This window comes from Armigeres subalbatus, chromosome 2 (assembly GCF_024139115.2).
Source record: "Armigeres subalbatus isolate Guangzhou_Male chromosome 2, GZ_Asu_2, whole genome shotgun sequence".
Classification (NCBI taxonomy): domain Eukaryota; kingdom Metazoa; phylum Arthropoda; class Insecta; order Diptera; family Culicidae; genus Armigeres; species Armigeres subalbatus.
In genome coordinates this window covers 111,790,633-111,920,688 of record NC_085140.1, presented here as the reverse complement: position 1 = coordinate 111,920,688, position 130,056 = coordinate 111,790,633, and the positions used below count along the sequence as shown (strand labels likewise).

At 40.1% G+C, this 130,056-nt stretch overlaps 3 protein-coding genes across 7 annotated transcripts; 2 read left to right on the top strand and 1 right to left on the bottom strand.

Annotated features, from left to right (window-relative positions):
* The first annotated feature begins 8,800 nt into the window (after positions 1-8,800).
* Positions 8,801-74,143, top strand: LOC134210683 (MOG interacting and ectopic P-granules protein 1). 5 transcript variants are annotated; one of them, XM_062686879.1, is made up of 9 exons: positions 8,801-9,201; positions 9,683-9,742; positions 57,744-60,286; positions 60,439-60,735; positions 61,013-61,072; positions 61,453-61,716; positions 61,788-61,967; positions 62,049-62,403; positions 72,889-74,143. In XM_062686879.1, the coding sequence occupies exons 3-9, from the start codon at positions 57,833-57,835 to the stop codon at positions 72,891-72,893; spliced, it is 3,615 nt and encodes a 1,204-aa protein (XP_062542863.1). In that variant the 5' UTR covers positions 8,801-9,201; positions 9,683-9,742; positions 57,744-57,832; the 3' UTR covers positions 72,894-74,143. The 5 variants fall into 5 exon arrangements, with proteins under 5 accessions (XP_062542863.1, XP_062542865.1, XP_062542862.1 ...); XM_062686881.1 differs by lacking the exon at positions 9,683-9,742 and having other exon boundaries at positions 60,439-60,669; XM_062686878.1 differs by lacking the exon at positions 9,683-9,742.
* Positions 74,144-86,826: 12,683 nt separating this feature from the next.
* Positions 86,827-100,136, bottom strand: LOC134214955 (uncharacterized). The gene is made up of 3 exons (XM_062694228.1): positions 99,720-100,136; positions 87,432-87,521; positions 86,827-87,343 (listed from the first exon to the last, which is right to left on the bottom strand). Exons 1-3 carry the CDS (start codon positions 99,917-99,919, stop codon positions 86,959-86,961), a joined length of 675 nt encoding a protein of 224 aa, XP_062550212.1. The 5' UTR covers positions 99,920-100,136; the 3' UTR covers positions 86,827-86,958.
* On the top strand, positions 95,385-97,962 carry LOC134214954 (uncharacterized). The gene is made up of 6 exons (XM_062694227.1): positions 95,385-95,638; positions 95,754-96,111; positions 96,171-96,264; positions 96,844-97,152; positions 97,209-97,320; positions 97,388-97,962. Exons 1-6 carry the CDS (start codon positions 95,587-95,589, stop codon positions 97,831-97,833), a joined length of 1,371 nt encoding a protein of 456 aa, XP_062550211.1. The 5' UTR covers positions 95,385-95,586; the 3' UTR covers positions 97,834-97,962.
* Positions 100,137-130,056: the final 29,920 nt, after the last annotated feature.

Here is a 130,056-nt window from a genome sequence, read left to right as displayed (position 1 = left end):
TACTTCTTGGCTATTTTCTTGATGACATTGTCAATATGTTGGTCAAATTTCAATTCATCATCAATAATCACGCCAAGATATTTAATTTCCCGTACGCGATCAAGAGTCTCGTCATCAATTTTCACAGAGACATTATCAATTGAACGATTTCGCGAAATAACCATATACTTTGTTTTACTAATATTCAATTTTAACTGTTTGTACTTCAACCATCTACTTAAAGAATGCAAATCTTCATTCAAGTGTTCAATCGCTTCCTCCAGATTTTGAGCTGCAATGAATATTACAGTATCATCAGCAAACAAATTAATATCACAATAACGTAAGACCCGTCGCATGTCATTAATGTACATAATGAACAAAAGGGGCCCTAATACACTTCCCTGTGGTACACCAAGGTCATTCACCACGGGACACGACACATAATCATTGAAAGCAGTCCGTTGGGATCTATCAGACAAATAGCTTTTAAACCATTTGTATGCAGAACCCGAAATTCCAAAGCGCTTAACAGTTTTCAACAATAAGGGCCGAGAAATTGTCTCAAAAGCGCGTTTGAGATCCAAAAACACAGCTAGAATAGTATCTTTACGCTCCATATTTTCTTTCCATTTAGATAATACCAAGTTCAATGCAGTTTCACAGGAATGACCTTCTCTGTAACCTGATTGTTCCGGTATTAACAAGTTATTACTATTTAAATATGTAATTAGCTAGCCTTTAACTACAAGTTCTAAAATTTTCTCTAATGTGTGCAACATGTTGATGGGACGAAACTCTTCGGCTTTAATCGTTCCAGCAACTTTTTGTATTGGAATCACTAGTGATTCCTTCCAAACATGCGGCACGTGCCCAGTTTGTAACGATTCATTTATAAGGTCCAGCAAGTTGCGTCCAATGACATGAAAGCAATCTTGAATAACTCTAGCATTAACATTATCAACTCCAGCCGTTTTACCTAAAGAAAAGCAAATGTTTTTAAGTTCTTCAAAAGTAATAGGGTGAAAACAATCAAATCGACAGTTAATATTTATCGGCTGTTTTATTTCATCAGTTTATTTATTTATCATCAGACTAAGGCCGGAGTGGCCTGTGCTGCACATAAAAGACTTCTCCATTCAGCTCGGTTCATGGCTGCACATCGCCAACCACGCAGTCTGCGGAGGGTTTGCAAGTCGTCCTCCACCTGATCGATCCACCTTGCCCGCTGTGCACCTCGCCTTCTTGTTCCCGTCGGATCGTTGTCGAGAACCATTTTCACCGGATTACTGTCCGACATTCTGGCTACGTGCCCGGCCCACCGCAGTCTTCCGATTTTCGCGGTGTGAACGATGGATGGTTCTCCCAACAGCTGATGGAACTCGTGGTTCATTCGCCTCCTCCACGTACCGTCCGCCATCTGCAACCCACCATAGATGGTACGCAACACTTTCCTTTCGAAAACTCCCAGTGCGCGTTGGTCCTCCACGAGCATCGTCCAGGTCTCGTGTCCGTAGAGAACTACCGGTCTTATAAGCGTTTTGTGGATAGTCAGTTTGGTACGGCGGCGAACTCTATTCGATCGAAGCGTCTTGCGGAGTCCAAAGTACGTACGATTTCCAGCCACTATGCGTCTCCGAATATCTCGGCTGGTATCGTTACCGGCGGTCACCAGTGAGCCCAAGTACACGAATTCCTCAACCACCTCGATTTCGTCACCACCGATAGAAACTCGTGGTGGGTGGCTCACATTGACCTCTCTTGAACCTCTTCCTATCATGTACTTCGTCTTCGATGTGTTGATGACTAGTCCAATCCGTTTAGCTTCGCTTTTCAGTCTGATGTCGGCTTCCTCCATCCTCTCAAAGTTACGTGCCATAATATCAATGTCGTCGGCGAAACCAAATAACTGGACGAACTTCGTGAAAATCGTACCACTCGTGTCAATCCCTGCCCTTCGTATTACTCCCTCCAAAGCGATGTTGAATAGCAGACACGAAAGACCATCACCTTGCCGTAACCCTCTACGGGTTTCGAAGGGACTCGAGAATGCCCCTGAAACTCGAACTACGCACATCACCCGATCCATCGTCGCCTTGATCAACCGTATCAGTTTATCCGGAAATCCGTTTTCGTGCATTAGCTGCCATAGCTGGTCCCGATCGATTGTATCATATGCGACTTTGAAGTCGATAAATAGATGATGTGTGGGCACGTTGTATTCGCGGCATTTCTGCAATACCTGACGTATGGCGAACACCTGGTCTGTGGTAGAGCGTTCACCCATAAATCCCGCCTGGTACTGCCCCACGAACTCTCTTGCAATTGGTGTTAGTCGACGGCATAAAATTTGGGAGAGTACCTTGTAGGCGGCGTTCAGCAATGTGATTGCGCGGTAGTTGCTACAATCCAGCTTATCGCCCTTTTTGTAGATGGGACACACGACACCTTCCATCCACTCCTGCGGCAGAACCTCATCCTCCCAAACCTTGGTAATCACCCAATGCAGTGCTCTAGCCAGTGCTTCACCACCGTATTTAAACAGCTCTTCTGGGCCCTGTAGCATAATCAGACTAATAATATTAGCTACAAGTTACAAGTTACAAGTCAACAAATTACAAGTACTTGTAATTTGCGTCGCATAATAATGTTTTGCCAACTAATAATATTAGTACTTGTATTATTAGTAAGGTTGAAATTACAAGTCCAGCAGGTTCATTTACCTGTCAAAATTCATCCGACAGTTCACTGTCAATGCGGAGGTAAACGATTTGTTTACGTTTGTTTGCAAATTTGTGGATAGAATATATATTTTGACTGCGATAGGTATGCACGGAACACTCTCTGTAAATTTATGGATTCCGTGGTTTAAGCCGGCTTCGTGGTATTGGCATTTTTAATGAAGCCAATGTAATGCACACTGGAGTCGTGTTTACGTGGTCTTTGGGATTGACTTAATTTTTAATTGAGGCGATTTGTAAGTTACGCGAACGTATGCTCCATGACAAATCGAATCCCGCTAGACTTGTTTGTTGTGGGTTTTTGAAGAGGGTTTAATTTATGTGTATTGTGAGACTTATGCGGGTTTAGGTTTTGCTTCTAATTCGATTATGAAATTTGGGCGATTTCTTTTTTAGTTCAAACTACTAACTGATGAAAATATCGTAATAAATTCTACTCATAATTTATAATAATTGTTTCCCATGATTGTCGTTAAACATAAAGCAATATGCATGGTCTTAAATGAGATTGTTTAGTATTATAATACAATAATACTACAATAAAACAATAATATAAATTTCAGTAATTTAATATATTCTTAATTTTGAGATGAATAAAGTCAACTTTGGGTAAACTAAACTCAGCTTTGGTTAATATGTTTTGAGTGGATTAAGTTAAACTACTAAAGGGTCTGTCTCATTTGGAGAATTAAACTTAAAAGTGACAGTTCGAAAATTAAAAAATCACCCCGTTATAAGAATGGCTGGTGCTACCCAGCAATTCCAATAGGACATCGATGGAAAATGATTCGATATCTGTCAAAAGTAATCTTGCTCTGCGAGCAGGGTTATTTGATAATTATTGAAATGTCACTTTTAAGTTTAATTTCAGTTTAATTCTCCAAATGAGACAGACCCTAAGTGTTAGGAAACTCATTTCATTCAAAATTGGGTTATTGGTCCAAAGTACGGATTTGAGCTAAAATAACCCACTTTTGTGTAGTTTTGTTTCATAATTCTCAGTGTTATATCGGAACGAGAAATTTATTCTTATTGCACAGTATTTCATTATATGGTAATTTGGAGCATCTAGAAAAATAGTTTCTTTCTCTGTTAAGTCGTTAAAAACAATCAAACGATGCATAATTACTTTGCACGGCTAAAATAATAAAATAAAAGCTACTTGTAAATTAAATTACAGCACCATTCATACTTGTAAAAGAAACTACAAGCCAATGCTAATAATTTGTACTTGTATTTTCTTTATGCAACAGTTACTTGTAAATTCCACTAATATTATTAGTGCTGTTTACTTGTAATATTAGTCTTGTAAATTCATACTTGTAGATTCATTATGCAACAGATAACTACAAGTTACAAGCTACTCTACTAATATTATTAGAAAAATTTCGATTATGCTACAGGCCCCTGGTAGTTGGTCAACTCCAGGGGCTTTGTTGTTTTTCAGCCGGCCGATCTCCTCCTGGATTTCCTGGAGATTCGGAGCCGGAAGTCGCATGTCCTGCGCGCGTGCTCCTAGGTTCATTACCATACCGCCACCGTTGTCTGCCATATCGCCATTCAGGTGCTCTTCGTAGTGCTGCCGCCACCTTTGGATCACCTCACGCTCGTTCGTAAGAAGGTTCCCGTTTATGTCCTTACACATATCGGGCTGTGGCACGTGGCCCTTACGTGAACGGTTCAACTTCTCATAGAACTTTCGTGCGTTATTAGCGCGGTACAGTTTCTCCGTCTCTTCACGGTCTCGATCTTCCTGCTGGCGCTTTTTCCTCCGGAAAATCGAGTTTTGTCTGTTCCGCGCCCGTTTGTATCGTGCCTCGTTCGCCCTCGTGCGGTGTTGCAGCAATCTCGCCCATGCTGCATTCTTCTCCTCAACTAACTGCTCACATTCGCCGTCATACCAGTCGTTTCTCTGATCCGGAGCCACCGTGCCTAGTGCAGCGGTTGCGGTGTTTCCAATGGCGGATCGAATATCTCTCCAGCCATCTTCAAGAGATGCTGCGCCTAGCTGCTCTTCCGTTGGGAGTGCCGCTTCCAGCTGCTGCGCGTAGTCTTGGGCTAGTCTACCGTCTTGTAGCCGCCCAATGTTAAGCCGCGGCGGACGACTCCGACGCGTGTTGATCACCGTCGAGAGTTTTGAGCGCAGACATACTGCGACGAGGTAATGGTCGGATTCAATATTCGCACTGCGGTAAGTGCGTACGTTTGTGATGTCGGAGAAGAATTTACCGTCGATTTGGTTTTCCGTTACTTGATTAGGTGATTTCCATGTGGCCTTGTGGATATTCTTACGGGGGAAGAAAGTGCTTCGGACTACCATTATTTCATCAGGCTCATCCACTAACTCGATAGATCGGTTAATGGATAAGACACTATTGACGAAATAATCGTTGAATTTAGATGCAATTTCTTGTTCTAACTGTTCTAATGTGCTATTAAAAGTTATGGACCGCGGCTTGCAACTACTAGGCTTTAATAATGATTTCAATATTTTCCATAACTCTTTGCTGTTGTTTTGATGCTGATAAATTTTCCTCTGAATATACTCGCATCGTGTACGTGTCAAAGATTGCGAATATTTGTTCCGCGCTACCTGATACCTATTCCAATGATTTTCATTATTAGTTCTATGAAACTTTTTATACAATTTATCTCTTTTACGTTTCAGGCGCAAAAGATCTAAATTATACCAGCTGTTAGAGTTATGCAAAGTTACTAACTTCTGTTCTATTAGGGTCTGTTCACAAATTACGTAACGCAAAAATCCGAGTTTTTGACCCCCTCCCTCCCCCTCGTAACAAAAAGTAACATTTTTGGTACCCCCTCCCTCCCCCATGTAACGCGTAACTGTGAAAATTTTGAAGGCAATTTTGTTTCCTTCTCTGAAGCATTTCTCGCTTAACTTTTCAAAAGGTCCTAAGTAACATTTTTTTCATGAATTAATTTGAGTACTGCAATTGAAAGCTTTCATGTTTTTCTATTGATTGCGCTATTCAAATTAATTCATGAAAAAATATTATAGATCACTGAAAAGTTAAACTGAATTAAATTTTATTACACTGTTAAATACTGTTAGAATCCAGCTTTCCACGCTCGGTAATGGCGGCTGGTCGGTGTGTAAAAATCAATCGGTTGCTGTACTGTTTGACACTAGCTGGAGGAAAACTCACTGTCGAAAAGGCCTTTTTTCCCTTCCCCTCACCCAGGAACGCCAGTGGGCTTTCCTCCAGCTAGTGTCAAACAGTACAGTGACCAATTGATTTTTGCACACCGATAAGCCGCCATTACCGAGCGTGGAAAGCTGGATAAGGACGGCATATGATCAAAAATCAAGGATATCAATGCAATCACAACCATTTACATACATAGTTTTGCGGAACTGTGGTGTCGAGAAATACAATATTCGCTTGGTATTTTTACGCATATCAGCAGGCTTGATTTCTATAATGACTAATATACGATAACGATAAACAGCAATTAATTCAATCAGTGATTAAAAAAAAGACATTCAAATAAATTTTTATTTGCGTTATGCGTAACATTTGGTAGTACCCATCCCCTCCCCCACCTTTTAGTGTAACAAAGTATAACGCAAGTTGGACCTCCCCCCTCCCCCCAGAAGCGTTACGTAATTTGTGAACAGACCCTTAATTGATTGGTACAGGATTTCAAAACGTTTGTGAGAACAGCTGATCTTTCATCTATATTACCGGAATTTTCTTGAAAATCCACGTTTTTTTCGACAAGACCCGAAATTGCTTGTTTAGAGTATTTTCTCCAGCACTTCATTTTAATTAAATTACTATCATTACTATTATTGTCGGTAACGTTAATGACTAGCGTTTCATGATCGGTTACTTTTAAATCATTACTCGTTTCGCTAGTTACAGAATCAAAATTTGTATATGTACACATGATCAATCAAAGTTCTACTGTGCTGGGAAATACGCGTGATGCGGATTGGATTTGAATTGAATTTGATTGTATTTGGATAATATACGGGTTAGATTTAAATTAGAATTGAATTGGAGTTGGATTGGATCCATATTGGATTTGCATTCAATTTGGTATTGTAATGGAATAGAAAGGATTGGATTGAATTGGATGAAGATTTGAATTGGATTTGGATTGTTTTTGAATTAAAGTTGAAGTTGGATTGGATTTTGATTGGGTTTGGGATGGATTTGTAGTAGATTTAGATTAAATTTGGATTTGGAATGGAATGAAATGGATAGGAATGAATATGATAAGGATTTGGATTAGATTTGAATTAAAGTTGGGTTAAATTGGATTAAATTGGATTTGGATCGGATTTGTACTGATTTTAATTGGATTTGTGTTAAATTTGTAATGGATTAGATTTAAATTGTATTTGGATTGGATTCGGATTGCATTTGGATTTGGAATGGAATATACAGGATAGGATAAGATAGAATTGGATTAGGATTTGGATTGAGTTTGGATAGAATTAGGAATGGATTTTGTTTTGGTTTGGATTTGATTTAGATTGGATGTGGATTGGATTTGGATTAAATTTGAATTGAATTTGATTTGGATTTAGATTGTATTCGAATTTGATTTGGATTTGGATTGTATTCAGATAGGATGTGGAATGGATTTGAATTCGATTTGTATTGGATTGAATCTAATTTAGATTGGATTTGGATTGGTTTTGGAAAGGATTTGAATTAGATCTTATTAGTTTTGGATTGGGTTTGAATTGAATTTGATTAGATTTTGCTTACATTTTGATTAAATTTTGTTTGTATTTGGATTGGATTGTATTCGTATTGTATTTAAATCCTCAAAAAGAGTGTTTCATTGGTTTGTGAAATTTAAATAAAGAGAATATGTTCAGAAGTGCAATGACAGAGAAGGCCAATGGGTTTCACTAAAAACATTCGATTATTTGAAACTCTGGTTAACAGAGGCTTAGAAATCTCACCTTACCTTCACTTTAGACCTGCTTGAACAACGCTATGCTATGCCGAGCCAATGCTCCAGTGGGGCTGCCAATGACAATAATGAAAAAGTATGTAAGCTCCATTTTGCATTATTCTCAGAAAGTTATAAAAGAGTGATTTTAAATCGTCTTGAAAATTTTTCGTTCCTCTTTTTTATGTATTTCAGCAGTGAGCACGCAATATAAAAACGATTATGATTATGCTGAAATTGTTAATTTTGCGTATGTATTTAAAATAGGATAGTTATTAAATGGAACAAATGTACATTCCACTAAGAAAAGTACGATTTTTTATCTTTCTACATACGCACATACTGCCATCGAGACTGATGTGTCTTGTCTTGGAGATGAGATTGGGTCGCTTTCACTAAGGCCTCTTATACTTTAATTTTCTTGTACTCAGATTACCCATAGACGTTGTTGGTATCTACAAACAGCTAGTAACCCTATTCCATTAACTTGTTTCCTGGATTTTTGTGTAAAGATCTATAATTTATTTAATAAACTTATTTAAATTCATAAATCAAAATGGGCTTGAGCTATGCTATGCTACAGCTCGATTGGTTGTTGACGCATTTCTGACATTGCAATCCTGTAGATCAGAAACAATAGTTGAATTTATGGATTTAAATATTTTCATTTAATACTGGAGTTTTCGTGTATATTGTCAACAACTCTGAAACCCGCCACATTTGTGCATGAGGGTTTGATCTATTGCCATAAAAGGAGTAAGTAAATGATTCAATTTCAAGCATTTTCAAATTCGTCATTCTAATCCTACTAAGTAGACCTGCAACTAATATTTACACGTCCAACCGGAAGCATGGAATTGATAACGGAAACCCCCTTGCCTCATCTCCGCCAGTAAACAGCCTACTTCCGCTCTAAATAGACTTAACTTCCCTCAAACAATTTTCAATCATGCAATCATTTTTATTACATTTTGCACCAAGAGCTAAAGCTAAAAAAGTTTCAAAAGGCACCGCTGGATGGCGCACGACAGTTTCCTTTTTTTTCGCGCGCCACCAAGAGCAAAATTGAACTTCCTGTTGCTGTTGCGACGACTTGCCGCCGTCGACTGAAGAGCAAACGTCAGCCTTCGGGCCCGACTCGACTTGTCAGTCACAGACAAACACTCGTGCCGTTCGGCCGTCTCTTTCACAGTGCTGCTCGCTAAATACATACCCGCGGTAGTATATCAGTTCAGTTTGTTAGGTGCAACGGGATCAACGCGCGTGGAGGAGCTTCTGTCGCGATTACACATTCTGCAGAAACGGGCCTGCTGTATACAAAATAGCAGGGCGAGTGAGCGAGCAAGAAGTTGACGCCATTTTATGTTTTTGCGCTTACACGCACCAAGACGAGGGATCGCCGTCCGTCAGTGAGTTTGAGTTGGTGTTCTGTGCAGTTTCGTGAAACCTCTTCTCTCGCGGGTGGTGAATAAAAAACGCGACTTTTTCCGATCAAGTGCCGCCCGGAATGCAATGAAAAGTGCATCAAAGTGAGCATTGTCGCAAGGTATGATGTTTTTCGGTGAAGTTTGGCGGTCCCGACCGCGGTTGGTGGGTTAATTTTGTGAATCAAAGTTGGCTGGTCCATTTTTTGTCTCCCTGGCCATTGTGAAAAGTGAAGCATGTATAGTAGCCTGGCTACAACAATGATCGTCGCTGCTCGGCTTGCTGTGGTTCACGATACGACGACGATGTTGGCGGTAGAACTTGTGCCAGTATGGGTGCTATCGAATGTCAGTGCTCGGTCTCGCCGAGGCAGGGATGTGTGCGTGTTTATTTGGGGGATCCGAGCGAGTGTTGTTTGGCACTAGGTCAGCGTTGTCAGTTCCACAGGATATTTACCAGGAAGAATTTGTGTATCAGATTCAGCGATGATCATGATAACGAAAAAAAAATGTGATAAGTGACGTTCGCGATCGGAATTTATTATTTTTCATTTTTGGTAGAGAATTAAAACATGTTTTTTGTTTCACATTATAATTTTTCAGTGTTCTGTATACTACAAAATTGAGGATTATTTAGTTTTATCTGGAATAGTCAAGTATCAAGTAAGTATCCAGATTTACTAATATTATGTGGAATGCGTAATCTATAAAATTCTTATGTGATTCGTCCATATTTTTGTTCACGTTAAAATGCTTTTTCGAACAAAAATTTATGCTTTTTGCCTTTCTCGTACAACAAAGTTGTACCGAAAGGCTATCATTTCACTCCAAAATCGAACTTTTTATAGAAGTCTCGGTGACTTATGATGTTATGTACCAATCGACTCAGCTCGTCAAACTGAACAAATGTCTGTCTGTCCGTGTGTATGTGTGTGTGTGCGCACACGAAAACCGAAAAACATTAGCCCCTTTTTCATATAGTAATTCTTAACCGATTTTCTCGCAACAAGTTGCATTCGACAAAGACAAAGCCTTGTTGATCACTATTAAATTAGATAACAATCGACCATTGCGTTTAAAAGTTATTAAGAAAATGGAATCGAACTATATCGCCATATAAGGTTGGTGTCTTGGCTAAATGCGAGAAAGGCAGTATCACCACTCGGTGAATTAAGTTGGGTTTTTTTTATTTTATCAGTGACCATCAAATAAATTAAAGTTCAAAATATGTTTTGGTGCATTGTGCTCTGCAAAAAAAAATAGAAAAATTATTAAAATTCATCGTATTTGATGAGTACCATTTGGAAAAATTGAAAGTTAATTTCAAACGTGTCAAATAAACATTTTTGGCAGAATATCTAAGAAATCTCTTTTTATTGTATTGGCCTAACATTTTCCAGAAATAATGTATATTTTAGTTGCGGAGCAATAGCAATAATTATTTATGATTAGACGAATATTCTAATCAATAATAAATTATAATTGTATTTATTTAACATATTTTTGACAGTATCGAGATTAAGTGCCGACATATCGCACCCCTCTCTCCCTTTGCGTTTGAGCTCTTCAAATTATTTTGCCATCCTCAGCCGTTTTTTTTACCGAGAATCCAATAATTGAAATCTTGTTACAATAAATCACCAAAGTTCTAAAGTTTATTTGTCAAACTCCGTTAATATATTACCAACAATTTGACTAAATTGATTTTTCACCGTTCAGTATGGGAAAACGTACTTTTTTACATTTCACATTACATTTTTGCTGTTAGTGGCTTCAATTAATCGTCAATCATTTGACTCAATAAATTAGCATATAGATTAAGAAACTTGATTTAGACTTCTGTACATTTTGGACCCTCCTGGTGACATTTTTTTTAATTTCTGCATTTCTCATTGGCTTCAGAAAAATATGTTGTTCAGCATCTATTTCACTGGTTTCCCGTGCGAAAATAGCGATATTTAGATGAAATTTCGAGGAAATAAGTTTGTTCACGAAGGGGAGTGTTACGATCAAAAGTAGAAATAGCTGAAAATCCCAGAACGCACACAATAAGTTTTTGCCAAAATTGTGAATTTTAAGCGCAGGAATTTTCTTATTAATGCATGCTGATTGAAAGATAAGACTTTGCTTTGGCTCAATTGCCCAGGGAAAATTAAAAATTCGACTTTGAAGTGACTAAATAAAGGATGTCCAAAATGTGTACATTTGAGGGCCCAAAATATGTTGCACTGTCCAAAACGAAGAATATTTTTATTTCAGAAAATTACAATTCTCAGCGATTTATCAGCACTTGATATCAATTTCAAATTACTATTTCATAATTGAGTCTTCCATCTATGAAATGGTGTGATTTCCGCCTTTATGAAACGTGCCATTTGATGCATATAAACAGATATCGGTAAGCACTTCCTTTTGGTGTCCAAAATGGAACATTCACCCTAGTCTGAAAGATGGCGAAAAACTTTGCCGAAAAAGTACGTAGCTTCGAGGTCTACAAAAATGTTATTACGCTTTGAAAATTGATTGTTCATACCATATGCAAGAAATCAATGTTTTTGCCAGCACTACCGGAACACCTATGGCTGTCAGAGGACAAAACCCATCTTCCTTCTTGTTGGAATTTGGAAATTCAAACTTTCCCTTTCTTGTACAAACGTATTTACTCGGAAAGCGAGGAAGCAACCAATCGGGCTCAAATTTTGCACAGTTGTTTGGGACCCATTGATTTGAAAAAATGACCATGATGCCCCACCTTCATGTGTATGTGCGTGTTTGTGCACACCAAATATAAGAAACATTTGCCAACTTTTTATATAGTAATCCTTAATCGATTTTTTCACGACAAGTTGCTTTCAACCAGGGACAAAGTTATTCACTATTGAATTTGATAACGACCAGTCAATTATTTCAAGTTATGCTGAAAATGGTGGATTTTTCACTTAGTCACATTGTAGTATATAGATGAAGCGTTAAGAAAAATAAACAATGTTATTAACAATTGTTATTGCCAACAAGATACAGCGCGGCGTTCAACGAATTGCAAAAAATGGTCCTTTTTAGGGCCAAGAGTTCGTTTCAATGTTTCTTTGGCTAGTAGTGAAAGCGCTTTTATTAGATAAGCAGCGCAATCCTACCAGCAAAGTAAACCAATTTAGGCGTCAAATCACTACACACGTATATACAGAAGCGTTTGTAAACGTTATAAGATAGGCTGATTTTGTTGGTATGCACCTAAGTAAGGAGAAGTGTAACAATTATATCGAGAAAGGCTGGGTTTTTGAAGGAATTTATCATGAAGTAAATTTCCCAAATTAATTCACTATCTTTAGACCTTGCAAAAACGTGTCTCATGATATGCTACATATCGTATTTTTTATTTCTCTCTGGATTCAATCTCTGTCCCAGAAATTAAACAAGTTAAGTGATTATTTTCTTTTTTTGTAGAGCAGCCAATTTGTTGACTCCTAATGCGAAAATAACGTGCTATTCACTATGCCCTTTCATTCATTAAGTTCACCTGCTTTTCGAAGTGCAAGATTTGATGTTAATTGTATCTAACATAAAAGTTTGTAAACCTAAAGTATTCCTTTCTTAGGCGCAAGAAAGGTAAAAAGTTGTCCCTACGTGAAAATTGTTAACTAATTGAAAGGTCAGTTGGTCACAAGTTAGCATTGTTATGGCGTAATTCTTGAATTGGACATCTGTCTTGAATGCTATAAGAAATCTAAAAATCTAAGATTTTTGACTCCACAAAATACAAATCAATGAATATAATTACTTCCGGTCACAGGTCATAAATTAAAGCAATCGTTGATTTCGATTTTTCAAATTTCTTCACGATGGCCTTGGAAAATAATTTTCTGTATTTGACAACTGTCTTTCTGTGCAGAATTTTTTGCGTCCATCCACTGTCATGGCATACTTCGTTCTCCCATAGTAGCACCATTTTTGTCTTCATACAAAAGTAGTGAACTAGCAAAGAAAATTCACAGGTCATAATTGAAAGTTATGCAAGGCTGCAATGATCCAGTGCGGGATGTAATGTCATTGAAGGAAAGAACTGAAAAACAAATTTTGTCCATATTAGGTTTCAAGACTTTGTTGATGGCATTTTGCTATAGAGTTACACATCTGAATCTTTGTCATTTAAAATTCATTGATACATGGCAATTTTGTATTAGACAGTGAATGTAGGATTGAACTTTTCTCAGATATAACCCAATGAGAAGAATAATTTTGCTGCTACAAAAGACCTAAACAATTATTCTATTATAACTGTAGCAATTTGCACAGGAAATGATAGACACAAAATTTATTATACTTCTCCAACATTGTCGGAGTGATTTGAAAAACGGATATTAATGCAAGATTGAACTTTTGTCATTTGTATTGGCCCGTTTACATATTCGCTAATTCTAGCGGCAATGCACTATCCGACAATACTAGCACGAAATTAGCATAATGTAAACGCTTATTAGCGATGACAATTCCTGTTTACATTGTGCCAATATCGCGCTAGTATTGTCGGATAGTGCATTAATCCCTGGAACAACGAATATGTAAACAAACCATACTCGATAATAATTATCATAAGTGCATTTTTTTTAATTAAAATTATGTTTTTATCACCACCAGCTGAATAAAATTGCTCTCAGAATCATGAAGAAAATAGAAAAACGTTTGCCTTTCATAGTAAACTTTTTGAAACATTATTTTTCTGTTCCTTCTTACTCTTGCATCGCCAAATTGCCTATTAGATTAGCTATTATACTTCTTGCCAATGAAGAATTCTTACAAATTCGTAGGTGACACAACTATAGACCAAATAGGTCGGCTTTTATTTTCGAATATAAAAATAGTTTTGCTTCAATATCTATTACATCCTTCATTCCATTTTAATACCGCTACTACAACTCCATTGAATAATAATAAAGTACGCAACACTGCCAAGTCAGCATGTGCGAATGAATGTACGACGGCGAGCGTATGATGGGTGGGGTTGGTGCCTGGCGGTGGACGCAGGAGGAGTGAGCTGCTGTTGTACACACAGGCAGACAGGCGGAACACGACGATGGGTCTGTCAGAGCGGTGGTGACTGGGGCAACACCGTGTTAGCAAGGGGTGGGCGGGTGGAATGGCAAGGGGTGGCGGTGTGTTGTGAACTTTTTAAAAACAGTGCTCTGCAGTGGGGCCCCGAGTCTCCGCCTCGCAAATCCAATATGGCGGCCGGGGGCAATTAATCTGCATCCAGGTCCCAAAAACGGTCCAGAATCCTTAGATTCACGGCATATCCGGCAGAATCGCTTGAAAACAAACAAAAATTGGTGTGCGTGGTGGACACAAGTTGATGCTTTGCTTTGGTGAGCTGTTGGTAGTTGTGTGTTTCACAGAGCTCGTCTCCTCGACCGCGATTACAACAGTTTGACTCTCGCGATTTCGCTTTTAAATGCTGCTCACAGCTGATTATATACAAATATCACATATTTCCCGTACGATTAGCTGGTGCACGCTGCTTGAAATGTCGTTCATTAACCCCAGATGCGTGGGAACTTCCGTAAAAAAGGAACTAATCCTGCATCTAACTTCAATGTCCCCGATGAAAATACGAACTGTCATCCCTTTCATTCAGCAAAATATCTTCTACCCCAAAAACATCCCCCACTTCATAGAGATCTCCTCCCACGACAGTAAATAAGCAATGTTTACATCTTTCGGCATCGGAAGGAACCGAAACCGCGATTAAAGTTCGCAGGATTCGCCTCCCGATGACGTGAAAATGCCTGGAAAATGTCTGCAAAAATTCCGACTGCGCCCCGCGTCGCGCGATGCAGCACCACAAAGCGAACCCAACTCCGGAGGGCCGAGCGCTAGTTGGTGAAAATTTTTCCTCCGCACAGGCAGGCTGCTGCTCTGTAGCAGCTTTGAGGTTAGGTTTCGAGGCACCACTACAACTACGAGTTCGTGGCGCGGCGACGGCGGCCAACAACAGGCGATCCACAATGGATCGGTATCGCCACAGCACAGCTCAGTACAGTAGAGTCGGACGTTCGTTGGTTGTCGATGACGGAGACTACTGCTGAGTGAGGAGGAGCTGCGCAGAGGTAGGGCCACGGGAGGCAAGTGTGCCTCGGAGGGTGCGGGGTGAACGAAAGCGATGAAAAGGCAGAAAACTGAACGATGAGGTGTTCCAGAAGAAGCAGCAGCAGCTGGCGGTGGAAAAAGGGATGGTGACAGACGAGACAGTGGAAGGTGGTGGAACGGGGGGAAACGGAGGAATGGTTCGTTGATGGGGTATTACTTGGAGGAACTTACCTCTGAAAGAGATTGTATTGCGTTTCTATGTACCGTAATTGAAATAGTCTTTCGAAGGGAGCTTGTTTCAGAGGCAGGATAGTGTCCTGAAAAAACTTGGAACTTGTCATTGAACAGATTGATGGTAATCTAGTCAATTACGGCAACATAATCATATCAGAAATTCTAGCAAGTTAGTATCGACGGTGCATTTTCTAAGCACACAATAGATTATGTAACGGTTCGTTCACCTCGTTACCCAGGTTGATTGTAAATCTGAGCACCAACAAGTGGGTGTATCTTGTCTGTATTTTATTGACTGAATTTTACAATGTATGATTAATGAGTGGTAACAATACTTACAAGAATCTGTGTTTTTTCTAATTCATGTAAATACGATTATTTCAATATACTGTTTTCCGTAAAATGGCATGCTGTTTTTAACTTTGCTTGTTGTTTTGTTTTGCTTTTTGTATCTTATCTATGAGTTTAGCTTCATTTTCTTATTTTATGTCTGATGATTATTTACACTTAGCGTAATTTTTCGATACATTTCTAAAGAGGTATCATAACCCATTTGAAGTTTAGGATTCATTTTTAAATACCGGTAAATTCCAATAAAATCACACGCACTTCTATAAAATCCTTCAAAATTTTGGAGTCATTGAAAAAAATCTTTCAAATTTTGAATTAATAAATATATTTGTTTTAATTTCACATATTTCTCTGAACTTCCACAGGAATGTCAGGAAGATCGAATAACGAACATCCAAAAAAATGATAATTGTAATTAATTTGGCAATTATGGTAACTAGTTGGAGATTTTGAGTATGAAACGAAATATTGGAAACGTGGGAATCACATCAACACTATTACTTATGTAGCATGTTACATTCTGCTGAAACTAATAGTAGCCTTTTTTATGATTGAATGTGTAAGCACACTACCCCCAAAATGCTTACAATGTGTTCCCCCCGAGAGCATCCTAAGACCGACCGAAAATAGTACTCGCCATCAGCCAATTGGTGCACATTCAAATATAATTATCGGTTTTCTCTACAGGAACTATCAATATTGTGATTATTCACTTCAATTAAAGTTGCCTATTTGCGGATATTCACTACTCGACATGGCTATTAATTACAGTGTTTGAAAACTCGATGTGCATATGCACAGTATGTGAAAGATTTAATTCGAAAAATATATTGTAGTAACCACTTTCCTTCGAGTTCTTCGATAGCTTTCGCATCTTAGCGGTTACTGAATGAATCCAAAATTTGCCAAGCGGACTGACGAAGAACTCACAATCTATTTCCAGCGCTAAAGCTTCCACATCATCATTTGAGGACAATGTAGCAAGCATCAATCTCCTGAGGTCGAGTGTATATTTTCATACAGAGTTTTTTTTAAACTCAGTTTTGAGGTCAATTTTAAATGTAAAATGTCCCGAAAAATTGTTATAAAGAAATAATGAATCAGGTGTGCAAGTTAGCCTAGCCTAGCGGTAAGATGCGCGGCTATAAAGCAAGACCATGCTGAGGGTGGCTAGGTTCGATTCCCAGTGCCAGTCTAGGCAATTTTCGATTTGGAAATTGTCTTGGCTTCCATGGGCATAAAAGTATCAGTTTAACCTCATGATATACGAATGCAGAAATGGTAACTTGGCTTAGAAACCTCGCAGTTAATAACTGTGGAAGTGCTAAATAAACACTAAGCTGCGAGGCGGCAATGTCCCAGTGGGGGATGTAATGTCAATGAAGAAGAAGAAGAAGTGTGCAAGTTTACTTCGATTTCGATATTATACTTTGCGTTCCCCTTATGGATTAATCAATTTTGAGGATTATAACACATTTTATTGTGGTTTTCACAGCTGCCTGTTCTAAGGAGCAGAAAGTAAAACCTTTCGCTTGATATATAAAGACCACCCACATGCCTTTTACTTATTTTTAAAAATATAGTTGTACTTAGGTATGGCGACAATTGGTACATCCACCCTATATCTAACAAATCTTTATCGCTATTCAAAATTTGACTAATATTGACTATCTGGACATAATCAGAATGCATTCGATTGATTTTAATATTATTGATTCAAGCCTTCTAAAATAAGGCGAAACATGAAATTTTTTGACATTTTTGTACTATTTCAAATTATGTACAAAGTTACCAACATGAAGATCTGATACTCCATGCAGGAAAAGAACTTTTCAATGGCTTTCTTTTGTACTACATAAGATGATGGAGCGATCTCTGCAAATGCCGTTTTTAGAAGTGTCCGGTATTGCGAGGTGTCCGGCGCTGGGGATCTCCCCCTATGTACAAAAATGTAAGACACACTTTCTGGTACTTAGCATTATTCGATCTGCTCGCAACAGGAACGAATCGTAGTTTGTCTGTTATTTCAAGCAGTAACCATTTAATTGGCATTAATTTGTATAATTTTTCGAATACGTTTTTCGTAAGCTAAATATGAATTCTTGAGGTATGACAAACTTGTAGTTAATAATTATTTGCGAACTTGTAGTGCTCGAATGTTATTTTTTCTGACTTAACGATGTTGTAAAAATATGTAGGAGGAAAAATGTCATTCTAATGACACTTGACATTTTAGAGGAATTTCACTCTCTAGCCTCAGATTTAATATTTAGAGCAATGTACTTTTGGACAAAAATTTAGGACCGTACAAGCGTTTCGGGTTCATAAATATGAAGTAAGGCTTCTTAAAAAATGTTGGACAAATTAGTCAAATGACTTTTTTTTTCAGAGATTATGGATTATTATTATTCATACTAAGGAGTGACCTGTGCTGTACATAACAGTCTACGGAGGGTCCCCAAAGTCTCGAAACCTATTTTCACCGGATTACTGTCCAACATACTTGAGTCTCCGAATGCCTTTGCTGGTGAGCCCAAGTGCACGCATTTTTCAACCATCTCGATTCTGTCACCACCGATACAAACTCATGATTGGGGACTCACGTTGTCTTCTCTAGACCCTTCTCCTATCATGTACTTCGCTGTCGACAAACCCGAAGTCAGAACTACTTAGTTTCGCTTTTCAGTTTGATAATATCTATGTCGTCGGCGAATTCAAATAGTTGGACGGATTTCGTGAAAATCATTCCACTTATGTCAATCCCTGACCGTCGTTCCTGACTCCCTCCAAAGTGTTGTTGAAGATCATCACTTTGACGTAACCCTCTGCGCGTTACAAATGGGCTCGAGAATGAAACTCGAACTATGCACATCACTCAATCCATCGTCGCCTCAATCAACCGTGTCAGTATATCCGGAAATCCGAAAGGATTAACTTTCAACGAGTTTAGCCCTGAGCGTTGCCCGATTTGGCTTAAATTTTGTCCAGAGCATTAGGACTTCAAATAGAACCAAATAAGAGGGCCCATTGGAAAAATTGAAAAAAGTTTTTTTTTTTCATATTAATTTCCCTAATAGGCCTGGTAGCGGGTCACTTTTTAGTGACTTGGTCACTTTTTTCGGGTAAGTCACTAAAAAGTCTCTTTTTTCGACCTCAAGTCACTAAAGTCACTTTTTCTCGCAAAAAGTCACTATTTTCAACTATTTTGAAACTATTGACTAAGATTTTTTTTTAAATAAAGCTTTATGTATCCGTCGGATGATGCTTTGATCATGGCGGAAATGAAATTACGGATCTTGGAAAAATGATCGCTCAGAAACTTCGCCAGCCATTTAACTCGCTGCTTTTATTGGCATTTCACCAGTAGCTAACTAAAGGTGTTTTATGTCACAATTTATAAATTGGTATACAGTCATGCAAGCAGGAGACCTGCCGATTCCAATTTTGTTTTAAAGCTTAAACTTTATACAGTAGGGGAAGGTGGGAAGACTTGATTCCTTGGGAGACTTGATCCCTTCGGAGACTTAATTCTCCGTTATTTTACCGAGAGCTATATTGCCGTAAATTGCATATCTGTCCCATCTTTGCTGGGTTTCCTATTCATATGGGACAAACATGCGATTCACATGCCACGCAAAATTTGAACAACTGCTCCTAATAATGACAAAATGCTATCATTTTTTCACAGCACAAAACCGTAAATATGCTAAATGATCTTCACTGATAAAAATGCTAACATCCCACCACATTTTCCGGATAATTGGATTTTGATTTGTTGCCTATGAGGAGACTTGATCCTTGAGACTTGAGAAGTTTGGCAAAACAAATTCAAGAAAGTATAAATTGTTGTTCTCAAGCGGCTATTTTTTTGTAGATGTGACAGGTGTAATGAAGGGTTTGCTCTAAAAAATAATTATTGAGTACCTGGATATCATAGAAAGAGAATCAAGGCTCCCCAATTTTAAAGATTGCATGCAATATCGAATTCCATAGCAAAAATCTTTCATGAATACGCACTGCAAGTTGGAAAATCTGCGTATTTTGGAGGAAAAATATTTAAAGTTCAGAGAGCATGATCCTGCAGGTCGTGCGTTCAATCTGCGTACTGTTGTTATTTTTGTACTTAAAATTCCAATAACTTCCGTGGCACATATGACAAATTGTAGAATTCTTTGCATCTTTCTTAAGCAGTTAATTTACATAATTTTCACTCATTCTTACAAGAAGAGAATGCTTATTCACGCAGATTTTTACCTAAAAATCATTTTTAGTAAAATAAAAACAGGTCTTATGAGTGATAACCATATTTCGCTCACTTCCAGTGGCGTAAAAATTTGATCTGCTCGCAAGACTACTCATAGTTTTTAGTAGTCCTGCGTTTGACTGATATTTAGTAAAATTTCCGTGGGATTAAAAGAGAGGGCAATACTATTTTACCTAGTCACTGAGTAGATAAAAGTTAGCCTGTACGATTTTCATTTTTCTTCTGAGTTCGTTTTAAAGCAGACCCCAGACGACGGAAAATTTTTTACAAACTCTTGATTACTGAAGAAAAAGATTGATGGTTGGTGGGAGTACCATGCCGGCCAAGCAGTGAAAATATTGAAGGAAAGTTTGATGAGAAAAGTATTTTCAATAGGGGTAACGGCTCAAACCTTGGCCCATTATGCTACGGCTGAGCACATTTATCGCTATAAATCTTCATATATTGCATTTCCATCCAGAATTATTCCACCAGCCGGCTTGCTTACATTTGGCTTTGATGCCAAATAGCAAAAAACGACGATGAACGTCCGCAATATCTCATTTAAACCAGCGAAAGTCTCGAGAGAAATGGCTAAAATATCGGCATCCGTGTCCCTATCATGTGGATAATTTTTCAGCCCACTTGGGACGAGTGATTGTTGATTTCGAACATACGAAAGATAAAGATGGGTTGCTGTTTATAGTACCAGTCGTTTTGCTTGCGTTGAATAAAGGCAGCATGCAAACAAATAGAGAAAATCAAATCATCTTATTGAGCGTGAATTCTAATTGGTTGCATGTAAAATACTACCACACTGATTGTGAGAGTGCGTTTAAGATTCCCCCAACAGCACGATTACCAAGGACATGCTAACGAAAATACTATTATATGTATCATTTATTTCCCAAATATTTACCATATTTGCAAGTGTAGAAGTTTAGAAAAATGAAAACTGTATTAAAAACTGCAATTGCAAAAAGGCTACATGTTCTAGCCCTCATGTTGTGCCTTCAAACAAATTACATACGTTAATTATTGGCTGCCGCATAATTTTGAGGTTTACTGCTAGTTGAAACCATGGCAGTTGTGTTGCTCTCGCTCTCGCGATACTCTCAAAGAAACTTTTTTCCAAAACGTAAACAATGCTTTAGGTGGGGGTGATGCATAACGCACTACTGAAGAAAGTCAATTGTAAGACTTATTCTAGGCAATTCCTTGCTTTGTACTGTGCATAAACAGTTATAGCTGTGCCAACTACCTGATATTATTACACAATTATTCATAAATACAATTATTGGATGCTTGTTTTTAACTCTGCCTGCATTGAAGTTTCATGATTGGTACGTGCGTTTGATTCCACTCCTCTCTATATCAATCAGCTGTTGTGAATCCTCTCAAAACTCTCACGTGTTTCAACTTCCCGAGTTGAAAGAATACTTTTTCGGTATCATTTTACAGATCAAAATGCTTTTTGCAAGCAATAATAGATCTAAATTATGATGAAGATATTTTTCAAGTAATTTGACTTGAAATTATTCACATGAAATGACGTTGAAAGTTTATCTAATGAAACATACGATCCATTGTATCTTTCCATTATTAAGTGAGAAAATGTTTGTAGGATTCGTGCGAAAGATGATAAAACTAAATATTCATACACTAATTGAATAATTTATTTGCAAAATTATGAAGAAAATGGTGTATCGAACCTCGAAAGGTTGATGCTTCAATCGCTTTTGCTTGAATCGTGTTTGGAAGCCGTAAGGTAGGCAATTATTTTTGGTATGTTCTGCGAATTAAAGCGATTATATCGTGATTCGAGAAAAGCATCATGAGGGTTCATTCACAAACTACATGACGTTTTAGGTTGTGGGAGGGTACTTGTCTGAGCGTTAAGGACTTTATAAATTTTAGAACTCTACCATATATAAAGCGTTACTAGGGGCTGGGTGTGGGTTGACAATAGTTTAGCGTTATGTAATTTGCGAAAGAAGCTTAACGGTTGAGTTGATTAACCTGTTTTTAAAAAAAATCCTCAGCAACTTAATCGCAAGCATTAGATATTCTATCTGCAGGTTATTTTCTCCAGTACGGGTTATTGGTGAGAATGTTTTGATTTAAGAGTTTCACCTACACTAGCGTAGTGCTACAAATCGAAAGCGCATGCCACCATTTGGCTACGGGTGCCCCCAGTATTGTCCAAAAAAGTTTTGGGTTATTATTTCGCTATACTAATGGAAATTGTGAAATAAAAATGATAGCTGACATAGTGTGGTTGTTATCCATTCACCTGATGTGCGAAAGCAGGTATGTTCATTCAGAAAACTCTTTTATTTGGCAAATGAAAAATTCTAGCACAGCCAGCGTGCATAAGTCAACGAAACATGGCTGCTAATAAACCGAGTCAAAGTGATTTTTCACGCCAGATAATTGCTTCTTATAGTTTAAGAAGTGTATAAATCTAGAGTTATGAAGCAGCTATATGTTTGATACACTTTTCTAAAGAAGCTGTGGTTAATATCTCCCTACAAATCGACGTATTATCGCTGAAATATTGATTTATTTGCGTGATGAGCCAATGTTACATCCAGGGCCAACATTACCGCCGGTTACCCTATATCTCTCGTCTGGGGTCTGCTTAAGAGAAAACAGTGGTGAGCGAAAAATGTTTTCCGCCACAAATTACGAAAAAAAGATTCTCATTCAACCCAAAAACGCTTGATTTCGTCTCATCGAACTTGCAACTGAAACAGAAAGTCACTATTTGGTCACTTTTTCTGCCACTGAAAGTCACTATTTGGTCCCTTTTTTCGTCAGCATTGGTCACTAAAGTCACTATTTTGACCTGCATGGGTCGCTACCAGCCCTGTAATATATATTCATGCAATTTGCGGGAAAAGAAAAGCTTTCAATTAATAACTGAGGAAATACTAAAATACTTGAAAGGTTAGGTTGAAAGTTGAAAGGTTACAGTTGGAATGTAGAGTCATAGATAAAGAAGAAGTAGATTTTCCTGCAAAATTTGTATACATTTTTAGTCGTTTCTCAACAGCACCAACTATAAAAGATCATAACTCGAATACCTACGAAGAACAGTAGAAACAAAGTTTCATGGTGAAAACCGAAGCAATTTTTGCAGCAATTGAAAGGTTAGATAGATAGAAGGTTGTATCAAAGACATGATCGCAAATGTAGCGTAGAATTGTGTATAGAACAATAGTGGATGCGAAATGCGATCATCAAAATTTTGTGCATGTTCATGCCGTATGGCTAATAGCCGAAATATAAGCTAATTGCTGTAAAAGGGAAGTTCCAAAACTGCTTGACCAATTTTTTTTAATAAATAATTAAATGCATTTGATCAATTGTTACAGTAGTTGTAGAAATCTCAAGGAGTTTACTAATCGATTAATATCAAAATCTCTTACTCGACTTAGTCGAGTCAAGTACGAGACACTGAAGACGACCTTACTGTCGAGGTCGAAATACGTGTCTGTCAAGATACAATCAAGTGGTGGTCTTATGACGATCACGACCTTTTACAGTACTGGTATGGCCAAAATTCGATTTTCATACAAAAACACGCTAAGAAAACCTGACCTCATTTTTTAGTATATCTAATGCTAAAGAAAGGCACAAACACAGCTAGGTGGATCAATAAGGGATTTTTATATTCTTTATTTCCGTAAATTTCGAATTGTTTTCAGTTCTTCACTTGTCATGAAATCGCCAGTGCCAATGCAGTATCTGGCCATGGAAGAAGGGCCTAAAGAGCGATCCTCTGGTCCAACCTAAGTACCTTCTGTACGCAAAAGGTGCTATATATAAATAACTAAATCAACTTAAAACTAAATACATTATAATTTGTATTTGTAAAAACATTATAATTTGGTTGGAGAATAATACTATGTTCGCACTACAGCCTGAATAACATGTTATTCAAATTATCGACAAAAGAAAGCTCTTCAAGATAACCGAATAACATGTTACAAGGCCCAAGTGCGAACATAGTATAAAAGCTGGACGAAGATACGGGCACATACAGGACAATGGACATCAATTATGATAAGGGGGTAGTCGTTTTCAACGGTGAGGAATCCCCATCGTCAAACTTTTAATGCACGGATATTCAGTAATATTATTGTAGAAACGAACTGCACTACGCTGTGTTGAACTTAATGTAAAACTTGAAAAACACATTAATAAAGATACAAAAAAAAACTGCACTACGGAGATGAATCGCTGTAGACAGAGACAAAAAACCCAAACAGTTCCTAAGTCAGGAATGGAATGCTCCTCAGTGTGAATCAGGAGAAAAAATGCTCTGTCGTGGCCGTCTGCTATTACCACACTCTCGTCATACGAATCTTTGCTGACTCTTTTTCGAGTAGCTCCGAAATATGCACATTTCTCAATGATAATTTAATGATTTGACTTAAGTAACTGGCCAGTGGAGATATATCAGCTTCCACACTGATATTCTTCCCTCCCCCTTCATACGGGAGCTTGGCAGAAGGAAGGTCGTGTGATATGTGCCATCACAAATATTGCCCTTCGCTCGCTTTCAAATCGACTACTATAAAAAACATTCTTCATGCCTGCCGTATCCTAACGGAACTATCAATTCTATACTTTCGCCTCTAATTCTATCATGAACATGTGCGTCCAAGTTTGGAAGATGATATTAGCATTTCCATATCATTGTAAATCTTTTAACTTCACGTAGAAGTATTTATTTATTTATCATCAGACTAAGGCCGGAGTGGCCTGTGCTGCACATAAAAGACTTCTCCATTCAGCTCGGTTCATGGCTGCACTTCGCCAACCACGCAGTCTGCGGAGGGTCCGCAAGTCGTCCTCCACCTGATCGATCCACCTTGCCCGCTGTGCACCTCGCCTTCTTGTTCCCGTCGGATCGTTGTCGAGAACCATTTTCACCGGATTACTGTCCGACATTCTGGCTACGTGCCCGGCCCACCGCAGTCTTCCGATTTTCGCGGTGTGAACGATGGATGGTTCTCCCAACAGCTGATGCAACTCGTGGTTCATTCACCTCCTCCACGTACCGTCCGCCATCTGCAACCCACCATAGATGGTACGCAACACTTTCCTTTCGAAAACTCCCAGTGCGCGTTGGTCCTCCACGAGCATCGTCCAGGTCTCGTGTTCGTAGAGAACTACCGGTCTTATAAGCGTTTTGTAGATAGTCAGTTTGGTACGGCGGCGAACTCTATTCGATCGTCTTACGGAGTCCAAAGTACGTACGATTTTCAGCCACTATGCGCCTCCGAATTTCTCTGCTGGTATCGTTATCGGCGGTCACCAGTGAGCCCAAGTACACGAATTCTTCAACCACCTCGATTTCGTCACCACCGATAGAAACTCGTGGTGGGTGGCTTACATTGACCTCTCTTGAACCTCTTCCTATCATGTACTTCGTCTTCGACGTGTTGATGACTCCGATTAGCTTCGCTTTTCAGTCTGATGTAGGCTTCCTCCATCCTCTCAAAGTTACGTGCCATGATATCAATGTCGTCGGTGAAACCAAATAACTGGACGGATTTCGTGAAAATCGTACCACTCGTGTCAATTCCTGCCCTTCGTATTACTCCCTCCAAAGCGATGTTGAATAGCAGACACGAAAGACCATCACCTTGCCGTAACCCTCTACGGGTTTCGAAGGGACTCGAGAATGACCTGAAACTCGAACTACGCACATCACCCGATCCATCGTCGCCTTGATCAACCGTATCAGTTTATCCGGAAATCCGTTTTCGTGCATTAGCTGCCATAGCTGGTCCCGATCGATTGTATCATATGCGGCTTTGAAGTCGATAAATAGATGATGTGTGGGCACGTTGTATTCGCGGCATTTCTGCAATACCTGACGTATGGCGAACACCTGGTCTGTGGTAGAGCGTTCACCCATAAATCCCGCCTGGTACTGCCCCACGAACTCTCTTGCAATTGGTGTTAGTCGTCGAGACCGCATCGTGCTTTCGTGCTGTGCGGTTCTTTCTCTCTTTGCGGAAGGAAGTTTTTAATACTACCCGAAGCTATTTTAATTTCAACGGTGCTTCTTAGCGCTATTTGTACCCACTGATCCCGTTACGATCTTTGCAAGGACCCGTGCCTTCGTTTTACGTTGGACCCGTTTGCGGAAGTAAAATTCCGACAAGCGGTGGTAATCCTGCAGGGACACCGTTCTGGGAAAAAACCTCTTAGAAGGTCACGTCTCCACGCTCAGCAATGAGTATTAACAAAAACAAGAGGAAGGGGAGTCTCTGAATTCTCCACTTCCTTCAAAGAAACAAGGTTTCAAGACCGTCCTGCCCAAGCGCGGAAAAAATAAAAGGAAGCTGGAGAATTCAGATATTCCTTCTAACTCTAATATCGGAAATAATTCTTCTCCAATCGAACTGAGCAATCAGTTCGATTTGATTAATAAAATTATGAAATTGAGCAAATCGAATCTACCTCTAGCCCAGGTGATTCGATTCATGCGAAAAGCAAAGGATTCCGCCAATTGTGGTATCTGTTGCCGAGTTTTCTGGCTTCGAAATGAGATTTTGAGTAACCTTCAGGGGATCAAGGTTTCATTTCAGATTGCTAGGAAGGGTGACTGCCGCGTTTTGCCGGGATCGCTTTGACGATCGCAAACGTCTTCTTCAGTATTTAACTGAGAAGCGCCATAAATTCTTCACATACGACGACAAAACTGAGCGATTGTTCAAAGTCGTCTTGAAAGGTCTCCCAGTGATGACAAATCACTGGATGAGATTAAAATTGAAATTTCTCAATTACTTGGATTTTCACCAGTCCAAGTAATTAAGATGAAAAAAGAAATCCCATTCTGGTACTTCCCAGAGGGTATTTCTCAAGAATTTTATTTAGTTCATTTTAACAAAAGTGAACTAAATAATATGAAAAGTTGGAAAAGGCCTGTATTATGTCTCATGTCCGTGTTACATGGGAACATTTCCGCAGGCCTGGGGAAATTTCAAAACCCTACCCAGTGCCGTAAGTGCCAAAAGTGGGGTCATGGAACCAAACATTGTCACATGGATGCTAAATGCATGATTTGTGGTGGAACCTCTCACGCCAAGGACGCATGTCCTGTGAGAGAAGATTCAATAAATTTAAGTGCGCAAACTGTGGGGCAATCATAAATCCAATTTCTGGGAATGCCCTTCACGCAAAAGTTTTGAATTCCCGTGCAAAATTGCTGACGGGAAATACCAATCGGAACCTAGATTAGACGGGTAGCAAATTTTAAAACGCTCAAACTTCGAAACCGGTTACCGGTCGAGCAATTCATACCCACCACAATTCACAAACAAATTTTGCCGCTCGTCAACGGGTAGCAAGCACTTCAGTAAATTCCAAATTTTTCCAATGTACCTACGTATGCAAACATCGCTGCTGGTAGACAAAATTTCTCTTCTCAAAATGAGGTTTATACCCATGTCCCAACGGAAAATAACGGTCATGTTGCCGATTCAGGTAGCATGACTGCTTCCGATTTGGATTTTTTAACTGAACAATTGCATCACATGATTGATGCAATGTTCAAAGCAAATACCATTCCTGAAGCTGTTCAGGTTGGTATAAAAGTACACACAAAAATTGCTATCGGACTCCGTTTCAATGGATCCAAATAATTGTGTGAAAGTTCTAAATTGGAATGCCCGCTCTCTAAAGGGTAAGGAAGATGAATTATTCAACTTCCTTTCAATTCATAATGTGCATATTGCCATTATAACTGAAACGTATTTAAAACCAGGACTCTCCATTAAAAGAGATCCAAACTATTTTATCTACAGAAAAGATCGTCTTGACAGCGCCTGTGGTGGGGTCGCCATTGTCATTAATAGACGTCTCAAACATAAATTATTTTCTTCGTTTGAAACCAAAGTTTTTGAAACCTTGGGAGTTTCTGTTGAAACAAATTTTGGACAATTTTCCTTCATTGCAGCCTACTTGCCTTTTCAATGCAATGGGCAGCAAAAGAATTTGTTGAAAGCTGATCTTCAAATTCTGACTCGCAACAAATCAAAATTCTTCGTAATTGGTGACTTCAATGCCAAACACCGTTCATGGAATAATGCTCAAAGCAATTCCAATGGTAAAATTTTATTTGAAGATTGTTCTGCGGGATATTATACTATTCAATATCCCAATGGACCAACTTGTTTTTCTTCCAGTCGAAATCCTTCTACAATTGATTTAGTTTTAACGGATTCAAGTCAGCTGTGTGGCCAATTGGTAACTCATGCTGACTTTGACTCTGATCACCTTCCTGTGACATTTGAAATCTCACAAGAAGCCATTTATAATCCAATCAGCTCTACTTTTAATTATCATAGAGCTGATTGGGATTTATATAAAACGTATATCAATAGGAATTTTGATGTTGATATTCCTCTCGATACCAAAAGTGATATTGATAATGCTCTCGTATCTTTGACAAATTTAATTGTCGAAGCCAGAGGCATTGCAATTCCGAAATGTGAAGTTAAATTCAACTCCATTATTATTGACGACGATCTTCAGCTACTGATCCGTCTTAAAAATGTGAGAAGAAGGCAATACCAAAGAACTCGCGATCCCGCGTTGAAAGTTATTTGGCGAGATTTGCAAAATGAAATTAAAAAACGTTTCGCTATTCTGAGAAATACCAACTTTGAGAATAATGTCTCGAAGTTGGATCCCAGTTCGAAACCCTTTTGAAATTAACAAAAATTCTTAAAAAACCTCAAAAGCCAATTCCAGCGCTTAAAGAGGGAAATAAAAATTTATTCACAAATGGCGAAAAGGCTCAAAAACTTGCTCAGCAGTTCGAGAGTGCCCATAATTTTAGTCTAGGTCTCACTAGTCCAATTGAGGATCAGGTTACACGGAGCTTCGAAGACATTCTCAATCAAGAGATTGTTTTTGACCCTTCGTTGGGAACCAATTTGGATGAAGTGAGATCTATTACTAGAAAATTTAAAAATATGAAAGCCCCGGGTGATGATGGTATTTTCTACATACTTATCAAAAACTTCCTGAGAGCTCTTTATCATTTTTGGTTAATTTATTTAACAAATGTTTTCAATTGGCATACTTCCCAGATAAATGGAAAAACGCCAAAGTTGTTCCAATTTTGAAGCCGGACAAAAATCCAGCTGAGGCTTCTAGTTATCGCCCAATCAGTTTGCTTTCTTCAATAAGCAAACTGTTTGAAAAGATTATTTTAAATAGAATGATGGTTCATATTAATGACAATTCTATTTTTGCTGATGAGCAATTTGGTTTTCGCCATGGGCATTCAACCACTCATCAGTTATTAAGAGTTACGAACTTAATTCGGCTCAACAAATCTGAAGGATATTCGACTGGAGTTGCTCTTCTTGATATAGAGAAAGCATTTGACAGTGTTTGGCATGAAGGTTTGATTGTAAAATTGATGAATTTTAATTTTCCTCTGTACATCATTAAACTGATCCAAAATTATTTATCAGATCGCTCACTGCAGGTAAACTATCAGAATACTAAATCTGATAGATTACCTGTAAGGGCTAGTGTCCCCCAAGGCAGCATACTGGGGCCCATATTGTATAACATTTTTACTTCTGACTTACCTGATTTACCACCAGGGTGTCAAAAATCTTTGTTTGCAGATGACACGGGCCTTTCAGCCAAAGGGCGAAGCCTTCGTGTCATTGTAGTAGATTGCAAAAAAGTTTGGATATTTTCTCCACTTACTTGCAAAATGGAAAATTTCCCGAATGCTTCCAAAACTCAGCTTATAATTTTCCCACATAAGCCGAGAGCTTCTTATTTGAAACCTTCTAGCAGACATATTGTCACTATGAATGGGGTTCAATTAATTGGTCTAGCGAAGCTAAATATTTAGGACTTCTGCTAGATCAAAATTATCTTTAAAAATCACATAGAAGGCCTTCAAGCCAAATGTAACAAATATATTAAGTGCCTATATCCACTTATAAACAGAAAATCAAAACTTTGTCTTAAGAACAAACTTTTGATTTACAAACAAATTTTAGACCTGCCATGTTGTATGCTGTGCCAATATGGACTAGTTGCTGCAATACCAGAAAGAAGGCACTCCAGAGGATTCAAAATAAAATTTTGAAAATGATTCTGAAGTTGCCTCCGTGGTATAGTACCAATGAACTTCATAGAATTTCTAATATTGAGACATTGCAACAAATGTCCAACAAAATAATTTCAAATTTTAGACAAAAATCGTTGCAATCTTCTATTGCAACGATTAACTCCTTGTACCCTTAGTATAAAATAGGTTAAGATTAGTTTAAGTTGAAAACATTGTAATTCCTACATGGTTCAATTCAACCAGAGGAAAAATTCTAACTGCTAGAGGCAATTGAAATGTATTAATAATAACTAAAAATATGACATAGCAAATAAGGATGATAGTGTTAAGAAAGAAAACACGGAACACCTAGTCTAAGAGATGAATGCATGTATTAGATAATTAGCAAATAAAATTAGTTAAAAAAAAAAAAAAAAAAAAAAAAAAAGAAATTGGTGTTAGTCGGCGGCATAAAATTTGGAAGAGTACCTTGTAGGCGGCGTTCAGCAATGTGATTGCGCGGTAGTTGCTACAATCCAGCTTATCGCCCTTTTTGTAGATGGGACACACGACACCTTCCATCCACTCCTGCGGCAGAACCTCATCCTCCCAAACCTTGGTAATCACCCAATGCAGCGCTCTAGCCAGTGCTTCACCACCGTGTTTAAACAGCTCTCCTGGTAGTTGGTCAACTCCAGGGGCTTTGTTGTTTTTCAGCCGGCCGATCTCCTCCTGGATTTCCTGGAGATTCGGAGCCGGAAGTCGCATGTCCTGCGCGCGTGCTCCTAGGTTCATTACCATACCGCCACCGTTGTCTGCCATATCGCCATTCAGGTGCTCTTCGTAGTGCTGTCGCCACCTTTGGATCACCTCCAGGGCCGGATTTATGGGGGGCCGTAGCCCCGGGCCCCCACAAATCTTATGTACCAAAACCAACCTTTTTTGTACATTTTGGGGCCCCTATATACCGTCGGCCCCGGGGCCCCCTTCCGGCTAAATCCGGTCCTGATCACCTCACGCACGGTCGTAAGAAGGTTTCCGTTTATGTCCTTACACATATCGGGCTGTGGCACGTGGCCCTTACGTGAACGGTTCAACTTCTCATAGAACTTTCGTGCGTTATTAGTGCGGTACAGTTCCTCCGTCTCTTCACGGTCTCGATCTTCCTGCTGGCGCTTTTTCCTCCGGAAAATCGAGTTTTGTCTGTTCCGCGCCCGTTTGTATCGTGCCTCGTTCGCCCTCGTGCGGTGTTGCAGCAATCTCGCCCATGCTGCATTCTTCTCCTCAACTAACTGCTCACATTCGCCGTCATACCAGTCGTTTCTCTGATCCGGAGCCACCGTGCCTAGTGCAGCGGTTGCGGTGCTTCCAATGGCGGATCGAATATCTCTCCAGCCATCTTCAAGAGATGCTGCGCCTAGCTGCTCTTCCGTTGGGAGTGCCACTTCCAGCTGCTGCGCGTAGTCTTGGGCTAGTCTACCGTCTTGTAGCCGCCCAATGTTAAGCCGCGGCGGACGACTCCGACGCGTGTTGATCACCGTCGAGAGTTTTGAGCGCAGACATACTGCGACGAGGTAGTCGGATTCAATATTCGCACTGCGGTAAGTGCGTACGTTCGTGATGTCGGAGAAGAATTTACCGTCGATTAGAACGTGGTTGATTTGGTTTTCCGTTACTTGATTAGGTGATTTCCATGTGGCCTTGTGGATATTCTTACGGGAGAAGAAAGTGCTTCGGACTACCATTCCGCGGGAGGCTGCAAAGTTTATGCATCGTTGGCCGTTGTCGTTCGATACGGTATGCAGACTATCCGGTCCGATGACCGGTCTATACATTTCCTCCCTTCCTACCTGAGCGTTCATGTCACCGATGACGATTTTGACGTCCCGCAGTGGGCATCCATCGTATGTCTGCTCCAGCTGCGCATAGAACGCTTCTTTCTCGTCGTCGAAAGTTGCACATCCTTGCGTTGATTGGCTGCCACCCAATCACGAGTTGGCGCATCTTTCCCAGCACTATGAAGCCGGTTCCCAGCTCGTTGGTGGTGCCACAGCTTTGGTAGAAGGTAGCCGATGCCCGCTGACATATCATCGATGCCCGCTTTTCCACACTTTCTGTCCTGTCCAGCAGATTTCCTGCAGCGCTACGACATCGAAGTTGCGGGGATGTAATTCATCGTAGATTATCCTGTCGCAACCTGCGAAGCCTAGCGACTTGCAGTTCCATGTTCCAAGCTTCCAATCGTGATCCTTTATTCGTCGCCTAGGTCGTTGCCGATTGTATCGAGTCGTATTATCTTCTATGTCGTTCGTAATAGTTGTTTTTAAAGGCGGCTTATTGGGCCTGCGCAAACCTCCTGTCTCGTCGGAGGGCCGTCGTGTCAGGGCTGTTTTGCGTCCCACCTAACACCAGGACTAGACACTCACGTAGAAGTAACACACACGAAATCATTAATTTAGTGTACATAGTTTTTTTTTCCAATGTTGTGTGTCCAGATTTTGTCGCGAACAAGCCTTAGTTGACTAATCTACACGGAACCCCAAAACTACCAAAAAGTAGGTTGTTTTCACTCAAAACCGTAGTTTGGCCCAATAACCTAATTTTGCGTAAAATGATTATTCTCGCACTAGGTAGTTTGCCTTTAACCACGTACACAAAAATTACCCAAGGCTGATTTTAATTTAGTACTTGTACTGTTTAGTAGACCTCTTCATGTTTTCAAAAAGTATCAAAAATTCAACCAGTCAGCCCAGAATCACAATTCTTATGCTAAAATAAGCCTCCTGTCAAATTTTCAGCTAATTCGGATAACATTTCGAGGTGGCTCAAGTCGATTTAGTGTTTTTGGGCTATTTTCAATTTTGAAAAAAATCTAACGAGAGATATAAATGCCGAAAACTATCGCAACAACCTCTATACGGAAGCTTTAGGTGTGCTCTACAAGTCTTGTGAACAATGCAATTCGTTTCGTTCATGTTTTGACCATGTTAAAGTGATTTTCGAACTTTTAAGTGCATAAAAACACTGTTTCCTCTGAAAGTGGATGTTCTACAAAATTCTTGAATTCATGACAAATCATTGCTAATTTATTATATTATTATTCCACTCTTTTCCCTGGACATTTGAGTAATATAATTGCCAATGTGCGATTTACCGTTAAATTCTTAAAAATCAGAAGCTGAACATTTGTCATAAATATGCACGTTAGAATTTCTTCAAACAAGTTGTTCGAACAGAGAAGCTTTGATTTCACTTGTTACTACGATGCACTCAATGGTAAAAGCATACAGACATAAAGTGAAATGAACCAAATTTGGAAGTCGTTTGTTGTAAGCATCAAATATCATATGATTTGATTTATGTTTTGTTCGAATAACTTGTTTGAAGAAATCCTAACGTGCATATTTATGACAAATGTTCAGCTTCTGATTTTTAAGAATTTAACGGTAAATCGCACATTGGCAATTATATTACTCAAATGTCCAGGGAAAAAAGAGGAATAATAATATAATAAATTAGCAATGATTTGTCATGAATTAAAGAATTTCATAGAACAATGACTTTTAGAGGAAACAGTGTTTTTATGCACTGAAAAGCTCGAAAATCACTTCAACATGGTCAAAACATGAACGAAACGAATCGCATTGTTTACAAGACTTGTAGAGCACACCTAAAGCTACCGTATATAGGTTGTTGCGATAGTTTTAGGCATTTATATCTCTCGTTAGATTTTTTTCAAAATTGAAAATAGCCCAAAAACACTAAATTGACTTGAGCCACCTCAAAATTTTATCCGAATTAGCTGTAAATTTGACAGGAGCCTTATTTTAGCATAAGAAATGTGATTCTGGACTGACCGGATGAATTTTTGATACTTTTTGAAAACATGAAGAGGTCTACTGTTTAGTTATTGTACTGAACAACCCCGGTGGGTTTAATGCATCTCGCCTTGTTTTCGACAACAATCATGGAAAGGAAAAGAAAACCCTACCCAAATTTGGGTGAAAGTTTATGCATTATTCTCATCTTTAAGTACTTTTTACGTAAATTTTGGGTTTAAGTATCTGTCCATGTACATTTTTATTTGATCTCTTGAAAATGAAAACGCAACTGTTTTCGCTTTCACATGACGATCACGAAAACTACTAGTACTCGTTTGGAGCTTTTTAAAAGAAATTTATCTTGAGGTATAGCCTCACGAATCAGTTCTTTACCATGACAGCTTGCGGAAAAAATTTGGGGTTGTATACAAGACACGACCGCTCGACGTAAACTACGTAAAACCAAATATAGTATACTGAATCATTATTCCGCTCTATATAGAAGAGAAGGAACTATCCCACCGACACTACTTGGGGACCCCACTGTCTAATAGCTGGGCCACCCCAGTTCATCAATTGATAATACCCTAAAAGTAGGCAATTACCAAGGATTGAAACGCGCTGCATAGAAGATGCATAAATCTTGAAAGAACTGAAATTTTCAATAGATTAGCGCTGATACTTTAAAATTTTAATATTGTTGGTAAATTGGTGAAGAGTTTGTGAATCGATTGATATATAAATCTTCTAAATCCATTGAAAGATAAAGAACCTATCAATGTTACAAATCTTACATGATTTCGTGACGGTCCCCAATTAGGAAATTTTCATTTTACACCCTGTATCCGAGTCTTCCCCTTAGACGTAGTTTACGTCAAAAAGTCGCTCGCGATATGCTACATATCGTTTATGTATACATTAGGGTGGCTCAAATTAGTATGGAAAAAACGGGCGGCCCATCAAAAAATTTGAAAAAGTGTTTTTTGAGCCACCCTAGTATACATAGATGATAAATGAGAGACTTTTTCATTCTCTTTTGGATTTAATTCCTGATAAGCGATGGAATTCCCTGGATGGAATCACTAGCAGCAACCAAGCTACCACGTCAAATGCCGATGCCTCAGAAACAGTCCATTTTTTGCAACCAACCCTTTCTTTCTAGAAAATGCTGGTCCTGAAAAAAATCAAATTTCTTTTCCCAATGTGCCTTTCCAATAACTGACTGGAACCAAAAAATCTTTGCGTTGAAGATTTACTTCGTGCAGTTATTGTCCGACGGCTAATCGATGACTTTTTGCTAAAACGCCACAATTTGGAATAAATTTTCAGCATTGCCATTGGTGGCACGGAATCGTAACCAGTGTTATTTTATAGTTAACCCTTTCTTTACATAAAATGCTGGTTCGTTGAAGTTGAATGATCTGCAGCAACACGCCGACGATCACCACCAATACGATGGTTTTCCGTTGAGAATGTTACCAGCGCTTTCGTGCTGCTGTGACCGCTCAGCTGCTACCGCTCTGCGTGAAATCTTGTTCGAACTAAGGATTAGATCCAATTCAGAAAGTTGCTTGATTTTGATGTCTGGGCTTGCGATGCATGTACGTGATTGGTTGGTTTACTTATTTCTAAACTTTTTACCAATTAAAAGAAAATAAAAAGAAGCGTTGACTCATCCTTGATCGAATGATCCAAACATTGAAAATCCTTTGAGATACGGCTGAGATATTAAAGTTCAAAGTCTATCATATTTTCGTTACGATCTCCGATTTTTGCAATCGCAAAGTGTACCCCAATATAGAAGAGACAGACGTAGTCCTACGTTAAAAAAATCCGCAAGCAAATTTTCTTAAGCCAAAATGGTATGGAGAATGTTGAATTTAAAGCCAGGCCAAGTTCCACCAAGATATAGCTCCACACGAAGAACACGAAACCTAATACCAGTTTATATTTTAATTCCCGCTTCGGAACTTATTCGTAATCTCTTCCAAAAAAGCAAATGAAATTATCAAACCATTCAGACACAAGTTTCCATGCTATCATGTCGTTCAACATATCATCACAGATTTATCGACCCAATTACTTTAAACAGAAAAACTAATTTCCATTAAAACCGCTCAACCTCTCCCAATTACCCCGAGCCACATGCCCTGCATCCAACAGTCCAAGCTGAGGACCCCGGGAAAGTGCCGCGTTGCCACTTTTCAACAATCACCGCATGATAATAATTGACTGCCGTTAATGTTGTTGATTATGTTCAATGAGGCCCGTAACAGCCATCGCTATGCCATCATCCACCGGGGGTGCATATTTCGATGATTTTGCATATGAACAAAAAAAATCACCACCATCACGCCCCTTGCCTAGGCGCTCCATGATTCTTGATGAGTCCGAACGTGATACAACAGCTGTAGAGCACGAGGGAACCACATACACAAACACATTCACACCCACGCACAGCAACATCATCACCAACAGCATCAGTAGCAACGTAATCGTCATCGTCATTATCATCAATGGGATACATTCGCCACAGATATTAAACACGAAGATTCAAGATTTGCAGGGCCGAAATTGGGCATCAGCATGACAGTTCAGAGACACAGCTTGGTCGAGAACTTTCGCCACCGGTACTGTACTCCGGTGTGTTCCGTTGTTGTTGCTCTACTTTGCTTCCCTCGCTGCCCCTCTTTCTCGTCCTCCTCCTGCGAGACTTTTGTATTTTGATGCAGTCTAACTTTAACCCAAGTCGGTGGCAAAGTTAACAGTTAAGTAGTACACACTCCACAGCGTTCGTCATCACTTGAATGTCTTTGCCATACAAATCATAGCAAAACTAATGTTTGATTAGGAAATCGTTTTCAAATTTTTTAATAAAATTTTAAAATATTTCTACAAGAATTATGTAGTAACATTTAAGCATCGTCGTATCACCTATTCAATAAGTAGCAGTTTTTTTCGTTCACTTTTAAAATATGAACCGTTCGCTAAAATGTGCTCACTGTTGGCGAAAAATTCAGCGAATACATCTCAATTTGAAGCTTAAGTTGTTTGCTCCACATATAAGTTAGCAAACGATCTACTATTCAACAATATGAGTGTAATAATTATCTCTCAATCCGTTCTCATGAAAAAATACTGCCATAGAGCACGTGGTTTTTGACATTACCAATTTGTGGCTGACATATATCCTTTATTATGAAACACCAAGATGCGAAGCTGGGAAGTTTGGCCAGTTCGATTCTCAGTCCGGTCTCGGATGTTTCCGGATGCGAAACTTAGTGTGTCCATAGCATTGGTACACAAGCTACATATTCATGCGATGGAAGGCATAGTAAAGCTTTCAATTATGGACTGGAAGTGCTAATGTAAAACTTAGTTGAAAAGCATGCCTAGTTTCAGTTGGAATGTAGAATTAATGAAAAGAAAAGGTGTAGTATGAGTGGACAGGGAAATATGGTTTCAAATCGTAACTGGTGGAGATGATAAAAATTATTGGGTCGTGTGTGAATTGGATATAATTTTTTAATATGGCTTCATTGATTTATGGTCAAGATTTCTCTCAACAGAATTTAAACACAGCTGTTTGAATTATCCAGTTTCTCTTATTGGAATTCTAGTATGTTGACGAAGCAGCATTGTGTTTCTGACAACTTTCTTGTGAAATTAGCAACGTTATCATTTCTTCCGCTTCTGAACTTCCTCCTTTCCGCATTACCATTGGCTCATCTACGCAAAAGCATCGATTATGCTCTAACATAACCAATGTTGTTGTTGCTGCTGCTGCTGCTATTGATGCACTTTCTGTTGATTGAACAGTAGTATTTACCAGCGATCGTACACCACATTCAGTGTAGTGTAGTGGCTGTACTGTGGTAGATGTTAGCATTTACCAACACCAGCACCCGAACGGACGCACATTCAGTAAGTGCACACATTGAAAAATCAATCCAACTAACAGCAAGCCCGTCACTGGTGGTCGCTTCTGCAACTGCAGCGTAGCGGTGTGTGGCGCAGCTGTAAGAGGCAAGCCCCTGCCCTGGTTGTACTTTCTCGTTACTTCACTTTTCTCACCCTTGGCACCGTTACCCGTGTGTCCTTGGCATGGTGGATTTTGTTAGGAATGTTTTCAGCAAATTCCAGACATTGTTGTGGCTTTAACTTTTGAATCGTGAGATTTCTTGAATGTTGTTGAACCCCTACAAGTTCTGCGGTTTCACAGATGGTAACCAGTATAATTTTATGTTTTGATTATTTCTTCAATCATTTGCTTTTCTAGTTAAAATTTGTTTAGGTAACTATTTTGGCAAAAAAAATACATTTTTGCCTTTCTCGTATACTAAGTATACGTAAAGGCTATAGGATCACTCCAAAACCGAACTTTTGATAGAAGGCTCGGAGACCCATAGTGTTATATACCAATCAACTCAGTTCGACGAATTGAGGTGATGTCTGTATGTGTGTGTGTACAAATATGTGAGACACACTTTTTGGTACTCAGCATTATTCGATTTGCTCGCAACAAGTTGCAGTCGACGCGAATTGCGGTCAAGTTGTTTCCTATTGAAAATTGGCCCGATCGGCTATTGCGTTCCAAAGTTATTGAAAAAACATTGTTTTTCTGCCAAGGGTCCCCCCTTGGAAAAATTTTTTTCAAAAACGAAAAAAAAACTTTTTTTTAAAAGCTTGCAGCAATGCATTCAAATAACCGCAAATACATATGAATTGATGGAAAAAGTAAAATCTATCCCCCTTAAGTGCTATTTCGACCTCTCTTATGTGTTTTTCTTTTTATTTTAATGCGCGAGAAAGGCACCACTAACGCTAGGTGGATTGATCTGGTTTTTTTTTTTGGTATTTTTGATACACGCCGTGTTTTTGCCAGTATACACTACTTGTAAAAGTTATATTATAAATATTATTAGTCTCGTGTTTTTCCATGATTATCCTAATATAATAAAAAGTTATGAATGAATGATACATTTAACTTATTGGGAAAAGCAAATAAACGAGAATTTGAAAATAGAATTTTAGTGGCCAGTGGTATTTTCTTCTCAATCATCCAAGGCTAATAAGGTCTGTGGTTGGCATTGTGCTCCCACTCTGGGACAGAGCCGCCTCGCTTAGTGTTCATTAAGCACTTCCAACGTTATAAACTGCAAGCTTTTGAAGCCAAGTTACCATTTTTGCATTTGTATATCATGAGACTAACACGATGATACATTTATGCCCAGGGAATTCGAGACAATTTCCAATCCGAAAATTTCCTAGACCGGCACCGGGAATTGAACCCAGCCACCCTCAGCATGGTCTTGCTTTGTAGCCACGCGTCTTATAGGACGACTAAGGAGAACCCAAATTTCATGAAACAGAATTTTCAAAATAATAATTACTTTACTTACTTTCAGGACACTCCGCCTAGAGTGAAACCTGACCTGCGGCATGTCAAAGTACTTCATTTGGTAAAACAATTTCATTGGAATGTGTTCTGCGAGCATTTCATCCTTTTGGTCACATTCAGGAATATCCTGCAATGTCCTGTTCCCTGGGAGGAGTGGACACTTTTTGATCAGTTCCGAATCCTGGCTTACGTCGTGTCAAATTTCCTAATTCAGGATATTTGGTTAATTTTATCGTACTCCGGAACACCATGAAATGATGGTTACCTTGGGAGAAGAGATCATATTTTGATTTTTGCCTTTCTCGTATACTAAGTACAGACCCCATTCGATTTGACAACATTTTTTTAAGTTTTTTTAATTTCATTGTTTTAAACCGCGTAAAACTCATTTTCCGCTTTAAAAATGTCTAAATATCAAAACTGACGTAAACAAATATTTTTGTTTCAATGAAAGTGCTGGGATTTCAAAATCCGTGTAAAAAAGTTTCACAGTGTATGTATTGTCACAATAAGTGAAGAAATGTGACGTATCTTGAAAAAAAAAAACCAAATCCATTCAACTTTGGAAACATAAATGTACCGAACGTGTTGACAAAATTGAATGGGATCTGTATCTAGGCCGTCCCTTATTTTGCGAAACTGTAAAATGTTATGGTTTCGTAGCTGGATAACCTTCATATTAATGAAAAATTGAGCACCTGAAATTTTCAGACTGGTAGGTGGACGCTAAGTGACCCCTCAATGGACCTGAAGCAATAGAAGTAGAGGTCAGCCTCCATGCATCGTCGAGCACACTGCTGTAGTGCATGCGCCATAGGTATCGATATGCTACTCATTAAGCCCGCAGTCCACTGTTTGTCATAATGACAAATATTTGCCAAGTTGATCAGGACATCTATCAAACCGATTAGAAATCGACATGGATATCAGGCTAACTTGACAAATATTTGTCATTATGGCAAACAGTGTACTGATAGCTTTAGTAATCAACAATCCCGGCGTGTCATCATACCTGATTTTTTTTTCTGGTAATAATGATTTTGGCATGATATGATTAGTATTTATTATAATATTGCATGAGTTTTTTTAGCTCGCTCCGTGTGATCATACACCATCTCAAGATACAATTTCTGGACCCTTTCTGATATTCAAGATTTGTGCTCCACTCATTGGCTGGTTGGTCATAAAAGATCATTCCAATACAAAATATTTTGGGAAATTTTACAATTGGCAGTCAGCTCATCGAGCAAAAGGCTCAATTCTGCTACGTTTAATTTTTTGTTTGGATCAACATTGCCTAGGCTAATAGGTTAAAAAATCTGCTCCAATTTTTCAAAAGAAAGTTAACAGGCCAATGAGTACCACACGTGATTTTCAAACTTTTTATGAGCAGCTCCAGCAGCTTCCGGGTAAGACTCAAATACTCCAATATCAGCAATACATTTTAGGTCACTGCGCGAAGCAGATAGGGCGAACGGTGCATAAAACCATGAGTCAACGTAAACTTCTACCATAAAACCCACACGTTAAGCAAATCAGCAAGATTTTCAAGCTGTGAAAACTGGTCCCTGGACCTGGAAAGATACATTTTGAAGCTGTAAATTGCTTTAGCTATGCACAGGTCTAGGGTCACCGAACTGAATTCCTTTTGAAGGAACATAGATGATTGTTAGTTCCAGAAACTTATGACAATGATCTCTTGACTTCCCCAACTGCAAAATATTAATACTAAATAAAATACTATGTTCATATTCTTTTGTTCAAATACTCACAAAGATTTTTTTTTGTGTGTCTTTATTAAGGAGACTTTCAGCCCGAGGCTGGCTCGTCTCCGGCACTCACAAAGATGTTATTAGAAAGACGGCAAATCATTAATGACACGTCTGGGTTGCTGAAAGCTTATTACTAATGAGCAGCATATCATACTTTTGCGAAATAAGAGATAGTTTGCTGAATACATAAAGGCTGTTCAGTTCACCCACGGAAATAATTATAACATATTCGCTGATTTTCATACAAAATGGTCATGTTTGGTGATAAAAATCTTGATTTCTAGTGATTCGATTTTTCGATATTTAACGACTGATCAATAACACGAGTGTGCCTCTAACAAAACCACAAGGGGTGCCAACAACCTGAGTTCGTAGCTTGTGGAAAGTGATGAACAAAAATATCGTTCTAAAATTTTTGATGGCAATCGTCATATTGAACCTCAAAATAGATTACATTTACTGTACAAAGATGCATTGGAATTCTATTTTTCAATTAAATCACTTCACTTTAAATCACGCCACTTTGAAAAAAGTATAAAAAAGCATTCATTTTTATTTTCATGTTAATAAACGATTTGTTTATAGTACCGTAATCCGGGGGAACATTGATCATGTTACCCCGATTGATCAGTTTCACTTCACCATTTTCAAGTAATGAATAAAATATTATTTCCTGTTATCACAACTTACAATTACTGTTTGTGAGTTAGGTATCTTAATTTTGACCAAATTTGCTGCAAAATGATATAACCTTGGAATGAATTTGTATTTATTTCTCGCCAAAATTTAAACAATAAAAACAACAGTATTTTTGAACTCACAGCAAGCTGCAAAAAAAACATTCAAAACAAGTATAATAACGAAAAAATTGGGGTTGTATACAGGACACGACCGCTCGACGTAAACTACGTAAAACCAAATATAGTACACTGATCCTATCATTCCGCTCTATATAGAAAAGAAGGAACCACCCCACCGACACTACTGCTTTAGGAGATGCATGATACATGAAAGAACTAACATTTTCAATAGTTTAGCGTTGAAAATCAAAAGTTTCAATACTACTGGCAAATTGGTGGAGAGTTTGCGAATTGATTGATATATAAATCTTTAAAGTCCATTGAAAGACAAAGGGGTCGTACACATATTACGTAAGCATTTTTTCTGGGTTTTTCGATCCCCCTACCCCCATGTAAGATTTTTTTCATACAAATGATTTTTTATTTATATGGTGCGTAAGAAAATGACGGGCCCCCCTCCCCCCCTAAGTGCTTACGTAATATGTGTACGGCCCCAAAGGATGTTACAAATCTTACATGATTTCGTGACGGTCTCCAATTTTGAAATTTTCATTTTACCCCCTGTATCCGAGTCTTCCCCTTAGACGTAGTTTACGTCAAAAATAAGCTCGTACCTATAGTTATGTGATAAATCAAGACAAAATTTTCAAAACGACGTGAAGCGGAGTCCTTCACCTACCTATTGATGGTGTTGGTTTGCGTGGGAAAGCTATCAGATTCGTCAAATCATCGTTTGAATCTTTGTTTACAAAAGCAGATAAGTCGTTTTGAAAATTTTGTCTTGAAGTAATCTTATTTTCTTGGTTAATCCATAGTTTTTGTTTTGCAATTTTGATATATATGATTGAAAAACTAGATAAGTACACTGCCGGTGATGGTGTCTTTCTCGAAACAATCGATGCACATCGCTTCAGCGTAAGAGATTTTAACTATAATGGCCTACCTTAAGGCGATTGCATACGCTTTCTCTATAGATAACTAATTGATCAAAGTTACCCGAAATTGAAAAATCAAAAAACTCGTCAAAAACATTTTTAACCCTTATGTGAGTGACGATTTTTCCCACCGTAGATGGGTGACGGGGTATCCGGGTATCCAACGGCCTTATAATGGGCATTTATGTGGCTGTGGGTGTTTTTATATTTGTAATGCACATTGTGTATATTCGTGTGTATCGCTGTGTTTATGTATGCGCATGTGTGTGGTTTCAGAGAAGTGTGTGTATTCAGAGGCCACTGGGTGGTCTCCTGGAATATCCGAAACATCCGTAAAAATGGTTAATTCGTAAATTCCACCGTAAAGCAACGGGATTTTTTTAGAACCATTTTCTGCCGAACCCTGAATATAGAATTGATGTTTTGACCCACATACGGACCGTTGTGTTCTCTGGGTGGTCCCCTGGAAGATCCGGAACATCCGCAAAAATGGTCAATTTGCGAATTCCATCATAAAGCGACGGGATTTTTTAGAACCATTTTCTGCCGAACCCTGAGTAAGGAATTGATGTTTTGACCCACATACGGACCATCGTGTACACTGGTTGGTCCTCTGGAAGATCCGAAACATCTGTAAAAATGGTCAATTCGAATATTCCATCATAAAGCGACGGGATTTTTTTAAAACCGTTTTCTGCTGAACGCTGAGCATGAAATGGATGCTTTGAGCCACGTCCATTGTGTCCCCTGGAGAATCAGGAACATCCGTAAAAATGGTCAATTCGAATATTCCATTGCGAAGCGGTGGGATTTTTTTAGAACCATTTTCTGCCGAACACTAGTTATGGAATTGATGCTTTGACCCACCATTGTGTCTACTGGTTGGTCCCCTGGAAGAACCGAAACATACGTAAAGATGGTCAATTCGTAAATTCCATAGTAAAGCGACGGGATTTTTTTGGTATGGAGTGGAACTGGTACTGAGTATGGAATTTTACCCGCATGTGGGTCAAAACATCAATTCTATACTCAGGGTACGATAAAAATGGTTTTCAATTCCCGTCGCTTCACGATGGAATTTACGAATTGACCATTTTTACGGATGTTCCGGATCTTCCAGGGGACAACCCAGTGGACATAATGGTCCGTATGTGGGTCAAAGCATCAATTCCATATCCAGGGTTCTCAGTAACTTAGAGTACTTAGACTAAATGATAACAAAATTCCAATAATTTAGTTTAAGTTACTGCAACTTGCGCTATAACTCCGTTATTAATTGAATTCTTACAACGAGTTTTTGAGAGAGCTATTGACAAACTACTAAATGATCGATAACATCCTTAGTTACGGTGTACTTCGTAGATTGGACACTAGTGATACTCATGTTTTTCTTTTGAAATCCTTATTCAGATTGCTATCAGAAATCAAGGTTGGTGTGGTCCTTGATTTCAATCTAGGATAAAAATCACAAAAGCATGAGGATTACTACTCCTGGCCACGCCCATCTTCACCGTAACTTGGAGGGGGGAAGGAAGTGTTGATGTAGTGCTTACTTAATGAGAGGCCCCCGACTCAGCGACACACTTATAAGTACCATGGAATTGGATATTGGGAAGGTCAAATTCTGTGATTATGTTAAACAAGTTTAAAAAGTTAAACCTTCATGAGTCGAATAAGTCGGTCCATCTTGTATTCCGGGACATACGAGGGGCTGTACAGATACCACGTGGATAGGTTTTGGTTAGTTCAAGATACTCCCTGCAACAGCGTGGACAACTTGCTCATATATATTTTCAAAAATTTGTATGAACCGTTGACATTCGCCATGCACCCCCTCCCACTAAACTGTCTACGTGGAATATGCACCGCCCCTAATTGCATTGAATTTATTGAGTATTGAATGTTGGGTGTTCTGAAGTATGACAAGATGAATCAAATATCTTCAGACAACATTCCTATCGAATTTTCGTTGCGAGATCATGAGAAGAGGTGTGCGCCGCCGCCGAAAGTTGTTTGGCCGAATATTATTTGTCGAAAATGTCGTTCGGCCTAACTGTTCTTTTGGCAGAAAAAGTCGGTTGGCCGAAAAGCTTATTTGGCTGAAATGGTCGTTTGCCAGAAAAGACCATTTGGTCGAAATGGACATTCAACCGAAAGTGTCGTTCGGCTGATATGGTCTTTTTGAGCATGAGCATAATTGCTACTCCGTGATTGACTAGAACTTGCGAAATTTTGCAGAACACCAAATGAATGGGGCTTGGAGTTAGCTACCCATTCTCATTGTAAACGTTTGGGAAGCTCAAATATTTTAAGGCGCTGTTATTGTCTTTACGGCCATATAGGATGGAAAGCATTGCTAGTCCCACTATCGTTGCTACTGGAAACCGAGAATACCTCTGCATCTTCACGATTGTCTTGGGATTGGATATCGTTTTAGTTACAAAGGATAGCTTATCTGGATTCACTTCGGTAAGCGATGCGATCTATGGTATGGGATATAACACTAATTAATTACATTTGCTCTCTCGTTATGACAAAAAAGTTAAACCATGCACGCCTGGTGGCATATGAAAACTGAGGAAGATCGCGCTTCGAGCGACCGAATCGACGCGCAGCAGTCTATCACTTGCCCGATAGCTACTCCAAACTATGGAAGATCGCACTTGTCTCGACCGGAGCAAAGCACAATACAAGTGAATGTTCCACCGAATATCAAATAAGTTATTTTTTCTTCTGCTCGCGACGAATAACACACGCACTGTACTCACTTTCCCGATGGCTCAGTCGTTCGGCTGAACTGGTCATTTTGGTGAAAAAGTCGTTGAGCCGAAAAGGTTATTTTCGCGTAAAATGCCGTTTGGTCGACTAGTTGTTTGGCACTAAAGACATTTTCAGGCCGAATTATTCTTTCTGCCAAAATACCCTTTCTATAACATACAAGTTACAGAAATTGACGGACGGCTGAAAATATCGTATGACACATTCGGTCAAATGACATTTTCAGACAAATGGCCAAATCTTACAAATATTTCGGCCGAACGGCTTTTTCGGCCAGATGACTTATTCGGTTAAATGCTCGATGGTTTTCGGCTTAACGCGAAAGCCAAATGGCTCTCCGTCGGAATATGTTTGGCCAAATGTCCCTTCTTTCTATTCAAAAATTTCGCGTGGAACTGTAAAAGATTTTTTATGGACAATGAAAACAGGAATTAAAAAAAAAAACTGCGTGCGAATTTCAAAGAATTTTCTTTCGAAATTCCGAACTAGAGGAACTGTTCCGATTTCCATCTCACTGAACCGAGGATATTTCGAAGATTTTTTTGTGTAAATTTAGAAGAATAATCAAAAGAAATTCCGAGCTTTCCGCGCATATTCTGAATATAAAAAAAAATAGAAATTGATTTGGGAAAATCGTGATCAATTTCTCATGTAAACTCCGAAGAATTTTCCACATAAATCCCGAACAATTTTACTTGGAAATTCATTGAAATTCCCTTGAAAATTCCAGAGAAACTCTCGTGAAAACTTCAAAGTATTTGCTGTGAAAAATCCGAAAATAATTTCCAAATAAATATTGGAAAAACTTAGATTTTTTTTGTGGAACTTAATTTTTTTTCCGGTAATGTCTTGTAAATGTCCCGAAAAGATCTAGAAAAAAACTTCAAGAAACGAAGCCTGGAAGCCTAAGAAACGGGAGCCTCGATACCTAAAACAATTAGCGTAAAAATAGTCTGAACAGGACCAGTGCTAAACTATTACTTATAAATTAGAAACTCACATTAATAAAGCAGAAAGTGACCCAGTGTTCTTTTTTTCACATTTTTGTACATTAAGTGTACGTAAATGTTATAGAATCACTAAAAAATAAAACTTACTTCAGAATCAGTGGCCCCTATTTTTATATATTAATCTACGCAGTTCGAAAAAATAGAAGATATCTGTATGTATTTGTGTATGTGTGTTGTGTATGTAAGTGCTTTTCCCATTAGATTTAATAATGCACGATAAGGTTTTGTGGTCATTTGCCAACCTCTTCTGCTTTATACGAATCATCCCATGTTACATACTCTTACTTTTATATTTCTGCTAGACTGCTAGAAATTTAAATTGAACGAAAACCTCTCTTTTTGCATTTCATTCTTCATATCACATTGACAACCCGTTAACCATAACGGAACCTAACAAATTTCACTAAAAAAAATCGCATGAACTCGTGGTAAGTGTAATCACAGAGGGTTCTTCTTATTATTCTTCAGTCAAACTGAAGAATAATTCTTCAGCCCTGCAGTCAAACTGAAATTCAAATTGCTTATTCACATAGTCTTTTATTTGCGCTTTCACAGTTTTTGATTGAAAATTTTCGAACATCTGCCATTGCATGAATATGTAACTTGTGTGTCAATCACAATTGATGTTCAATACCCTATATATATTTCTTCCTCGAAAACATCTTTGACTGGCCCGAGGGATCGAACTTGCCTTTTCCGAATTAGCAATCCTACTCCTTTCTTCGCTACGCTGACCATTGATTCATAAAACCCTTCGTTCTTATGATAATAATATTGACATAAGTTTAAAATATGATTGAATAATAATACCCAAAGTAACGTAAAAAGTCATAAGTTTTACTACGTAACTAAAGTCAATATAATCAAATGAATAGATGTTTCAAATGAAAAAGGGTTAATCTTGAACGTAGAATTGAAAGAATTGAAAAATAAATTTCTAACTAGACCGTAATAGTGAAAGTCTAGTCTGTATTAATTCTACATATTCTAAAAACCGATCTAACACTTTTGAAATAGATACGTTGGGGCATTTATATTGTACTCCCTGTATGTGCATAAAAGTTTGGATCTTAGAAAGTCATCCCCGAATCCAGGATCTGTATCAATCAATCCGGCGTAACCATAATCCCCCCGAGCCACCCTCCATCTCCGTTACCGGACTAAACCATGCTTTTCCTCGTCCATTGATTCTTTGTTTCTTCGGTGGCATTTTCTCCTCTCTATCGCTATCGCTTTTACGTTCTGTTCGTTTAGTCAGCGCTGGCCGACGTTTTGCGCTTCAATTTGATGGCTGTTAGCTGAAAAATACTGCTTACGTCGTTCCTCCCCTGACCGGCCACCACCCGTCCGTCGACATCGCCCCGAGTGCTCGCATAGTGATTTTGAATAGCCCCGCAGCTTTTTGCTTGCAGCGCTCGCTATATTTGGGGACAGATCCTAACCGAGTCCAGATTTCCCCGCTCCGGGCACCAGATTCCTCTGGCATCCTACAACGTGTCCCCCCTAGAGCAACGTTTTGAGATCTAACAGAATCGTGCTGCTACCTCTGTGGACCAGCAGCAGTCCTTGGGTTGTGTTGCTGCTGTTGAAACAGCTCCGCAGGTCGGCCATTTTAGTCCGCTGCTGTTGGATTTTTCCATCAACCAAGCGCCCGGTTATGATTGTATATTTACTACGGGTCGGTGGTAGACGCAGCAGCTGTTATAGTTACCGGAGGTATCGGTGCTTCCATCTGGTGCTGGCGGTGTGCACCTCTCGGTGGTTCTGCCGATCTGTGAATCATGTTGGTCTTGGTATGAGGCGAGTTTATTCTTGCTGTTGTTGCTACTCGGTTTCGTAGGCGATGATCCCCGGATGACGTGGAACATCTGCAGAGAGCTGGGAAGTGAAGGGCGCAATGGCAATCGGTAGCTTGTTGAGGAAGGGACGCACGTCGGCAGGGGGATTCTGAAAGGTAGATTTTATCGATTAGTTTTCCGAGAGTCTGTCGTTTTTGAAAATGGATTGGGTTTCAATGCGAATTATGTAGCTGTCCCAGATGCGATTGCAGGGCGGATGATGATGTATGTTAATTGATTATTATTATGCCCGGGGTGCGGGAATGGTAGTTACAGTTATATTCTGTTTGTTTTGCTTGGGACACTTAATTTATCAATGAATTACTGATGCTTAGTATGGAGTCAAAAAATTGAATTCTTTTTGCATACGCATATGTAAATGTTGTAAATGATGTTTTATCAAAATATGATTTATGAAGCCGTTTAACTTTATTCGTGACTATTACAATCAATCATAATAAACTAGTTCTGCAATTTGTCATAAGACGAGTTTGTACAATTCCATTTAATTCCACCACTTGGTTGTACCTTTGACAGATACGTATTTCGACCTCAACAGTAAGGCCGTCTTCAGTGTCTCATACTTGACTCGACTTAAAAGCTCAAAGAATTTTTTTTATCAAAATAGTTCTGCAAATAATTCCGTCTATGGTTTTTTAAACATTATCGTGGATTATGAAGAAATTTCCAATTTTCCAGAATAAATGTAATTGAATTAAGATGCGAAGTAGTTAGTCACATTTTAAAGTTGATCACTAAAAAGTATCTTTCATCAAACTTAATTACAGGGTGAGTAGGGTTGGTTGTCAGTAAATCAAATATACATAAAATTGAAACGCAAGCTTCAAATGATCAACATAACTTCCTTCATTTTTTGCGTAAATCATATTTAGAGGTTCGATCCAGTCTATTCGATATGCTGCCGCTACGTTATATTTTTAAGTGTGTAAATAATAACAGTTTGTGTTTATGTGGTCTGAAATATTTAATGCATTTTTTTTCACTATTTTGATTAAATAACCATTATTTTGGTTGAATGAAAAGAAAACTCATAAAAAATTACCAGCAATAAATAAGTATTTCATAACTTCACTTTTAAAGAATACAAAAAGTTATAACCGTGACTTGAGAACATCAAAAAGCTTCTTGTTTCCAAACACTGACAAGCAACCCTAATCACCCTCTAAGTAATTTTTTCTCATTCCATTGTTTTGTGACTGATTAATTTTTTTCTCATACACACTTTTTTTTACCAAGATCTCAGCAATTTGTTTAACTTTTACCGAGTTTCACTCAGCCGAGCCCCAGCAAACATAATTTTCGTCGAGATATCTGTCAAAAATGCTGAAAATCAGTTAATAATTTGCCGAAACCCAGCTATCAAACCTCATTTTCGACGGGATATCAGTTTTTTATTTTGCTGAGCACACGCTCACTCTCATACAATAGTATTGGCTTGAACCACCTACGAATTTGTGCGAACTGCTAAATGCTAATGCTAATGTAAATCACATTAAAAACGAACTTTTTACAGAAGGCCTGGAGAACCATAGTGTTATAAATAAATCGACTCTGCTCGACGAATTGAGCCGATGCCTATATGTGTGTAAGTATGTGTATGGATGCGTGTGTATGTGTACAAATTTTGTAGGCACACTTTTTGAACTTAGCATTGTCCGCTTATCTAGCAACATGTTGCATTCGACGGGGCATCGGTTCCATTGTTTGTTATTGAAAAATGGCCCGATCGGACATTGCCTTTCGGAATTATTGAGATATCATTCAAAAAGATTTTTTTTGTCAAAAACGGCGGGTATTTATATAAGGAGCTGTACATATACCACGTGGACACTTTAAAGGAAGGAGGTGTATGGCGAATGTCCACGGTCCCTTCAATTTTTTGAAAATTTGTAAGAGCAGTTGTCACGCTGGGGGAGGGGGTATCTTTATCCGACCAATACATGTCCACGTGGTATTTAGACAGCCCCTAAATGAATGCAAAAACATGTCCATATTGATGAAAATATTTTCTTTTCTTCCGGAGAAGAATCAGCCTAGGGCTGAAAGTCTCCTTAATAAAGACAATACTAAAAGAATTTTTTGACCTTTCTAATGGGGAGCAATTCTCTGTAAAATCATGATTTTTATTTCTCGAGAATTCAATTTTGTATTTTCTGATTTATCTGAAATTTTGGATATACATTCTTTGTGATAAAAAAAAACATAATTTGCATAATTGGTTTGCCATTTGGACTCTAGCCTAACTTTTGACAGGGGCCTAGGCAAAAACACATTGAAAACTTCAATGAAATTTAACTTGAAAACGGCCGATCGTTTTGATGTCTTCGGCAAAGTTTAAGGTAATCAATGGGGCTATATGAAAAAAATATACACTGCGAAAAAAAAATGTTCAAACATTGAAAATAAAACTTAAAAATCGATTTTCTCGAAAACGAATTTTTCAATATTTTTTTATTTTTTGATATGTTGTAGCAGATAATAAAGTTATATTTTTTTTAAATTAGATGGTTTTTCAAAAATGGTCGAAATATTTTTGTCCCTTGTCAAAAGTTAGGCTAGAGTCAAAATAGTAATGATGCATTTTTTTTGTCACAAAGTATGTATTTGCAAAATTTCAGAGAAATAAAAAATACAACAATAAAAAGACCTTCGATTTCACAAGATTTGCTCTGGGATTTTTTTATACTATACATTTTATAATGCACGAGAAAGGCATCATCACCGCTAGGTGGATTTATCTGGGGCTTTATTTATCTCTTGAACATAAAAGAAAAAACTGTTTAGCAATACCTACCTGGATACTTGGTTGGCTACAGCGTCGATACACATATGCCTGGCGTATTGTAGAGCTCCATAATCGTCGGTTTTTCGCAACGTTCCCCTAGTTTCCCCGAACGTTTATGGTCCCCAGCCCCGATCCCACGTCGTGCAGCCAGCCAATGTTTCAAAGCGAAGTTGTTATTTTCGCATTGCTAGCATGATAAAACTCTTATGCCCAGGGAAGGCGACAAACTTCCCAGACCGGACCCGGTCATCAAATCAAACCCTAGTATCCTTCACCATGGTAACAAGTGTCAGGAACTATTTTACTTTGCGAAAGCTTTTTGTACAATCTTTTTTTACCCATTTTTTAGTAGCGTCTAAAATTTTAATTTGTGTTCGTAACGCATTCGTATTATAATTAAATCGAAACAACTTAAAGTTAGCTCACGTTAATACGTAAATTATAAGTGTTTGTATTTGTATTTATTTATTCACATTCAACTGACCTTAGTGGTCTTATTGAATAACTTAATACTAATTTACAATGGCGCTACAATAATGATGGACATCTTTAAACTACAAGCAATTAATAACATATTGTTATCATCAACCTAACTTATACACAGGCATTCAAATCAAAAAAGTTTCAACAGGCAATTACACAAAACAAACTGAATGGATAGGTATTATGCCTTCGAAAAACTGTTGCAGCCGTTGCAGCATGGTGTTAAAATTGAATGACAATCTACCAAGTCACCAATGATTACTTTGTCACAACATTTCAGGACCCAACCAAAACTATTTGATGACGATCGTTGAAAAGCAATGGTAACTTGTTCGATGGAAATGCTTACCAGCGTGCAAGTCTTTGTAATAAGGCAATCAATTAAGCAAATTAAAATGTGAATCCACTCCTCAATTTTCTACAATTTTTATTTGATACCCGCTCAAAATTGAATACCGTGCTATACTAATGTTTTTACCCAAATTTTCTTCAACTCCAGCTCCTTGTTAATAATTTTGGGATGTTTGCGAAGTTTCGTCCTCATGATTGCCCAGATTTTTTAAATTGGGTGAAGTGGCAGAAGCGTTAGTGGCAGGATGTCAGATCAAGCCAAAACAGAGTTGATACTTTGTGCTTTCTTATAAATGGCAAAAAAACACTTATTGAGCCCCCCCAGGCCTGGTAGCGAGTCACTTTTTAGTGACTTGGTCACTATTTTGAGTCTAGTCACTAAAAAGTCACTATTTGCATCCAAAAGTCACTAAAGTCACTATTTTTCGGAAAATGGTCACTAAAGTCACTATTTTTGCATTGCCTGTTGTAAAAAAGTTCAAAATAAAAATCATTTGTACCTAGGTATTATGATCAACCAAATCAAATGTGTTAACGGGCTTGGTGGTCATGGTATGGCTACCACTTCTGCCTCTTACGCAAAAGGTCGTGGGTTCAATCCCATGCCCTTTCTATTTCTATCTTCTACGTTTCATCTTGACTAGTTCTGGCGCATCGATATCTGAGCGACAAAGCTCGTTTCTGGCGTCCAATTTACATATACCATTTTTCCATCACTACCACATTAGCAATAACCCTTTAACCAACTCAAACCTATGCCATGAAAACCCCTAGATTTCAATAAAATTCCGCATGAACTCGTGGCGAGTCCAGAGGCGTTCTCGGCTTACAGTGGGCGAGTGACTGCATTATCAATTCCTTCCCATCCTCGATAGACCGTGAGGATGTGACCAGCACCGTTATCGTTCATTTAAAATACAAGAGCTTTCGGACTGCGTACATTGAGGTTGGAGAGCAAATCCCATGCTTCCAACCATTGGTTCACTGTGCAATTACGATTGTTCTGGTCAATCACGGAACTACAAAGTGCACGGTCATCTTACCCATGATCAATCAAATCAAATGTGGATCTGGTAGCAATATATTAAATTAGGGAAATATGCACCCAAAAAGTTCCAAGTGTGTTGTGGAAATCGTCAGGTTATTCCCGATTCATGTCAACTATGATCTTTTTTTCACGAATTTTGTTAAAATGCGAAATGAGAACCTCAAGTAAACAGTACAGAATTTAGGAGTTTTGGTACCAGAACCACGTAGTCTGCGTAGAATAATGAGCAATAAGGGCGTCGATGTTAAATGGTTGTTAAATCCGTTTATGATTGTTAAATCCGCCCTGCGACCCTTCGAGATAAGTCTCGAAAAAAAAAATTGTAGAAGTGATTCTATTTATTAACAATTAAGAAAAGATACCCAAAAAACTAGTGTGGAGGTGAATGAATTGGTCGGAGTTTTTAAATCTAAAACAAAACCAAAAAAACTAATTAGATTTAAAAGATTTTTTAACTCGAGATTTTTTGGCCACATATATTTAATTAACTTTAATACTAAAGTCTGCAATTTAGATATAAAAGTTTATTAGAATTTTTGGATTGGTTTTTGGATTTTCCAAATTTTCCTCAGAATGCCACGGTAAAAACTTCATTTAAATTTGTTATTAAACCATAGTTCAATAACAGGTAAAATCGTATTTTAAAAATTTCTTCATTATTTTGTATTTTTTCAATCAAATGATCATACCAATTATTTATAAACTTTGTGAGTCCAAATAGTCTAGGAATCTATAAGATAAATTTACATAATTCTTTAGCTGTAACTTCGAGCTCATACTAAAAAACAAATGTTGTTATAATCATCCACATAATTGTGTGAAACTCATGAGAGCGTCGCAGACGCTGGTCTCCTGCTTTCATCCTCTCCCTTCTTACGATGAAGATGGGCGTGGCCAGTAGCAGTAATCATCATGCTTTTGTTGTTTTTGCCTTTTCTTGATTTCTGATAGAATTCTACATAAGGATTTCAAAAATAACACACTAGTTTGCAATCTACGAATTATACCGTAACAATGCTAATGCAACTCTACACCCGGTTCAAAACAACATCTAAAAGTCACTATTTGGTCACTTTTTCTGCAATTGAAAAGTCACTATTTGGTCACTTTTTTGTCATCGTTGGTCACTAAAGTCACTATTTTGAACGGTATCCATCGCTACCAGCCCTGCCCCCCGTAACGCTGGGTAGACACCTTTGCGTGGTGTTTTACTGTGTAAGATCTACCACGGTCACATTGTCAGCTACAGGCAAATCCTGACCCAACGAATACCTTCCCCAATATCCAACTCCGTGGTACTTACGAGGGTGTTGCTTAGTCGGTGGCCTCTCGTTAAGTAAGTACTACATCAACACTTCCTTCCTCTCCCAAGTTACGGTGAAGATAGGCGTGGCCAGGAGTAGTAATTTTTATCCTAGATTGAAATCAAGGACCACACCCACCTTGATTTCTGATAGCAATCTGAATAAGGATTTCAACAGTGATGAACTTAATCAAATATTAAAACCCAAATTTATCCACCGGTGGTGATGATGCCTTTCTCGATTCAATTTGTTGAATTCGAATTATTGTTGTAAATGCAGTGCTTATTGCCTACATTTCGGCGGTAAAAAGATTTGGTGCAATTCTAGTACGTTGCTTAAAAATTACTTACCGTGGGTTACCGTGGGTTGCGCCACGGCTAAAATGATTAATGATTCAATGTGCATTTGTGTTTTTGTTGATAAAAAAAATAAAAATACATATAATCCAAACTGCTTGATTTATTAAAAAACAATAGTGTCCAACTAGGAAATTTGCTCCGTCGAATGAAACCAGTTTCACTCGAATCTGTCAAGCCCTTTTATATAAAACGCGTTTAACAAAAAAAAATATTTGTGGGCTACACACATACACACTTTTGGAGTGAAATTATAGCCTTCTGGTACAACTTTGTTGTACGAAAAAGGCAAAAATCACTCTAATAAAGAAATAAAAAAAAATGGGTGATATTTTTACATTTTATCTTTTATTGATGAATGTGCCGATAAATTAGAGGCAAAAGTATTAAATTTCGCATTGATGAAACGTATTTTAGAATAAAATAACCATATTTTTGTTTGGATTGATTTTGGTTTGCGGATGTCATTTTGCGAGTAGCGGATTCAGCAGTTCTTTTCAAATATGTATATCAGAAATGTTATTTTCAAAACAAAGCACACATTCCTTTCATTAGCGCTTTTCATGCGAAAATGATCAAAGAGCTCACGATATTTTCATTTGGTAGGACCCTTTTCTCACTGTCTTATGACGATCCCGACCAGTGTTGTAGAATGTCATCTGCAAGTCATTGGTCTAATCCAGTGATGAACTTAATTTTAAAATTAAAAAAATCACTTAAATAAAAATTTAAAAAAAATCATTGGTCTAATTTGCCTAGAACTTTTTTCAAAAGCCTAATTGACTTCATACTGTTGATGAACTTATACCTACCTGGATACCTGGTTGGCTACAGCGTCGATACACCTATGCCTGGCGTATTGTAGAGCTCCATAATCGTCGGTCTTGGGCGATGTTCCTCCAGTTTCCCCGAACGTTCAGGGTCCCCAGGTCCGGTTCAACCGCGTGCGGCCAGCGTGTTTGTGGCCTTCCACGAAGTCGCCGGCCCCTATCTGGTTTTCTGTAGAATATTGTTTTCGCTATTCTTTCTTCTGACATTCGCACTAACTGACTGGGCTGGTCGGTGAAGTCTGCCGTATTTTATACGATTCACAATATTTTCTTCTTTGTATACTTGATTCAGCTCATGATTCATGCGTCTGCGCCACACACCATTTTCTAATTTCGCCCCGAGTATTGTACGCAGCACCATTCGCTCGAAAACCCCGAAAGCTCTCCGGCCGGCCTCTTTTAAAGTCCATGCTTCATGTCCATAAAGGGCCACTGGTAGAATCAGAGTTTTGTATAGAGCAAATTTCATTTCCGTTTGCATGTTGCGTGACCTAAGCCGGTTACGTAATCCGCAAAAGGCCCTATTCGCAGCAGCAATACGTCTTTTCACTTCACGGGACAAAAGCCTCCACTACTGCTCTAAGATCGATTCCAATGAGGTCGATGTCGTCCGCAAAGCCCATGAGCCACGGGTATACCCCGTTAGGCATAAGTACGTTAGGCATAAAGACGTTAGGCATAAGTACGTTAGGCATAATGGACGTTAAGCATAACAGACGTTAGGCATAAAATGACCCAAACAACAGCCCATGACATAAAGAAGGCAGAATTATGCCAAACGTCCATTATGCCTAACGTCCATTATGCCTAACGTCCTGGACCCGGAGCCACTATGTTTGGACATTATCTGCCACAGCTCATTCTTTTTACTGAATCGTACGCTGCTTTGAAATCAATGAACAGATGGTGAGTCTGCAAGTTGTACTCCCGGAATTTATCAAGGATCATCCGCAGGCTAAACATCTGATCCGTCGTTGATCAGCCCTCACGAAAACCTGCCTGGTATTCGCCGACAAAGGACTCCTCAAGCGGTCTCAGTCTGTTAAACAGGATACGCGACAGAATTTTGTACGCCGAGTTCAGAAGGGTGATCCCTCTGTAATTGGCACACTTTAGTCTGTGCCCTTTCTTCCAACCAGCCGGCAGGCAGTTCTTCATTCTCCAGTGGCGTTTCCCTAACCTCAATCTACCTGTGCACTGGACTTAAATTTAAGGAATTAGTGTGCTTAAATGCATAGAATAACTAAATTTTGATTAGCTTAAACGACCCTGATAATTTTATTTTCCCTTTGGGCTGTCAAAATATCAAAATTTTCATTTTTTGGGTCAGTGCACAGGTAAAAAGTGAGGTTACGCGACGCCACTGTCATTCTCCCATATTTTCTGGATAATGTGGTGAATTGACTGATGCAGCTGCTCACTTCCGTGTTTGAGAAGCTCGAACGGGATCTCGTCCTTCCCAGCAGCTTTACTGTTATACAGCTAGTTTAGAGCCTTCTTAATCTCGTCCAGCGTTGGTGATTCCAAAGCTTGACCGTCGTCGACAATGTCCATCCTGCTCCTTCTCGCCTTTTTTTATGAACTCATAACGCTTAAATTATTCTGTATTTCTGTCCAAGGGTACATTACTCTGAATCTGGGTGGTGCGAATAGAATCGATTTGGTTGTCAAACTGAAGCCAACATTTTCTATTGTGCCGGAGCCAAACATTGAAGATTGTAGTTATGTTCGTTTCATATATTATATTGATAAGTATTGTTATTATTTGGGGCAAAAATTAAAATTTACTTTAGTTTGAGTTTTATATTCTTTGTAACAAATATTTTCACTTTATATTTCGAGTGGAAAATTAGTAGGTATGGAACTAAAAAGCACTTGTTACGAAATTTCACGAGATTCAGCTGATTGGAGCAGAAATGTATGTAAATCATCGTAAAATCATGTAAAGTCTCGCGCATTTGTGCACCCTCATGCAGCATGGAAAAATAAATTTAAAGAGCCAAGTCAGCCAAGATTCACAAATGATAACCGCCATCGTAATTTCCAATTTTATGTATTTCAAAAAGTTGACTGGACAGTTCTCTAATTAAAATTTTCCTCTTTTTCTCCATCCCGCACAGTTATTACTGATTCGCTAACCGCAGCTGTTACCGCGAATCCGCATCGCGTGCCGTTCACCGTGGCGTCGTTGTCCGCTGCCGTCGAGGAAATGGGCGAAGTTGGAGCGGCTGCCGGCGAGCATCCGCCATCGCCCAAGGTGGTCAAGGAAAATGGCGAACTCAACGGTACTGGCGAAGATGACGAACAACCACCGAGCGGCGCAGTGACGGCCAACACTACCGGACTTATGATCGCAAAGGTTACGTCGGGTGCGGATGCCGTCAAGACCGCGAAACTTCACACAACAGACGTTAGCGAGGGGGGTGGAGGAGGCAGCGAGGTGGACGAGAACTCACAAACTTCTCAGCCGGTAAGCAGTAGCAACGGTCAAACGGAAGGCGAAGGAGATGAAACTTCGCGGGATGAGGCCGTTGACGATGAAACGGAGGAGAGCCGACCCGAGGTGGTTCGAGTGGATAACGAGAACCATGATACTGTAGAGTCGATGGACGTTGATGAACAGGAAGCGACTCATCGCGAGGTAAAATCGAGAAGTGTCAGTGAAAATGGAAATGATCCATTGGGCGGAAGTGTTGGGAATCTTGTGGATGAAGATTCGAAGTCCAAAAGTGGCGACGAAGCCATGGATGTTGATGCATCTACGAATGGTCACAGCGTTACAGATAAGACAGATGATAACGATGTGATTGATGATGATAGTGACAAACCGGTCAGTATTAACTCGGACTCTGAGAATGAAGATGACCCGGTTGAACCTGGTAAAAGTGTAGCGACGGATAGCATGGACGGAAATTCAAAATCAAACGATACTATTTCGATGTCAAGTAAGTCAAATGGCGGAACTGCCAAACAAAATGGCGATTGTGACGATGTGACAATCCTAAGCGATAAAGAGGAAGACTGTGTTGTGATTGATGATGAAGATGGCGATGATACATCCAGCAATTCACCTACTCAGAAGAAGGATGAAGCAGAGGATAATTCTTTAAGGAGAAGCTCCAGAGTACGGAAAAGTACCTTGACGCAAGATATTTCCACTATCGATGATGATGATGATATTGAAGAAATCATCGATGACCCGTTGAATATTGCTGCCGCTAAAAAGCCTCGGTTATCAATCAATCAATCGTTGCAGCAAAATTCCTTCAAAGGTCAACTTCCAACGACACCGCAAACTCAGAAGTCTCTACTTTCTGGCAGTCAGAACACAAAAGAACCTACTCTGGTTATAATCGATACCAATTCATTGATGAATCGCACCATAGGAAGCACTTCTATCACATCCAGTCCGATTACACCAAAGTCCTCGAACAGTTCATTCTCGGCACTACCCACCGGAATTTCTCCAAACAGCTCATTCAATTCACCCCGGGGCGTCCTGAATCCGGTGGCTGCTGCGCATCTTATTTCGAAAACCAACCCGCCACCTCTAGCCCCTGTCACACCACTGTTACCTGCCCTGACGGACGATATGTTTGTCCTAGAGGCGCCGTCCTTCATTGTTCCTTACATATACGAAAAACCGCCACCGGAAAATCTCCGACAGATTGTAAGCGAACTGGAAGCCAAAATCAGAGAAATGCGCAAGAAACTGGAAGATTCCGAAAAAGAAGAAGAGAAACCCGAAGATGAGAACAGTCAAGCTTCAACTGCAAGCGGCGAAAAGAAGTCGTCCGCTAGCGATCCAGAAGTAGAATCCGAAACAGAGAAAAAGAAAAAATCCAAACGGAAAAGAAACAACGACGATGATGATGATTGGGATGAACTGGAAACTTCGACGGACGATGAAGCATCCGACGATGAGAACAAGACGAGAGTTCTCATCAAGGAAGCCAAATCAGACATTGAAATGATCAAAGAACACATAATCACCCCCGCGAAGGATGATCTGACCAGTACAAGTACCACTTCTACCGGCAGTAACGCACCGACTGATCTGAAAAAATCGGAGAACTATTTCGAGAACCCGCTGGGGAAGTTTTTCATGAACATTGGCATCAATATGGTCCAGGAGTATGTACAGACTGATCTGCTGAGGCAGCAGAAGAAAAAACGAGACCGTGAGGGCAAACCCTCCGCCAGCACCCAGATGGCCATCAACTCCCTGATTAAGAATCTGGAATTCAGCAAAGAGAACAACCGACCGTTCAAGTTCGAAATCAAACGCTGCGAGTACTGTCCCTTTAAGTCGGAATCGGCCCTGGCAATGGCCCACCACTACGAGACGCCGCACATGCGCAACTACATCTACAAGTGTAACTTCTGTTCGTACGAAACCCGCCCCCCGCACGACATCCTCTACCACATGGAGGCCATGCACAACATCAAGGGTCGCCTGGAGAAGGCATCGATGTACCATGCGTGTCCGAACTGCCCGTTCGAGGACAACGGCAAATCGAAGCTGGCCCGGCATGCGGTGGCATGTGCGAAAAAGTTCCGACCGGAAATCAACCTCAACCCGCCACTGGACTGGGAACCCCCGGCGAAGATTCCTCGCATCAAGCCGAAACATGGACTCGTGGGAACGGCAACCGCCTATCAGGTATGTGACTCCCCCCGGGGAACAAAGTTATTTCCGAGCAAAAGTTTATTTCTATTTTTGAGAGAATGTGTTGAAATCCTGTAGAATAATAATAATATTTTGCGAACCTTTAAAATCAAATAAAATGAACTAATATTCTATTTTATTCTCAGGCCATGACAGCACAGCAGCAGAAGAATCTGGCAATGGTGAACCAGCGGGTGCAGTCCGTCAACAATATCAATCCGGTCAACATCAACCAGCTATCGGCGGCAGCTCAGGCGGCTGCGCTGCGGGCCCGCGGTGGCCGTCCACAGCCACTCACGTCCCAGGCGCCAGTCAGTTCGCTTCGGTCGGCGGGCAACCCTGGCGCGATGCGTACTTCCATGTCACCCGGAGGAATGGTAATACCCAATAATTTCCAGCTCTCGTCAGCGGCAATCGCCGCTGCGGCTAACAAGTTTTTGCCGGTAATTTCCTAGAATATTTTGTTGTTATGTTTGTGTTTTTGTTTTTGTTTCCCATGATTTAGAAATACTGATCTTCCTCAGTGGTAAAATATTGTTTGTTTTCGTTGGGTTTTTGCTACTCACACATGACACACTTACAAGGATTTTATGGCGGTGAAAACACTAACCTATACTGTTAGCTAGTTCTGAACACTTCTTTTATTCTTCTTCTATTTATTCTTCTTTTTCTTATTTACGTTATCTACACCAACTGTATACCAAATTTATACACACTCAGACTTCAAACGCCGGTGGACGATCTCTTCTAAGCAATACTAATGCGTCGGTGACTATTCAGGTTGGTTCTTTTGTTTAGTTAAGTGTAAATTGTATTTCTTTTTTTTTGTAAAGGGATTTACTGGCGAAGGTATTTAAACTATGTACATAAATGTGAATCGCACTGCACTAATTGATGGTGGAAAAAAGGTTAAAAACCTATGTTTGGATAATTTTATTTGTTATTTGAATTAAGTGATGAACTTCATACATGAAAAAATCACGTTAATGAAGAAATTAAAAAAATATGTTGTTTGAATTTCTTCTTTACCATTTTAAACTATGGAGGGAAGACATGTATCTCGTGTATCTTCTCCTTTCCTCCCCCATCAATTAGTGCAGTTCAGGCCACAAAGTAAAAGTTAAAACTGAATTAAAACATCTTTTTTAACTATCTACTAGAACTCGATGGGTCTGAAACCTGGCATGAAACCCACGCAGCAGCCCAGCATCTCCATCACACCCCTACCACGACAATCGAACGCAACGAATATGGCCGTAGCGGGCGCACTGTCCAAACTGCAGGCGGCCGGTACATCCGCTGTGAAGCCGGGCCAGAGCCCAGCCGGCAACAAGACCGCCTTCGTTGTGTGCGAAATTTGCGATGGTTACATCAAGGATCTGGACCAGCTGCGCAACCACATGCAGTGGATACACAAAGTCAAGGTATACTGCCGTTAAACACATTCCTCCGTACGGAACAAATTTAAAAATATGCTTATGTTTTATTTAAACAGATTCACCCGAAGATGATCTACAACCGACCGCCGTTGAATTGTCAGAAATGTCAGTATCGGTTCTTCACCGATCAAGGTCTGGAACGGCACTTGCTAGGATCGCATGGTCTGGTGACGAGTTCCATGCAGGAGGCCGCCAACAAGGGTAAAGATGCCGGCCGTTGTCCAGTTTGCGGACGGGTAAGTTTAATTATAAATATTTATTTAATTGGGAAAACGTTTTCTATTAAACAACGTTACGTTACTTTGCTCCTAAACAAGGTATACCAATGGAAGCTTCTGAACCACGTGTCCCGGGATCACAACATGACCCTGAAGCCGGCGCACCTCTCGTACAAGTGCACGGTCTGCACGGCCACGTTCGGAATGTACAAGCAGTTCGAAAGTCACGTATACTCAGCGCATAGCACAGTGGCGAAGAAGGCCCTGGACAACAAGAAGCCGGGCGGACCGGCCGGTGGAACCAGCACGACCATGTCGACGCGGGGTTCGATGGGCTCGGCAGGCAACGATACGCTACTGAAGCCGCTCAAGATCAACGACGAGATCACGATCATACCGCAACCGACGGCAAAGGGTGCTGTGAAGCCGATGGAAATCGAAAGTCATGTCATAGGTAAGTGATATGATATGAATATGATTAAGCCAATGATAATATATATAGATCGAATTTCATTCAACCAGCGGTGAGCTATATTTCTTGTTTTGAGAGAGAAAAAATACCAAACCTCCTAGTCATCTAAGGCACGGTATTATCAAGCAGGTTGTAGCAGATGACTTTTTTCCTGCTTCCTGTCTGTTGGAAATAAATACCAATTATGAATGAAGACGATGATCTTTTATCGCATCTTATATGAAACCACAGTATTTTTATAAGTATTTTAGCGTTTATTTGGAAGGCTCATTTGCCGTGAAGCGTTACGGAGCTGAAATCAAGTTTAACAATACATTTCTTATGCATAGTGTTAGTTTTGGGGAACCGAAAGACTCGCGGTTTAGTCGAGGTTAGGAAATACAATAATACAGTAGGAAAGGAAAGGATTTTAGGGTGCTTAAATATTTACGATGCTGATGTTCACAAAGTTGACATTCCTCGCATTTTTATATCTGTAACGGGACAAACAAACTTTTTTTGGGAGACAACGACGAGAGGAAGACATACGGAAGGGATTAACGACAGACATTGAAATGTACAACAAGAGGAAGACATTGACAGTAGACAGTAATGGGGTACGACAGACAAGGGAATGGGCAGACAATGATTACAGTCTTACATCAGCAACTTTCAAAAATTTGTGAACCAGGGACATGTACTCGAGACCCGACAACACTTCCCTAATAGGCTTTGGTTGTTTTTCTCGGACCCGGATATGTTCAATTAGCGCAGATCTGGGGCCAAGATGCTCCTCACACGCCCACATGACATGATCGATGTCCTGATAATCTTCGCCGCAAATACAGAGATTTCCTTCCGAGAGCAAAAAAAAAAATAACTTATCAATCCCAAAAACAGTTTCATTATTTTTATATGGCCAATGCGCATTAAAAGCTATTATTTTTTGTTAATATTGGTGCTCTAATATATTTTAGTTAAAAAAAAATGATCTTTAAAAGGGCGCTCTTCTTGTCTGTTCTTTTTTAAATTCGCTTTCTAGTCTAGATGTTAGATAAGATGCATCAAACAAGAACTGTCGTATTGTAATATAGAAAAGCATGCTTGCTGAGAAGGTATTAAGTATCAGTCTTAGGGTGCTCATCTTGCCCCGTCCTACCCTATCCAGATAACGTTTCACTTATCGTATAAATGTTTCTGCACTCTTACAGACTTACAGACTGCACTTAAACAGACTGATCATATTACAATTCTGGATCTCCGAAACGCTGAATTGTGCCAAGTCTTTGTCTCCAAAGCTTTTAACAGTGATTCCCTTAAACGTTGTTGCATAAATTGTGGTTTATTTTTACGTTATGGTTCAAAATATCTCGTTTCTTCGATTGCTTATGTCTACTAAGTCATTGCAGTTGTTCTGGCCACACTTCACATCGCTTGACACATGTCAAATCGGACGATTGCGAATGAGGTGTAGCGGAATGCGGTAACCTGTCGTCCTATTGTTAACCAACCGAACGCTGTTTTCGTAAAATTAATTCCAACGTGCTCGTTGTATACGCAGAAATGAAAGTTTATATTGAATTTCACTATTAGTTTACCAAACCAGCATACATTGCTCGATACTGACGAGACTAACTTTACGCCGCCGCAGATAGATAGAGTTTCTGTTATTAACGGTACGGAAAACATATATGGTTTGTTGAAATCCAAAACTTAGGTTAACTGTGCTAAAAATGAATACATATTCATGAAATTTATTACCATTAGATTTGTAACTATCGTGGCTCTATATTAAGGATAACGGCCTCTGGCGATCTTTTATTGTTTATTTGCTTCGACCGGGTAAATATCTCATAAACGCATAGAACGATCCAATTATTAAATGATAGTTATTCCTACAGTGTAGATAGTGAGGATTGGGTTTCGATTAAGGCAAGCAAGGAGTGTGCAAGGAACAGAAGAAGACCATGTAAGCCCTTATAAAAATCTAAAAATTTACTTGTTTATTACACTGAAATATAATTCCAGCTTTGAGCTACCGTTGAGCAACTCCGTCGCTACAAAGACCTTCAACAATCCGAACAGCAGCAATTACAACCCCCTCCAATATTGTCCAATTTATCCGAGTCAAAGAGTTGTTCATGCTTTGTTGTACCTTAAAGAATCTGCACCTTTGAAGCATATTTCAAATTCGAGCTACCCTTTCCCGGAGTAATGCAATGACCAATAAAAATTATGTTCGTTCTGCTGTACCGTTTAGTATATTATTCATTGGCGTAACTACATGGGGGTAGGGGGGCTGTAGCCCCACCTAGGATCTGCCTAGCCCCCCCTAAAAAATGTGTTACTTTGTATAAGTATTGCACATATCTAGTCCACTGATTATTCTTCTTCTTCTTATTGGCATTACATCCCCACACTGGGACAGAGCCGCCTCACAGCTTAGTGTTCATTAAGCACTTCCACAGTTATTAGCTGCGAGGTTTCTAAGCCAGGTTACCATTTTTGCATTCGTATATCATGAGGCTAACACGATGATACTTTTATGCTCAGGGCGGTCGAGACAATTTTCAATCCGAAAATTGCCTAGACCGGCACCGGGAATCGAACCCAGCCACCCTCAGCATGGTCTTGCTTTGTAGCCGCGCGTCTTACCGCACGGCTAAGAAGTCCACTGATTATATACGGGGGTAAATGCAGAGAAAGGATTGTCTTCATTATCCAATCCCTCTCTTCGAAACACTACAAAAAGTTGAATCTATTCGCTTAAGTTTTTGAACTTCGAGCAGGCTTGCTCACGACATCTGGACCCCTCCAAACACAGTGAATCAAAATTGTATGGGGCATCCTTAGCCGTGCGGTAAGACGCGCGGCTACAAAGCAAGACCATGCAAAGTCTACAAAGCAAGAAGTGCTTAATGAACACTAAGCTGCGAGGCGGTTCTGTCCCAGTGTTGGGATGTAATGCCAATAAGAAGAAGAAGAAGATTATTATTTAACTGTTTTTTTAAATCATCCTAGAAGTTATAATATAATATATATAATAGCCCTGTTTGATGAAAAAAAATCACAGACAACAGACGTTGATTTTTTGAAAAAAAAATTGAAAAAAAAACTTAGCCACGGGCGCTACTGCGTCCACTAGTAAACTAGTTCTAACAGAAAAAAAAGGTTAGTTTGTTGTGGTCAGATCGCCGTTTGAAAGCTCATATGAATTGTCAGGCCACTGAATTGAAAGGCTGGCGAAAAGAGTTTAACTTACTAATTTATCCAATACAGTAATATCCCGATTTTATCACCCCCTGGTGAATTTTGGGGTGATAAAACAGGGTATGTGACAAAATTGGAAAAAAAATATTTTAATTTTTTTTAATTCATTCCACAAGTATAAATCATTTTATGCCTTGGAAAGGCCAAATGCGTGAACGGTACCCGTTATTTCTTGTTGAAATTGTTTACAGAATATTTCCCAGGTACTCAGAAGTCTTTCGCAATACTACAGGCGGTGAAAGTTATTTCATGAAAATCAATGCTGTTTTTGGTATTATTTACAAAAATAAAAAGAATGACAAAAATTTTTGGGGTGACAAAATCGGGTCGAAAACGTGACAAAATCGGGATGTGATAAAATCGGGTCGAAAACGTGATAAAATCGGGGGTAGACAAAATCGGGGGTAGCCAAAATCGGGGAATGACAAAATCGGGTCAACACTGTGTAGGGATTGAGACGGTTATTGATAATAAAAATATAAACAGAATAAGAGAGCATATACATTGGACACGAGTGCCAGATGAGCGGAGTCAGCTTCAGTTTTGTGATGTAGTTCGCGGGAAGAAGTAATGCTTCCGAGCTGCTGCGGATCGTGCAGCAGCTGGAGACGGCTGATTCGGGTGAGGCCGTCTCCTCCGAACACGACACACTGTATTTAGTTTATAATCTATTCTAGGTTCGAAGCAAATCAAAAAATCCTTTAAAAATCAGGATCGTGCTTCACATTCTATTTACAGCGAGCGCAGCACCTATGGATTTTGGGAATCCTACAAGATTTCTAGATTTTTAAAACAGGGCTGAGCGTCGATGAACACCATTTGAAATATTTAGGTCGTCCATCAATATATGATAGACCAACTTGCGAACAATAACATCAGTTGAATTAAGCGAAAATGGTAAACTTTCTGTGTTATGAGTGTTATGAGTGTTAAAATAGAAAAGTTTAAAAAAAGTTAGCCCCCCTAGAATTTTTCATTAGTTACGCCAATGTATTATTTGAAGATTAACTTAATCATTTAAAATTTCTAGTTACTTTTTCTTCAAAATTTCATGTCACTTTTTTACTTCTGCATATCTTTACATTGAACATTGTGTTAAGAAAATTATTTTAAGCTTTTTAGTGGAATGTCTTTACTTGTCATAAGACGAGTTTGTACCTTCCCATTAAATTCCACCACTCAAGTGGTGGACATTGATTTTTTGTAACATGATACCTATGATTGATACGTCAACTATATTATTGTGTATAGTACCGTCAACGGGGGTGTCATTGGGCCAAAATGTGGTATGCTCCAAGTAAATGTTACAAAGCTCTAGTAGTTAACATTGGAATCAAGTTTTAATTAGTTTGGTACAAGCTTGAATAATAAATTTACCGCTGCGTGGGGAAAAAATAATAAATGAGGGAAATTCTTCAAAGTTATATGTTGTTCAAAATTGGCCCATTCTCACCCCTCACAAGGGGTGCCATTGGGCCAAATGAGGTAAAGTTCGGCGGTGACGATGCAACGAATCAATCGTTTATTAAAAATAATTGCCTACATTACGGCTCTTACCAACTATGTATAGCAAATCAACCAAAGGCTTGGCCCAATCTCACCCCTTTTTAGCATGCATTGCTCGTTGCTACGAAAAACCAGAACCGTTATATAAATATTCATAAAATTCGATAAAACAACAACAGATTATCGTAACATGATAACCAGGTATCCATCAATCTAAAAACTAGTTATGTAATAGATTTGTGGGGCATTACTGACACTATTTTAATACGGGTTCATTCGATCAATAGTTTAACATTCAAATTCCTAAGCATTATTGTAGTGGTGCTCAGCATTTTGGGCGTTTTCTCCCTTAATTTGCTTGTCACACAATGAAAAATAGCTTTCTTCTATCAAGTTAGTACTTGGACGAAAGCTTTCAAATATATCTGTCAGCTGAGGGTATAAAAAAGAATATTGGTGTTGAAATCAATACGTACGACTTGATCAAAGTAAAATTACACCTTTGTTTTGCTTTCATCGTTTAGTACGGAGTGAATTTAACACCAATATCCGTTTTATTACCCTCAGCAGATAGATATATTTGATAGCTTTCGATCAAGTGCTAATTTGTATGGTCAAAGCTCATTTTTATTGTGTGAGAAGCAAATTGAGGAAAAAAAACACCCAAAGTGCTGAGCACCACTGCATTATGGTATGAGCACAATTAGTTCTTGGAATTTGTTTTGTGATTTCCTAGACGTAAATTTTATTATAATTTCGAACCGTTTGAAGTTTTCATCAAAATTCGTAACAGTTTCTGAGATATTAGGAGTTGAAACATTTTTCGTTTTTAGCCCAATTTTACCCCTTATAGCCTATTCAGATTGGGCTATTTATGACTTTGTTAAGTGAGAGGGTATCCAATTATTACGAGGTGTTCAGACTGCAGCATGATAATATATCTCGGGTACTTATTCAAAAGGACGTATGTGATTTTGTAAACAAAGATTCTAACGTCGATTTGTCCAATCTGATGGCGCTCCCACGCAAACCAACACCACTAACAGGTAGCCGAAGGCTTCACCTTCCTGTCTGTGGTGATGGTTTGCGTGGGAGTGCTATCAGATTGGACAAATCGACGTTTGAATCTTTGTTTACAAAATCACATACGTCCTTTTGAATAAGTACCCGAGATCTCTTGACGTTTCCATGTTTCCTCATTTGCACGCTAATACAGGGGTGAATTCAAGGAGAGTTTCAAAATTTAATTTGCGAAATCAAGCATTTGTGGGCGACAATCGAACATTTTTTTCTGAGCAAAGTTTCTACGAAAAAAAAAAAATATTTAAAAAAATATGAAAAGGGATTTTCGAAGAATATTTGAAGCTCTCATTAAGGATAATGAGCGAAGCTACATTCATTAGTTGGGTACGCCGTTCTTCGGGGAATCAGACTATTCCTCAATTTATTTTTAAGTTTAAAAAGTATTTTGATTCTGTACTATGATCGAACGGAGATTTGATAGAAAAATTTAGATACTTTTGGGAATTCTCACAAATAAATAAAAAAAGGACGATTGGACCAATTTTCAAGAAATATTATCGAACTAAAATGTATTTCAATTTATTTTTTTTTTCAAAAATAGAAACTGAACCATTGCGTTCTACTCGACAATCAATGATAAAGCTTCTAACAAAATCGAATCGTGTGAATGTGATATAATTTAAACTGGATTTTGGATGAATTAATGCATTACCAATCCATGTTTTATTCAAGGTTATTCTACTTTATATATACATCCCATTCAAATCGTACAGTTGTCCCACGTGAAAAATGTTGAAATCCAAAGTATATTAAGCCATTCAAGGAGCAGAATTGAAACAATTTATGAAATCATGTTTATTCATCAAATATATTCGTTTTACAACCATTCCTACGTTTTAAGTTGTCTTCCGCATTGGCCCTTGAACTTTGAAAATTTATTCGATTTGTTCTATTAAATCTAGGTTTAAGTTAAATACTTCATTTTTATTCTAGAGAGCATCTGTTTTTTAAACAATTCATGTTGAATAAGTGGAGAATAAATAATTATCATCATTATTTTTCATCATATAAAATGTTTTCCACAAAACCATCACAATCCGAGTTATTCTTCAGCGCTCAGAAGATTTCCATCTAACATGCATTCGACCCTGCTGCGACAGAAAGAGCATGACTGTCAACTACGAAACGAAATGAAAACAGAGAAAATTTTCTCTCTGGCAAAGAGAGCGTGACGCTTGTCACTTTTGTTTTGTTGAATTTCTCCCTGCATCCCAGTTAGAACGAAAGCTCTCTCGTAATAATTGTTCATAATAAATTCTTTATGACTCTTTTTAGCGGGTATCTTTTGACAGCGCAAAATGTATGGAATATTACGTAAATAATGACATCATAAAGCGTATTTACCCTGAAACGCCAATTATTATGTCATTAATGGCGTAATCTGAATAGGCTATTAGGCCCAATGTCACCCCGAAAGACAGTACAGCAAAAATTATTTTGTTTTTTCTATTGCTCAATATGTCGTTACTGTCGATAGATTAAAAGTAAATGTATTTAAGTTTCGCATTTAAATGTGTTTTTAAGTTATTTGGCCATTATTCGTGTTGGTCGCGGTTTTGTTTTGCGGTCGCAGATTTCATTTTGTTAGTCGCGGATTACAAATTTGCCCAGTTTGTAACAGCCCTGCAATTAGCCTTGCGTGTAAAGGCGTAGGATTGCCAATCCGGAGATGGTAGTCAATAAGTAGGCAAAGTTCCGGTTAGAATGTAGAGCCAAAGAAGACGAATACAAGACCGTTGAATTCCAACGATATTCTTGTTGAAATTAAAATTAGTGGGAAAAGGCCGTTTGGTCGAAATTCAAAGATTTGGCCTTCGGTCACAGATTTTTTGACCGAAGGCCACAACGCCGAAAATCGTTTGGCCGAATATGACATTGTTGACCAAAGACTACCATGCCGAACATAGACATATATATGGCCGAAAAAAAAAGTTTGGCTAAAGAATTCACTTGGCCTGAATGCCGTTTAGCTGAAATGGTCGTTTTGCAGATAGAGCCATTTGACAGAAATGATCGTTTGACGGAAAGGGCCATTTGACCGAAAATGTCATTTGGCTGAAATTGAAATACGGCGGAAAATGTCGTTCAGCTTATCTGATCTTTTTTCGGTTCGTAAACGGACGTCATTTTTGGGTATATAACCCGTTCAGATAATTATTTTTTCGGCCGTATGACATTTGTGCTTCTGCTATCAAATCTATACTTTCGCCTTTAATTCCATCATGAATATAAGTTTGGAAGATGATATTAGCATTTTCAAATCATTGTAAATCGTTTAACTTCATGTACGTTACTTGTACCCTCATATCATTGATTTGATAGTGTAAAATATAATATGATGGATTTGAATAAGTTCATAATTTGATTATAGTTTTATGTTCACATTGACATCCTAGATGATGATTGCCCGTTACGGCTTTAACCGCTACTCCGTAATGTGTCCCTGGGGCTGCCTCTGCTGTTACGCCGTCATGGGTTCTAATCTAACGTTTGTTTGCTGAATTCGTTTCAGCCCCTACCAGGGATTGAATCCAGAAGAGAATGAAAAAAAGTTACAATCAAGTGGTGGAATTAAATGGGATAGTACAAACTCGTCTTTTTTTCCAAGTTCGTTTATTTGGTAGGCTCAGGCGTGTATAACACTTTACGGAGCCACGTTTCTTTGTGATATGTAATAATCTTATTATTAGATTAGTAAGAAAGGTAAATAAGCCATCGTACTCGTGGTGACTCGAGGTTAGGTTTACAATGTTTAAGGATGGACGGGGATTAGGATTCGGGAATCAGGGAATCATCATAATCAATGAATTTCAGCAGCTCATCCGGTGATTTGGCGTTAGGGACGATGTGGTGTGTCGTCGTGTTTGAGGAATGGTTCGAATGGGAACATCTTCCGGATGGCCAGAGCTACGGCGCTCTACGGTACAGAAAGACAGAGACAAACAAAACTTTGAAGAAAAAGAAAAAATAAATGTATTAGACTTTTATGTAAAACTTTTTATATAAAACTATAAATAGCTTGCATATCCCCCAAAACATCTGTTATCTCCTGGAAAGGTTGTTTGCCTCGGGCCACTAGGGTATCCAATAATTGCTCTCTGGAGACGTCGTTTTCCGAGCAGAACCAAACTACGTGATCGATATCATCATAACCGGCACCGCACCTACTATCCGTTGCTAACGACAAGGTTTACCAAAGGCTACCGTGCCGAACATAGACAAATATATGGCCGAAAAAAAAAGTTTGGCTAAAGAATTCACTTGGCCTGAATGCCGTTTAGCTGAAATGGTCATTTTGCAGATAGAGCCATTTGACAGAAATGATCGTTTGACGGAAAGGGCCTGCGTTTAATGAATAGTGATTGGACATAAGTCTCAACATCACGCGAATGAAGCCTCGACTTAAGTCCTCACCTCTGAACCACGGTCGCCCAGAAACTTGAAGAATTATTGAAAATATCCACCGTCCAAGTTCATTGTGTTTTCAATTCCTTTGCCAACTTTGAAGAGTACTCTGGCCGAACTCGTCTTATGACGAGTGGAAACGTTCAACTAAAAGCTCAAAATAATTTTCTTATCTGATTCTGTTTTTTTCGCACTTGTGTTATACAAATTCAATAAACTTGTTTCCGTTCACTTGTCATAAGATGAGTTTATACAATCCCATTGAATTCCACCACTTAATTGTATCTTGACAGATACGTATTTCGACCTCAACAGTAAGGCCGTCTTCAGTGTCTCGTACTTGACTCGACTTGAAAGTTTTCGGTGTTTTGAGCATGCAACTCAAGTTCAGGGTGGTTTAATCCCCGGAAATAGGCAATTAACTTTGATTGAACTGAACTTGAGTTGCGTGCTCTTGCCTACGCAATGCGGTCGGGTCTGAGCGTGACGACCGACTGGCAATTAGCTTACAACACCTCACTTGATCAGTACAGTTGCTGATGAAGAATGTGTATAGCCGCCAGACATTCTAAATACTCACGCTCCTCTAATGTGGACGTGTACTATACACATGTGGAAGTATTGGCTTGAGAAATGGATTGCGAGTTATTTGACTATGCATCCAATCTGGGAATCTCGAGCTCGTTCAGTAGCCGCTAGGTTGCGAAGGCCGACGGAGGTCCTTCGTAGCTTAGTTGGTTAAAGCACAAGCCTAGCGTACTGTAGGGTCATGGATTCGAGTCCCATCGAAGGGAAAGTGGTTACCTCCAATACATTTTCCAAATCAATATCTTCCACATAACGTACATATTCACATATGAGTTTTCATAACATTGTAAATTAACGTCCAAGTCGGGTGGTTTAATCCCCGGAAAAAGGCAATTAACTTTGATTGAATTGAGAAATTATGTTATGCTTTGAATGATTTCTTCTTCTTGGAAAATAATAATCTGTGTTCACCACAATTCAAATATTTACGCCGATTCTACCCTACGTATTTATTTCGGGCAATCCGGAGACGGTGCAAAACCTAAATCTATGCTAGAACTTCCATGTCCATACAACACCTGAGTGTGAGGTGGAAGCTAATCTGACCATGACATGACACAGAATAAATATTAAATAACAGCTATAAACTATAATCGCACTATAAATTATTTAAATTTTTCCTATCCTCTATTTCAGATTGAACATCGCTTCCGTTGAAACCGTATCGATAGGGACAGTTTTTTCATTAATACCAATTACCACTTTTCTTCTATAATCGGATGTTATATTGTAAACAAAGAAGAAGGACAAAAGCAAGTCTACAATGTTAAGGCAAACTGGTAATAATAAAGCACTAAGCTTGAACTTTCATTTCCTCTTGTTCACTCCATCGTTATCCCACAAAAGACCCCCACCATCTAGCATCATCATAACAAAGTTCAACCCATCCTGTTTGTGTTTCAATTAATGCTTGCGAATATACGTCGATTTAAAACAAAAACACAAAATCAAGTTCCTACCGGATGATGGCCGCTACTGCAAGCCGTGTGCGGTCGTAAGTGAAACGGGGATTTTATCGAGTTCTCCCGATTCTCTCTGAACCATTGCACATTAATAGACAACGGACTACTTTTTTTTCAATCCGAGTAAACCTCTCCCCAAATCTGTATCATACATGCTTGAAGAAATAGAAAAATAAGCAAAATATAAGTTGAATAAATTGATTACACCTTATAATACAACGCTAGTACATAATCGCAAATTTAGTACACTGAAGCGAATGGCAAGTGGTTTTGTGCATGAATCATTGAGAAAGAAAAGGGTTATAAATCAGTAAAATTACGCAAAAAAAATATTTATAAATATTAGACTACGTAAGGCACATAAGTTAAACGATATTTGAGTTCACTCGTGTAGTTATCAAGGAAAGTTCTGTTCCCCAAGGGATCGTCCAGAGTGCGGTGATTATTACCCGTGTTCAAGTTGTGACCATCAAAACGCGACGAAAACGGGGAACAGGTTCTATTCCCGTGTTTTTGTATATTTTTGAAACCTTAAATAACTTATTTGTTTCGAAGGCAGAGCAACACAATTAACCCCTACCACTTAAGATATAATGCAACTGTAGTTCAGAGAAATTTGCAAGAGCATAGTGAGTATATCCCCTAAGTTTAGCTATTTTTTTTTTCTTATAGAGATATCTAATTGTATTAAACGATACTTGGAAAAAAAGAAACACAAAAGCAGTAAAAAGTTAGATGCGTTAAGATTCACAGAATTTAAAGCATTACACTAACCTCATCTGGCTTAGAAGAGAATTTGGAAAATTGAAAACAAAAAGAATGGTGGTAAATAACAAATGCCACGATTCCGACAAGAATGTTTAAAATAAGTCGAGAAGTGAAGAAAGAAACACTTTATAGTCTAAATAAAAAGCTGATAATAAGCAGGACATAGCTGTTTGGTGTTATTTCTGTCGAAAGAAAGAAACTCATTCATCGGAATTTCCACGGAAATTTAGTAGTTAGTATTTAGTAAGCGATTCGCACAAATTCGAAAGCAATACGTTTGTAATATAGTAGCATCACTTCCATCCGTCAACTTTTATCAAAGATTTCAACAGAAAGGGAAGCCCTTTGAGTAGTGGCGTTTTCCTAACTTTAATCTACCTGTGCACTGAATTTAAAGTAAAGGAAGTGGTATGTAAATGCATAGAATAACTAGGGGGAAAGACGGCTTTGGCAGGTTTTGTTCTATTATTGTCAGGGGGTTTTTGTCGGCAAATTTTATTAAATTTGGCCACAATACTCTTTGATATGCAAAAAATTTATTTATTATTAGACTAAGGCCGGAGTGGCCTGTGCTGCACATAAAAGTCTTCTCCATTCAGCTCGGTCCATGGCTGCACTTCGCCAACCACGCAGTCTGCGGAGGGTCCGCAAATCGTCCTCCACCTGATCGATCCACCTTGCCCGCTGTGCACCTCGCCTTCTTGTTCCCGTCGGGTCGTTGTCGAGAACCATTTTCACCGGATTACTGTCCGACATTCTGGCTACGTGCCCGGCCCACCGCAGTCTTCCGATTTTCGCGGTGTGAACGATGGATGTTCTCCCAACAGCTGATGCAACTCGTGGTTCATTCGCCTCCTCCACGTACCGTCCGTCATCTGCACCCCACCATAGATGGTACGCAACACTTTCCTTTTAAAAACTCCCAGTGCGCGTTGGTCCTCCATGAGCATCGTCCAGGTCTCGTGTCCGTAGAGAACTACCGGTCTTATAAGCGTTTTGTAGATAGTCAGTTTGGTACGGCGGCGAACTCTATTCGATCGTCTTACGGAGTCCAAAGTACGTACGATTTTCAGCCACTATGCGCCTCCGAATTTCTCTGCTGGTATCGTTATCGGCGGTCACCAGTGAGCCCAAGTACACGAATTCTTCAACCACCTCGATTTCGTCACCACCGATAGAAACTCGTGGTGGGTGGCTTACATTGACCTCTCTTGAGCCTCTTCCTATCATGTACTTCGTCTTCGACGTGTTGATGACTAGTCCAATCCGATTAGCTTCGCTTTTCAGTCTGATGTAGGCTTCCTCCATCCTCTCAAAGTTACGTGCCATGATATCAATGTCGTCGGCGAAACCAAATAACTGGACGGACTTCGTGAAAATCGTACCACTCGTGTCAATCCCTGCCCTTCGTATTACTCCCTCCAAAGCGATGTTGAATAGCAGACACGAAAGACCATCACCTTGCCGTAACCCTCTACGCGTTTTGAAGGGACTCGAGAATGCCCCTGAAACTCGAGCTACGCACATCACCCGATCCATCGTCGCCTTGATCAACCGTATCAGTTTATTCGGAAATCCGTTTTCGTGCATTAGTTGCCATAGCTGGTCCCGATCGATTGTATCATATGCGGCTTTGAAGTCGATAAATAGATGATGTGTGGGCACGTTGTATTCGAGGCATTTCTGCAATACCTGACGTATGGCGAACACCTGGTCTGTTGTAGAGCGTTCACCCATAAATCCCGCCTGGTACTGCCCCACGAACTCTCTTGCAATTGGTGCTATTCGACGGCATAAAATTTGGGAGAGTACCTTGTAGGCGGCGTTCAGCAATGTGATTGCGCGGTAGTTGCTACAATCCAGCTTATCGCCCTTTTTGTAGATGGGACACACGACACCTTCCATCCACTCCTGCGGCAGAACCTCATCCTCCCAAACCTTGGTAATCACCCAGTGCAGCGCTCTAGCCAGTGCTTCACCACCGTGTTTAAACAGCTCTCCTGGTAGTTGGTCAACTCCAGGGGCTTTGTTGTTTTTCAGCCGGCCAATCTCCTCCTGGATTTCCTGGAGATTCGGCGCCGGCAGTCGCATGTCCTGCGCGCGCGCTCCTAGGTTCATTACCATACCGCCACCTTTGTCTGCCATATCATACCATTCAGGTGCTCTTCGTAGTGCTGCCGCCACCTTTGGATCACCTCACGCTCATTTGTAAGGAGGTTTCCGTTTATGTCCTTCCTCATATCGGGCTATAGTGCGTGGCCCTTACGTGAACGGTGTAACTTCTCATAGAACTTTCGTGCGTTATTAGCGCGGTACAGTTGCTCCATCTCTTCCAGGTCTCGATCTTCCTGCTGGCGCATTTTTTCTCCGAAAAATCGAGTTTTGTCTATTTCGCGCCCGTTTGTATCGTGCCTCGTTCGCCCTCGTGCGGTGTTGCAGCATTCTTCTCCTCAACTAACTGCTCACATTCGCCATCACATCAGTCATTTCTCTGGGGGCACCGTGCCTAGTGCAGTGGCTGCGGTGCCTGCAATAGCCGATCGAATATCTCTCAAGCCATCTTCAAGAGATGCTGCGCCTAGCTGCTCTTCCGTTGGGAGTGCCACTTCCAGCTGCTGCGCGTAGTCTTGGGCTAGTATACCGTCTTGTAGCCGCCCAATGTTTAGCCGCGGCGGACGACTCCGACGCGTGTTGATCACCGTCGAGAGTTTTGAGCGCAGACATACTGCAACGAGGTAGTGATTAGATTCAATATTCGCACTGTGATAAGTGCGTACGTTCGTGATGTCGGAGAAGAATTTACCGTCGATTAGAACGTGGTCGATTTGGTTTTCCGTTACTTGATTAGGTGATTTCCATGTGGCCTTGTGGATATTCTTGCGGGGGAAGAAAGTGCTTCGGACTACCATTCCGCGGGAGGCTGCAAAGTTTATGCATCGTTGGCCGTTGTCGTTCGATACGGTATGCAGACTATCCGGTCCGATGACCGGTCTATACATTTCCTCCCTTCCTACCTGAGCGTTCATATCACCGATAACGATATTGACGTCCCGCAGTGGGCATCCATCGTATGACTGCTCCAGCTGTACGTAGAACGCTTCTTTCTCGTCGTCGGGTCTCCCTTCGTGTGGGCAGTGCACGTTGATAATGCTATAGTTGCAGAAACGGCCTGTAATCCTCAGCTTGCACATCCTTGCGTTGATTGACTGCCACCCAATCACGCGTTGGCGCATCTTACCCAGCACTATGAAGCCGGTTCCCAGCTCGTTGGTGGTGCCACAACTTTGGTAGAAGGTAGCCGCTCGATGCCCGCTTTTCCACACTTTCTGTCCTGTCCAGCAATCTTGCAGCGCCACGACGTCGAAGTTTCGGGGATGTAATTCATCGTGGATCATCCTGTCGCAACCTACGAAACCTAGCGACTTGCAGTTCCATGTTCCAAGCTTTCAATCGTGATCCTGTATTCGTCGCCTAGGTCTTTGCCGATTATATCGAATCGCATTATCTCTTATATTGTTCGTAATGAATAGTTTTCCAGGCGGCTTATTGGGCCTGCGCAAACCTCCTGTCTCGTCGGAGGGCCGTCGTGTCAGGGCTGTTTAGCGTTCCACCTAACACCAGGACTATTGGGCTTGTGCGCTTTGAGCGGCACACGGTGGCTTTGGTGGGGCCTACTTGCGGATACATGCAGCTTTTTATAGAGGTTTAACAGGGCCCATTGTCAAACCCCACCACATCCTAGGCAAGCCCCACAACTCGCAGATGGCCTGGGGAGGGATCGTCAAGCCCTTGGACATAGTCCCTGCTGCCCGCAAATTATACCCAGTGCCTTTTATCATACACAACGACCATTTTGATAGTTCCTTTTGTGCTCAACGGTTTCTCAGCATATATCTCGTTTGTAGTAACACGTGGTGTCCAGTGAATAGTGGAGAAATCTAGTACTACAATTTTGACCATCAAAGTGCCTTGTATTGTAGAGCGAGAACAATAGTGAGCTGCGTAGTGTTTATTGTACCACTGAAAGAACCGTTGGTGGTGCATACTGTGCTTTCAAGGGCAATACTGCCGATCTACACCATTCATTGAAGCTTACCTGTTTGAAAGGACGTCTAGGAGGCTACACTATTCATCGCTTTGCTGTTGGTTGGTGCTGCTGGGTTTATTGAAGTTGATTTATTTGCAAGAAGCCGAGTTTTTTTGCAACAGGTAGGTATGTCATTTCATTTTATTTATTTTTAGATTTTTGTGTTTTTTGGGTTTGTCTTTCTGAGAGTGGATTGTTTTGTATATACATTTTGGTTCATTCTCTATTTTAATAAACTTGATTTTTATTTTTGTCGTTTTTTTTTTGTTCCATTTCATTCATCTCATTACAAGGATGTCTTTAACGACGACATGTGATCCTTCTATCCCGGGTACCATTTCTTTTGCGCAGTATGTCGAGCAGTTGGAGTGGTTATTTGTTCATAACAATTATACAGAGGATAGATACAAAGCATCATTTCTAACAGTCTGTGAAACCGAGGTGTATTCACAGCTGAAACCTTTATTTCCCGGGCAGAATTTCAAGGATATAGCTTATAATATAGTGAATAATATAGTGAATCAAGAATGGGTTGCTGAAGGAACGAGTCAGATTAAAGACGATGACAGAAGAGTTAGTGTAGTTGCGCGGTTAGGTCGGCGATCGGAGTATGCAAGTCCGCCAAAATCGAACTACAGGCACAGGAGCAGAAGTAATAGCAGAGATTGATCGCATTCTACAAGAGATAATTATAGAGGAAGATACGGTGACAGACGAAACAATAATTCCGGTACAAAATCATATATATGCTCGTATTGTAAAAAACAAGGTCATATTAGGAAATATTGCTATAAACTCTATAAACCTGGCAAAAGCCTTCCGAAAAATCGAGTGTTAAATTTGTAGACTCTCCCAAGCGTACAGAGCAGGGTTCATCAGGATTGTTTAAAAGATTACCTAAAGATTTTGACACTGATATTCCTTCGGACTCTGATGATGATATGCGTTGCATGATGATTTCGGCCGCTAATAAAATAAATAAGCCATGCTTTGTAGAAATAGAAGTTGAGAAGAGAAGGCTTGCAATGGAAATAGATTGTGGCTCTGCTGAAAGCGTAATTTCTGAAGAATTCTTTACTAGAAATTTTAGTTATCTGCCTATTAGGACTTGTAGTCAGCGTTTAGTCGTTATTGACAGAAATACAGGGGTTAGACAAAAAGGTTAAGATAGGTAAAATTATGTCAAAATTTAAATCATCATAACTTTGCGTAGAATGATCCGATTTTGATAAAATCAGGACCATCAGAACCGGACGCTTTTCTAGTATACTGCCCCTCTGCAAAACCTAAGATTGGTCCTTGGCCACCGTAGATGTTCCGGGTTTTCTGAAGGTATGTTCAAGATGCAATTTTTCGACTGCTTGTCATTTTATGTGACGTTTAATTTCATCATGTTTTATGCTTTCTCCAAAAACTAGAACTAATATGCCGGCCAATTGTGGCTGTAGATCGAGAATCCATCAAAACTACGCAGAGATATGGCCATTTCCGTAAAAACGGTTCCGGAGGCATTCCACGGGGGCATGTCAGTCGATCCTGAGCGACCATTTCGAAAATATTTGAAACTCTGCACAGTTTTTCAATTTCATCTAAATCGTCATTTTTCGATATCAAATCTTCATATTGAGTCACGACTAACTTTTCAAAAGGGTGTATGTGAAAATGGTTCAAAAATATTTAAAAAGCTGCACAGCAAAAACGGAATGTTCGATTGTTATGATTTTTTCAGCAAAGTTAGACAAGTAAATGGTGATTCTTAAGAAAATGCGCACAGTAAAAAAAAAATTTTTTTGCCTTTAAAAATATCATTTTTGTCACAAAAACTCAAATATCTCAAAACCCTATCTTTTTTCTACCATAAAAATTTGGTGATGGTAAACTAATAAACAAAAAAGTTATGACATTTCAAACATTTCACAATTTTCACATTTAGTAAAAAAAATTTTTTTTCTGTGTAAGTTATTTCGAGAATTGCAGTTTGATGCAGGTTTTATTGTTAAGGGACGTGATTTAAACAAGTTGTTTTCATGATATTTTGATTTAATTATTCATAGCATCTATAAGAAACTTAGACACGATCCAGTGTTGTGATCAAAAGTATTGATAGTGTCATAATTTTCATTGCACGTGACTGGCGAAAAATTCTTTTAATAGTGTTAAAACCTGTTGATAATAACGTTGATAGAAACATATCAGAAATGTTATTTTAAGACAAAAGCTGCAAAATCAAAGATTTATATACACGTGTACGTCTATAGTTTACCTGCAAAAATATACCTCTTAGAGAATAGACTTTATGATCGGGAGGAAACGGGTATCTTCAACAACAACAAATGCATGATAGGTACATACCATGACAATGCTCACGAAAAAGCAAAAAAATTACTACTACTAAGGTTGTTAAAATCTTTTACATGTACTTCTAAACTAGTTTGGGAATGCATTCAATTACTACACCAGGTGGCTAAAAATAGTTCAGTAAGTCTATTTTGGGTACCTGGGCACTGTGGAATTGAAGGTAACGAAAAAGCAGATTGTTTAGCAAGACTTGGATCATCAAAACCTTTCCTAGGACCAGAACCATTTTGTGGGGCCTCAAAATGGAACTAAAAACCTGGGAAAAAAATGTGATTGATGAAATCTGGAAAAAAACAATAACAGCAAGGCAATCTAAAAGGTTTATATCACCCAACAAAACTGTTACTCAAAAACTGCTCAGTCTATCTAAAAAAGATTTAAATACCTTCTGCTGTTTAATAACAGGACACTGCCCGAGTAAATATTATTTGAAACAACTATGTAAAGTTCAAGATGATACCTGTCGTTTCTGTGAAAGGGACACGGAAGGTTCGGAACATTTATTGTGTACCTGTGAAGCACTTTTCCAAAAAGGCGCAAATTTTTCGATAAAGGACTAATACAACCATCAGATGTATGGATGACTTCTCCCAGTAAGGCAATACATTTCATAAGATATGTTATACCTTATTGGGAAAATGCCTACAATCAGCAAGTGGAAGTCACTCAAATTCATAGTGATATGACACACTGACAAGGCACAAACATTAAAACGGGGCCTGCCACAATAGATCAACCAACTGGTCGCAGTGGAAAATGTACCCAACAAGGAAAAAAAAAAAAAAAGGTTGTTAAAGATCTTATAGTAATTTTTTTCTTCAGTCAAGCAAATGACACCAAACTAGTCAGTAAAAACTTAAAAATGATTTTGTTTATTGAAATATTACGAACAACATGAGTAGCCGCTTTCTCAACTGTTGTAGGCCGTTTGATGGAAAAAAGTGTTCAAAAGAGTTACGAAATCTCACCGAAAGCACCATAGATAAACTGAAAGCGACTGGTTATGCTCCAATGTCCACATTGAATACAAATTTACGCATTTGCACGTCCTGCCGTCTAAACGTTGACAAAAGAGCAATCTGTATATCATCGGTTGAGCAGAGCGCAGGAAGTTCGAAAACGACAGCAACTGAGGAATTGCCAGATGTATCGACAACAACTGAGGAATTACCAGAAGTATTAAGTGCTGAGAGCCTTGCCACCGTACCATCAGCGAAATCTGTTTCAACAAATCAATCGGAAGATGAGTGTATCCAAATGTCAACATCGAACGCTTTAACGAGGGCATAGCTGGGATAAAAGTGACTCCGATTAAATGGAGTAAGATGGACTACGTTTATTACCCGGAGAAAAATACTGTGAAATAAACGAAGCTGTACGAAGAAACCTCTTCAAATTAGGACCTGATGATGTGGAAAATACAGACTACGATGAGGTAATTATAAATATGAAGGAAAGGTTCTCGAATGCAGCCACGACAAGGAAAGAAAAATTATTGATTTTGTCGATGCTGCCAAGTTCGTGGTCTATTCAGGATGCCATTGATGAGTTCAAAACCAATAGAAATACAGTAAAAGAGGCAAAACAATTGAAGAATAACTGTCTTTCAACCAAAAATACTAGGTCTAGTACTGCATTAACAGATGAGACAAAAGAAATAGTAGTTCAATATTTTGAAGATGATGAAGTAAGTCGAGCTATGCCTGGTCAAAAAGATTATGTATCAGTAAAAAGATGGAATGCGTCAAGCAATCCAAAAACGATTAATGATGACGACTTTGAAAGAAGCGTACACACGCTTCAAGGAAATTCACGATAATATTAAAATAGGTTTTCCTCATTTGCAAGCCTTCAGCCAATGCAATGTAAGCTTCTTTCCAATTCAGGAACACATAATGTGTGTGCACAACCCATGAGAATATTAATCTTATTTTACATAGTTTGAAAAGAATCAATTTAACAAAGGATATTAAAATGTTAACTGGTAGTCTTTTGTGTGAAAATACAACATCAAATTGCTATCTACGATCTTGTTCGGATTGTCCAGATTCTTCATCATTGGAAAATACTTTATTCGCTGAGTTTGAAGAAAAATATATTGATCAGTTATCATTTGAGCAATGGGTGACCACGGATAGGTGTGACATAGAAACTATTGTAAAACCTGTAGATGAGTTTGTGTCATATTTTTGCTTGAAATTAGAAAGTTTAATCCCTCACGATTTCATTAAAACAGAACAATCCAGCTTTTTAAAAAATACGAAAAATACATTACAAAATGGTGAATTTTTAGTCATTTGTGATTTTTCTGAAAATTACAGCTTTGTATTGCAAGATGAAGTGCAGTCCAACAACAAGCTACAATTCATCCATTCGTTATTTATTTTAATGGAAGTACGCAAATTGAACACTTAAGTTTTATTATAATTTCCGAAGATTTAAGACACGATTCAGTATCCGTAAACTTGTTCATTGAAAAAATGATTAACTTTTTACGCGTTGATAAGCATAAAGAAGTCAAAAGATATATTTCATGTCTGATGGAGCAGCGTCGCAGTACAAAAATCGTAAGAATTTTTCGAGCCTATGTCAATTTAAATCAATGTACGGAATTGATGCAGAATGGCATTTTTTGCTACATCACATGGCAAAGGTCCTTGTGATGCTATTGGAGGAACAATAAAGCGCATGGCCACAAGAGCAAGTTTAGCCAAAGAACGTGAGCATCCAATTAAAACTGCAGAAAGAACTTTTGATTGGGCAAATCGTAGAAAAGAAAAAGATTTAACCAAATTATCATTTTGTTTTACTACTACTGAAGAGTACGAAATAAAGGCTTCAGAGCTCAGCGAGCAATTTAATAACGCGAAAACGATCCAAGGAACCCAAAATTTCACTGTTTCATTCCATTGTCGGAAAATAAAATTAAAGCAAAACTATACTCAAACTGTGCTGATAATAATTCAAAAGTGTTCGATATTTTAAAAATTTGAATAAAAAAATAAAAATAAGTATTAATAAACTGTTTTCATGATATCATAACCCATACCAAAATTCAAACCCAAAACTCTTAGAGTTTCTATAACAACATTGTGTAACTGCCACATTTAATTTAATACTTAGGATAATATTAATTCATTTTTATTTATTTATACATATAATATTTATACATATAATATACATAATATCGATGAATACATAAATATGGAATATCATACAAACAACTTGTTTAACTCACGCAAGGCCCTTAACAATAAAATCAGCATCAAACTGCAATTCTTGAAAAAACTTACACAGAAAAAAATTTTTTTTTACTAAATGTGAAAATTGTGAAATGTTTGAAATGTCATAACTTTTTTGTTTATTAGTTTACCATCACCAAATTTTTATGGTAGATAGCTAATATAATGGACCGTTTTCCCTAAAAAATACGTTCGAAAAAAAAGATAGGGTTCTGAGATATTTGAGTTTTTGTGACAAAAATGATATTTTTAAAGGCAAAAAAATTTTTTTTTACTGTGCACATTTTCTTAAGAATCACCATTTAGTTGTCTAACTTTGCTGAAAAAATCATAACAATCGAACATTCCGTGTTTGCTGTGCAGCTTTTTAAATATTTTTGAACCATTTTCACATACACCCTTTTGAAAAGTTAGTCGTGACTCAATATGAAGATTTGATATTTATCGAAAAATGACGATTTAGATGAAATTGAAAAACTGTGCAAAGTTTCAACTCAATAGAAAATCATGAATTAAAAATTTTCTTAAATTTTGATGCTGTTGCTTGGAATCGCTCTCCGGGAACATAATGAAATGATAACAGATCGGAATAATGCAAATATGGGCATCTATCTTCATGGCTTTACATCGTCTCGATTACAGAAATATTTCCAGAATGATGGTGTCCACTGCCACCCTTATAGCAGGTTCCAAGGGCCTTCCAGGAGGGACCGGTTTTGGCACCTTCTGGAACTATGCGTATATGGGTGTCAAAATTCATGTTTTCCCAAGCCGATGAATATAGGACCTTTATTAAAGATACATTATGGTGACTGTAAGACTCTCTGGCCAATTTGTAACAGGTTCCGGGTGTTCTGCGAAAGTGACATTTCTAGACCAACATTTGAAAAGGGCGTAACAGCCAAAATTTATTCCTTCAGATTCCTCGTCTACATATGTAGTTCTATATGTGGACGAACAATCAGAAGGAATAAACTTTGGCTGTTACGCCCTTTTCAAATGTTGGTCTAGATTTGTTCAGGGTGTATGGCCAATCCCGTACCGATTTTACGAAAATTGCCATATCTTTGCGTATACAAAACATGACAAGCAGAAGAAAAATGCATTTTTAACATATCCTCGGAAAACCCGGAACATCTCCGGTGGCCAACGGCCAATCTGATGTTTCGCATGGGGACCGTATACTAGAAGAGTTTTCGCTTCCGAAGGTCCCGGTTTCATCGAAATCCGATCATTCTACGCAAAGTTATGGTGATTTGAACTTCGACAAAATTTTGCCTATCTCAATCTTTTTGTCTAATCCCTGTAGGTTGACGATTGTCGGCAAAATAGAAGTCTAAAGCTAAAGCTATTTTTGGTATTTTTGAAGTGCAATACCTAGTTTTTTTTTGTGTCTTTATTAAGGAGACTTTTAGCCCGAGGCTGGCTCGTCTCCGAAGTGCAATAGTGATTTTACGCCCCTAATGGGACGCACATGGTTGGACGTATTCTATTCGGGGTGGAGGAACACTTTTGCCAAGCCTTCGGTGTCTGCGGTCGGCGTCAACATGCTGAAGGATGAAGAAACCATTTCGGATTTGAAAAGTGACAATTGGAAGCAAGATCGTTTTGGCACATAAACGCCAGCTAAAAACTTTACCGGTTTCTCGCCGGAAAACCTCAAGAACTTTGGTTTTCCAAGGAGAGAAAAATGACCAGCACAACCAACAGCAACAACACAGCACTTTTGACTCTATTTACGGTAGAAGCAACAATAATAAAACGAGCCATGGACACAGTAATCAACCTGGTTCAAGCACCAGAACTAATAAACGGAGACGGCATGACAGCGAAGAAAATTTATCGGATTCGAGTTCTGAATTTTACGGTTTTCCAGCCGAATCTTTTATTTTTAAGGGGGATGATAATTCCCATTTGAGTGATGAAGTGAATCCTAATGATATAAGAAGTGTAGATACATTTAAAAAAAACTGAAAGAATAAAGCATGCAAATTTATCAAAGTCGCTCTATAAAGAAAATGCAAGATGATTTTATTATACGCGAGGAGAAGTGGATGAACGCTGTCATCAGAGGAAAAGTAGAATCACTGAAATTTAACACGGCAAGGTATAGCCTATGGAATTGAAAATAATTTTAAAAATTACAAACAGAGATTTTTTTGAAAATGATTTATTAGGCGGGATTAGAAATTCAATAAACTTTAAAAGTACTACCATCTCCGGAATCACTTCAAGAAAAAACTTCATTGTCATTAACAATCAAATTAATATATGTATAATGTAGATAATCAAATTTCTAACCTCATGCTATAAATTATTTGTAAATAAATATCATTTTGAAATTTTGAAAATTATTTTGAGAGCTGCATCCCATACCTCGCTGTGTATTTTTTTTCATGATTCTACTTTTTCTTTTGATGACAGAATTCATTCTTCTCTTAGCGTATTACTAGTCCAAACAAATAGTTTTCTTAAATTAAAATGAATTTTATTATTTTTAATAAAAAAAATTAAAAAAAAAATAGCAAATTGTTTTCGAGTTATAGATATTTGCAATCGATTTGTATTTTGTACTTTCTGAATAACTGCAGTGGTTAATCAAATAACTTTCCTCAGGGATGAGGAGTTGTAGAGGTCTAATGAAAGTAGACGTAACAAACAATCCCCTTTCGTACTGAGAAATGAGCAATAGAGATAAATAGAATAGAGAGAGGCGATATTGAGATTGAGAATTGTACAGAGAAATAGGTGGAATAAAGACTCATTCGTTGTATAACTGAAGACCGAACATAACGTGTTAATATTTCCATCCCGAATACCCCGTACAGAAATTAGTAATTATTACACTAAGATCGAATCTGTGTAAAATGTGTATAAGTATAGGTGCGTGATATGCAACCTTCGCTGAATGTGGCGTTTGATCCGGAAAGGAGTTAGCATTGGAAGCCAGGATTATTTATAATTACGGAACAACGAATTGTGCGGTCATCACGCTCGTAATCAAAAATGAAAAGCTGATAATAGACAGGAAGTAGTCATTTGTTGCTGTTTTCTTCGATAGCGGACAACATTAGCGCTTCTGCTAATGGATTCAATTAACACGATTGGCTCCTGGCCATGTCATCGGCAAAATTATCCACCTTCTAAACACCTCATATAGCAAAACACATCAATGCTCACATATATTTACAACGACCCACAATATATCACATGCATATCATAATTTATCCTACAAACAGACGTCACAACAGTGCGACTTTGTCATTTCGGTCTTCTGCTCGCTCCCAATCTAATTCTTCCCGGTCGCCGCCAGATTTAACACAACATTGTCAAGCTCATTCGGTATCAGCGGATGACTGGATGCTTCGAGTGGGAGCTTCGCAAGGTCCGCCACGTTGACGCCGTCGTCTTGTTCTTTTTCAATTTCGTCGATGTCCTTCTGCGTGAGCGTCACATAGGAACTGTTCGACTGGGTGATGTTGACAATGGTACCCGTGATGGGCAGCGTCGCCACCAGATCGTGCAGATCCGAAATTGCTCCGACATGAACCGGTGCGATGCCAGTCAGCACCTGTCCGTTGACACTGGTTGCAACCGGTACCGGGATGTCGCCCAAATTAATGTGGGTTTTGTTCGAATCGTGACTGAAGAAGGTCAGATCCACTTGTTGCTCCCTATGGCGATGTCGAGAGAGGAAAAACAACTAATTAGCACCATTCTAATGAGTGACTAGATATTTGGATTATTGGCGGATATACTCACGTGATGGGGTCATCTCCGATTTCCTCCGTATCATTGTCAGGGGCGTCGACTAGAATTCCGATTTCATAGACTACGGCTTTGATGACATAGCTGTTGAGAGGTAGATTTAATTAGATTTAGCTTGCTAATAATTCCGGTTCATCGAAATCTTTATGATGGATGATCACGTTCGGAAATAGTTGATGCGAAATTTGAAAAGATTCTTACATCGAATTTCTCATTAGGTTATAGGCACTTAAATAAATTAATTTCTATGCATCCCCGACCAATTAAGATGTTCATAATACATGACGTGGGCTTTAATTTAAGGTTATTTCCCTTCCAAGTAACATGTTTGTTTTAAAAACGGTCCTGAAAACCATAATTAGTCTACAAAACAGCTTTCTAAATACGTAGTGTGAAATTTTGATGTTACTGACGAGCTCGGTGATAGATAGATAAGTGGTAAATCTGAATCTCTGTTCACTAGCATCTTAGTGCAATTTATGCCAATTATGATCCATCCAATTATGATCACAGAGATCACGGAGTAACAACCATGACATGAAAAATGATTCTAATCTAAGCGTTGGCGGCGGATGGCTTCAATACAAGCGAGCTTAGCAATGGTGTAGAGTTGACCAGTCGAATATTTCTGGCGGCATGAAATGGCCTCAGGGAACTGGCTTGATGCCTAACGACGGGGTCGATGATAGTCCCACGGTTGACGGACGGTTTAGATGAAGAAAAACTGTCGTAGCGCAACGTGGCAGTGGCGTGGCGGTCCGCAACGGGGTTGAAAGCGGCTAAATGGTGATAGTGGCTCGGATGGTGGCTCGTTAGCAGAAGGCTGGTGGTCTATCGAGGGACGGCGTCGAGTGGTTTGATTGGCGGCGGCTGTCGGAAGACGAGGGCGTACCAAGACTTGGACGGCGTCAAATGCGTTCTCACTGTCGCCTTGGCAACGATTTCCACTTCGCGGTCCTGGTGGCAATCCACTCTAGGTAACGAACTATCAAAAAAACAATTTCAGTCAATTTCGCAGTAATCTCCACGAGGAATCTGTCGACGTTTGTCTTTCACGAATCACGACCGTGTACCATCGTTCGAGCACACGACTAATCAATCCCTCATCTCTTTTGTCGCTTCCACCTTTTCCACAGAGCAAAATATCTCATCCCCCACTCGGTACTTACTCTCGCTACATCCGCCCACATAGCTACCCAATTTCGCATTTGTTCTGACTTAGCACCCGTCATCAATGCTTTTGGAAACCATCATCACCGCAGCCAAACGAGCGAATTTTGAATTGCCCTTTGATTACCATCTGAAAAAAAATAAACCCGACGACCCCACACCAATTACTAAAAAGGTTACCATTCGATAACAACATGAACAATTGATTCTAATCTAAGCCCAAGAATACAACTTTGAGGTAACTGGAAGTTCTAATTTTGTATATCTATCTATTTTTGTTGAATATCTTGGCTGTGTATACTGCATATGCACAAGACTGGACAAATTGATACCAAACATGCGAAAAAAAAATCCTCGTGTCTTGGTGGGACTGAAACCCACAACCTTCTACTCTCTAAATAGGCGTCACAACCCGTACATAACAAAACCACTTAAGGTCACGTTATGCGAAAAAGCCATCTGAATCTGAGTACCAACATCCACCGCAGTTAGCTCTTTTCTGCAATCATCACATGAGCTTTACTGTTGTATATCCACAGCCAAGCGAACACATGTGTTTATTACCAAGAACTTAACATACTGAACAACTTGCTGGGCGGATTGTATATACAATATATAGTGTGTGAATCAATCACTCATTGCTACGCCAACCACTTGCTGGCTAAAGCATTTGATGTGTGCGATTGTTCGTCAATGAAATCGCAATATGCTTAAACGACTAGAACGATAGAAAGACCGGCAATTCGGATGTTACGAAAAATCATGTTTGCCTCTCTCATACACCAAGGCGTAACGAAAAGACTATTTGTTCACTTCATAAACTAATTTTTGATAGCAGGCCCGGAGGGCCAATCAGACGAATCAGTGAAGATAATAATCATTTCCCCCAGAAACTGCCTCCTAGCATTACTTCTGGGGAATATCTGTTTGTGTGTAAGTATGTCCAAAAAAAAACTCATTCACTTGTTAGGCACTTATTTATTTATTTATTTATTTATTTATTTGCGAAAAAGAAAAGATGGAATCTTTTTTGCAAATCAATTTGTCCAATTCGGAAAAATGTGCTTTGCATATGCACAGCCAAGATATGTTAAATGATTTTTCGTACGGCCGATTTTTCAAACAATATACAATTAATTTGTTGTATTCTTAATCTGTTTCCCGTTCTACCAAACGTTTCCTTATGTAAGGAAGACCTACAGTTTTTTTTTTGAGTGAGCTCCCCTCTGCTTCAAAAATATTCGCAAAAATGTTGCCTGGACAAATCTCACCTATTGGAGAATGTCTTGCTCTTAGCTTAGAGGTAGTGTTTATTCTTTAATCTTTGTTATCTTGTGTCTTTAGTACATTCCAGAGCAGGAGAAATACCTCAATAATATCTCATTCTGTTATTTATACCATACTTTGTTATGAACTAGCCTTGCATAACAGGTAAAATACCAAAAAATAATACCAAAAATTAATATGCAAAATACTTAGGGCAAACAGGGGCAAACATGCCTTAGTTTGTGATGCGTTTGGTATTGAAATACCTAAGCATGGGATCGTACACTAATTACGTAAGCACTCATGGGGGGAGGGGGGGTTTGCCATTTTCTTACGCTCCATATAAATAAAAATATATTTGTACGGGAAAAATCTTACATGGGGGGAGGGGGTGTTGAAAAACCCAGAAAATTTGCTTACGTAATTAGTGTACGGCCCCCATGTTATGCCTAAAGTATTTTGCATATTAATTTCTGGTATTATTTTTTGGCATTTTACTCTTATGCAAGGCTAGTTCATACCAATTTCTGTTATCCAGATCGTCGCTCCTGCTCGGGTTGGTATTTTACTTCAAAAGCTCAGTATTAACCCGCTCTTGATCCGTTACCGTCGCCATAGTTGCGAATGAATTTTCTGCGCAGTAATCAGTAATCACCTTCGACAACCGCAACCGTTGGTGATAGTGTACCGCTGCAACGCAAACTGGAACGAATAATAAGCTCCCGCCATAAAGCCAGTCTAAACCCCCGATAGCTCCTAATATTTAGAAAAGCCCATCGTTATAGCTGGGTCTATCAACGGCGTTTGGTGGTGATCCTAGGGCGGAGCACGAGTAGGAGCGATACGACACGACGCGACAAAGAAATTTGACAGAGACTTGACGACGAGAAAGAAGCGTTCTATGCACAGCTGGAGCAGACATACGATGGACGCCCACTGCGGGACGTTAAAATGGTCATCGGTGACATGAACGCTCAGGTAGGCAGGAAGGAAAAGTATAGACCGGTCATCGGACCGGATAAGTAGTCCCCCGCGGAATGCTAGTCCAAAGCACTTTCTTCCCCCGCAAGAATATTCACAAGGCCACATGGAAATCACCTAATCAAGAAACGAAAAAGAAAATCGACCACGTTCTAATCGACTCTTCTAATTCTTCTCCGACATCACAAACGTCCGTACTTACCGCATTGTGAATATTGAACCCGACAACTACCTCGCTGCAGCTATGTTTAAAGGCAACTATTATGCAAAGTGAATGCACCTCGGATGTTAAGTCGTTAGTTCATAGGTGTAAAAGCACCAGAGACCGTGAAGAGACGGGGCAACTGTACCGCGCTAATAACGCACGAAAGTTCTATGAGATGTTAAACCATTCACGTAAGGACCACGTGCCGCAGCCCCATATGTGTAAGGACATAAACGGGAACCTTCTTACGAACGAGCGTGAGGTGATCCAAAGTTGACGGCAGCACTACGAATAGCACCTGAATGGCGATGTGGCAGACAACGGTGGCGGTATGGTAATAAACCTGGGAGCACGCAGGATATACGTCTTCCGGCTCTAGGAAATCCAGGAGGAGATCGGCTGTACTGGGTAATTGCCAAGGTTTGGGAGGATAAGGTTCTGCTGCATGAGTGGATGGAAGCTGTCGTGTGTCCCATTTACAAAAAGAGCGATAAGCTGGATTATAGCAACTACCGCGCAATCACATTGTTGACCAAGGTAAATACTCTCCAAAATTTTGTGACGCCGACAAACACCAATGGCAAGAGAGTTCGTAGGGCGGTTGTTAGATTTTCTAACAATTCTGTATAAGAATCTACCAAAACCTGTATAAGAGCTGGGCATATGCGAAATTGTTAGATTCTTATACAAAAAATGTAAGAAAAGCTTACACAATTGTTAGATTATTATACAATATTTGTATAAGAATCTAGCATTTTCGCATATGCCCAGTTCTTATACAGGTTTTGGTAGATTCTTATACAAAATTGTTGAAAAATCTAACAACCGCCGGTTGGGTGCAGTACTGGTAGTTTTCATTATCGTCATGTGAAAGCGAAAACAGTTGCATTTTCATTATCAAGCTACCAAAAGAAAATGTAGCGGGTTCCCGGTCACCTGTCACATTACAAGCAGTCATGATGGGAATGTTGCTTTGTTTTGAAATCTCAATTTCTAAATAGTTTATAACGCAGTGTTTCAACTTGCCCCGCGTATCGGGGCAAGTTGAAACACTGGGTTATATTCAGACATAAGCTAATTTTGCCGTATCAATAACAAAATGTATGTACATCCGATTCTTTTTTTACACGTGGGGATGCCTTCCGTGTAAAAAAAGTTTTCAGTTCAAAATTCGAAAATCCGTGTAAAAAAAGTTTTATGATTTCTCGACAAATGATGAAAAATGGAACAACTTTGCAAAAATTTTGTATGGGATTTTTTTTACACGGCCGTGTAAAAAAAAATCCGTGTAAAAACATAATCGGGTGTACTCAATGAGACTCAAGAAGCACGAGGTCATAAAGGTGACTATAATACTGCCAGGATTCGCATAAGAGTCCCATGTAAGTTTTTGAACGCTTTTTGATTTTCTTTCAGAAATTAGCTTAAAATTGTCTCCTGTTTAAGAAAAACTAATAAAATAGTAGGCTTTGTTCTAGAAATTTGACAATAAATCCCACTTTAGTTGTCTCATCTTGATGTTCTAGTTTTTGAAAGGTACTCTTTTACACAAAAAATAAACTTAAGTATGGTCCATTTTATTATCCCACAGCAATAAATACAGGTAAAGAGTATTACGTCAAATTTTTGTAAAGATAGCAGATTTTTTCAATTTATTAGTTTTTTTTTGTATTTCTCCATGTAAAACAAGTTTGATAAATTCAACGGCAAATTACTCAAGTCGGAGAAAATGACATGGGACTCTTATGCGAATAAAGGCAGTGTACAACAAAGTCACAAGCGTATTTTCAGATACCAATTTCTGGAGAACGCACTATGCTGAAAATTTATCAAATCGATTTCCTCCTACTGGTGACCACTCGGATTACTATTCAGGATGATTCATTATTTGGTTCACTTGTATTTATATTGTGCACTTGATTAATTCGGTTAATTCATAATTTGTTTTTCGGCACTGTACGAAAACTATTACACCAGATTTGGGTTTTTGGAAATGTATGTAGATAAACGTGTGGTGAATTTGAAATTCACCACGGGCTTCATTCTATAATCACCTTATGGGACCGGGGAAGGTTCTTAAGATGGTTCGCCTCCTTTGGAAAGGGGGGCTCCCTCCTTTGGAAAGGGGGGCTCCCATACAAATCAAACAGAAATTTCCACATAACTCGAGAACTAAGCAGAGAATAAATAAATTTTAAGCGAAACGAAGTTCGTCGGGTCTGCTAGTCTCTCATAAACTCTTCGATTGGAGAAATAGGTAGCTGGGGAAGTAAAAGGTGAAGTTCACGAAACGTTTACATACTCTATGTTTTATTTTTCCGAGAGTCAGTGCTCACTCTGCTCAGTAGATTAAGAATCTCAAAATTGCAGTTTGAACATGACTCCTTTTCATTCTTTACATTCATTGTAGGAGAGTTGCATTCATGACGGAATGGCCGGAAATTTTTTAAATTTATTTTCAGAACTTTGCATGTTTTTTGAATGTATGTATTTATGGACTAAGTTGAACTCTTGAAAAAAAAAAATTACTTTTGATTTCGAGGGTGACGTTTTGAATCTTTGTTTCAACTTCCCCCGCACCACGCATTTCTATTTGCTCCGAAGAGTTGAACATGCGGAGTAATATCAAACAACCAAAATACAAAAATTAAAACGGGTCGTTCATCGATTTTTCATAATCATTATGCTTATTCAACATTGAATGATTACCTATCGTGAAAATTTGATGAAAGAACACTTCCAAACATCGTTTTGAGACCTGTTTCATTGGCACGCCAAATAGTTGGTTTAGATTTTACAAAAGGCGAAAAATAAACAATGGCGGAGATTGTTTTTGAAAGCTGCAATCTTCCAGGAGTGGCAGTCAGAAGGTGCGTTTAGGGGAGTAGTTTGTTGAAAAAAAAATCAGAGCATTCGGTCATTTCAAAAGATATTTTAGTTACTAGATAAAGATTGTCGCTTCTGTTCCCTTTGTTCTGCTGTCCGAAACATGTGTGGTACATACCTGTCAAATCGTATGGATTTTCCTTCTTTGACATTTAGCTCCCCTATCCTCGCCAGCAAAAGATGTTCCGGACAGCGACGACAGGGACAATCTTTATCTAGTAACTAAAATATCTTTTGTCATTTCCTACCTAAAATACAGCTTCCATTTCAACTTATCCCGCATTTCAGCTTGCCCCGGTGTACCTTATTTATGTAAACGCTCTACCACAGACCAGGTGTTCGTGCCCACAACGCGAATACAACGTGCCCACACATTATCTACATATATAACATATATAAAGTATATGAATGTTAATAACAAATTTATTAACTAATGTAAATATTGATAGATCTGCATTTCAATAAGGTACCAGTAAAAACGATTAATGCAAGAGATGGCGTTTTTTCAATGGTAGTAAAATCGAAATTTTATCGCTATTAGACTACTAATCAGTGCAAACTAAGTGCAGGAGTCTTTTCACCTCATACTTCATTCCTTATCACTACTTTCTTCAAAAACACCACCATTTTCAATAAATTTGCAAAATACTTGATTTTCCCATACATTTTATCGATTTCCAACTACCATTCTTCCATGAGCTCATGGTGGAAAATGTGAAAATCTCAGAACATAGAGTAGCAGGCTAAACAACACAGATAGAAACGCCGCGTATCGCCACTCAGTGACGAGTACCGTAAACATGGTGCACGGAAGGTTGTTGTCTACACTTTTTACGGCTGCTGCACCCTGGAAGTAAATGTCATCGAAGTAAACAGTCGGTCCCCCATTGAACCTATTTGAAAAAGTTGTTTATAACAGCGATTTAAAATTAAATCCGTATGGTGCAGTAATAATAAGAAATGAAAATAATCAGTTTCGTAGGTGCACTAGGTACATGCGACTAATGAGTCTAGTAAAACAAAGGAATTTTGCGATTCGAAGGCATTCGAACTTACCCAATTGGTAACATAAAAATGTTGAGCTACATGTGGATGTTTATTAGAGTGGGGCATCATGGTTATTTTTTCAAATCAATGGTTTTTTGAAGTCATTGTGGGTCCTAAACAACTGTGCAGAATTTGGGCCCGATTGGTCGCTTCCTCGCATTCCGCATCTCGTTTGAAGTTTGTATGGAAATTAGTATGGGAGAAAGTTTATTTTTGCATTTTTACTTCTAGAGGTTTCAGTACATTATAAACTAAGTGGCACATTGCGTTAAAGTATAACTCAAAGGATGCCGAAAAACTTTGTTGAAGAAGGTACACTCAGAAATCGATGAATTCACGGAAACACTTTTTCTTAGTATTTTATTATCTAAATTGAATTTATGCATTGAATATACTAAAATCTATTCTTCCGATGAGTAATTTTAAGCATGACTATGAGTAACTTGGTTTTAGCGTTAGCGATATCTTTTTTGACTTTTCCAAAGCGCATGCCACTGTTGTTGTTGTTGCCGTTTTCCGTTTTACTGATGTTAGCAACAGAATCAAATGATATTTAATTTTTACGTTTAATGTTATGCCAAACTGTTTGGTGAAATGGATGCAGTGCGCCAAGACCTGGGTGACGAGCTAATCATGAAATTGAATGGTAAGTGAGATCTTTTTCTCCTCAAAATGTTCTTTTTATTTCCGACCCGGAATAGAGCACCTTGTGCAGACAAGTACAATTAAATTTATCTTTATTTATTTCCTATGTTTTATAGATGAACAGATAAACACTGTAGAAACGTTCCTTCTACTGACTCAGGACATGGTTATGCGTGATCTCGGATTAAAACTTGGCTCATGGTTACGGATAGACAGAGCTCAGCAGGCATTGCGAAGTGAAGGTTGCTCGACGACTCCTCTGCAGGATTCAACCAATAAGAAACGACACACAATGGATGAGGACATTCAAATAAGTCCTTCAGAAATCAAGGGTATCCTTGAATCGGAGCTAAGCTGCCAGAAATTGTTGTACGGGAAGCTTGCAGAAGGGCGAGCGCTTCAGAAAAACGAGAAAAATCTAATCTGCCGTACAATTTGTCCCAAAGTATTCAACAGTGCGATGAAAACTGGAAGGTAAGTTTTTGCTCTGCTTAAGAATCTTCAAACAACACTATTGGTCCTCTCATTCCTAGAAAGATCACTCCTAACGAGAAACAAAAGTTGGCGAAAGCCATCGTTGAAGCTTTCGATTGTCTGAAATGCGATACTCCGGGGAAACCAGTTGAAGTGAGTATTATTTTAATGGTGATGCTAGATAAGTGAACGTTCATAAATTACCCCAACTTGTAGGATTAGCCAAGATTTCATACAAAAAATGCCACGAACGGAGTAGCCCCTGCTTTACTTATTAAATTTAAGCACAGAGAAACAGACGTCTCACTCAACATATGTTCCATCGTACACCTTTTTAACGGTTTATTTAACTTTTTGTAGGTGGTCAATCGGCCACCGATGGCGCTTTCATCGATTTTGCTTGTGTTTGACGTTTGCACACTACCGCCATCTGGTTGCCGCTTGGCCACTCACCGGGATTTTAGCATTGGGCGACAAAGTTTTCGTGACGATGATTTTGATTGCATTTTGTTCTAAGTGAGACGTCTGTTTCTCTGTGATTTAAGCGTGGCGTTATTTATGGATGGTCCCTGAGTTAGGTTTCCAATGGGATTTGTTGTAAATTAAGAATAAAAGTTTTTGTTTATTTTTATATAAGAAAATTATCCAGAGCCTTTTAGTCTTCACTTGTCATAAGAAGAATTAATGCTATTCCATTTATTTAATTCTACCATTATTATTCAATCGTTTCAGGCCGAATTCTTTTGGAAATGTAACGGCGAAGATAAAGGATCTCACACTGGATTTATTCAAAATTGGATCCGAAACTACAAATCAAAATCAAACCCAGCTAAGCGGATTCGTCAGCAGAAATTAAAGTTATCTGATGAAGAAGTTAACGCTTGCGAGGAACTATGCGCTACAGAGTTCACCCCAGAATTATATCCACGTGTAATGCAGCTACTGACAACAACTTTCCGGTACAGGCAATCGATAAGAGCCTCTAACAAATCAAGTTCTGAAATTTTGTCCGAATTTCCATGTTTATTGGATGAAGACGCGGTAAGACATATAATTCGTCTTAATATTGCAAATAATGTTTGTTTGTTGATTTTTAGATCCATCAGGAATTTGAGCTCATGTTTCCAAACCAGCAAAACGCAACAAGCTTCGAGTCCATTATTCCGTTGTGTTTAATGCTCAAGCATGAATTCGATGAAATTGCGAATGGTAAGTTATAGTACATATAATGCGTAAGGTAAACCACATATCGTATTTTTATTTTATATGTTTTCAGATGGAATTCGAGCTTTAGCTAAAATTTCCTCTGAGCTTACACAACAAGGCGCACGTAAATCAGACCCAGAAGATCTACCACCGATTGAGGACTTCTTATCAGTTTTTGTCCGATGGCGTCAGGAGGACAAAAATTTGGACTACTTCTTAACTAATTTGGTTGACACAGCGCCTTATGTCTTCTGTGACACTTTCTCTTTCGCAGAGGGTGTATACTATGCGATAATCAACGGTACAGCTTTGCATATCGGGCATAGTTTTCTCCCGGCTTTGGATGTCGTACTTAAGTCGTATAAGATCTTCAACTATCCAGTTCCATCCAAAGCAAAGAAAGTTCTCAGTTTCTTTGATATACTTGTTTACGATGTATGTAAATTTAGCCGCGCTGCTTCTGTTAATAATTTATGCGAAAAAATACGGAAATCAATAAGGCCGGCATCCTCATAAGAATGTTTGACAGGTTCGATTTATGTTTTACGTTCCATTTTATACTACAAGAATGGTTTCAATAAAAAAAACCATACATCATAAAAAAGCAGTTTTTTCCTTGAAAAAGAGCTTGAAACAATGATTAGAAATTAGCAAAAAAGTTACTAAAATTGACTCACAATATGCCTAAAATCTAGTTATTTTGTGACACTGTCAATTGCACAGGTTTAGTTTTGAAATAACTAAAAATTATGCATTGGGTTTCTATATTGAATTTAGTTTTACAGAGCTATCTACATTTTAGTAATGTTATGCATAAACCCAGCTGAACCGTGATTTTGCATGAAAAATAGTCATTTAAGTCTACATTATTATCTGAGTGTACGTTGCTGGAACGTTGTCCGGAAGTGCTGGCAGAAACATTGATTTCTTGCATATGGTTTGAACTAACAATTTTCGAAGCGTAATAACATTTTTTGTAGACCTTCCAGCTGCGTACCTTCTTCGGCAAAGTCTTTCGGCATCTTTCAGACTATATGCTAACGTATTGAGCCACGTGATTGACGATAAATTGAAGCCGCTAAGAGCAAAAACATAAAAAAGTACGTTTTCCCATACTAATCTCCATATAAATTTAAAACGCGATGCGGAAAGCGGATACGCAATCAATCGAGTCCATATTTTGCATAGTTGATTGGGGTCCCGAAACGGTTCAGAAAAACCTTGATCTCACTTGATTGGATGAAGTTTGTGCTTTCCCATACAACTGCGCCCCACTCTAATGTTTATAAATAGAAAAGTAAACTATTTTTCCACAACATATACAAAATAATATTCAATTATCGATCAGAGATGGATTACATACTAAAAATAAACAAATTATTACCGAATAACCGATACCAAAATTTCTGATAATCCATCTCGTCAATGGTGATCAATGCTAATTTTGGTTTGTTTCGACTGTTACGCGTTACCAGTTATAAAGTGTCTAGAAGTACAAGAAATTGAAATTTTATTCAAAGTGTGTCAACATTCTGTCAGATAATCACCTGAAATCAGAGATTTGGAGTGGTGTCGGTTTTACCCACAATTTTCCTAGCACACTTATCTTTTTGTACTACTCCTGATGGGGTCATCCATCAATACATGCTCTGTATTTGGTCAACGGTACAGCAGCAGTGCCACTACTCTGCTTTGTTCGTTTTCGAATTTTTGTTCGAAACTGTAAAATAAAAATCCAAGTCGACTAAATATTGATGTCCATTAGAGAAATCACTACTCGGCGATAGAAACCCTTTCCGCACCCGACAATATATGAGCAAATCGGACCACCTTCCTTTTTGTCAGTGAAGATAAATCAGTAATCACATCTCATTCCTATCCTCTTCGAATAGAAGCAAAAGCGAAGTAAGATCGTTCGATTTAAATCGTCACTAAAATTGCTCACCGCTTTAAAATTCACTTCTAGGTAGATAAATTGTTCATGTCTGCCGTATCCTAACGGAAAACTATCAAATCTATACGTTCACGCCAAATTCTGTCATGAAAGTGTGCATCTAAGTTTGGAAAATAAATATTAGCATTTCTATATATTATTGTAAAATGCGTTTAACTTCACGCAGAGGTAATACACACATCTCATTACTTTCCTACCTTCTCGACCTTTATGGTTTACCAGATTTACAGCACTAACAGTCTTAAAAATTAATGTCCACATTGTTGTTTTCGCTGAGAATCACTATTTTGCTATCTTAAATCATAATATCACTAACCCAACAAACACTAAAAAATGTATATTTTATAAAAAATAATCACTACATACGCCTTTGAAATTTCGCTGTTTCCGAACATGATTGATTGTCCAATAACAAAGTTTTCATTCATAAATGTGACTATTCACTTACAGATCCTTGTGGGTTCCGTTGGTGCTGTTGGTTTCCAGTGTTTCATTTCCCCCACTCCAGTAATCACCAACGTCCGGGTTAAATAATGTGCTCAAAGGATGAATGCCACTACTTCCTTCGCTACCGGGTAGTGGAATTCCATGCAACTGAAGAAAGAATGCGCACAACACGACTGATATCACGTAGGACGATGAAGCCATGATGATCTGAGAGGTTCCTTTTTCAAACCTATTCACGCCTAGGATCACTTGATATTGGAGCTTGTTGCCTTGTTTCAGTCTTCGGTTCACTCTACGCACGCAACTCACTTTCGTTCCTAGGACAGTTGCGATCGCTTGATTTGCTTCCGTTGGAACACAAGCTATCAATTGGAATGAACTGCAGCCGTCCGTTGCCCATTGCTTTTTATACAAGCATAGGAATTTTTAGCACCCCGCAGCTATCGCGATCACACCGGTGGCGTCTTCATGCGAACATATTATCGAGAGCTCGACTTCGCGGTTGCAAGCACATCGATGTGACACATTATCGGGTGTTGTGATCGATATAATACGTAGCTGTTGACGATCAGTTTTGGTTGGGGCGTACCACAGTGCTTTCGCAGCTTCAAACTTACGTTCGAAAATGCTTTAGTTCTGAGCAGATGGTTTTGGAGTATAAGGAATCTAACCAGTGGTTGATGATTAATTATCTATCTCAAAACGTTTAAAACGCCACCACCGTCCTTTTGAACACCTCCAAAGATGGTCCGGAGCACCAGTCTCTTAAATACCCCGAGTGCTTGCAAGTCCTCAATTTAAGCGATATGTTATTTTCGTATGTGGGTGGCATGACAAATGCTGAGTAATGTGTACCGGTGGTACTTCGTATACCTGAAGAAATGAAATAGACTCCATATCGCGGTCCTTAGCCTCTTACCCAGCAACTCCTTTCTCTACCTCCATGAGTAGCGGGCCGGGATACGAGGAACCTTTCGAAAGATCGGGTAAGCAACCCCGGTGCGAACTATGGTCGTATGCTCACAGGGAAAAGGAGGTTTTCTCCTCTCCGGAGATGCAAATATGATCGAGCATATGTTCTCCATAATTAGGATAGTTTTGATCATCGCGTGACTTTGTCAAAATTAATTAATTGGCTTTTTTCGGTGATAATTATACTACTCAGAGCGAAAGGGAGTAAATGAAAGTAATGAAGATACAGATTCGATTGACACAGCAAGCGAACGGCAAGTGTGAAATGAATAGAAACTGAAACTGAGGACCGTAGATGTGAGAACAAGCATTGTTAAAATCGCCGTTATTCTGCTTAACGTCCACCCAGGAACGGCTTGGATAGTGGACGGCTTGGTTACCACTGTACCACCGATTTCAACAATGCTTGTTCTCACGTATGACCGGCTATCTTCTATTCCCGTGTTGAACTTAATGTAACGTTGAAAAAACACATACATAAAGCTTTAAAAAAAAATGACCGGCTATCAGCTAATCTTCAGTTTCTATTCATTTCGCACTTGCCGCTCGCTTGCGGTGTTAATCGATTCTGTATCTTCATTACTTTCATCTACTCCCTTTCGTTTTGAGTAGTATAATTATCACCGAAAAAACAATAAATTAGTTCCGGTATGTTCTCCATGTTAGGAACGTCACACAACAGTATCTGTTCTCCGTGTTAGGGGTGGCTGATCATCGTCCGAATGATAGTGAGGGACTCTAAACAAAACTTTGCACCATGATCCTCCGGAAATTTAGGAGGTTTAGTGTCAGGCCCTGCAAGCCAGCCTTTAAAAAACAAGCAACAAAAAGGGACTAGCGATTGGAAGCTCGGTTCATGGAACTGCAAATCTCTCAACTTCATCGGGGGCAAACGCATATTCGCTGATGTTCTTCAGGATCCCGGATTTGGCATCGGGATTTGGCAGGAGGTTTATTGGAAGGGATCAATGAGGCGAATGTTTAGAGATAACCATATCATCTACCAGAACTGTGACAACATAGGCGACATGCAAAAGCGCGTGATCGGGTGGAGGCCGATCAATGAGATAATGTTCAGGTTGAGGATCAAATCCCTTCCTTCAACTTTAGCATAATCAACGTCCATAGCCCACACTTCAGAAGGACTGATATTGTTAAGGACGCATTCTACGCACAGCTCAAACGTGAGTACGACAGCTTCCCAAGCCACGACGTCAAAATTATCAAGGCAGCGTTGCTAGAAGAGAGTGAGCTCGATGGGGCCCCTCTTGAGGACTGCTGGAGTACAGTTAAGGGTCGATGCTGCATGCACGTCGCGTCCACGCAAGGTACCTGGCATCAAACGAACCGTTTGCTTGAGAAACTGCATATGTAACATTTTTGGTTAAAATGAGATTTTTATATGTTCTGAATCCTCTCCCAAAAATACATATTTAGGCAAAAAATACCGTTTTGGCTCAAATGCAGAACATAACTCATATTCCGAACATTGACGTTTTAGCGCCTTAAATTTTTTTTTCATTGATTTTCCGCACTTAGGATCAAGATTACAAACGAATTGACGAGAAAACTACACGAATAAAGTCAAAATGGCCGTTCAAATGCGAGTGTTCGGAATATGAGTCATGTTCGGAATTTGAGTCAAATCGGAACGAAAAAAAAAATTGTTCAGGAATGTATGAATTTTTTTTCGTTTGTTTGCGAAACTACATCTATGCACGCACTTTGAGGTGTAGCTATGGAATACTTCTTGCAATTTTCGCACTAGAAGTGCCACAGGGTGTTGAGTTTTGCCAAAAACCAAAGAAATCGATAGATTTGGTGCCAATTTGTTCAAAAACAGTTTTTTGTTGTTTTCTCGGAATTGTGTAAAATGGATATATGCAGTTTCTCAAACAAATGATTCAAATGTATTCGTGCACACGTATACGTGTTTCTTTGTAAGAGAGTATGCATTTACGCACGACCCAGCACACGTGCTTAGTAGTTGCCAAGCTACCACACGGGAGTGTACTGGAGTGTCAGTTTCGACCAGTGACAGGTAATACCGAAAAAACTCACCTCGGGCTCCCCCATAATTTCCCCCAGGAACTGCCTCCCAGCATTACTTCTGGGGGATAGGCAGTACTTATTGTACTCACTCATTCACACTCACACAGGCGCTCATCCAGTATGAGGCTTACTTGGGTACTCTCTCTGACGCATCCTGACGCTCGCTCTGACACACCATATGAGTCTTACCTGGGTGCTCATGACGGGTGACGATGCTCGTGGAGGACCAACGCGCACTGGGAGTTTTCGAAAGGAAAGCGCTGCGTACCATCTATGGTGGGATGCAGATGGCAGACGGTACGTGTAGGAGGCTAATAAACCACGAATTGCATCAGCTGTTGGGAGAACCATCCATCGTCCACACCGCGAAAATCGGAAGACTGCGATGGGCCGGGCACGTAGCCATAGTGTCGGACTGTAATCTGGCAAAAATGGTTCTCGACAACGATCTGACGGGAACCAGAAGGCGAGGTGCACAGCGAGCAAGGTGGATCGATCAAGTGGAGGACAATTTGTGGACCCTCCGCAGACTGCGTGGTCGGCGACGTGCAGCCATCGACCGAGTCGAATAGAGACGACTTCTATGCACTGCATAGGCCACTCCAGCTTTAGTCTGATAATAAATAAATAGGGTGCTCACCCCTGACATACTTAGCCCGGCAGGCTAAGCCGGTGTAACGAGAGCGCTGTTGAATGCGTTCTTCACATCCAGTGTCACTAACGAGCAAAATCGAATACCTTGCCTTTTCCGTTGGATCGCTATCTCAGCCGTCTTTACCACTGAGTTGATCGCACCCAACGTGGACCTATCATTGCGAAAACCGAACTGATTGCTTGCCAGACCGTCGTTACCCTCTAAGTACGGGGTCAGCCTGTTGAGGATGATCCTCTCCAGACACTTGCCCGTCGTGGCAATTAAACAGATCGGTCTGTACGCCAATGGGTTGCCGGACGGCTTCCCGGCCTTCGATAACAAAACTAATAACAAAACACTAATAAAACGGGCATCTGCCATTTCTCGGCTGGCTTTTCCTCGGCATGGTGGCGTCATACGCGCGTGATAGGACAGCTACCAGCGCATACCCGCTTAGACTGTCAGTGTTGGCCTCCAGTCCCAGATTAGTGGTGAAAATTTCGCTGTCGAAGTGATTGGTCTTCTACCCACGGGCCTGACAGGAATCCCCCGTCCTCGAATGCTGCAAACTATAATTGATCTTAACGCGAATTGCTAAGTGATCACTATGGGTGTAGCCCTCATCTATTGCCAGTCCATGTCTATTGCCAGACCAAGATTGACAAACGTTACGTCAATATACGACTCGATCTCATTCCTACGGAACGTGCTAGCGATTGGTGCAGCGGCTGCCCCAATCCACTACCCAAGCGTTAAAGTCTCCCGCTATGACGAACTGTTTCCGACCCAATAGATCGGACGAAAGCCTGTCGATCATCTGGTTGAACCGTTCTAATGGCCACCCTGGTGGGGGATAGCAGCTACAGTAGAACACACCGTTGATCTTGCCTACCGTGACTCCCCCGGTGGAGGAGTGTACCACCTCTCGGACCGGGTACGTTGAACGGGTCGGGCAGGAGGGCTTACGTTTACTTACTGGGCATACTGACCAGCCGATCTTCAACTTCCCTCGATACATTACCTTTTTGGCTTCCACGATCGGTATCCTAAGGTGGGTTACCGCCTCTTAGGCGTATAGAGGTCCGCGTTCGTGACCCCGTCCAGTTACTTGCACTGAAGGGTAAACTTCCCACCCCAAACGACCTCATCTCAACGCTGTCACCCAAGACTTGGGCCAGCTTCCTATAGTCCGTCCCGCTAGCTTGCGCTCCGCGTTGCAGAACCAAGAAATGGCCTTGGTGCGTCTGACGCTTCGCACGTCCCGACCGAGCGGCGAAAGCTTTTCGGCCGACCGCAGCGGTTAAAGAACCTCGTCGTACTTATCCTTTTCAGTTTTCACCAACAAGGCCTCGCTTCTGTCCTTTGCTTTCTTTACTTTGCCCTACTGATCAGCTGCCAGGGATTTTCGGTCCCTTGTGCCGTACAGGCCGGCTGGTACCCTCTTGCGGTCCGGCGACTTGCGTCTGGTAAATGTCTTTCCCCTTTTTGGGCCGAGAAGCCGCTTTCTCGGGTCGCAGCCCTTCAGGCTCCTCTTCACCCCGATCGGCCAGAGGTTGTAACAAATTTATTTTATACAAACATAGAGTAGAGTGGGGCAAGATTACGCACTTAGTTTTCAAAAGATCACGTAGCCCTTATGAAGCAAGCTTCTGCATATCATATCAATGTCGACGATTCGTATATTTACTCTTCCTATATGTTACCCAGTGGCAAACATATTGAAATTATTTTAATTCGCTTTAGTAGATCCCTTATTACAAGACATGTTCAAAACGCATCGGGTGGGGTAAGAGTACGCATTTTTCCAATCATGTACATATTTTAAGTATATATTAACATTTTTGCCCTCAGAATCGCATGCGAGTACTTTCAGAGGTAAGTATTTCAATGAAATAGTGTAAAGTGACAACTGGTAATTGATAATTTATGTACCACAAAAGTGCTATGGCTTATAAATGTCGACTTGAATTTATGCAATAATTTGAGTCGATGAAAATACGAGTGCGTGTTGGCTCTTGTTTCGGACAGCAGAACGATCGCGCGATTTGCCGAAATTTTGTGTTTTGCATTACGCGGCCGGTAATAAAGTTCAGTGCGAGTTGGCTCTTGTTTCGGAAGGCAGAACGATCGCGCGATTTACCGAAATTTTGTGTTTTGCATTGCGCGGCCGGTAATAAAGTTAATCAGTTCAGTGCTTGTTGGCTCTTGTTTCGGACGGGAGAACGATCGCGCGATTTGCCGAAATATTGTGTTCTGTATTGCGCGGCCGTCAGTGCCTGTTTTGTCGTGTTTCTGCTCAGTAAGCAGATAGTTCGCGCGGCCGAGTGAATAAACAATTGGTGCGTGATCGGACGTGTTTCAGGTAGGATTTAGAACATTCGTAAAATCCGAGTTTTTGGTTCTGATTTTAATGTTCGGAACTGGAACTGCAAGTCGCTAGGCTTCGCAGGTTGCGATAGGATAATCTACGATGAATTACATCCCCGCAACTTCGATGTCGTAGCGCTGCAGGAAATCTGCTGGACAGGACAGAAAGTGTGGAAAAGCGGGCATCGAGCGGCTACCTTCTACCAAAGCTGTGGCACCACCAACGAGCTGGGAACCGGCTTCATAGTGCTGGGAAAGATGGGCCAACGCGTGATTGGGTGGCAGCCAATCAACGCAAGGATGTGCAAGCTGAGGATAAAAGGCCGTTTCTTCAACTATAGCATCATCAACGTGCACTGCCTACACGAAGAGAGATCCGACGACGAGAAAGAAGCGTTCTATGCGCAGCTGGAGCAGACATACGATGGATGCCCACTGCGGGACGTCAAAATCGTCATCGGTGACATGAACGCTCAGGTAGGAAGGGAGAAAATGTATAGACCGGTCATCGGACCGGATAGTCTGCATACCGTATCGAACGACAACGGCCAACGATGCATAAACTTTGCAGCATCCTGCGGAATGGTAGTCCGAAGCACTTTCTTCCCCCGTAAGAATATCCACAAGGCCACATGGAAATCACCTAATCAAGTAACGGAAAACCAAATCGACCACGTTCTAATCGACGGTAAATTCTTCTGCGACATCACGAACGTACGCACTTACCGCAGTGCGAATATTGAATCCGACCACTACCTCGTCACAGTATGTCTGCGCTCAAAACTCTCGACGGTGATCAACACGCGTCGGAGTCGTCCGCCGCGGCTTAACATTGGGCGGCTACAAGACGGTAGACTAGCCCAAGACTACGCGTAGCAGCTGGAAGTGGCACTCCCAACGGAAGAGCAGCTAGGCGCAGCATCTCTTGAAGATGGCTGGAGAGATATTCGATCCGCCATTGGAAGCACCGCAACCGCTGCACTAGGCACGGTGGCTCCGGATCAGAGAAACGACTGGTATGACGGTGAATGTGAGCAGTTAGTTGAGGAGAAGAATGCAGCATGGGCGAGATTGCTGCAACACCGCACGAGGGCGAACGAGGCACGATACAAACGGGCGCGAAACAGATAAAACTCGATTTTCCGGAGGAAAAAGCGCCAGCAGGAAGATCGAGACCGTGAAGAGACGGAGGAACTGTATCGCACTAATAACGCACGAAAATTCTATGAGAAGTTGAACCGTTCACGTAAGGGCCACGTGCCACAGCCCGATATGTGTAAGGACATAAGCGGGAACCTTCTTACGAACGAGCGTGAGGTGATCCAAAGGTGGCGGCAGCACTACGAAGAGCACCTGAATGGCGATATGGCAGACAACGGTGGCGGTATGGTAATGAACCTAGAAGCACGCGCGCAGGACATGCGACTTCCGGCTCCAAATCTCCAAGAAGTCCAGGAGGAGATCGGCCGGCTGAAAACAACAAAGCCCCTAGAGTTGACCAACTACCAGGAGAGCTGTTTAAACACGGTGGTGAAGCACTGGCTAGAGCGCTGCATTGGGTGATTACCAAGGTTTGGGAGGATGAGGTTCTGCCGCAGGAGTGGATGGAAGGTGTCGTGTGTCCCATCTACAAAAAGGGCGATAAGCTGGATTGTAGCAACTACCGCGCAATCACATTGCTGAACGCCGCCTACAAGGTACTCTCCCAAATTTTATGCCGTCGACTAACACCAATTTCAAGAGAGTTCGTGGGGCAGTACCAGGCGGGATTTATGGGTGAACGCTCTACCACAGACCAGGTGTTCGCCATACGTCAGGTATTGCAGAAATGCCGCGAATACAACGTGCCCACACATCATCTATTTATCGACTTCAAAGCCGCATATGATACAATCGATCGAGACCAGCTATGGCAGCTAATGCACGAAAACGGATTTCCGGATAAACTGATACGGTTGATCAAGGCGACGATGGATCGGGTGATGTGCGTAGTTCGAGTTTCAGGGGCATTCTCGAGTCCCTTCGAAACCCGTAGAGGGTTACGGCAAGGTGATGGTCTTTCGTGTCTGCTATTCAACATCGCTTTGGAGGGAGTAATACGAAGGGCAGGGATTGACACGAGTGGTACGATTTTCACGATTTCCGTCCAGTTATTTGGTTTCGCCGACGACATTGATATCATGGCACGTAGCTTTGAGAGGATGGAGGAAGCCTACATCAGACTGAAAAGCGAAGCTAAACAGATTGGACTAGTCATCAACACGTCGAAGACGAAGTACATGATAGGAAGAGGCTCAAGAGAGGTCAATGTGAGCCACCCACCACGAGTTTCTATCGGTGGTGACGAAATCGAGGTGGTTGAAGAATTCGTGTACTTGGGCTCACTGGTGACCGCCGATAACGATACCAGCAGAGAAATTCGGAGACGCATAGTGGCTGGAAATCGTACGTACTTTGGACTCCAAAAGACACTCCGATCGAATAGAGTTCGCCGCCGTACCAAACTGACTATCTACAAAACGCTTATAAGACCGGTAGTTCTCTACGGACACGAGACCTGGACGATGCTCGTGGAGGACCAACGCGCACTGGGAGTTTTCGAAAGGAAAGTGTTGCATACCATCTATGGTGGGTTGCAGATGGCGGACGGTACGTGGAGAAGGCGAATGAACCACGAGTTGCATCAGCTGTTGGGAGAACCATCCATCGTTCACACCGCGAAAATCGGAAGACTGCGGTGGGCCGCGCACGTAGCCAGAATGTCGGACAGTAATCCGGTGAAAATGGTTCTCGACAACGATCCGACGGGAACAAGAAGGCGAGGTGCACAACGGGCAAGGTGGATCGATCAGGTGGAGGACGACTTGCGGACCCTCCGCAGACTGCGTAGTTGGCGAAGTGCAGCCATGAACCGAGCTGAATGGAGAAGTCTTTTATGTGCAGCACAGGCCACTCCGGCCTTAGTCTGATGATAAATAAATAAATTTAATGTTCGGTGAATAAGTGTGCGGTTGAACGTGTTTTGTATATAATGCGAAACATTTGTAAAATCCAGGTTACTTTGTCCTCCTTTGGACGGTTCGTAACTAAATTGATGAATATATTTTAATATTTTTTCAGCATATACTGTTATTGACAAACGCTCTATATTGTCGAATAGAGCTCCCTATTATTCACCTAACCCACTAACACAAATTTTCCTTCCCGAGACATCTATGAAAGTAGTATGGGTTCCCTGCATCTTCACTAGAAGATGTTGAACTAACATTCCTTCCCTTCCTTTCGTGATTGTAAGGACGTGGCCAGGTATACAACTGCTACTGTATAGGAAAAGATACTAATCCCAAGTACCAATTTGCGACAATATACAGTAGATTGCTCAATTGAGCATTGTATAGCCACCCACGATTTGTACAATCACATATGCTCTGCTATGCTATGCTAATTTGAGTCGATGAAAATACATGATTTATTTTCTTTCTGGCTGTAACATAAAAAAAAACTTTAGTTGCCAAACACTTTGTACTGGATTAGAAATTCGTGTATTTATCGAATGTAAAAGTTCAAAACTTCAAGTTCCTATGCAGGTCTTCTTCATTAGTAGGTTATATGTGGGTTTTATACAGTGCTCTGTAAAGCTTGACAGCTTAAGTAAGTCTTGACCAAAACCAACATATAACTTACTCGCTAGTTTGATGTTAGTTCCATTTGAAAGTTCTGAAGAGGAATACAAGAGAAAAAGAGGTTTCATATTTGAATCCAAAACACGGTTCTCTAGTACTCTTGTGAATCTAATTACATAACAACTGTATAAATTTACAATGTTATGAAAACTCATATGTGGATATGTACGTTATGTGGAAGATATTGATTTAGGAAAATGTATTGGAGGTAACCACTTTCCCTTCGATGGGAGTCGAACCCATGACCCTACAGTACGCTAGACTGGTGCTTTAACCAACTAAGCTACGAAGGACCTCCGTCGGCCTTCGCAACCTAGCGGCTACTGAACGAGCTCGAGATTCCCAAATTGGACGCATGTTTCTCTATGCATAAGGCTTCGAAGCATTGCAAATGTTACTTGGGGCAGTTCTTTCTCTATGTGTATAGCTATGTATGTAGAAGAGGAACCGAAAAGAATAAATTTAGTTGTTACCTGTTACGCCCTTTTCAAATGTTGGTTTAGAGTTCGGGAGTTTCTTGATTCTGTGAGCTTTCGAGTATTCCTATTTGGTACAATACGCTTCAGCAACCTTTCCACCTTGTCACACCAGAGAGCACGTATCGCGTAACACACGTGTGTATGCTTGTGCTGCAGGTGAGTTTGAGTGGTGTGTAAAAAAAAACAACCCTGTAATTGTCTCCATTCCCTAGCTTCGGAGCTAGCTAGCGGGTAACCGGGTTGAAAATCGTCAATTTTGACGTTATAATAGTTTTGAACATCTTATTACTTTCGAAATACAAGGGGCCGAAAAACAGAGGTGCTAGTTCAATCAAAGTTAATTGCCTATGTTCCGGGTATTAGACCACCCGAATTGGACATTAATTTACAATGTTATGAAAACTTATGTGGAAGATTATGATTTGAAAATGCATTGAAGGTAACCACTTTTCCTTCGATGGGACTGAGGGTCGTGGGTTCGAGTCCCATCGAAGGAAAAAGTGGTTACCTTCAATACATTTTTCAAATCATAATCTACCACATAATGTACATATTCACATCTGAGAGGTGACCTTGTGGGTCGAATGAAAAAGAGAAGATTTTTACGTACTTTAAAAATACAAACCAGTTTGATATTAAATATTATTGATAAAAAGATATTACACGATCTGTTTAGATATATAAAGCGAATACCCCATATTCCGGAATACCCCATATTCCGTAACTCAGCGGCCGGCGTAACGCGCAGGCAGCTACAGAGCACATCATTTTGAAGTTGTCAAGGTTCAATTCCCGGTCCGGTCTAGAATCTATTCGACCTCACAGTTAGCAACTGAAAGCTGCATTACCCTTAAATTATGTTTATTCTAGATACCAGAGTACCATATGTACCAAAAACATGAATCAGTGTTATTGATTGCTTCTCGGGTGTTAGGGATGACACATTTTTGTCACGGATGCGGGCCCCAGGGAATACTGTGCCTATACGAATCGATGCTTTTGAGTCATCTCGCAACCATGTGCAAATATGATAGTACAAAGTGCCATTCACTAGGACAGATAACTGGAGATGCAGGTTATAATCGTCAAACCTGTTGATGATCCTTGATCTTGAATCTTGTTGGTTTAGATTTGTTCAACAAATCCGTCTAGCTGAATGCTCGATTTATGCCCGTGTGAACTATATGTGTAATATCCAACTATTGTCTATCAGCGTCTATATCCCCAATATATCTAACTAGCACGCGAATAAAACTTCCACTGTCGCTATGCGCCACGGCTTATTTGAACACACCCATGCAAATAATCTACCTACTTGAAGTGGAAATTTTCCCATTTTCACTGACTTCATTGAATACTGTACTGTGAATGTGCTCAAATAAGCCCTGCCAAGTGTAGCGAGGATTTCTTGTTTGTCGAAACAATTAAGCTCTTTCGAAATACTGGTTAAATAGCAAACATATATGCTTGAATGATGAGGCAGATTCAAATCAACCTTCGGAAGCGATAACACGAATAATATGCGTGCAATTTTTCCTACAATAAAATCAGCAATAGGCGCATGGTCAAAGAAATGTAGCAAAGTGCAAATTCAGAAGGTCAATGAACAACAAAATACAGCTGCTACCTGTCTAACTAGTATGGCACCACATCCCAATTCAAATATGAATGGATAAACTAGATTACCTTCTTGGTGGGCCGCACTTGAGACATGTTTTTCAGATCACATACCGATAATTATACATGCCTACAATTTACGCAATTTTGATTCTACAAAATAGCGAATGAATCATTGTACATTGCACAAACAACTTATTTCAATATAGGGTAGAATACGGCATTGGCAGGGTGCGACAGTTGTTGGCACCCTCGACAATATTTGCGTTTTCCAGCAAACATACACTATTTATGAACATAATTTTGATTCAATCACACAATTTCAAGTCTAAGCTTTCATTTGAATAAGTTGTCTGTGTAAAAGTAGCAAGATTTGATGTGTTAATCACCGAAACAATTTTGCACCTACGAAATCCTTGCCGTTATTGCATTGCCAAAGAAAGCAGTGCACGAAAAGCAAACCGTTACTTACTTTTTTGGATCGCCTGTTTCTCCTCTTTATTGCGTATGACACGACAAATTAAGTACGTAAACTACTTTTTACACTAAACCACCACTTGATTATCACCACAAAGAGCAAATTTATGCAATATTTGCTCTATGTTTCACTAAATAAAATCGAGACTGTTCGTTTTCTTTGACAGCAGCACACTTCGGAATAGAGCGAGAGAATGTGTTTGTGAGCATATCAAACACACGCTAAAAAGATACCACGCACAATTCTATGTGAGTTGATTTTAGCAAAAATACGAACAAAATATCCGGCGATGGAATTTATTTCAAAAAAAAGTGTTAAAATACAAATGCTTCAGATTTTTTACGCAGACCATGAATTATATCAAAAGTGATAGTAACATCGTAGTATTTTAACCCTTATGTGGCTGACAGGACCACTTTCCTTTTGCAACTTCAATACTTTCCAAATAAATCATAACCATTCCCGTTCCTACATAGCGCATTTCAACCATAAATAATTGCCTACTTTTAGGGTATTATCTATCATTCAACTGTGAAACGTAGTGTAAGAATGGGGTGGCTCCAGCGGCTGGATAGGACAGTGCTGCCCATTATTCAACATATGAAGACTTACGAGGTGGAATATATTGTGAATATACTATACTACCAGAACCGACGAGCTTCGTTTTACCTGAAATTGATTAATTATATATTTTTTACATTATTTAAAAGACGGTTGAATAGACGAAATTTGCAGATTTAGATTCCATATATTAGATTAATTTTCGATTAAAGCAGAAATTTGTACTTTATTTGTATGGGAGTCCCCCCTCCAGAAGAGGAGGGGTCTAATACCATCATAAGCATCTTTATTGTTCCCAAAAACCTCTACATACAAATGTTCATGCCGTTTCCTAATCTATAAGGGCAGACAGACAAAAATTCTTTCTTATGTGTATAGATTTGGTTTTACGTAGTTTACGTCGAGCGGTATTGTCTTGTACACAACCACCATGATTTTTTTTTGATGAAACAAACATATCATGTAAGGACCGCAAAGAGCAAGTTGTATATTTGAAACTGGTTGATAGATTTTTGCTCACGACTCTTATGGAACGTACACACCGTCAATCAGTTTGACCAACATGACCACCAACTGTCAAATGGTTGTTCGAACAACTTCACACACGTTCAAACAAAGCAGCAACCAAAGCGTTTTCCTCGGGGCGGAGTCAATGTTCGTCAAACTGCTTGACTGGTGTGTACGTTGCATAAGGCATTACAAAAGACAAAAGATGTAAATCTTGGCAACGGACAAAAAGCATATAAGTTCCCTTCTCCAAAATGGTCAACATTATTCAAATGGTCAACATTATTCAAATAGGATGAAAATGGTAAAAGTTATGAAAATGTCAATATACACACTGAATACACTAGTACCCTATCTGCCATTCACGTCTGTTTGTTGTTGGCCGCATAAGGGTTAAATTTGTTTCACAATGTGTTTAAATGCTTTTGCCTATCTGTCTACATGACATAAAATTGACGCCAAGGCTTAAAATTGATGGTTTGTTTTAAGCCAGTTTTGATAATTAATAAAATTTGTTCCAAAATTGAGTGACGCGAAATGAGCGTGCGGCCGATTAATATGAATGAATTTTACTACTGGAGGATATAAACAACCAGCATTTGGCACCAATACATTACCAGTTTTCTACTTCCATGTCTAGTTGCTAAAGAGAGCAAACTCATTGCTGATAAAAGAAATTGCTATGCCAATAGAAGAAACGTTGACCTGCTACTTTATATTAAATTTACTGTGTTTGTGGTAAAAGCTGTTATATTTAGTGAACACCAATCATCAAAGAAAGAGCATACAAATGTATACCAGGTCAACTGTACCTGTGTTTTAGTGTAATTATTCATTATTTTTATCATTCAATTTGGCGAATGTCTTAGACTGCCAAGAATAGGTATTTTCCCCTAGATATGAGAAATCATGTTTCTTTCGTTGATTATTAACAGCGTGATTTTCAATTTAGCAAGAAGGGTATTCGTTTTTGGTAACATGAAAGAGATGATAATTGTTATTCGGTTTTTATAAACCCAATGGATTATTCCACATGAAGTTGCAGAAAAAAGTTCTTGTACGTATGGTTGGTAGCAACCGGTTGCCAATCATGGTTTGAACTAGTGAAAATCGGACCACGGAAAAACTATTTTCAGAATATTTTCAAAATAATCGTCTATTTGGCACCTTGAGGTACGTCTATTTGGTCCTAGTTGTCTATTTAGTACTAAATACAAAATTTAGAGAGGACTAGCTAGGACTAGGACTAGGAAATTTGTCTATTTCTCCATTACACAAATATGAAAGGTATCATTTATTATATTCACAGCTGCTGGTTCGCTGGTTAAGCAACCCCCTCGACGCTCGACCCAATTAGCGAATACTGTTTGTAAATTGGGATCTACCAGACAGCTATTTTAGCACATTCATTAACGACTTAAATAATACCAGTGATATTCATCGACGCCCAACCCCGACACAAAAAAAATCAAGAAATGTCGACTTTTACGCTTTTAGAAAATCCTATAGGAGCTTAGAAAAGCATAAATTTAGTTGTATTTGTCCGTCACATTTTTTTCAGATTGCTAAATGATTTTTTTTTTTCAAATTTAAAGGGTCCTACAGCGCTACCTCATTTATGGTTGTATGCGATAGTGCATCGGTCGTAAATCCATAAACCGATCTCATTAAAATTCTGGAAAAATTCAAAGTCCGTAAAAATAATATTTTTGTGTTTGGAAAATTTATAAAAATATTCTAAGCTGAGAAACCCCTTTTGTAAAAAATACAACATTTCAGAACGAATGAACCATCACACAGTGGCGGGCCCCCATACAAATGCCGGACAGAACTAGAATTTTTGAACGCTAAATTCATTTTAAGGTTAGAATTGTTATCTAACTTATACTATGCTACTCGAGTACTTTTGGTGGCGCAAGCCTTAAAGTCTAAAGCAACGGTTCTCAACCTTTTTATTGAGAGGTACCCCTTCGAACTTTTGCATGATTTGAGGTGCCCCCTCTCAAAAGTAGGCTTCCAATCCTCTTGAAAACATAATTCCGAGCCCTTTTGAAGGGAAGCTCCTTTAAGTTTTTAAGTCCCTTCAGAGTAGGCTTCCGCGTCTCTTTATTAGAGGCTTCTGAGCCTCTTGTAGAGAGGCCTCCGAGCCTCTTGAAGGCGATTTTCGAACCACTCAAAAGGAAGCTTCCGTTACATCTTGAAAGAACGCTTCTGAGCTTAGTATGCTTCCAAGCCTATTGAAAGAAGAATTCTGAGCTTCTTGAAGCGAGGCTTCCGAGCCTCTTGAAAGGAGGCTGCCGAGCCTCTTGAAAGAAGGCTTCCGAACCACTTGAAAGTAGACTTCCGAGCCTCTTGAAAGAAGGCAACCTAACCACTTGAAAGGAGGCTTCCGAACCTCTTGAAAAGAGGCTTCCGCGCCTCTCGAAAGGAGCCCTCCGATCCTCTGGTAAAAAGGCTTCAGAGCCTCTTGAAAGGAGGTTTTTAAGGTGATTATAGAATAAAGCCCGTGGTGAATTTCAAATTCACCACACGTTTATTTACATACATTTCCAAAAGCCCAAATCTGGCGTAATAGTTTTCGTACAGTGCCAAAACTCAAATTATGATTGTTCAGCAAAACTAAGCAAACGATCTACCATTATTTCAGCCCCATAGAGTAGAGTGGGGCAAGAGTACGCACTTAGTTTTCAATCGATCATGTGGCCCTTATGAAGCAAGCTTCTGCATATCAAATCAGTGTCGATGATTCATATAATCTTCCTTTATGTTACCCAGTGGAAAAAATATTGAAATTATTGAGATTCGTTTTAGTAGAACCCTTATTGCAAGACAAATGAAAAACGCACTCTTACCCCACCGGTGGGGTAAAAGTGCGCATCGGGTGGGGTAAAAGTACGCATTTATCCAATCATGTGCTTTAAGTATATATTAACACAAATAAGAGTTAATTACATTTAATTGATGTTTAATGAGCATATATTAGGGAATGTTTAAAGATTACGTAACTCTTAAAGGGGGGGGGGGCTCCCAAAAATGTGCACTTTCATACGAAAAACCATTGTTTTCTATATATACAAAAAACTACAAAGGTAAAAATATATATCAGGTTTCGCGTGGCGTATACAAAGGTATTTTCCTTAAAGAAAGTCCACCAATCACGTAACGTAAAATTTGGCTATTTCATCACCCCTCCCCCCTATCTTACACTATTTGTATGAATCCTCTAAAAATTATATGGATCGTCACACATTTCACAACCCTTCCAGCTAAACGTTGCGTAATTTATGAATGTTTCTTTTGATTGAATGAAATTATCATTTAGATAAAATTGTGTTTTCGTACTATGTTTAGGTGTACAACAAGTCCTAATACAATTTCATTATTTCGCTTCAGTGCTTTGTTTGCTAAGTCCTTTCTAACACCGAATTACTTCAACTTATCCTAAAAACTTGTGATAATTTCGAATTCTGTCCCTTTTTTCTTAGTTGTGGATCTTTACGCTTTGGAAGAAGTCTTATTTCGGCCGGAGGTACGGGTTTGACATCATAACTTGAAGATTCATATGCGCACTCTTGCCCCACTGGTTCCTGCGTACTTTTACCCCACAGTCCCAAAACTTATTCAAGTAATGGTTTTGACTTCTTGGAAAACCAACCGGATTGGTGTTCTGTACCATAAAGTACTCTATACAATAGGTTATCGAAATGGTATAATGTTCACCTGATTGAACGTATATATGGTAATGAAATACTAGTTGCGGAAATCCAATTATTTTTAGCAAAATGACCAAAAAGTTATCTAACTCCATATCTCCCTTGTTGTTTATTCAAATCGTTTACAATTACACATGATAATAGTTGGCCAGAATACCTGTCAAACTGATGCAGTGCTGCTAGTTTTATTACTTCAAAAAATCGAAAACGTACTCTTACCCCACGCGCACTCTTGCCCCACTCTACTCTACGCGTTATGGTTCTTTCATCTCGTGCTCTTGAAAAAAAATATTGGAAAAGCACGTGGTTTATAAAATGGCCGATTTCTGGCTTTATTGTATAATCACCTTAAGGCTCTTGAAAGAAGGCTTCCGAGCCTCTTGAAAGAAGGCTTCCGAGCATCTTGAAAGGAGGCTTTTGAGTCTCTACAAAAGGAGTCTTTTTAACTTCTTGAAAGGAGGCTTCCGAGCCTCTTGAAAGGAACCTTCCGAGTCTCTTGAAAGGAGGCTTCCGAGCCTCTAAAAAGGAGGCTTCCGAGCCTCTAAAAAGGAGGCTTCCGAGCCTCTTGAGAGGAGGCTTCCGAGCCTCTTTAGAGGAGGCTTCCGAGCCTCTTTAGAGGAGGCTTCCGAGCCTCTTTAGAGGAGGCTTCCGAGCCTCTTTAGAGGAGGCTTCCGAGCCTCTTTAGAGGAGGCTTCCGAGCCTCTTTAGAGGAGGCTTCCGAGCCTCTTTAGAGGAGGCTTCCGAGCCTCTTTAGAGGAGGCTTCCGAGCCTCTTTAGAGGAGGCTTCCGAGCCCCTTTAGAGGAGGCTTCCGAGCCTCTTTAGAGGAGGCTTCCGAGCCTCTTTAGAGGAGGCTTCCGAGCCTCTTTAGAGGAGGCTTCCGAGCCTCTTTAGAGGAGGCTTCCGAGCTTCTTGAAAGGAGGCTTGAGCCTCTTTAGAGGAGGCTTCGAGCCTCTTAGAGGAGGCTTCTGAGCCTCTTTTAGAGGAGGCTTCGAGCCTCTTTAGAGGAGGCTTCTGAGCCTCTTTAGAGGAGGCTCTGAGCCTCTTTAGAGGAGGCTCTGAGCCTCTTTAGAGGAGGCTTCCGAGCCTCTTGAAAGGAGGCTTCCGAGCCTCTTTAGAGGAGGCTTCCGAGCCTCTTTAGAGGAGGCTTCCGAGCCTCTTTAGAGGAGGCTTCCGAGCCTCTTTAGAGGAGGCTTCCTAGCCTCTTTAGAGGAGGCTTCCGAGCCTCTTTAGAGGAGGCTTCCGAGCCTCTTTAGAGGAGGCTTCCGAGCCTCTTTAGAGGAGGCTTCCGAGCCTCTTTAGAGGAGGCTTCCGAGCCTCTTTAGAGGAGGCTTCCGAGCCTCTTTAGAGGAGGCTTCCGAGCCTCTTTAGAGGAGGCTTCCGAGCCTCTTTAGAGGAGGCTTCCGAGCCTCTTTAGAGGAGGCTTCTGGAGCCTCTTTAGAGGAGGCTTCCTAGCCTTCTTTAGAGGAGGCTTCTGAGCCTCTTTTAGAGGAGGCTTGAGCCTCTTTAGAGGAGGCTTCCTGAGCCTCTTTAGAGGAGGCCTGAGCCTCTTTAGGAGGAGGCTTCTGAGCCTCTTTAGAGGAGGCTTCGAGCCTCTTTAGAGGAGGCTTCTGAGCCTCTTAGAGGAGGCTTCTGAGCCTCTTTTAGAGGAGGCTTCCTGAGCCTCTTTAGAGGAGGCTTCTGAGCCTCTTTTAGAGGAGGCTTCCGAGGCCTCTTTTAGAGGAGGCTTCTGAGCCTCTTTAGAGGAGGCTTCTGAGCCTCTTGGAAAGGAGGCTTCTGAGCCTCTTGAAAGGAGGCTTCCTGAGCCTCTTGAAAGGGAGGCTTCTGAGCCTCTTGAAAGGAGGCTTGAGCCTATTGAAAGGAGGCTTCTGAGCCTCTTGAAAGGAGGCTTCCGGGCCTCTTGAAAGGAGGCTTCCTGAGCTCTTGAAAGGAGGCTTCTGAGCCTCTTGAAAGGAGGCTTCCTGAGCCTCTTGAAAGGCGGCCTGAGGCCTCTTGAAAGGAGGCCTGAGGCCTCTTGAAAGAAGGCCTGGAGCCTCTTGAAAGGAGGCTTCTGAGCCTCTTGAAAGAAGGCTTCTGAGCTCTTGAAAGGAGGCTTCTGAGCCTCTTTAGAGGAGGCTTCTGAGCCTCTTTAGAGGAGGCCTGAGCCTTCTTTAGAGGAGGCTTCTGAGCCTCTTTAGAGGAGGCTTGAGCCTCTTTAGAGGAGGCTTCTGAGCTCTTTAGAGGAGGCTTCTGAGCCTCTTTAGAGGAGGCTTCTGAGCCTCTTTAGAGGAGGCTTCTGGAGCCTCTTGAAAGGAGGCTTCTGAGGCCTCTTGAAAGGAGGCTTCCGAGCCTCTTGAAAGGAGGCTCTGAGCCTCTTGAAAGGAGGAGGCTCTGAGCCCTATTGAAAGGAGGCTTCTGAGCCTATTGAAAGGAGGCTTCTGAGCTCTTGAAAGGAGGCTTCTGAGCCTCTTGAAAGGAGGCCTGAGCCTCTTGAAAGGCGGCTTCTGAGCCTCTTGAAAGGAGGCCTGAGCCTCTTGAAAGAAGGCTTCTGAGCCTCTTGAAAGGAGGCCTGAGCCTCTTGAAAGAAGGCTTCGAGCCTCTTGAAAGGAGGCTCTGAGCCTCTTCAGAGGAGGCTTGAGCCTCTTTAGAGGAGGCTTTGAGCCTCTTTAGAGGAGGCTTCCTAGCCTCTTTAGAGGAGGCTTGAGCCTCTTTAGAGGAGGCTTTGAGCCTCTTTAGAGGAGGCTTCTCTGAGCCTCTTTAGAGGAGGCTTCTGAGCCTCTTAGAGGAGGCTTCTGAGGCCTCTTTTAGAGGAGGCCTGAGCTCTTTAGAGGAGGCTTCCTGAGCTCTTTAGAGGAGGCCTGAGCCTCTTGAAAGGAGGCTTCTGAGCCTCTTGAAAGGGAGGCTTCTGAGCCTCTTGGAAAGGAGGCTCTGAGCCTATTGAAAGGAGGCTTCTGAGCCTATTGAAAGGAGGCTTCTGAGCCTCTTGAAAGGAGGCTCTGAGCCTCTTGAAAGGAGGCTTCTGAGCCTCTTGAAAGGAGGCTTCTGAGCCTCTTGAAAGGAGGCTTCTGAGCTCTTGAAAGGAGGCTTCTGAGCCTCTTGAAAGGAGGCTCTGAGCCTCTTGAAAGGAGGCTTCTGAGCTCTCTTGAAAGGAGGCTCTGAGCCTCTTGAAAGGAGGCTTCTGAGCCTCTTGAAAGGAGGCTCTGAGCCTCTTGAAAGGAGGCTTCTGAGCCTCTCGAAAGGAGGCTTCCTGAGCCTCTTGAAAGGAGGCTTCTGAGCCTCTTGAAAGGAGGCTTATGAGCATCTTGAAAGAAGGCTTCTGAGCCTCTTGAAAGGAGGCTTCCGAGCCTCTTGAAAGGAGGCTTCCGAGCCTCTTGAAAGGAGGCTTCCGAGCCTCTTGAAAGGAGGCTTCCGAGCCTCTTAAAAGGAGGCTTCCGACCCTCTTGAAAGAAGGCAGCCTAACCACTTGAAAGGAGGCTTCCGAGCCTCTTGAAAGGAAGCCTTCGAGCTGCTTGGAAGAAGGCTTCCGAGAGGCGTAAAACTATGCTTCTAATCCTCTTGCAACGAAGCAACTGAGGTTTAGTGAAAAAAAAAATCATTTTGTTCATTCGACGTTTTGTTCGTTTGATCTTTTGTTCCGCAGCCCTTCATACATTGTGCTGGTTGTGTCAATTGGGATTTATTGATCGCATTACATGTTATGTAAAATATAAATGTTTGAAATAGAAAATACACAATTATCAAAACTTAATCAATGAATTTTGATTGAAATTGTAATATGTCCGTCATTACGCATTTTTGTCCGAGGTACCCCTAGGGCCAGCGGAGGTACCCCCAGGGGTACATATACCCCAGGTTGAGAACCGCTGGTCTAAAGCATTAACAGCCTCCTCATTCTAACATTGAAATAGTCAATTTCCAGCTTTGGTGCAACTAGGAGCAAATCATCACACTTACTACCGGAAAGTAGACAAAAAAATAGGTTTTAATACATGATACCAGATCGTTCCGAATTTTTCCCAAAAAATGCTTAGTCAAATTTTCTTTCACCATATAAATTTGTTCGGGGGTTGCTTTACATCAGTTGGATTCGCCTAAAGATGCGCTAAACAACGCATCAATTAGATTGACAGATAAAACTTCGGAAGAAAGTTCGGTTCGGAAGTCCCGACTTCCGAATTCTAAGTTGGTGCAGTAGTGATAGCAATGAGGTTATTAAAAACAGGAGTGAATCCGAAGGAGTCCCCGATGACATTCCGATGGTGAGTAAGCGGGTGGCACCGCCCTCTGCCAATATCGGAATGTCTCATCGGAGGTAGCACCGAGCATCCGCTCCGATGCCGAGTAGAGGGTGGCACATGTTGTTGATGCAACGGTTAGTGACTAGGACCGGTCACGACAATGGCGCAAAAAAAGGATAGGATTGGTAGCCTCTCCGGTGGAGATAGACGGAGAGCCGAGGATAGAAAAGACTCCGGTTGAGCTAGACGGTGGTCTGATGGCTCTCCTGTGGAAATAGACGGAGAGTCGGGAAAAAATAAGAAGACTCCGGTGGTGGAAGACGGAAGTCTAAGAGTAAAGGAGGCCCACTGGAGACAGACGATGTGTCGAAAAAAAGGAAAAACTCCGGTTGAGGTGCACGGAGGTAAAAAAACAAATATGGCTCTCCGGTGAAGATAGACGGAGTGCTGAAAAAAATGGAGACTTCGGTGGAAGTAGACTGAGGCAATTAGAATTCAATTAGATTTGGAATTGTATTCTAAAATGTGCTTAGAGTTAGATTTTCAAATATGGTCCTGATTAAAAACAGGCAAAGGTTTGATATGGAGAAATTTTTTTTTATCTATTGTATTTATTTGACAGGCTCAGGCGTGTATAACACTTAACGGAGCCGAGACTATTAACGATATTTACAATCGATATCATCTATCATTATCATCATCAACAGTTAGTAAGGGAAAGGGACAAAGACCAAGATACTCGTGGCGACTTAAGGTTAGATTGCGTAATTTGGTGATGGACGGGGTTGGGATTTAGGTTTGAGGTATTTCAGCTGCTCATTCGGGTATTTGACGTCATGTCTGGTTTGGCGTAGCGTCGTGCTAGGGTTTTGGTTCTTCAGGGAGCATCTTCCGGATGGCCAGAGCTTCATGGTACACGGAACAATAAGACAGAGACAAGAAAAAAAAGCCTCGACATCGTGCGAATGAAGCCTCGGCTTAAGTCCTCACCTCTGAACCACGCTCGCGCAGAAACTCTAGGAACTATGGAAAATAGCCACCGTCCAAGTTCATTGTGTGACCAATTCAATTGCCAATTTTGAAGAGTACTCTGACGGACTAATGGGAAAAACTCGTTATTTGAGATTTGTCTATCATAAAATTCACCTTCCTGTGCTAGCGTGTCCGCCTTCTCATTGCCATAGATTAGGCAATGTGATGGGACCCATACAAAGGTAATCTTGAATGATCTTTCGAGCAAATTACGCATCTCCTCTCTTATAGTTGTAAGAAAGTAAGATGCGTGCTTAACAGGTTTCATCGACCGGAGTGCCTCGATAGAACTAAGACTATCCGAGAAGATGAAATAATGGTCTACGGGCTGATCGGAAATGATCCCCAAAGCGAAATTAATTGCTGCCAGCTCAGCAACATAAACCGAACACGGTTCTTGAAGTTTTCGGAAGTTGGTTGAACTTACGTTGAAAACACCGAAGCCAGTGGATCCGTTAATGCGAGAACCATCAATGAAATTCTGTTATTGCCTTCATATTTTTCAGAAAAAATGGAAGGGATAGATATTTTTCGAAGATGATCTGGTATTCCTTGGATAGCGTGTTTCATGGACAGATCGTATTCAATTGAGCAACTGTCGTTGACGAAGTGAACTCGTGATGGATTATAACATGGAAGACAGAGATCTGACGATATGTAGTAGAGATAGACTCGCAGGTATCTTGAACGATGAACCAGTTCAAGCATATTATCGAAGTTTTCTAATACAAGTGTGTTACTTGTTCCACATTTGATCAGCATATGGAGACATATGTTTGGATTTAAAATCGAGTATTTGTTCGGTTTTTATATTCTATTTGAAATTTTACTGCTATTTGAGCTATTTGCTATTTGTAAAACGAAAACATTTTTAATTAGATGCAACTTACAAACGAATTAAATAACTTTGTTACATATCAAATACATTTGAATAAAACTTTGGATTCAGATAAGAAATACGGATTAAATAGGAATTGGACTTGGATTGGATTTGGATTGTATTTGCATTGAAATCTGATTGAATTTGGATTGCATTTGGATCGAATTTAGATAAGATTTATATTGGAGTTGAATTGGATTTGGATTGCATTTAGATTGGATTGGATTTGAAATAGATTTAATTTGTATCTGGATTGGATTTGGATTGTATTTGCATTGAAATCGGATTAGAATTAGATTGAATTTGGATTGCATTTGAATTGGACTTGGATTGGATTTGAATTGGATTCAGATTGGATTGAATTTGAAATAGATTTGAATTGGATTTGTATTTGAATTGTATGTGCATTGAAATCGGATTGGATTTTCATTCGATTAGATTTGGATTTTGAATAGATTTGGATTCGATTTGAATGGATCTGGATTGAAATGGGATTGAAATTGGATTGCATTTGTATTGGAGTTGAATTTGAATTGGATTTTGATTGCATTTTGATCAGGGTTAAATTGGATTGAGTTTGGAACAGATTTGAATAAGATTTGCATTTGCATTGGATTTTCATTGAATGTGTATTTGAATTGTATATGCATTGAAATCGGATTGGATTTTCTTTCGATTAGATTTGGATTCGATTCGAATGGATTTTGATTAGATTTGGATTGGATTTGAATTGCATTTGGGTTGGATTTAGATTGAATTTAGATTGGAGTTGAATTGGATTTAGATTCAACTTAGATTGGATTGAATTTGGAATAGATTTGAATTTGATTTGTATCTGGAAGCAACAAAAGTTGGACTGGTGGTGAATGCGTCAAAGACAAAGTACATGCTTCTGGGCGGAACCGAGCGCGACAGGGCCCGCCTGGGAAGCAGTGTTACGATAGACGGGGATACCTTCGAGGTGGTCGGGGAATTCATCTACCTCGGATCCTTGCTAACGGCTGACAACAACGTTAGTCGTGAAATACGAAGGCGCATCATCTGTGGAAGTCGAGCCTACTACGGGCTCCAGAAGAAACTGCGGTCGAAAAAGATTCGCCACCGCACCAAATGTGTCATGTACAAGACGCTTATAAGACCGGTTGTCCTCTACGGACATGAAACATGGACAATGCTCGAGGAGGACTTGCAAGCACTCGGAGTATTCGAGAGACGGGTGCTTAGGACCATCTTTGGCGGTGTGCAAGAAGACGGTGTGTGGCGGCGAAGAATTAACCATGAGCTCGCCCAACTCTACGGCGAACCCAGTATCCAGAAGGTAGCTAAAGCCGGAAGGGTACGATGGGCAGGACATGTTGCAAGAATGCCGGACAGCAACCCTGCAAAGATGGTGTTCGCTTCCGATCCGGCAGGTACGAGACGGCGTGGAGCGCAGCGAGCGAGATGGGCAGACCAGGTGCAAAACGACTTGGCGAGCGTGGGGCGTATCCGAGGATGGAGAGATGCGGCCTCGAACCGTGCATTGTGGCGTCAAATTGTTGATTCAGTGTTATCTGTTTAGATGTTAACTAAATAAATGAAGTGAAATGAATTGTATCTGGATTGGATTTGGATTGTATAGCATTGAAATCGGATTGAAATTAGATTGGATTTGGATTGCATTTGGATTGGAGTTAGATTGGATTTGAATTGTATTCAGATTGTATTGAATTGGAAGTAGATTTGAATTGGATTTGTACTTAAATTGTATGTGCATTTTCATTCGATTAGATTTGGATTCGATTTGAATAGATTTGGATTGGATTTGGACTGGATTTAATTTGGATTGGATTGGATTTGGATTGGATTTGGATTGGATTTGGATTGGATTTGGATTGGATTTGGATTGGATTTGGATTGGATTTGGATTGGATTTGGATTGGATTTGGATTGGATTTGGATTGAATTCCTATTGGATTTTGATTGGATTCGGATTGAGGTTGGACTAGATTTGAATTGGATTTGGATTGTATTTGGGTTGGGTTTAGATTGGATTTGGGTTTGATTTGAGTTTGATTTAGATTGTACTTTGATTAGATTTAGATTGGATCGAGTTTGGAACAGATGTGTAGTGGATTTGACTGGATTTGGATTTGATTTGGATTTTGATTGGGAGATTGAATTTGGATTAGATTTAGATTGGATTTGGATTTTACTAGCATTGAAATCGGATTGGAATTAGATTGGATTTGGATTGCATTTGGATTTGACTTGGATTCAGATTGTATTGAATTGGAAGTAGATTTGAATTGGATTTGTGCTTAAATTAAATCGGATTGGATTTTCATTCGATTAGGTTTGGATTCGATTTGAATAGATTTGGATTGGATTTGGATTGGATTTAATTTGGATCCGACTGGATTTGGATTGACTGGATTGGACCTGGATTGGTTTGGACTGGATGGACTGGATTTGGATTGATTTGGATTGGTTTGACTGGTTTGGATTGGTTTGACTGGATTTGGATTGATCTGGATTGGTTTGGACTGATTTGACTGGTTTGGACTGGATTTTGGATTGATTTGATTGGTTTGGATTGAATTTGACTGGTTTGGATTGGATCTGACTGACTTGGACTGGTTTGGACTGGTTTGACTGATCGACTGGTTTGACTGATTTGGACTGGATTTGGATTGGTTTGGATTGGTTTGGACTTGGACTGGACTGGATTGACTGGTTTGACTGGTTTGGACTGGTTTGGTTGGTTTGGATCTGGATTTGGATTGGATTTGACTGGTTTGGATTGGTTTGGATTGATTTGACTGGATTTGGATTGGATTTGACTGGATTTGGATTGGATTTGGATTGGTTTGGACTGGATTTGACTGGTTTGGACTGACCTGACTGATCTGGGTTTGGTTGGACTGGACCTGACTGGATTGGACTGGATCTGGATCGATTGGATCGACTGGATTTGACTGGTTTGACTGGATCTGGATTGATCTGACTGATCTGGATTGATCTGGATCGATCTGGACTGGATCTGGACTGGATTTGACTGGATTTGACTGACTGGACTGGATCTGACTGATCTGGATCGATCTGGATTGGATCTGGACTGGATCTGGACTGATTTGGATTGATTTGGACTGGATCTGGATTGGTTTGACTGGTTTGGATTGGATTTGGATTGGATTTGGATTGGATCTGATTGGTTTGACTGGTTTGGATTGACCTGATTGACCTGGATTGGATTGGATTGGATTTGGACTGATTTGGATTGGATTTGGATTGGTTTGGATTGGATTTGGATTGATTTGGATTGGATTTGGACTGGTTTGACTGACCTGATTGGATTTGGACTGACTTTGATTGGATTTGGATTGGATTTGACTTGACTTTGGATTGATTTGGATTGACTGGATTGGACTGATTGGATTGGATTTGGATTGATTTGATTGGATTTGGATTGATTTGGATTGATTTGGATTGAATTCCTATTGATTTTGATTGGATCTGGATTGAGGTTGGACTAGATTTGAATTGGATTTGGATTGTATTTGGGTTGGGTTTAGATTGGATTTGGGTTTGATTTGAGTTTGATTTAGATTGTACTTTGATTAGATTTAGATTGGATCGAGTTTGGAACAGATGTGTAGTGGATTTGACTGGATTTGGATTTGATTTGGATTTTGATTGGGAGATTGAATATGGATTAGATTTAGATTGGATTTGGATTTTACTAGCATTGAAATCGGATTGGAAATAGATTGGATTTGGATTGCATTTGGATTTGAATTGGATTCAGATTGTATTGAATTGGAAGTAGATTTGAATTGGATTTGTGCTTAAATTGTATGTGCATTTAAATCGGATTGGATTTTCATTCGATTAGGTTTGGATTCGATTTGAATAGATTTGGATTGGATTTGGATTGGATTTAATTTGGATCTGGATTGGATTTGGATTGGATTTGGATTGGACTTGGATTGGATTTGGATTGGATTTGGATTGGATTGGATTTGGATTGGATTGGATTTGGATTGGATTTGGATTGGATTTTGATTGGATTTGCATTGGATCTGGTACTGGATTTGGACTGGATCTGGACTGACTTGACCGGATCTTGTACTGGATCTGGACTGACCTGGACTGACCTTGACCGATCTTGACTGACTTGGACTGACCTGGACTGACCTGGACTCGATCTGGACTGGATCTGACTGGATCTGACTGACCTGGATCTGGACCGACTGACTGGACTTGGACTGACCTGGACTGGATCTGGACTGGATCTGACTGATCTGGACTGACCTGACTGGATCTGGACTGACCTGACTGGATCTGGATTGACCTGGACTGACCTGGACTGATCTGGATCGACCTGACTGGATCTGGACTGATCTGGACTGGATCTGACTGATCTGGACTGGATCTTGACTGACCTTGGACTGATCTGGACTGGATCTGACTGACTGGATCTGAATTGACCTGGACTGGATCTGGACCGATCTGGACTGGATCTGGACTGGATCTGACTGATCTGGACTTGACCTGACTGGATCTGACTGGATCTGGACTGACCTGGACTGGATCTGGACTGACCTGACTGACCTGGACTGACTGGACTGGACTGGATCTGGACTGGACCTGACTGGATTTGGACTGGATCTGGACCGACTTGGACTGACCTGGACTGACCTGACTGGATCTGGACTGGATCGACTGACTGACCGATCTGGACTGACTTGACCTGGATCTGACTGGATCTGACTGGATCTGACCTGGACTGGACTAGATCTGGACTGGATCTGACTGGATCCTGGACTGAACCTGGACTGGATCTGGACTGACCTGACCTGGACTGACTGGATCTGACTGGATCTGACCGACCTGGACTGGACCTGGACTGGATCTGGACTGATCTGGACTGGATCTGGACTGACCTGGACTGACTGGACTGACTGGACTGACCTGACTGACTGACCTGACTGGATCTGGACTGATCTGGACTGGATCTGGACTGACCTGGACTGGATCTGGACTGGATCTGACTGGATCTGACTGGATCTGGACTCGATCTGGACTGATCTTGACTGACTGGATCTGGATCGATCTGACTGATTCTGACTGACCTGACTGGATCTGACTGGATCTGGACTGACCTTGACTGACCTGACTGGACCTGGACTGACTTGGACTGGATCTGGACTGGATCTGGACTGACCTGGACTGGATCGACTGGATCTGACTGGATCTGGACTGACCGATCTGACTGACCTGGACTGACTCTGGACTGATCTGGACTGGATCTGGACTGATCTGGACTGGATCTGACTGGATCTTGGACTGGATCTGGACTGACTTGGACTGGATCTGGACTGGACTTGACTGGATCTGGACTGGACTGACTGGATCGGACTGGATCTGACTGGACTGATCTGACTGACCTGACTGACCTGACTGGATCTGATTGGATCTGGACTGGATTTGACTGGACTTGACTGGATCGACTGGACTGGATCGACTTGGACTGATCTGGACTGGATCTTGGATCGATCTGGATCGATCTGGACTGACTTGACTGACCTGACTGACCTGGACTGGATCTTGACTGATTTGGACTGAATTTGACTGGATTTGGACTGATCGGATTGATTTGGATTGGGTTTGGATTGATTTGACTTGGATTTGGATTGACTTGGATTGACTTGGATTGGATTTGGATCGATCTGGACTGATTTGGACTGGATTTGGACTGAATTCTATTGATCTTGATTGGATTCGGACTGAGGTTGGACCAGATTTGAATTGGATTTGGACATTTGGTATCTGGGTTTAGATTGGATTGGGTTTGATTTGAGCCTGATTTAGACTTGTACTTTGATTAGATTTAGATTGATCTGAGCCTGGAACAGATGTGCAGTGGATTTGACTGGATTTGACTTGATTTGGACTTTGATTGGGAGATTGAATTTGGATTAGATTTAGATTGGATCTGGACTCACCAGCATTGAAACCCGGACTGGAAACAGATTGGATTTGGATTGCATTTGGATCTGAACTGGATCCAGACTGTATTGAACTGGAAGCAGATTTGAACTGGATTTGTGCTTAAACTGTATGTGCATTTAAATCGGACTGACTTTTCATTCGATTAGGTTTGGATCCGATTTGAATAGATTTGGATTGATTTAATTTGGATCCGACTGGACTTGGATTTGGATTGGACTTGGACTGGACTGACCTGGATTGGACTGACTGATTGGACTGGACTGACTGGATTGATCTGGATCGATTTGGATTGATTTGGACTGGATTTGGATTGATCTGGTACTGGATCTGGCATTGATCTACCGATCTGGTTGCATTGATCTGACTGGATCTGGACTGGATCTGGATTGATCTGACTGGATCTGGACTGATTTGGACTCGACTGGATCTTGGACTTGGATCTGACTGATCTTGGACTTGGATTTGGACTGGTTTGACTGGATCTGGATTGGTTTGGACTGACTTGGACTGGTTTGGACTGATCTGACTGGACTGGACTGGATCTGGATTGACCTGACTGATCTGACTGGATCTGATCGACCTGGACTGGATTTGGACTGGTTTGCATTGGATCTGGACTGACCTGATTGATTTGTACTGGATCTGGACTGGATCTGGACTGGATTTGGATTGGACTGACTGGATCTGGATCGACTGAACCTGGACTGGTTTGGATCTGACTGGATTGGACTTGGATCGATTTGACTGACTTGGACTGATTTGACTGGATCTGGACTGGATCTGGACTGACCTGGACTGGTTTGGATTGACCTGGACTGGATCTGGATTGGTTTGACTGGATCTGGACTGGATCGACCTGGACTGGACTTTGACTGGATCTGACTGGACTGACTTGGATCTGGACTGGATCTGATTGACCGATCTGGACTGATCTGACTGGACCTGGATTTGGATTGGTTTTGACTGGTTTGACTGGATCTGGACTGACCTGGACTGGTTTGGATCAGATTTGGACTGGATTTGGACTGGTTTGGATTAGATTTGATTGGATTTGGATTGACCTGACTGGTTTGGACTGAACCTGGTACTGAATTTGGATTGGATTTGACTGATCTGGATTGATTTGGACTGATTTGGATTGATTTGGATTGGAT

Excerpts from the sequence above, each read along its gene's own strand:
- LOC134210683 (XM_062686878.1), top strand. The coding sequence starts at position 57,833 with ATGGGCGAAGTTGGAGCGGCTGCCGGCGAGCATCCGCCATCGCCCAAG. Across the intron at positions 61,717-61,787 it reads AGTGGATACACAAAGTCAAG|ATTCACCCGAAGATGATCTA; the intron begins GTATACTGCCGT and ends TTATTTAAACAG. Across the intron at positions 61,968-62,048 it reads GTTGTCCAGTTTGCGGACGG|GTATACCAATGGAAGCTTCT; the intron begins GTAAGTTTAATT and ends CTCCTAAACAAG.
- LOC134214954 (XM_062694227.1), top strand. The coding sequence starts at position 95,587 with ATGGATGCAGTGCGCCAAGACCTGGGTGACGAGCTAATCATGAAATTG. Across the intron at positions 95,639-95,753 it reads GCTAATCATGAAATTGAATG|ATGAACAGATAAACACTGTA; the intron begins GTAAGTGAGATC and ends TATGTTTTATAG. Across the intron at positions 96,265-96,843 it reads CTCCGGGGAAACCAGTTGAA|GCCGAATTCTTTTGGAAATG; the intron begins GTGAGTATTATT and ends CAATCGTTTCAG.
- LOC134214955 (XM_062694228.1), bottom strand. The coding sequence starts at position 99,919 with ATGGCTTCATCGTCCTACGTGATATCAGTCGTGTTGTGCGCATTCTTT. Across the intron at positions 87,522-99,719 it reads AACGGAACCCACAAGGATCT|CTATGTCATCAAAGCCGTAG; the intron begins GTAAGTGAATAG and ends ACCTCTCAACAG. Across the intron at positions 87,344-87,431 it reads ATCGGAGATGACCCCATCAC|GGAGCAACAAGTGGATCTGA; the intron begins GTGAGTATATCC and ends ACATCGCCATAG.